General features: G+C 38.0%; 1 protein-coding gene and 1 pseudogene across 4 annotated transcripts; both read left to right on the top strand.

Moving 5' to 3' along the window:
• Positions 1-380: 380 nt before the first annotated feature.
• On the top strand, positions 381-93,373 carry Parp4 (poly(ADP-ribose) polymerase family member 4). 4 transcript variants are annotated; one of them, XR_011707356.1, is made up of 34 exons: positions 381-561; positions 7,187-7,319; positions 10,001-10,202; positions 12,602-12,665; positions 14,226-14,301; positions 15,035-15,148; positions 17,287-17,442; positions 18,835-18,972; positions 20,475-20,648; positions 21,727-21,887; positions 25,951-26,088; positions 28,337-28,432; positions 31,213-31,396; positions 31,724-31,880; positions 33,319-33,443; positions 34,598-34,729; positions 36,496-36,582; positions 42,121-42,285; positions 43,180-43,226; positions 43,811-43,889; positions 49,462-49,599; positions 51,054-51,249; positions 52,739-52,806; positions 54,137-54,324; positions 55,820-55,919; positions 59,053-59,223; positions 59,456-59,536; positions 66,178-66,258; positions 67,313-67,408; positions 67,969-68,091; positions 71,095-72,111; positions 75,074-75,173; positions 77,628-77,766; positions 83,600-83,751. XR_011707356.1 is itself a non-coding variant. In XM_027941540.2 (34 exons), exons 2-34 carry the CDS (start codon positions 7,188-7,190, stop codon positions 93,175-93,177), a joined length of 5,112 nt encoding a protein of 1,703 aa, XP_027797341.2. In that variant the 5' UTR covers positions 382-561; position 7,187; the 3' UTR covers positions 93,178-93,373. The 4 variants fall into 4 exon arrangements, 3 of the variants coding, with proteins under 3 accessions (XP_071467469.1, XP_027797341.2, XP_071467468.1); XM_027941540.2 differs by lacking the exons at positions 77,628-77,766; positions 83,600-83,751 and adding exons at positions 90,281-90,413; positions 92,985-93,373 and having other exon boundaries at positions 382-561; XM_071611367.1 differs by lacking the exons at positions 77,628-77,766; positions 83,600-83,751 and adding exons at positions 90,281-90,413; positions 92,985-93,373 and having other exon boundaries at positions 382-1,087.
• Positions 86,481-88,144, top strand: LOC114097582 (elongation factor 1-delta-like; annotated as a pseudogene).
• Positions 93,374-113,004: the final 19,631 nt, after the last annotated feature.

Genomic DNA, 113,004 nt, shown 5'->3' with positions numbered 1-113,004 from the left:
CAGTTACCTTCAAGCACTACTTAACAAGCATTCCTTCTCCTGTTTCCCTGATTCCAAACTTTCTTGAAACTAGCGTCCCTCCGCCCCGCCCCCGCCCCGCCCCCATCCCCCACCCCCACCCCACCTTATTTCTCAGTTAAATGACAGCACCATTCGTTCACCCCCTCCCAAACTTTAACTTTGGATATATCCTAATTGGCAAAGTCCCGCTTGAAAGATGAAACTGAAACAAAGTGCTGAACACCTCTAAATGGAAACAGGGACCCTCTTTCCACGCAGCGGGACCTGATTCTCGGGGTTGTCGGTAATCGCTAGGGGCGCTCTGTCGGCCGGGTGCAGGGCGGAAGTACTGGTGGTGCTCTCACTCGCCCTGCCCAGCCTGGCCGCGCCCAAAGTCAGCGCCTGGAACCCCAGGGTGCCGCGAATCCGGAAGCACCCTAAGTGGAGCTCCGGGGAAGCCAGAATTAGGCACCACAACGAACGGGAAGCCCCTGAGAGGAGGACCCGAGACCCAAGCGCCCAGAATCCCGGGCACCCGGAGCTGGGCGGATCTTCTGACAGGTGTGTGGGCGCCGCCGGTCCCCACGGGGATCCCCGAAGTCCTAGTCCAGAGGTATCCCGTGCGCTTTCGCCGACCGGGTTGCACAACTGCCTTTTGCAGTTGCGAAGGGTTTGACTGTGTCAGGTCGGGGACCTGCGCTGTGCTGTCCAAGGCTTCTGGGACGTCGCAGAGTTGTCCAGCGGCCCTGCCCCGCGAGGCAGGTGACAGGACACAGAGGACGGAAGCGCTCACCGGGAGCCAGCGCCCGGACCTGGGTCTTCGGACTCCTCCAGTGCTGGGGTGGGGGAAAATCACAGTAGGTCACAGTGTTTCTTGATTCCACTATGCCAAACAGCCCTTCTGGATTTCAAAGGAAACCTGTGCAAAAGCATGGTAATTTGATGAATAATCAAGAAATATAATCTGATCTTGTAATAGGGGTGCTGGGATAAAAACAGTGTGCGTGTTAAGGTCCAACGTTGAAAACCTGCAATCAATAAAATTATTCCCTTGGGGAACGACAAATGATTCATCCAAAGGGATAAAGTGAGTAAATCTCAGCTTCCTTTTCGATTTTGGACTGCTACATTACATTGCATATGTAGCATGGTATTAGGTATGATCAGGGAGAAAGTCACTCTGAATATGTGCGTGTTGCAGATTCTTTTGTGAGTATTGCAGATTCTTTTGTTACATTTGACTCCATCTTTTATTCAATAAACGTTTATCAGGTCCTGTGTGCTTAGAGCTGCTTACTCCATAAAGATTATGTGTGGAACTAAATAATGTCTTTGCTTTTTAAAGGTTTAAGGGTTTAATAGTCTCCTTAGGGAAGTGCATTATTGGTGTCATTTGAGTCCTACTATGCAAATAGTGGCAGGCTTTTCTATAATTCTGGGCTTTAATTGTTGTGTGAGTTTTTTGATAAGTAAGCATTTATGCCTGCTGCAAATCAAAAGTGATATGCATTCTAGGCACATTAAAGATTAATATAGTATTGGCCCTCCTGGAGAAATTGACATTAAAAGTGGAGAACAGGGAATGATAGTGGTGTGTTGTGTGATTAAAGCTGGGAGGGGTCGCTACTAGGAGGCTCCAAATAGGCAGCCACTCAGAGGAGAAAGGTTACCAGAAGACTTTCTAGATTGAGAGAACCCTGATGCCTTCTCAGAGAAGGCAATGCTAGGGGTAAAGACTAAATCTGTGTGGCTGTAAGTCCTTTGCTCCCTGCTGGGCCAAAGGTTTATGGATAGCCAGGAATTGTGAAAGAGAGTGCTGAGACTGAGCTGAGTGGAGCACAGACTTGGAAGGACCTGTGCACATTTGCCTGTGAGGATAATCCGCAACTTGTCCCTATCTGTCAAATCTCATATGCACATAAGCAGCACTGGTGAGAACATGAATGATTGTGTTTAGAGAAAGTTTTGAAGTAAGGAAGAGGCTGGTGGCACATGTCTTAGGAAATTGTTAAACCAGAAGAGGCCAGATAGAAGTCAAACCCTTTCTTGAGATTTCACTAAACTAGAAGGTTGGTTTCTCTGTTCCTGCTCAGCCTCAGGTGCTAAGCACAGGGCAGACACTTGCCAGAAATGTTAGAATTTGGATTCGCAAAAATGTGAATGTACTTAATGCCACTAAACTATACACCTAAAAATGTCTAAGACAGGGCTGGGATGGTGGCTTATTGGTAGAGAATTTGCCAAGTATGTGTGAGACATTTAAGTTCGATTCTCAGCACCGCATATAAATAAATAAAATAAAGATCCATTGACAACTAAAAACAATTTTAAAAATGAATAAGACATAAATTTATGTTAGGTATATTATACCACAGTTTTTTAAAAGATTGAAAAGTGTTTATATTTTTGAATTCAGTAATTCCATTTCTGGCCATCTATTCTAAGGAAACATGACAAAGGTAGCCCAAAATGTATGTATGAACATTTCCCTTAAAGTATATTTATAATAGTGAACAACTTTATTTTATTTATTTTATAGTACTAGGGATTTAAAGCATGGGTGCTCTACCACTGAGCTATATCTCCAGCCCTTTTTATTTTTAAATTTTGAGGCAGGATCTCACTAAATTGCCCAGGCAGGCCTCAAACTCACAATCCTCCTACCTTAGCCTCCTAGATCTCGGAGATTACAGGAATGCACCACCATACCTGGCCAATATCAAACAATTTTAAATAACCAAGTATCAGATGACTTGGAAAAGAATGAAATAAACACAGATCTTATGTAGTCACTACAAATACATTCAAATAATATTTAGTGACATGAAAATTTCTCATTAGAAGTTAAATAAGTGGGCTGGGGATGTAACTCAGTGGGTAGAGTGCTTGCTTAGCAAGTGTGAGGCCCTGGGTTTGATTCCCAGTACCACACACACACAAAAAAATTAAATAAGAGAAACTGGATATAAAATTTAAGTTGTGTATCATCACTACAATGATGTTTGGAACATTTCCTTCACTTTGGGGGCTTTTAAAATTTTCTTTATATTAACTTTTAATATAAATAAAATAATTTGAAACTCTTTTATTCAATAGTTCTACTTATTCTAAGAAGATCATCAAAGATACAAAGTTTTAGATATAAAAATGTTCATCATAACTGTGTGTAGTTTTTGTTTTTGTTTTTTACCCCAGGTACTGGGGATTGAACCCAGGGGTAATGCCACTAAACTATACACCTCTGAGCTGCATTACCAGAACTTTTTATTTTTATTTTTTTAATATTTATTTTTCAGTTGAGGTTGGACATAATACCTTTATATATTTTTATGTGGTGCTGAGGATCGAACGCAGGGCCTTGCATGTGCTAGGCGAGTACTCTACCGCTGAGCCACAGCGCCAGCCCCAGAACTTTTTATTTTTTATTTTGGGACAGTCTCGCAAAATTGCCAAGACTGAACTGGAATTGTAATCCTTTTGCCTCAGGCTCCAGAGTAACGGGGGAATACAGGATCATGCCACTGGGCCCAGCTCGTCATAGCTTTTTATGATAACAAAAAGTGGAAAAGAAATAGTTTACTTATGGTACATATCTAAGATGTGTGAGAACTGGGTTCAATTCTCAGCACTGCATATATATAAATAAAATAAAGGTTCATTGACAACTAAATAAGTTTTTTTTTAAAAATTGTTTTCTAAGAATGTTTAATGACAAAATACTCAAGATGTTGACTGATAGTAGGATTAGCATTTTGTATTTGCTATAGTTTTAATTTTCATAATATTATAGTCCTTAGACATGGGGATGCAGCTGATAGAAGAAGTTTGTGGGGAAGGGAATAAAGGCTAGTATCAAGCAACTTCAGAGGACAGCACAGTCACTTGCCAAGAGGGGACAAGGAGACCCAAGTTGGGGACCTGATGCATCTGGGATGTGAGTGAGCCATAGAGGTGTGTCCAGGAAGCAGTAACATTGCATCCTCAATCTGGAGCCTCTGGGATTGAATATCACTGCCCATCACCTATAGGGCAAATGGACTAGGTAGGGTAGAGACTGGTCTGAGGATGCTGGATATGCAGATATGCAGGTACAGGCAGAGATAAGAAAAAATCAACATCTCTGAAGTAACTAGACTTCACTCTGTGCTTAGCTCTAAGAGTCTTCAGAGCTATGTCCTCAGGTACCCCAGGATGACTGGTGACAGACAGCTGTGGGGAGCAGAGCATCCAGACCATCCATATCGAGCCTGCCCAGTCTCTGTAGCAGCATTCAGTAAGGAATTGCCTTTACAAAGGGTGGCTTATTTTTTTTGTTCATCAGTACAGGGAATTGAACCTAGGGCCTCACATAGCAAGTGTTCTACACTGAGTTACATCCTCAGCTCTAGGGGCAGCTCAGCATCTCACCATTTATTTGTTTATTATTAAATACACATTTCAATTGAAAATGTGGTGTGTGTGTGTGTGTGTGTGTGTGTGTGTGTGTTTTGCTGGGAATGTAGCCCGGAGTCTGATTTACTCCATCACTGAGCTACACCCTCAGCCCTACTTATTTTTCTTAGAAGTAATTCTTTTTAATATTGTGAGTGAAAGGACACTTGCAGAGTCCACGCAAAGTCCAAAGACCAACCACACACCAGAATCCTACACAAGAGATTTATTGTCGGTAACAGGAGGCACACCAACAAGGCTGTCCCTCTGAGGAGAGCAGCAGCCTGTCGGCACTCACAAAGCAGCTTTATAGCCCATAAGAGGAATCTCATAAGCTGCTTAGGAGTTAAGCTGGGGTGGGGTTGATAGCAGGCATGTGTTCTTATGGGAAGTTAAGCAGCTTTACTTCAGAATTGAAACTTTGGAACCTCTAGATAAAATGGCTCCTGACCTAAAATGGTGAATCTGATGCCAACAGTGAGAAAGTATGGCATAGTGAAAGAATTAAAATAACCTCAAATGCATACTAATATTTATTTATGTATATATACACATATATTCCATTTATTTAAATAGAATAAACAACTGTATTTTTTTATTAGCAATTGTTCAATTTTTCTGCAGAATGGCTTAATAGAAACCCACATAACTGGGCTGGGGATATAGCTCAGTTGGTAGAGTGCTTGCCTTGCATGCAGAAGGCCCTGGGTTCTCTACCCTACCTAGTCCCTTTGCCCTATAGATGATGGGCAGTGTCATTCAATCCCAGAGGCTCCAGATTGAGGATGTAATGTTACTGCTTCCTGGACACACCTTAGTACCACCAAAAAAAAAAAAAAAAGAAACCCATATAACTAATAAAAGTTTCTTTGAATTCATAGAGTAATTATCTGTAAAAACCCATGGGTTTATTATTACATAATGTTAATTTTTTTAAACATTTATTTTTTTAGTTGTAGGTAGACACAATACCTTTATTTTACTTTTATGTGGTGCTGAGGATCTAACCCAGTGCCTCACGCATGTTAGGTGAGTCCTTTTCCTCTAAGCCATAACTCCAACCCCCAAATGTTAATTTTTTAATTGAGAAATAAAGGCTTCTGGACTGGGGATGTAGCTCAGTATTCGAGTGTGTTTTAGTCAGTTTGTTTCATTGCAGTGACCAAAAAATCTGACAAGAACAATTTAGAGGGCTAGGATTCTGTGCTCAAAGGTAGAGCTATTGCTTGCCTCGCATATGTAAGGCACTGAGTTTGATCCTCAGCACCATATAAAAAAAAATAAAAAGAACAGTTCTAGAAGAGGAAAAAGTTCCAGAGGTCTCAGTCAATAGATGGCCAACTCCATTTCTCTATGACCAAGGTGAGGCAGAACGTCATGAAAGAAAGGTGTGGAAGAGGAAAGCAGTTCAGGACCTGACAATCGGGAAGAAAAGAGAACAAATTTGGCTCATCGAGGACAAAGGCATGCCCCCAGTGACCTACCTCCTCCAGCCACAACCTACCTGCCTAGAGTTACCACGCAGTTAATCCATTCAAGTGGATTATTGCACTGGTTAGGTTAAGGCTTTCATAAACCAATCATGTTACCTATAAACTTTCTGGCATTGTCTCACACATGAGCCTTTGGAGGATACCTCATATCTAAACCATAACAAAATGTTTTATGCACAATGCCCTAGGTGCAATCCTCAGTACTGCAAAAAGAAAAAAGGTAAGGGGAGGAGGGAAAGAGTGGGAGAGAGGGGGATTACTGTGTTCTGAGCCACATTCCTGATGTGCAACTGAAATCTCATTTTTTAAATTGAGATGCATATTATGAACCTGTACAAATATTATTTGTACATAATGTAAGCCATAAAAGCTAGGAATAATTCTTTTTCTTTTCTTTTTTTTTTTTTTTTTTTTTGGTACTGGGATTGAATCTAAGGATACTATTACCACTGAGCTATGTTCCCATATGTTATTTTTTTTTTTTTTTTTGAAATGCTGAGGTTTGAACCTGGGGCCTTGCTCATGCTAGGCAAGCACTCTACCACATCTCCAGCCCAATTTTTATACTTTTGGGACAGGGTCTCTCTAAGTTGCTAAGGGTCTTATTAAGTTACTGAGACTGGCCCCAAACTTCTGAATCCCCCAGTCTCAAACTTCCCAGGTTGCTGGAATTATAGGCATGCACCATCATGCCTGGCACAAAGCTAAAAATGATTCTAAAACCAACACATATACTGCAAACTAAGATAGTATGTTAGCCAGTTTTCTGTCATTGTGACAAATATCTGAGATAAATCAACTTGAAGGAAAGGTTTGTGGTTTCAGAGGCTTCAATTCATAGTTGCTTGGCCTGGGGTGGCACAATACATTATGACTAGAACATGTGACAAAGAAGGCCTATTCATTTTATGGCAAAGGGAGGGAGTGTCCCAATATCTCCTTCAAAAGCAAAGGCACTTCTCTAATAACCTTTCTTCCATTGGTCCAATCTTCTAAAGATTCCACCATTTCCCAAGAGCAACACCAGGCTGGTGACCAAGTCTTTAAAGGATCATGTCCCCCATGATCCTTTGGGGGACCATTAAGATCCAAACCATAATAAGAATGTTCAGTTTTTGTATTTATAACTTGATTGCAGTGTCTTTTAAAAAATGTCTAGTTTTCTCTCAGTTTACATGTAGAGTGATTCCAAATGCATTTTCAGTTATATTCACTAAAAAGAGATTCCTTAAAATATATGTCTTGAAACTTTTTTCTTTCAGGATGACTGTGGGAATCTTTGTAAATTGTACCTTCTGTTTGAAAGTCAAATACTTACCTCATCAGCAGAAGAAAAAGCTACAAACTGACATTAAAGAAAATGGTGGAAAATTTTCCTTGTTGTTAAATCCTCAGGTATTTCCAAATTTCTGTATGATTAACATGATACCTTCAGGGAACATAGGTCATGGTTAGGAAGAGTAAGCAAAGAAGATTGGTAGCAGGAGAACATACAGAGAAGGCAGAAGAAATTGTAATATCACCCACTGGGAGTTGGGCCAGGAAGATCAAATGAGGCCAAATGGTCCAGCCTTTTCTTCTCCATGCTCTGGGAGCTACAAAACAATCCCACATGCCCTGTAAATCTGATATTATTGGAGCACAACCCAAGATATAAATAGAAAGAATTTCATACTAGCCAGATCTATTCTTGAAGGAAAAAGTCATAGTGCACAGCATTTGCAAAACACACACCACAGTCACTTATCAGTAAGAAGTAGGGCAACACAAGGGTGACACCTATAAGAGTGGTTTCTGATGGCAGAAAGAAAACTTACATTATAAACTGATCCTTTTGGTGTTGTTTGTTTTAGGGCTGAAGGAAACTATTTCTGTCTCTGCCTCTCTTTCTCTCTCTCTCTCTCTCTCTCTCTCTCTCTCTCTCTCTCTCTCTCTCTCTCTGTGTCTCTCTCAGAGGATATTGGGAATTGAACCAGGAATGCTTTATCATTGAGCTACATCCCCAGACCTTTTTATTTTGAGACAGGGTATCATTAAGTTGCTTACGCTGGCCTAGAATTTGTCATCCCCTTGCCTCAACCTTCCGATTTGCTGGGGTTATAGGCAGGCACCACCATGCCCAACTAACTTCTGTTTTTGAAATGAAATTTAGGCCGAAAATTTAGTTGCAGAATTTTATATCTGGAAAATTTTTTAAATAACTAAGGTTAACCTCTTTTTTAACCACCTCAAAAGTAAGAAGTAAAATCAAAGTCTAGGGCTGGGGTTATAGCTCAATGGTATAGCACTTGCCTAGCATATGGGAGGCACTGGGGTCGATCCCCGGCACCTCACAAAAATAAATAAATAAAATAAAGCTATTGTGTCCATCCACAACTAATATATATACATATATATATGTATATATATTTTTATCCATATATGTATATTTATACACACATATGTATATTTACATATATGTGTATATTATATATATAATTTTTTATGTATAAAACACACACCACAGTCACTTATCAGTAAGAAGTAGGAGGGCAACGCTATATATATAAAATTTGTAAAATCAGTCTGAAGGGGTTAGGTCTCAGACCTGACTGCCCCTGTCATTTGCTCCCCTATTAATGAGTGGATAGAGCTGACCCAACCTGTCTTTCCCTGGATACATCCCTGATATTGGCCACATTGAACCTCTATCTGTTCTGGGAAGCAAGCTCAACTCCAACAGAATACCACAGATGGAATGTCCCCATTTACCTCCAGTTTACACAGAATTGTGTCTGTTTCCCTCATTTACCTGCCTCACCATTTCTGTGGGTAACTGAATAATACATACCTAATTTGTCTTCTGGGTATGGAACTGCCAAAATGGTTTATACTTTTTAGAAACTCAAATACTATGCATGAAGCATTTTATAATTTTTTTTGCCAACCTATATAAATTTGAAATGTGCATGCCAATTTATAATAAAGGAAGAGACAACCCTTTGTATAATGATGAGGAATTAACTCTAAAATAAATTTGTCACATGGAAAAGCAAGCACAACAGACCGGATAGCATACTGTTATCTGTGTACTTACATGTGTGTTGTCTATACATAGAATTGCTCTAGAAAGATAGATGAGAGACAAGTTATAATAGGTATCTCTGAGGAAAGAAAGTTATATATTATTAGTATTTTTTTAGATATGCTGCAATGTGCACATACTATTGAAAATTAAATAAAATTATCAATTAACAAAATAAATAAATGACAAATATCTTTTGAATCTCCCTTTCCATTCCTAAGGAAATAATTAAACAAATGCACAAAGAGGTATACATGAGGTTGTTCATCTCAGCATTATATACAATAATGAAAATTTGAAAGCAACCTCTAGTGCTGGTTAATCAATTATGACACATCTATATCCATACTCTTTAATAACTTTTGGTTTTTGGAGTGGGGAATGTAGCTTTGTTGTAGAGTGCTTGCCTAGGTCCTGTGTTTGATCCTCAAAATCACACACACACACACACACACACACACACGCCTGCTGACTGTTTTTAAAAAAAATTTTTAGTTGTAGATAGACACAGTATCTTTTTTTTAAATATATATTTATTTTTTAGTTATAGGTGGACATGGTGTCTTTATTTTACTCTATGTGGTGCTGAGGATTGAACCCAGTGCCTCACGCATGCTAGCTCTGAGCCACAATCCCAGCCCCACAATAAACTTTTTTTTTTTTAAAGAGAGAGAGAGAGAGAATTTTTTAATATTTATTTTTTAGTTTTCGGCGGACACCACATCTTTATTTTATTTTTATGTGGTGCTGAGGATCGAACCCAGGGCCTCACGTGTGTGAGGCAAGCACTTCTACCACTGAGCTACAACCCAGCCCTAAAAACCTGCTGATTTTTCAAACATTTTTATGTAACTATAAATTATATTATTTGCAAAATTTTTCAAGTTCTGAGAAAAAATATTACAGATGTCATTAAAACAAGATTTTTGTAAGGGTGAAAATTGCAGAGACAAAAATGTACATAAATTTTGTTTTTACTAATACATAATGGATTGACTCTTTTTTTCTTTAGTGCACACATATAATCTTAGATAATGCTGATGTTCTTAGTCAGTATCAACTGAATGCCATCCGAAAGAACCATGTCCACATTACAAGCCCAGATTTTATATGGGACTCAATCAAAGAAAGGAGACTCTTGGATGTGAAAAATTATGATCCTAGTAAGTCATGTGACATCAAACCACCTCCTGAGGAAAAGGCAAGCAGTTCTGGTAAGCATTTCATAGTATATTTAATTAATTATTAATATATTAATAAATTATATTTAATATTTTTAGATGCTATTGTAGATATTTGGTTTCTCAAAGAGATAGACAAAGGGGCTGGGGATTTAGCTCAATTAGTAGAGTGCTTTTTTTGAACACACAAGGCCATGGGTTCAATCCCCAGGACCACACACACACACACACAAAAAAAAAAAAAAAAAAAAAAAACAGCAAAAGAGAGAGAGAATTATCCAGAGAAACTATAAAAACAATTAGGCTTCTTATTACCTCAGAAAACAAGTAGTGGAGGATGAAAGACTAATTTAGCAAGATAAATAGATTTCTCAGTATCCAGTCTAGTTTGTTCAGATTCAAAATGACTGCATAATTACTGATAATCTCAGAAAACTTGCAGTGTAATTTTAACTGAGAAGGGGAAAAGCCTTTTTGTTAAAAAGTTATCACCACACCTTAATGACTGGAAATTTTATGACGAGCATAATGCTAAAGAACTTTCTTACAAAAGATGATCTCCCCAAAGGAAACATATCTCATTTGTAAAACTAGATTTTATTTTGTAGTCTGGCCAAGAAAAAAGCTTTTGAATATAGAGAAATGCACATCTCATGAGTTACATCAAAAAATCAAGCAGTTCTGCTAAGAATGGTAGCCAGTGCCTGTAATTGCAGCTCCTCAGTGTGCTAAAGCAGGAGGATCACTTAAACCCAGAGACAAGCCTGGAAAGCATAGCAAGATTCTGTCTCAAAAACAAACCAGCCAGGTGAGGTGGCACAAGCCTGTAATCCTAGCATCTTGAGGCTGAGGCAAGGAGAATTGAAAGTTCAAGGTCAGCCAGGGCAATTTAGCAAACCCTGTCTCAAAATCAAGAATAAAAAAGGGTGGTATAGCTCAGTGGTAGTGCATTCCTGGGTTCAATTCCCAGTATTGCAAACAAAATAAATAAAACAAAACAAATAAACAAAACTTCAAATCAATCAGTTCTGATAAATGTTAATTTACAATAAACACACGAGCCAGGCATACTCCTGTCATCCCAGTGGCTCACAAATTCAAAGCCAACCTCAGCAATTTAGCAGGCCCTAAACAACTTAGCAAGAACCTGTCTCAAAACAAAAAATAACAAAGGGCTGGGGATGTAGCTCAGTGGTTAAGCATCCCTGGATTCAATCCCCGCTACCTAAAAAACAAAAAACAAAAAAAGAAAACAGATATATATTAGATATCACAATAAATGTTTTGGGCATTGAGGTAGTGTAGCTCAGTGGTAGAGTATGTGCCTAACTTACATAAGACTGTGGGTTTAATCGCAGCAAAAAAACAAAACAAAATAATTTTGGCAGGGGAAAAACCTCTTTAGACAAGCATTTTGTCCAGAAATGCTGCTACACTCACCAGTCTTTCTACTGTCTCAGAAAATGATAGCTAAAACAGAAATAGGGTAGGAAACTCCTTTTACAGTAAAAACATGTCATTCAATATACATAATTATCTGTTCGGATTTAGAGTTACTATAAATACACTAATGGATGATCTTTTTCATTCTTTTTCTTTTTTGAGACAGGGTCTTGCTGTGTGATCCTGGCTAACCTTGAACTCAGGGCTCAAGTGATCCTCACCCTCAGCCTCCTGAGTGGTTGAGACTACAGGAATGCATCACCATTCCTGACTGGGATTGGGAGTAGAGCTCAGTGGTAGAGCACTTACTTAGCATTCCTGAGGCCCTGGGTTCAATTCCTGGCAATGGGAAAAAAATGTTATTCCTATTTATCATAGTTCTAAAGATAATGTTATGATTCCTCTATAAGAAAAATAAGAAGCAAAAATTCACATGAAGACCTTGAATTTCCCTATTCTAAACTAATACATTCCCAACCCCTTCATTTGTGCCATTATGACACTGGAAATCATTTTGATCTTGAAGTATATTAGAAATATATTTTTGGGGGCTCTCAGCAGTAGAGTGCTCATCTAGCACATGAGAGGTGCTGGGTTAATCCTCAGCACCACATAAAAATAAATAAATAAAATAAAAGTATTGTGTCTAACTACAACTAAAAAAATATTTTAAAAAACAGAAATATATTTCTTAACTATGCTTTCCGGGATCCTCAGAAAAGTGCTATTTGAAAATTGCATGACTATCAGTGAGTTTCAATAATATAAATCATATTAGACCTCATATACCCACTATGTTTTCAGTATTTTACATGTTTCCCTTTTCCCACTTGTATAGTTATAACTATATATATTTAAGGACAACTAAAAATAGAATTTCATAGCAAATATGCCCCATATTTAAGAATCTTAACAGTTTCAGCAGTTAGGTTAATAGTTGATTACAATAAACCTTTGAGTAGTAAACAAGTGTTTTGTTTTAATTCTAGAAGTGAAAACAGATGATCTATCCCTGGATAATTCCTCGGAGAAGAAAAATGTGGAAGACACTGAGTAAACCAAATATTTTGTAAACTTCAAGCATAGTATTGAAATACTACTTGTAGCCTTCTGTATTATTTTATATTCCTTATCTAACTCCTTAATAAGTTCATATTTGACTTTTTACTTCAACTTATATAGTGATAATTATTTTTATCTTCTCAGTATTATATAATATTGGATATAAGTATTAAGTTTACTGATTTAAAAAAAAAAGTCCTCAACTGGTAGTTAGATTAGCACAGCCTATTCAATATGTTACCTTTCTGAATAGCCTTTAGAATAAAAAATGGAAATAACAATGACCTTATTTAAGTGGAATATGTGGCTTCTTAAAGCATACTCAAAATAGCAGTGTTAATTAGCCATCACCTTTGGTCAGATTGTATGTATTAATAATAGTGTTAAAAGAGAACAAAATTTAAAATTAAAAGTATAGATGATAAGAATTTATTTTCTCATTCTTTATTTTAAAGAGGAGTTGACAGTGGTCCTGAGAAGAAAGATTCCATTGCTGAGGGTTAGAATGCCAACCAAATACAGTGGCCTATCTCCAGACTAGTCTTTTCTTCTCTACTTCTGGAGCATACCCCTGCCTTCCAGTGCAGGTGCATGCATTCCTCAACATCAGAGCTCAAGAATCACGCAGATGAAACCTGTAATCCCAACAATTCAGGAGACTGGGGCAAGATCATAAGTTCTAGACCAGCCTAGGCAATTTAGTAAGATCTTGTCCAAAATAGACCTTAAAAAGGTCTAGGGGTGTAGCTCAGTGGTAGAGCACCCTCAGGTTCAATTCTGAGCATCAGGGGGAAAATTGTGCAGAGAAAGATGGAAATGCTAATTACACCAATTTGATTATTACACATTGTATACAAGTCTTGAATTATCACATAGTATCCCTAAAAATGCACCATTCTCTTTTTTCTTCTTCCCCTCCTCCTCATCGTCATCCTCTTCCTCCTCCTCTTTTTTTTTTTAACTGAAGATTGCACTCAGGTCACTTTACCACAACTTCAGTCCCTTTTTTTTTTTTTTTTTTTGAGACAGTTTCACTAAGTTGCTTTAGGGCCTTTCTAAGTTGCTGAGGCTGGCTTTGAACTTATGACCCTCCTGCCTAAGTCTCTTGAGTACAATTCCCTTTCATTGATCCACTGGTCTTCTATTTATTTATTGCTTTTTAAATTGGTGCATTACAAGTACACATAAAAGTAGAATTCATTGTGATGTATTCATATATTCATGTGATATAAATTGGTCAATTTCATTCTGCAGTCATTCCTCTTACCCATTCCTCCTCACTTCTTCTCTGTCCCCTTCCTCTACCCCACTGTTCTCCTTTTCATTTTCATGATATTATCCTCCCACCTTTTTCTTCCCTTTTTTTCTTTTTAGCTTCCTATGATATTTTAACAATTTCTAGAATACCAAATTCTAGAATAACAATTTATAGAATACCAAAGAGCGCATTAGAGATTTGAATTTCATATAGAATTAGGACATTTATTTTAAATTTTTGTTTAACCTAAAAATCCATTTTAATGTTAAAATTCTAATTTTTACAAATTTCAGGTTTTATGAAGAAAATGATGAAATTCCTTATTTTCCTCAAGATTTTGAAGTTGCAAAATATAACACATTAGAAAAAGTAAGAGTCTGATTTCTATTTAGAAAAAAGAAATTGCTTATCTTCTGAGTGACTTTGCTATTCAGTTATTTTCTCATTGCTTTGAAAATTTTTTCACACCTCTGTGTACCATATATTCCCAAACATGTGAGTTGATTTTTTTACCCATCCAAAAAAAAAAAGAATGTTTAAAAATTTTAGTGTTTTATTATAAAAGTAATGCATGCTCATACTACAGATTTTAAGAATATAAAATATTAATAATGGCCTTAAAAATAAAAGTCCTCCTTTATGTCATTAATACTTTCCAAGGCTAGATTGATACCAGGTATTTATGCCATATTGAATTGCTGTTCCTTTTATATTTAAAAGAAAAAAAAATTGACAAAATCACACAAATGAAAATCAATACTTGCCTTCAAATTAATACATCTGTTTTTTTTTTTTTTAGATATCTTAGTAAAATATAAATTGAAAGTAACATTCCCCCCTTTGGTAAGGAAAATATGAAGAGTGGTGTAGTATAAACATATGTAGAAAAAAATAGAAGAGGAAATAATATTAATAATGATTTTATCTCTATAGTTAGATTTCAGATGATTTTTATTTTTTTCTTGATTCTTTTCTGTACTTTTCTAAATTACATCTCTAAATGAGCATGTATTATATCATAATTTTAATCAACATTTTCATATGTGGTATGTGGCTGCTTGTTTCTCTAGGGCAGTTTCTGAAAGTGTGCCCTGTTTTCCAGGTAGGAATGGATGGAGGCCAAGAAACAGCTGTGGTGGAGCTGCAGTGCACCCTGGAGCCTGGAGATTGTCCTTTTCTGGTATCTGCACATTTCCTCCTGGCTGATGGTGGGCAGGTAAAATTCTTTATGTTGATTCCTGTTGCTAACTAGTTTCCTTGAAACTCATTAAGAAACCAGCCAACTGCTAAACTTTTTCTGCTTAAAAAGAGCTTCTCTTCAGAAGAGGATTTTTCCAGCTTGCCTGTCTTGATAAAAGCATTTAGATAAACATTTCCCAAAATTCTGTTAAATTCCATCACTATAAAAAAATACCTGAGATAATTAACTTATGAAAAGATTGGGATATAGCTCAGTGATAGAGTGCTTGCCTAGTATCATAAAGCCCTGAGTTCAATCCCAAACACTGTGCGCTCTCTCTCTCTCTCTCTCTCTCTCTCTCTCTCTCTCTCTCTCACACACACACACACACACACACACACACACACACATACGCACACGCAGTTATTTTGGCTTATAGTTCTGGAGGTTCCAGTCCATAATATATGAACCCTGTTGCTTTGGGCCTGTGGTGAGGCAGCACATCTTGGCAGGAGAGTGTGGCAGAGCACAAATGTTCGCCTTATGACAAGAAGCAATAAAGGAAAGAAAGAGACCAGGGTTCTACAATCTCTTTTCAAGAACTCCTCCCTCAGTTACCTAAGGACCTCCTATTAGGCTCCATCCTATTAACCTCTCACTAGCACTACTCTGAGGACCAAACCTTTACACATGGGCTTTTGAAGGACATTCAAGATCCAAACTGTAGCATCTACCTTTTTAAATGGAATGATTTGAACATACACTTCTTTTTTGCAAGTTTCAGAGGTGTCCTGCAGCCACCTATCTGGGAAGATAGCTTACCAGTGTCATGAGTAGTGTGACTTCCCTCTGGGGTTGCACACCCCCAGTCAGACTTGCCCAACACCTGTGATGATACCAGGACTCCCATTTGAGGCAAACTCTTCTGTGTTCTCTGGGGTTAATGTTAGGATAACTTGTCACAATGGGGCAGGGATTTCTCTTCTTTTTTGGGGGGTGGTATCGGGGATTGAACTCAGGGACATTTGGCCACTGAGCTACATCCCCAGCCATATTATATATTTTATTTAGAGACAGGGTTTCACTGAGTTGCTTAGCCCCTTGCTTTTGCTGAGGCTATCTTTGAACTCTCGATTCTCCTACCTCAGCCTCCTGAGCCACTGGGATTAGTGTGTGTCACTGTGCCCGGCAAGGAGCAGGGGTTTCTAAGAAAAGCAGAAAAATGCCATGTCTGTAGGCAGTTAAGAATGAGGGCAGAATCTGTGCCATTCCAAAGAATCCCTTGTTCTGAGCCTTTAACATTTGTTTATACAACCTAATAGCTTCTCTGATTTTTTCCTTGCTGCAAACTATCATTTCATTTTCACTATGTTTCTGTCACTAACAAGATTCCTTCATGAGGTATTTTTTTCTTTCCTTCTCCCAATTTATATTTCTCATTTCTAAAAAGTTGGAAAGTCACACTTGAAGGTTCATTGGAATAGTAAGTATGTAAAACAAGAGTCTATAGACTTTGAATGAGTGCTTAATTGAAAGAATCCAATGGGTCCCTTCTTTCTGTTGTGTCTGCTCAGGCTTTTTTCTCCCTTACCTCCAGGTTTTAGGCTGTTTGGTGAAAAACAAAAGATAAGATTTAAGTAATTCTTTCAGAAAAAGAGTTTTTAAATTCCTTAATGGCAGGGACATAAATTAAAAAAAAAAAAAAGATGGTGTGTTAATGGAATATTATTCAGCATTGAAAGAGAATAAAATCATGGCATTTTCAGGTAAATAGATGGAGTTGGAGACTATAATGCTAAGTGAAGTAAGCCAAAAACAAAAAAACAAATGCCAAATGTTTTCTCTGATATAAGGATGTTGATTCATGAGGGGGTTGGGGGTTGGGATTAGACAGACACTAGATAGGACAAAGGAGTGGGAGGAGAAGGGAGGGGGTATGGGGGTAGGAAAGATGGTAGAATGAGATGGACATCATTACCCTAAGTACATGTATGAAGACATGAATGGTGTGACTCTACTTTGTGTACAACCAGAGACATGAAACATTGTGCTCTATATGTGTAATATGAATTGTAATGTGTTCTGTCATATACAACAAGTTAGAATTTAAAAACTAATAAAAATATGGGTGTGTTAATAAGTTACTGTACCTTTGCTATCTACTTAATTCACAGACTAGAAGACACTACAAAGACACTATAAAGAAAACCTCTGCAGATGCAAGTGAATATTATGAAAATTACATCGAAGAGCTAAAGAATCAAGGATTTCTGCTCAGAGAACATTTTACACCTGAAGCAACTCAATTAGCATCTGAAAAACTGCAAGCAGTAAGACTGAATGATACTTTTTTTAATGTTATTGATTAGATCATGTATGCAGAAAATGAGGGGATTACACCCAGGATTTTGTGCATGCTAGCCAAGCACTTTATCACTGAGCTATATCCCCAGCCTGATTTAATATTTTTAATATGAAATGTTTTCTTTATTGTGAATAAACTGGCAGGAGCAAAGATGAAGGATGAAGGTTTAAGAAAAGGAATGGTCAGTTCACAGAAAGGCACAACATCTGATGGGCGGGGCTAGGGATGTGGCTCAGGTGGAAATGCACTCGCCTGGCATGGGCACCCGGGGCACTGGGTTCAATCCTCAGCACCACATAAAAATAAAATAAAGATGTTGTGTCCACCGAAAACTGAAAAATAAATATTAAAAAATCTCTCTCTCTCTCTCTCTCTCTCTTTCTCTCTCTCTCTCTTAAAAATAAGCTGATGGGGAAATGAGTTCCAGGACAAGCCATGAGATTGATTGCTTGCTTCATACTTATTTCAACAATGAACCCTCATGGCTTTTAAAAGATTTATTTCTAGTCTAAACTATGAGTCAAGGACCCTTAAACCTGACTACATATGGGATATTTGTTTGTTTGCTTGTTTTGTGATACTGGGAATTGAACCTAGAGGTGCTCTACTGCTGAGCTACATCCTCAGTCCCCCAATTTCTCTTTTCTTTTTTGAGACAAGGTCTTGCTAAGTTGCTGGCCTCAAACTTGTGGTCCTCTTGATTCAGCCTCCCAAGTTACTTAGTATTGCATGCCACTGACAGACCCAAAGCTTATAGTATAAAGGGAAAGATACAAGGAAAAATAAAATGGGAAGAAAGAGATGGGGATGAGGACAGACTCACAGAAGAACATATGGAGGAGATGGAGAGAGGGGACTTGGAGTATAAGCATTACCCGGTGTCTTTGTCTGTTATCACAAAAAACCTGAGATTGGGTATTTTATAGATAAAGAGGTGTATGTGGCTTACAATTCTGGTGGCCAGAAGGTTCAAACAGCGTAACATCAGCATCCTGGCAAGGGACCCCTTGGTTACATCACAGCTTGGTAGAAAAGTAGAAAGGGAAACAAGACTCCTTCCCCTGAGAAAATTAAAAATCTCTACTTGCCCTTGAATACAATCACCTCCCACCAGGCCCCACCTCCTAAAATTTCTACCACCTCAACACTGTAACTGGGGACTAGGTTTTTAGCACATCAGCTTTCAGGGAAACATGCTCAAACCATAACATCTGGCTGAGTATGCTGAATTATTTCTTCTAACACCTTTGTCAGCTTTGTTAGTTTTTTGCCTTTTGTCTTGTTTTGGGGTCCAGGAATTGAACTCTGGTGTTCTCAATCCCTGAGCCCCATTCCCTTTGTTATTTTGTTGTTGCAGTTGCTTTTGGAGGAGGTTATTAGTTCAAGCACCCTGAGCCAGGAGGTGAGTGATTTGGTGGAGATGATTTGGGCAGAAGCTCTGGGCCATCTGGAACACACACTTCTCAAGCCAGTGAACAGGATTAGCCTCAATGATGTAAGTAAAATATGTTTTTGAAACAGAACATGATGAACTGGCTTTCTGGTTTCTTAGTTTAAATGATCACCCTCAAATTTTGTGCTGATGGCATGCGCGGGGCACTGGGTTCGATCCTCAGCACCACATAAAAATAAAATAAAGATATTGTGTCCGTCGAGAACTAAAAAATAAATATTGAAAAATTCTCTCTCTTTCTCTCTCTCTCTCTCTCTCTTTGAATAAAGTCTGTCTTTAAAAACAAATTTGTGTGCTGATTAGATTGTTCTGGAATTCATTCCTGACTGTTCTTTCTTCATATTCTGAGGAAAGGGAACACTAAAAGAAGCACTAAGCTTCCCAGGAAACTAGACACCCCTGTCTGTACAGTTTCAGGCTATTGGTGCTGGCTAATTAGGGAGCCTGATCCTTTGGGCCAAGAGATTTATAACAGGCTGAGGCACATGGAAAGTCTTGGCCTCCAGTTAGATGCCTCAGCCCCCACCTTTTGACTGTCTTAGGAAAAGCAGGCATGCGCCCAAAACAAACAGAAAATGTGAATATCTTCTTGATTATATGTAATTGAAATTCAAAGAGCAATGAAATAAGATATCCCCAATGGTGCAACTTGTGTAACTGTGTTCTTATATGAAAATAATACAGATATTCCCATGTGGAATTAAACTAATTTATTTTAGAAAGAAAAGAGTTTCCTGGGATAAAGTTGATAATGCCCTTGTATAATAAGGAATGTGATCTGTTGGGTTTTGTTCCTGGTTTGATGCTGACATCTTTCAACATTTCTCATATGAAAAGCAAGTCTCCCACAGTTGTATTAGTATTCCTATCTATATGTACATATGTGTATACATGTGCATATAGATATAGAAATACAAGACTCTGATAGATATAGAAATACAAGACTCTGGTTCTTTCTTCTAGTTAGGCTGAGTCAAGTTTTGGAAAAGTCCCCATAACATCATTGTCACAACTGAGTTACAGATTGAGATTAGCGTTTGTTTTATGGTGACAGAGTTAGCTTTCCATCACCTCAGTGAAATATCTGAGATAATTGACTTATAAAGAGAAAATGTTTCTTTTGGCTATTTCAGTCCATGATTGATTGTCCCTTCATTTTGGATTTATGGTGAGGTAGCACATCATGTCAGGAATTCCTATCAAAACAAAACCACTTACCTCATATCCAGGATGCAAAAAAGAACGAGGAAGATGCTGGGGTCATACAATCCCTTTCAAAGGCATTTCCCTAATAACGGAAACACTTCCCACTAAGCCCCCATCTCTTTAAGGTTCCACCATGTCTCAATAACACCTCCTAGGAACAAAGCTTTAACACCTGGGCCTTTGAGGGACATTTAAGATCCAAATTAACAGCAGCTGTCCAGTAGAAAACTGATAGTTGTAATGTGTTCAAGTATTATTTTAGATATTTTTTATGTTCCCTCACTTCTATGATTATCAAGATTTAATTTTAATAAGTATATATTACTTTCTATTTATAGGTGAGCAAGGCAGAGGGTATCCTCCTTCTAGTAAAGACAGCACTGAAAAATGGAGAAACAGCAGAACAATTGCAAAAGATGATGACTGAGTTCTACAGATTAATACCTCACAGACATCCAGTCACTGAAGAAGTTAACCTGAGACTACTAACTAAGAAGGAGGATCTCTGTCAGGTAAACCTCTGAAATAAACTATTTAAAATATGTTGGGGAAAAAAATAAAATAAAATGTGCTAGGGGAACTTCTTTAAAAATATGATGATTAAGCCGGGCGTGGTGGCTCACGCCTGTAATCCCAATGGCTGGGAAGCCGGAGGCAGGAGGATCCTGAATTCAAAGCCATCCTCAGCAATTTAGGGAAGCACTAAGCAACTCAGTGGTAGAAATTTGTCAGCTCCATTATGATCTTCTGGGACTACTATTAAGTGGTCCATCATTGAATGAAACATCATTATGTACATGACTACACAGCACCTGCATTTGGAACACAAAGTGAATTTTTAAAGCAGCATTGGACTTGAAGTCTAATGATCTGAGATTCCCTTTAATGACTGTCACCTTCTTGCTCTGGGATCTTTTGCTTTTCTGGTGGTACTGGGGATTGAACCTTGCGGCACTCTACCTCTGAGCTACACCCCCATCCCTTTTATTTTTATTTTAAGAAAAGGCCTTGCTAAATTTCCCAGGATGGTCTTAAACTCATGATCCTCCTACCTAAGCATCCTAAACTGGGATTGCAGGTATGCACCACCACACCCAGCTTCCCTTTGAGATCTCTAATAACTGATTTAACTTCTCAGAGCCTCACTTTCCTTATCTATACAATGAGGACAACTACCTCAGTGATGTAATGAGGATTAAATTAATAATGTATCTACAAACAACTTATTAACAATGATGTTATATTAATGTATATTTACATTTTATTATCAGTAAGGCAATTTTATTAATTTTCATTTTATTTTATTTATTTTTGAGATGGGGTCTTTCTGTGTTGCTCAGGCTTACCTTGAACTCCTTCTGGGCTCAAGTGATCTTTCTTCTTCAGCATTCCTAGTAGCTGGGACTATAGATGTGCACCACCATAACTGACTTTTATTAACTGTAATACTCTACTAACAGCGAATATTAATGAAAAGCTTTGGGGAGAAAATTGATTTTCCCCAATCTTTTTGACAAAGTGTTGATGTAATATAAATATTAGCTATGATATCTGGTGATTCTTATATCTGTGTGTCATTTCTGCCTATAGCTAATAAGAGACATGGTTAATGTCTGTGAAACTCATTTGTCCAAACCCAACCCATCTTGTCTTGCCAAATACCGAGCTCTGAGATGCAAGATTGAATATATTGAACCAAATACTGAAGAATTTTCCTGGGTTAGAAAAGAGATATTACAGAATAATCACAGGTAAGCATGAAGGACTATCTTTGGATTTTTATGTATGTATGTGTGGTCCTGGGAATCCAATCCAGAGCCTGCTCATGGCAGGCATGTGCTGCATCATTGAGCTACACATCCAGTCTGTATTTTGCTATTTGGGGATCTTTTTATGATGTAATACTCTTTGAGAGTCTGTTAATGAGCTGATCAGGATAACTACCTAGAGGATTTAATCCTCAGTAACAAGATAGCTTTGGTGTGATTATAGATTACTTTCTTCTGTATTTATTTATGTTTTTTACATAAATATTTATTTAATTCACCAAAAAACTTCTGGTTTCTTTCTTTGTTTTTCTTTCTTTCTTTCTTCTCTTTTTAAATATGAGTACAGATTCACAGGAAGTTGTGAAAATAATATAGAGACTTCTGAGTCCCTCACCCAGTTCTCCCTATTGGTTGCATCTTATATAATTATAGTACAATGTCAAAACCAGGAAATTAATATTGGTACAATATGTATAAATAAATACTTATAATTTTTAAAAAATTATTTATTCTAATTTGTTATACATAATGGCAGAATGCAATTCATTTCATATTACACATATAGAGCACAACTTTTCAAGTCACTGATTGTACACAAAGTATTTTCACACCATTCATGTCTTCATACATGTACTTAGGGTAATGATGTCTAACTCATTCCACCATCATTCCTACCCACTTGGTCCCTCCTTTTCCCTCCCTCCCCTTTGCCCTATCTAAAGTTCCTCCCATTCCTCCCATGCTTTCCCCCATTGTCATTATGATTCAGCATCCTCATATCAAAGAAAACATTCAGCCTTTGGTTTTTTGGGATTGGCTTACTTCACTTAGCATTGTATTCTCCAGCTCCATCCATTTACCTGCAAATGCCATGATTTTATTCTCTTTTAATGCTGAGTAATGTTCCATTGTGTGTGTGTGTGTGTGTGTGTGTGTGTGTGTGTATCAAAGTTTCCCTATCCATTCATCTACTGAAGGGCGTCTAGGTTGGTTCCACAGTTTAGCTATTGTGAATTGTGTTGATTTTTCTGTATTTATAATAGGGCCTAGGAGAGTATCCCATGCTTGTAAATGCTTCCTACTATTCCACTCTGATTTCAATGTTACTTCATCTTCTTGGGGATTAAATTAAAAATTTTAGGGGCTAGGGATATAGCTCAGTGATAAGCACCTGTCTAGCATGTGTGAAGCCCTGAGTTCAGTCCCCAGCACCACAAAAAATAAAATAAAATAAACACACATATAAAGGTGTTTAAGTCTGTTCTTTGAAAAGGATTAACAGAAAAAATCCACTTAAATTGAGATTTAAACATATAGGAATATGGCTATGCCAGCTTCTAACATGGCCATTACAGTTGAAAACATAGTAAACATCAAGAATCATAGAATTCCTAAATATTACTTCCATTTACATCCTCCTGACTGTGCATGCCCATAGTCTCAAGCTGATGTGCATTCTATAATAACAATAAACATGATGGGTCAGCTGCTCAGATAAGCCTTCAGTGAATGTTGCAACCTCTGAGAATTCTATTGGTTGAGAATATGGGCCCAGCGTCATGGTCCAGAAACTCATTTAGTTGATTGTTCTAGAGGAAGGGACTGACTCTTCTTGACCTGGTCCTTCTTTCCCCTTGCAGCATTTATGATATCTCAGATCTCATAATCATAAGCCAGTTTTACCCTCTATCAGCCATGCACACCCCTTGGATCCAATGGTGGTGTGATGTAGCTATATGTATCAGCTTACAAGAACCACTGTCAAATTAAAAATTTGAAATTTTTGAATTGTTTGTTATTGTTGTTAATCCATTAGTAGTTTAAAATTGACCATGGTGAGAGGATTTGCACCATGGAAATCAGCAAATGCTACAAATTGGGATTCCACAGGGATTTTGTTGTAATTGTTTTGAGAGCTAATTTTCTACCACCCCATAGAACTGGTCCTGGCCACTCCTCCATTGTGGACTTCTTCATATTGATTTTCTCTAGTAATTTTCTTTGCTAAAAGATTAGAAACCACGTAAAACTATGAAGAAAGTTAAAAATCACCAAAAACCTCATCATCCAGAGATAATTCAGGGATAATATAACTATCAACATTTTGGTATAGAACATTTTGTAGATTGAATTATTTTTTCTTCTTTTCACCTAGTGGTGCTGGTAAGTCAACTCTCTGATATTAATGTCCTGATTGATAACATTTGCTGAGTTCTGTGGTATACATAGCCAATGTCCAGGTAACAATGTCAATGAACATGAGGTTGGGACAAAGTGTACAATAAAGTCTTGTACCCTTCCATAGCCCACACCACAATTCCCCATCAGTACCCCCCAGTCTCTTTCTGTGCCTCCCCATCTTAGTTGCCTACTGTGTTAGTCAGCTTTTCATCACAGTTTATTTTGAGCTCACAGTTTCAGAGGTTTCAGTCCATGGTTGCCAACTCCATTGCTTTGGGTCCAAGATAAGGCAGAGCATTATGACGGAAAAGCATAGCAGAAGAAAGCAGCTCAGAAAATGACAAGGAAGCAGAAACAGAGAGAACATGCAAGGCACAAAGGAAATATATACTTCAAAGGCATGCCCCCAGTGACATTCTTCCTCTGTCATGCCCTGTCTGCCTACTTTATCACCCAGTTAGTCCAGCAAATTATTAATCCATTAAATGAATTAATTCACTGATTAGTTTACAACTCTTATTATCTAATCATTATACCTCTCAACATTCCTATATTGACTCAGGATGTTTGGTGGACACCTCATATCCAAACCATAACACACACCAGGATCCATTGCAGACTCACCTTGTCCCTCATTTCCATATCATCACATTCTCTCCATTCTGTCTCCAAAGTATCTTTTATCCATTAGCTTGTTTTCATTTACTCTGTACCATCTTTGGTCTAGATCACATTATACTATCCACTCTGTTGCCACACCCTTCCAGATGTTATTTTTCACTTTTTTTTTTTTTTTGTACCAGGGATTGAACCCAGGGGCACTTAATCACTGAGTCAACATCCCCAGCCCTTTATTTTATTTTATTTTTTATTTTGAGACAGAGTCTTGCTAAATTGCTTAGGGCCTCACTAAATTGCTGAGGCTTACTTTGAACTTGCAATCCTCCTGCCTCAGCCTCCCACATCTCTAATATTACAGGTGTGCAGCACCACACCTGTCTTCTATTCTTTTCCACTCTTAACCCATCCACCCATTTTCCTATAACAACCCAGTTAGATCTTAAAATACACATTGTATTATGCCATATTCCAATAAATGTCATCTCCAATGGGTAACTTTTCTAATTATTCTTTCTCTAAATCTGGTTGCTTTCTTTAGTCTCTTGTTAAATAAGGTATTTGGTAACACTTAATCTTTGTCTCTCTAATTAAAATGTAAACTCTATGAAGCCAGAGACTATATTATCTTATTTTCAATACCTGGAAGAATATTATACTTTCTTTTAGGCATTGGAAATAATATTCATCACAGATTATGCTTATTAAATGAGTGAATGTTTTCATAGAAAACAGATTACATGGGTTCATTCATTCATGTATTCATGTACATATACACCTATGTATATGTATATGAATGAAACTATGTATACTGTATATTGTATAATTGACAAAATTTGGGATCATACTGTCATAAAGTTTTGTGATCTACTTTATTATAGGGACATTTTTCTAGCTGCTACACGTCCTTGTTGCTGATAGTTTTGGGAACTTTCCCAGGACCCAGTCATTTCTTTTTCTGGCTAGAATCTGACATGGCTCAATAAACCCTTTTATTTTGGAAGAAAAATATGTATTTTACTGTAAACTTTGTAAGATATTGTTGTCTATTTTCTAAGAATGTGATTTTATAATGGCTGCATAGTATTTCCAAAATATGTTGTGTTGTGATTCATTAAATCAGTTCCCTGACAATGGATATTTGAGTTGTTTCAGGATTTCTTCAGTTAATAATGATTTTTTTTGTGTTTTGCTTTTTTTTTTTTACAATTGTGTAATCTCAAGGTTTTTCTTTTAATTCTTACAGTAAAAGTTCAGTAGATATCTTGCAGATATTTAGAGTTGGCAGAGTGAATGAAGCTACAGAATTTTTGAGCAAACTTGGCAACGTGAGGTCCTTGTTGCATGGATCTCCTGTACAAAACATTGTAGGAATCTTGTCCAGGTAAGGGTACACCATCTTCATTTTACGAAAATTTCAGACTGACAAATGTGAAGTGTTTTACTTCCTTTCCTACTGTTTTTCTAGCTATATGGGTCTTTGATTCCCAGCACCAACAAAATAAATAAACTATGTGGATCTTTAAAGTTAAAAGCATGGCCAGGTGCAGTGGTACACTCCTGTAATCCTAGTGGCTTGGAGGCAGAGGCAGGAAGATCACAAGTTCAAAGCCAGTCTCAGCAAGTTAGTGAGATGCTAAGCAATTCTGAGACCCTGTCTCTAATAAAATACAAAATAGGACCAGGGATGTGGCTCAGTGGTCAAGTGCCCCTGAGTTCAATCCCTGGTACCCAAATAAGTAAATAAATAAATAATAAAATTCATTGAATCAGTTTCTTGACAATGGACATTTGAGTTATTTCAGGATTTCTTCAGTTAATAATGATTTTTTTTGTTTTGTTTTGCTTTGTTTTAAAATACAATTTTGTAATCTCAAGGTTTTTCTTTTAATTCTTACAGTAAAAGTTCAGTAGATATCTTGCAGATATTTAGAGTTGGCAGAGTAAATAAATAAATAAAGTTAAAAACAGCAAACTTACTATATTCTAGAGAAAATTAAACACTTAATAATTAAGTATGTAATTTAAATTATGTATTTAAAAAATGTGTTAGAAAGGTATGTGTTGCTCCCTCAAGATCATCTCATATGAATAAAAATAATTCTATATCCCCTAACTTTTCCATGTGTATCAAGTCTCAGTATAGCCCAATATTTAAAAAAAGAAGAAGGTCTAGAAATTAGAGTGCCGAGATAGTGTGAGTTACTGATCCAAAGCATAACTCTAATTTTCTATTTTCTTTGAATAACCACTTAGTATTAGGGCTGAAACTGAAGTTATAGGGGCAAGGAGAATTATGAGTACATTTAGATCTTTTAATTAAGTACTTAAGAAGAAACTTAAGGACTACGGATGTAACTCAGAGATAGAGTACTTGCCTAGCATATATAAGGCCCCCCCCAAAAAAAACTAAATAAAAAAATGGAAGAATTTTTTTAAAAAAAATAATCTTTGTACATCTAGTAATATATGACAGCAAATTCCACCATTATGTACAGTTATAATGTGCCAGTTAAAAATATGGGAAAAAATCATCTCTGAAATGGCCTTTCTATACAGGACCCAAAACCAAAAGCCATTTTATAAAATTAATTCAATTTCCTAGTATAAAGTTCAATAGATGTATATATAATGAAAGACAGAAGTCTTCCTTTACCTTCCTTTGTAGAGATTACTATGGTTTAACTTTCATTACAGAGGAAAGAGGCAGTTGGCACTTTACACTGGAGCCTCACCTGGAGGAAGCAGGAGCTGTAGCTAGCAGCCCAGCACTGATCAAGATGGTGATGAGAAACCAGCCATAGCTTGTGACAGTTTAATGGCATGGGGAACTCCTCTGGGGAATTACAGTCACCCCTTTTTATCCTCAGGAAATTACTTCTAGGACCCTTTTAGATACCAAAATCTTAGGATGCTAAAGGTCCTGTATAAAATGACATATTTGTGTAGCACCTATGTAACTCCTCCTATATACTTTAAATCATTTCCAGATGACATGTCAAACATAATATAAGTGTTATGTTTTAAAAATATTTTTTAGTTGTAGATGGACTTATGTGGTGCTGAGGATTGAACCCAGTGCTTCACACCTGCAAGGCAAGCACTCTACTACTGAGCTTCAGCCAGAGCCCTATAAATGTTATATTAATTGTTGTACTGGCCAGGCACAGTGGTACATGTCTATAATCCCAGCAACTCGGGAGGCTAAGGCAGGAGAATCATGAGTTCAAAGCTAGCCTCAGCAAAAGTGAGGCACTAAGCAACTTAGTGAGACCCTGTCTCTAAATAAAATACAAAATAGGTCTGGGAATATGGCTTAATGGTCGAGTTCCCCCAAGTTCAATCCCCAGTACCAATAAATAAATAAATAAATGGTCATTGTACTATATTGTTTAAGGAATAATGACAAGAAGAAAAGCCTGCTCATGTTCAGTCAAATTAAATTATATATTTTTCAGAATATTTTCAATCTGTGGCTGGTTGATCTGTCGATATGAAAAGCAAACTATACTTTTCCATTTTTAAAAAATGCATGTCATGTTTTTTAATTAGCACCTATCTCTGCTGAATTGATGAAGCTATAATAAAATATTTTTTTCTAGTAAGTCATTATAATGAGCTTTCCTTTTCAGAGGGTTACTTTTACCCAAAGTAGTTGAAGATCATGGCGTGCAAAGAACAGACATTGGAAATCTTGGCAGTGGGATTTATTTCAGTGATTCTCTCAGGTTAGTATGTTCTATCCTGAATCGTGTAACTCACTCTCATCCCCCAGGAATCTTTTCACCCACAAAACCAAGCATTGAAAACAATCAGTTTTTTCAGTGTAATGTAGAAGCAGGGTTTTTATGATAAATGTTTGAGGAAATTATATCTGAAATAATCTTAGATATTTTTACTCTCCAAAGAGCTTTTACATATATTTTCTCACTGAATCCTCACAATAGTGCCTTGGAATAACTCTTCTTATTATCCTGAAACAGATGAGGACACATAGGAGATCTTGCCACAGGACATGCAGCTAAAATAGGATGCAGGCAGGACACTGTTAGGTCGATGGTGACTTGGTGGTGACTTAGTGGCGACTTAGAACAAAGCAGCCCGCGCAGGAAAGGAACATCAATCAGGTGCCAGCGGAAATGCCTGTCAATCAGCTAGATCTCCTGACTAACGCCTGTCAATCAGCATGACCCCCTGGCCAATCCTGGAGTTCAGCCAACTCCCCTGACCAACTCCAACGGGACAAGGGACCCTAAAAACACCTTTTCCTGTCCCAAGCCCTTCCCTTCCTGCCATGAGCCCCATGAAAGTCCAGTCTGGTCGAGCTTCCACTTGGTTTCTCCTCAGACCCTTCTCCTGTCCATTCTGTGGGTCTGATCGAGTTCTGCCCAGGAGTGATATCTCAATGAAGCCTCGTTCAGAGGCCCTTTTAAATCTGCCTCCTTTGGTCGCTGCCCGCCTCGCCTGATCTGACAGACACTTCCTTTCTAGTCTCTTTCCCTAGAGCAGGCAATCTTTACATCTGCAGCTCCTGACCTCCTCTCATTCTTAAGCTGAGCAATCACTATATGGAGCTTCTCAATATTATTCTTTAAACATTTATATTATAAATTTGCATATATACAGTATTACAAAGTAATATTTTTTAGATGTTACCATGTTTTTCTGGGCATTTCATTGATTTAACAAAATTGAAGTCCTCAGTGACTTTCAGTAGAATGGCTTCAGTGAGGAAGTCTAAATAAAGAAGTCTGTCTAATACTCTTATCCTCCTGCCTTAGACATGTAATGATTTGTGGGTATATGTGTTCTTTCTCCGTTTAAAAAGAATTATTTTGAATAGAACAAATTGCAGTGGGTAGAGGAATGGTCAGTTGATAGGTGAAAACAGATGGCCATTGGACTCATCTGTCAAGAAGGTGGTGAGAAGGAAGGAGATAGAGAGTGAGAAATCAAAGCAAAGGTCAGGTTTGATGGGCATGTTTGTAAATTACAAGGAAAAGTGCCCACAGAAGTGGAGAAGTTCATAGGAAGAGTGGGGAAAATCGTTTTTTGTTTTTTAGTACAAGTCTTAGGAAGTAGAACAAAGAAGAGTCCTCCAACAATACTGACAGTTTGGTCTTGCTCTTTTTTTAAAAAAAAAGTTGTGTCCTGTTCTGTTGGAATGGTTCAACATTGCTGAATCTAAAATCTGAAATGCTCCAAAAAGCAAAGTTTTTTGAGAATCAACATGATGCCACAAATAAAAAATTCTATACCTTATGTCATGTGATGAGTCAAAATGTTAGAGCACTAAAAATACATAAAATCACCTGTAATCCCAGCAGCTTGGGAAGTTGAGGAAGAAGAATCAAAGGTTCGAGGCTAGCCTCAGCAATTTAATAAGACCTTGCCTCAAAGTAAAAAATAACAAGGCTGGGAGTGTAGCTCAGTGGCACAGCACCTGGATTCAATCCCTAGTATCCCCCCAAAATGGTGTGTCCTGAAGTTTTATTGCCCCCAAATACATCGTAGTCTGTATTTCTAATAGTAAGCCTTATTTTATTAATTCCCAAAGAAAGGGAAACAGAATCAATCTCTCTTTTGGGTGTCTTTTGAAATTTTTATGTCTCATTTATTCAGAGGCATTCTGAGAATACAAGAAGGCATTGGAAGGATACAATGCCTGTCTTTCCCTTTGACCAGTTCTTATTCACTTGGTATTTAATGTTCTTTCTGAGTTTTAGTGTGGATAATTCAATCTAATCTTTCCTAATTAATAAGGTGAAGTTTTTTCTTCTTATTCACCAGTCTGGCATTTACTATAGTAGAATGTGTATATTTTGTGGCTAACAAAGATTTGGAGGAACAATAAAATTCATTCTCTCACTTGGAACAAAGTACTTTGAGCACTACATGGCACAACTAAGGAATCTTTGAAGAGATAGCAGTAAAATTTGGAGTAGTCTATCAGGAAAGTTTTTTCAACAACACAGGTTGAATATTACTTATTGGAGATGCTTGGGACCAGAAGTGTTTTTTTCTTAATATATATATTTTTTTTAGTTTTTGATGGACCTTTATTTTATTTATTTATTTTTATGTGGGGCTGAGGCTCGAATCCAAGTGGGCAAGTGCTCCACCATTGAGCTACAACTCCAGCCCCAGAAGTGTTTTGAATTTTTTTTTCTGATTTGGGGATATGTGCACATTTATAATGAGATGTCTTAGAAATGGTACCCAAGTCTAAACATGGAATACATATGTGTATCTTGTACACATAACCCAAAGGTAATTCTATGTATTTTTAGTGCTCTAACATTTTGACTCATCACATGACATAAGGTATAGAATTTTCTATTTGTGGCATCATGTTAATTCTCAGAAAGCTTTGATTTTTAGAGCATTTCAGATTTTAGATTCATGTTTTTGGATTAGGAATGCCCAACCTCTATTTTCTGTTTATGCAAAGTGTTGTTGATATTTAGCTCTAAATTATAAATATGTGCTTATTTCCTTTTACATGCAGCACAAGCATAAAATACTCACACCCAGGAGAGATAGATGGCTCCAGACTCCTGGTCATCTGTGATGTAGCCCTTGGAAAATGTATGGACTTATTGAAGAAGGACTTTTCCTTAACAGAAGCACCACCTGGCTATGACAGTGTGCATGGAGTTTCAGACACAGCCTCTATCCCCACAGATTTTAAGGTATTTTTATTCAATAAACAGGCAGGGTTGGAGGTATAGCTCACTTGTATAGTACTGGTCTAATGTGTGAGGCCCTGGGTTCAATCCCCAGCCCAGCAAAAAATAAACACAAAGCCCCAAAACAATCAAAGAAAAGCTTGAGTGCCAATCTATAGCCTTATTACCTTTGCTCCTATTTTTATTAAATATGCTTTCATTTAAATAATTATTGTTTACTACCTGGATTCCATATTTTCTAATTAGCAAATGTGAAATTCTACTTTTATGAGAACATCTGCCTATCAATTGCTTTTGTTTTTATCACCCATTAATTTCTTTTTACTCTAGGATGATGAATTTGTTATATATAAAACCAATCAGGTTAGAATGAAATATATTGTTAAATTTTGCATGCCTGGAGATCAAATAAAGGACTTTCATCCTTGTCAAAATACTGAATTAGAGGATTACAGACCCAAATTTTTAAATTTTTCAAAGGTTGAAGGTAAGACAATTTTCTTGAATGCTGTTTTATGTGATAATATTTATAGAACTAAAACATTATGATTATGATTATGATTATGATTATTATTGGGATTGAACCCAACGGTGCTTAACCACTGAACCACATCCCCAGACCTTTTTATTTTTTATTTTGAGACAGGGTCTCACTAAGTTGCTTAGAACCTCACTAAGTTGCCAAGGCTACCTACATACTTGACTTTATATCCTCTTGTCCCAACCCCCCGAGTTGTTGGGATACAGGCTTGCACCACCACACCCAGATTGATTGATTGATTGATTGATTGATTTTTGAGGCACTAGTGATTGAACCCAGTGATGTTCTATCTCTGAACTACATATCTAGTCCTTTTTATTTTTTATTTTGAGACAGGGTCTCACTAAGTTGCCAAGGTTGGCCCCGAACTTGGGGATCTTCCTGACTCAGCCTTCCTAGTCTCTGGAGTTATAGGCATACACCACTGAGCCTGGCAGGATGTGAGATTTTTTCAATATGCTGTAGTAGGAGTTTGATTTAGCCTTCCTTGGGTTGAAAATAGTTTCATATTGCTCCAAAAATGCTTTTATGGAACAGTTAATAATATTGCCTGACCAATTCACCATGACAACCAGGGAATGCAGATATCAAGATTCGTGTTTCAGCTGTGTTTATTGAGATGTTTAAAGACTTCTGGGTACATGTATGCTGATATATAAATCTTTCAAATAATAGCATAATTCTAGATTTTCAGTATGATGCCTCAAACACTCTAGTTTAGAAAGGGAAAGTGGGGGCAGGGTGGGTATTAACAACACTTGCCTTTCACATGTGAGGCCCTGGGTTTGATTCTGCAACAGTACAAAATAAATAAATAAAGTTTAAAAAATAAAATAAAAAGTCAGAAGTATCTTTGAGAATGTTCCCCCCATTTTTCTTTTCTTGGGCTTACTTACTTTTAGAATTGGCTGTTGAAAATCATAAAATGCTATTTGTCCATTTTTCCTAAACTATAATGTCTGAATGGATGGAGTAAAGAATAAAGATCAGGGTAACAAAAATAAACAGTGTGGGCTGGTGTTGTGGCTCAGTGGTAGAGCATTTGCCTAGCATGTGTGAGGCACTGGGTTAGATTCTCAGCATCGCATATAAATAAATTAAATAATAAAATAAAGGTCCATCAACAACTAAAAAAAATTTGTTTTAAATAAACTGTGCAAGGATGGTCTTAAGAGCTAGCATTGGCCAGCTGTGGTGGCACACACCTGTAATCCCAGCAACTTGGGAGGCTGAGGAAGAAAGATTGCAAGTTCAAAGCTAGCCTCAGCAATTTAGCAAGACCCTGTATCAAAATAAAATAGAAAAAGGACTGACGATGAGGTTCAAATGTAGATCCCCAGTACTGAAAAAAAAAAAGGCCAACATTTACATTTTTAATATATAGATTACCAGTTACCAGACACCAAACCGTCCAGCAATGTCAAGGCCGGCCTTCAGGATATCTCTGGGAATTTGATTCCTCTTGAGGATGTTCACATCAAGGGGAGAATAATGGACTTTGTAGCCCAGGTATGTTATCTGTGGTTTTGTGATAGCTAAATGGATACAAATCATAAATGAGTATTTGACTGCAATTGTATGAACTAAACAAAATATGTCTGTTACATTGCTTGTTTAGGGAATAATGACAGGGAAAAAATAGTCCATAAGTGTATAGATAATTTTTTTCCAAATATTTTTGATCCACATTTGGTTAAATCATGGATATAGAAACCATGATACAGAGGGCCAATTACATATCATTTCTAACACTGAATATATTTTCTATTTAAGATATTTTCAGGGGCTGGGGTTATGGATCAGTGGTAGAGTGCTTGCCTGGCATGTGTGAGGTTTGATCCTCAGTACCACATATAAATAAATCAAATAAAGTATTGTCACCATCTAAAAAAATTTTTTAAAAAAGATATTTTTAGGGCTGAGGTTGTAGCTCAGTGGTAGAGCGCTTGCCTTGCACACTTGAGGCCCTGGATTCAATCTTCAGCACCACATTAAAAAATAAATAAATAAAAATAAAGATATTGTGTTCATCTACAACTATATATATATATATATATATATATATATATATATATAAAAGATATTTTCAGTTATAAAAGATATTTTCAGTTTACCTTGGGTCTTTTGGTCCCATTTTTTTAAATATTTTTTTTAGTTATATATGGACACAATATCTTTGTTTATTTTTATGTGATGCAGAGGATCAAATCCAGTGCCTCACAAGTATAAGGCAAGTGCCCTGCCACTGAGCCACAACCCTAGCCCTCATGGTCCCATCTTAAGACCAGGAACATGTGTATTCTATAAGTTTCTAGCCCATGTGACACTTAGAAGGCATCATAATCTACAACATGAAAGGGACTTTTTCCCCAGCCATCTTAATAAGAAATATATTGCCTCTGCTAAGTAAGTATTTCTATGACTTCAGATGATTTCTACTACAGTCAGGTATATAAGAACTAATTAAATATATGCATTTTTATCATGAGGCATGGTAATGGTAGAACTCACTAACTCTGGAAACCAGGGTTGTGATTTGAAGGACAAGATCAAAATTCAAGAAATCTAAAATGAATATGCATAATTATTTTCATTATTTGTTGTTCCTGCAAATATTGTTCCATGTAGTTTAATCAAATATACTGATTTTTCTTTTTCTTCAGGTCATTGTTTTTCAGACATACACAAATCAAAGTCATGTGCCCATTGAAGCAAAATATGTCTTTCCTCTGGATGATAAGGCAGCTGTATGTGGCTTTGAAGCATTTATCAATGGGAAGCACATAGTGGGCGAGGTAAGAGAAGAAAATGCATTGGGACTACTCTTTGCTTTCAAAGTCAGTTACCCAGATCTGCACTGGATCCCTGTGGCTGTAAGGTTGAGCCTTTTCAAAAACCAGAAATATTCTTTGAAAAACTAACTCACTCATACGATTAGCCTCCATTTGAATATCCCTCCCTGATGAACTGACTTCTACCTGTCCAGACTTAATAACCATAGTCTTGCAAATTCTTTGCTCATGCAATTTTTCAAGTCATATCTGAAAATGACAAAGCCCTCATATGTTTTCACAAAAACTAGTCCTCTGTGCCCTGCTAGGAAAGTCAAGCTAAAGTGAAGGCTGTTGTAACTTTCAAGAAAAATTATACTCACAGAAACAGTTGGGGTTGTAGCCAGGTGTGGTAGCATATGCATGTAATCCCAGTAACTTTAGAAACTAAGGAAGGAGGATTCCAAGTTTGAGGCCAACCTTGTCAACTTAGTGCAAACCTGTCTCAAAATAAAAAATATAAAAGACAGAGGATGTGACTCAGTGTTACAGATTGTTTTGGTTCAGTCCCCAGTACCAAAAAAGAAAGAAAAGAAATTATAGTTAATAGTTGCTGGAGATGTAGTTCAGTGAAAGAGTGCTTACCTATCATATGTGAAGCCCTAGATTCAATCCCTAGCACTTAAAAAAAAATTAAAAAGAGGGGGAAATAAGAGCTGATTCATTCTATGTCTATTCTAAGGACAAGCCCAAAGTTGTAATTATAACCCACAATTGTTAAGTTTAATGTAAACTTTCCCAGGCACAGTGGCACATACCACATTGAAAGTTCAAAGCTAGCCTCAGCAACTTAGCCAGGCCGTATGCAACTTAGTGAGACCCTGTCTCAAAAAAAAAAAAAAAAAAGTGTTATATTTTGTCACATGCTTTTTCTGCATCAATTGAGATGATCATGTGAGGTTTTCTTCATTTTCTTCATTCTATTAACATGGAATACTGCATTGATTTTGAGTTTTCATATGTTGAACCATTCTTATATTCCAGGAACCAATCCTTTTTTTAATATTTATTTTTCAGTTATAGGTGGACACATATCTTTATTTTATTTTTATGTGGTGCTGAGGATCGAACCCAGTGCCTCATGTGTGCTCTACCTCGCTCTACCAGGCAAGCGCTCTACCTCGCTCTACCAGGCAAGCGCTCTACCTCTGAGCCACAATCCCAACCCCTCTGACTTAAAATTTTTTAAAAATATTTATTTTTTAGTTGTAGTTGGACACAATACCTTTATTTTATTTATTTATTTTTATGTGGTGCTGAGGATCAAACCCAGGGCCTCGCATGTAATAGGCGAGCGCTGTACCACTGAGCCACAACCACAGCCCTCTGTCTCAAAATTTAAAAGAATTAATAAAAAGGGCTGGAGATGTGGCTCAGAGGTTAAGCACCCACTGGTTAAGCACTGGATTCAGTCTCTGGTACCAGAAACAATAAACAAACAAACTTTTTCTTTTGTTCAATATAAAGTTCTAAACAAACTTTTATTTTCAACCATTGTCTCTGAAACATTTTGGTCCCAACTTAAAAAAGAATTCTCTTTGGTGGCCTTTTCCAGTTTAAATTTTTATCTGACAAGTACATTTCAATGATTGCTTTATGTAAGTTTTCATTCATCTTAGACTCTTATTTTTTGTCTTTGTTCAGATTTTAATACATTAATAATAATTTTCCTTATTAAAGTCTAAAGTCACTCTTCCTATAATGGGTGATTTAAAAATTATCTTTTCCAGATTAAAGAGAAGGAAGAAGCCCAGCAAGAATACCGGGAAGCTGTCAGCCAAGGCCATGGTGCTTACCTGATGGATCAGGATGCTCCGGTATGGCTTGATAGTCAGAATATTTATGGGAAAGGATTTGAAATATGAAATTCATAGTAGAAGCCAAGACAATTGTTGGGAGTAGTGATGTATGCCTGTAATCCCAGCTACTCTGGAGGCTGAGGCAGGAGGGTCACAGGTTGAAGGACGGGCCTAGGAAATTTAGTGAGACCCTGTCTCAAAATAAAATTTTGAAAAGATCTGGAAGGTGTAGCTCAGTAGTAGAGTACTTGCATAACATGCCCAAGGCCTTGGGTGGAATCCCCAGTACCACATGCGCGTGTGCACACACACACAGATAATTTGCATTATTCTAGGTTTGTAAGATCCTTTTGTAAGTAAAAGTGGCCAAGTCTGTCAGACCCATTTGACTTATTTAAATAAAGAAGGAAATGATGATATTATTTGACAAACAAGAAAAGGTATTGGGAACTGAGTTTCCCAGAATCCATAGCAAAAAGAAAACATTTGGGTAACTTTATATTCACCTTCTGATATAGGAGTGTAATATATTTACATTTTCCCTAGAACTAAGCTCACCTCATAATTTGTCCAGTTTTCACCAAATCATAACCCAGGGAGGCATTTCTGCCTGAGAAGGTCCTGAGAAGGTTCAGCTTCTTTGCTTTCTGATCATTAGCTTTAAACAGGTATGTAATATGGAAAGTCTGGAAGAAGGAACAACTATCATACCTTAAATATAAGATGTTTTAAATGTGCCTTTAGCAGGTGCTAGATGCCGATAGTCAATGTTTAACCTGCATCTTCAGGGTTCGTGTTTTAGCAATTTGTGCAGATAAGGCCATAAGCTTCAGATACCACTGCTGAGCATGATACGTTGCCTTAAGATTGTAAAAATTTGGGGCTGGGTCTTTAGCTCAGTGGTAAAGCACATATGTGAGGCACTGGGTTCGATCCTCAGCACCACATAAAAATAAATATACTGTGTGTTCATCTACAACTAAAAATATATATATATTTTTTCAAATTATAAAACTTCAATGTTTGGTAAGGGGAATGGCATATTAAAGATTCGTATGGGTTTTAAGAGTAAATTACTTTTGATATGTAAGATATCCATTTGCAGGACATGAATAAGCAATAAAGAAATAATTACTAAACAACTAATAATGCTGGCCTATAATTTAAGAGACTCCCAGTAATAGTGTGGGTTCTCAATCATAAATGTATGGTCAACATATTTCCTCCTTGATGCTAAGAAATTTGCTGGGGAATGTGAGGTTCAATCCTCAGCACCACATAAAAATAAGTAAATAAAATAAAGATAAAAATATATTTTTAAAAAAAAGGAAGAAGAAGATAAAACATATTACCTATAGGTAGAGTTTGGTCAGAAATGTTGTTAACCTGAACCTTCTGGATTTCATCCTTCTGATCTCCCAAATTATATTTTGATATCTATAATGGTCTCGTACTATATGATATTAATAATAAAGTTTATTTATTTAAGTATTATATATTTATTATATATTAATAATGTTTATATTATATAAATTCATTTTGTATATGTTAATCTGATAGTTGAGAATTTATATATAAAACATATAGCATATATGCACATGCACATTATATATAATATGTTTAATATAGTAATATATATTATAGTTATATATAATTACTATATTATGTATTACTATATAATGGTCCCAAAGATTTTACACACACACACACACACACACAAATACACAAAATGGTGCAAAAGAAATATGTATTCAGTTGAAACTGTACTTTGGAACTTGAATTTTGTTCTTTCCCAGGTTAGTGCTATGCAGTGCCATACTCTGCCCATTCTTCCACCTTGGAAGCCACAAATTCTGCTTTGTATCTATTGAGAGCTGTTTGAGGAATAGTTTCCTGCCTTTCCTCTAGTTGTAGCAAACCCCTGCTTTGTTTTGGTGTGGGGTTCTGGGCCTAGGAAGGTTTCATCCCCTCCTCCATGGGAGATAGCTTTTGCTTCTGTTTCTTTAAAGCAACAGAGATTCACCTGGTTGCTGGAAGTAAAAAGGAAGATTTCTTTTTCTTATATTGCTTCTGCTCCTTCCCCAGCAGCTTCAGGCTTTTGCTTCAAACAGGGGAAGGATCTAGGAAAGTAGACAGTGTTTCATGCCTGTCCCCAGCAGCAACCAGTCCCTTCTCATACTTGTTTTGCTAAGAGGGTCTTTCCTTGGTCTCTTGGTCTTTCCCAGTCTTTTTAGTAGACCCAGTAGAAGACTGTGGAGAAAAGCTTGTGAAAAAAATACAAGCTCCCCTTGGGGTAGGGGGTCCCAGTCATTCTAAACCCACAAGTAAACTAACCCCCTTTCAGCCTGTAAGAATTCAAATAGTGGGGCTGGGGTTGTGGCTCAGCGGTAGAGCGCTCGCCTCGCACGTGCAGGACCCTGGGTTTGATACTCAGCACCGCATAAAAATAAATAAATAAAAATAAAGGTATTGTATTCAACTACAACTAAAAAATAAATATTAAAAAAAGGAATTCAAATAGTGCCCATGTCCCCTCCATTCATAGAGGGGCTTTTCACTCTTCAGAATTCAGTTTACTCAGTTGATGGTGGGTTCAAGACAATTTATAATTTTGCAGATTATCCGGTGTGTTATAACAGAAATTATGTCATCTTTTATCTACCTTTTATCCTACCTGGAAATGGAACTGCAATCTCACACTATTAAGTGAAAGTCTGCCGCAGCCCGGCTGGCTGGGCAAAATAACCGGGGGGTGACGAATAACTTGTGTACGTTGATACAGCAGGAGTAGGAGCCGTTTATTGCAGGACAGGAGCGGTATTTATACATTCCGCACAGCTTATCTTAATTAGCATAAACTAGATACATCAGTCAACCAATAAGGAATCTCCACACTTAATGGCTTGTTTTTGTTACTTCTCAAACCACACCCTCTGGCATTTTGCCAGGCACCATCTAGACTTGTTTATGAACTTTAACATTCCCCTGGCAAAATGCCAGGTGTTATTTTTGACTTGTTTACAGACTCTAACATTTCCCCCTTTTGTTTAATTTAAATAAGGGCCATAGTGGTTTTTACAGAAACACCATAAATAACCTGATACAAACAGAAAGGGAGGATACAAAATGCCACAATACCAAGCCACTTGATGGCTCCATGCAAGAAGCCCTTGGAAAAATTATATCAGCAATGACACTGTTAGCAAAGATACTGAGTTACAATTTGTTATAGATTACAGTTTGTTGTCTCAGTCCAGGTAAAGTAGTGTCTCAATAGATTAACTCACAGTCCAGGTAAATCACAGTCCAGGTAAGTTCTGCAGGCAGCTAGCTTAAATCACAGTCCAGGTAAGTTCTGCAGGCAGCTAGCTTGATTCGAAGTCTCGTCCATTTCTCAGCCGAAGTCTTGTCCGGTTTTCAGCAACACTGGAAATTCTTCCACCTTAGTCTTTACCGACACTGGGACGAAGGCAGGAACTCCGGATGGCTAAAGAAAATCCTGTAGCATTCAACTAAGAAAACAACCTTCTGAACAATTTAGTACATTATCTCAAGGTTTTTTTTACATTTGAAATAGCATTAATAGTGCTCATTACTCATCAGCTTCCAGGTGTGGGAGAACCATTGTAGTTTAGTTATTGGCATTGAAAATGACCAAACATCAGGGACACCAGTAGCATCTTCTGCTGGCTGTAGAGCCTGGGCAGCCCCAGATGGCCCTGGGGAGTGTCCCGGACTCAAACTGCTACTGGGCACAGGGAGCAAGAGCCTGGGAGACTGTGCCTCCAGGTCAGGTCTAGATTTGGGCTCGCGGCAGTGGAAGAGCCAGCTCCCCGGCCAGGAGGCGGGGAAGGGCCAGTCGATGCCGCCTCTTGGAAAATCCTTGCTGCGCTGTGACCGGCTTGCACACTCAGCAGCCGCCTCTCCGCTTCACGCACCCTCTGGTAACGAAAAGTATTTAGTAATAGCCTTTTGCTGCAACTTTTTTCCTGATAATCCTTCTTCTTCTGAACTTTCTTTTTCTTTCTGACTAGAGTTCCTGGGCTCTTATCAACACATGCCCTAACTATTCTTGGTTCCACTGGGGTGCCTCCTTCCCTTAGTAATTTACTTCTCACCACTTCCATATTTTCATCATAAAGACAATACAACATTTCAAGACAAAACAAGACACAAACATACTGTATCAATCTTCTCCATTTTCTTGAAATGACCATTTTTCCTCTCGCCCTATCTGCCTAGGGACGAGCAGATTTGCTCCCGTCCTATCTATGGACAGGCAGCTTTTTTTTGTCACTTACCCCCGAGTGTCCCGGGGCTCCCCGTACGGGCCACCATCTGCCGCAGCCCGGCTGGCTGGGCAAAATAACCGGGGGGGGGGGTGACGAATAACTTGTGTACGTTGATACAGCAGGAGTAGGAGCCGTTTATTGCAGGACAGGAGCGGTATTTATACATTCCGCACAGCTTATCTTAATTAGCATAAACTAGATACATCAGTCAACCAATAAGGAATCTCCACACTTAATGGCTTGTTTTTGTTACTTCTCAAACCACACCCTCTGGCATTTTGCCAGGCACCATCTAGACTTGTTTATGAACTTTAACATTCCCCTGGCAAAATGCCAGGTGTTATTTTTGACTTGTTTACAGACTCTAACAAAAGTCTCTCAAATGAACCCTAGGCGCATGTGGAAGCATACATGTGCATACACACTTACACATGCATGCGCACACACACACACACACACACACACACACACTTCTGTTAAAGAATGGCAATATTTACACTTTAATAATTGTCCTTCATTGTTTATTTCTGTTCTACAAATGGATATCCTTGATGCATCCTTGATGTCATAATTTAACTTTTAAGGCTATGTTAATCATTAATACTCTATTTCCTAAATATACTAAATTTTCATACTAGTATAATAGCCTGATTGATCAGAATGGCAATTGGAGATGTTGAGATGATCTCTGTGTAGGTGTCAGAAAAAAATATATCTAACCCCTCTTTTCTGCCGTACGTAGTCATGAATTTATAGTCTTCTACTGCAATGATCATATCCCATTCAAAGAAATCTAAATACTTTTTCTTAAAAATAAAAGAAAATATACTCTAGGGTAAAAGAATTAAGTGAAGTCCAAATTTAGAAAAGCTACTTTAGTTTTGCAGCCACTGGGGAATGGAGCAACATGCCATAGAAGTTGGAGCAACTACAGGTTCTTCAAGGAAGGGGCTTTGTGGAAGCCTCCACAGAGCAGAGCCCACAAGTTCATGATGACTGATGTAGGGTCCATTGTGTGACTCTCCACAGTTCAGCACCAATGGCCTCCTTTCCTCCACCTCCCATGGATGTCAATTTATCTTCACCACGGTGAATGGTTTTGGATTCTCCTTTAGCACCACTAATAAGTCTTTTAGCTCCTATTACCATTTTCTGGGGAAGAATTTGGCAGATTGTAATTAAAGTCATTTAAGTAATAGGAGGAATTAACTGGCATAGAGTGGATATGCTTTTGAGTAGGCTAAGTCATATGTTTGTATTTTAGGATGTTTTCACCGTAAGTGTTGGAAACTTACCCGCTCAGGCCAAGGTTCTCATCAAAATTACCTACATTACGGAACTTAGTATCCAAGGCTCTGTTGCTGTCTTCTTCATGCCTGCCACTGTGGCACCCTGGCAACAGGACAAGGCTTTAAATGAAAACCTTCAGGTTTGTACATTTAATATTTAAAGGAGCATTTGGCGGGTGGTACTTACACATAGAGAAATAGGGCTGTGGACATAGCTCAGTGGTAGATTGTTTGCCTTACATGTCCAGCTCCAGCACCAGAATAAAAAAGAAAAACTGCAAAGGGAAAGAAAATAATCTAAATATCTAAAATAATCTTTTTGGCATAAACTCAATATCATTGACATTTATGCATTTAGTGCTTATAATGTTTATACAATGAGAAGAATAATGATACAGATATGCTCAATAGACATAATATTTTTATTCTATTTAGTCAATGAAATGTTTGTATTTGTACTGTATTTTCATTTTGAAGAATTTTGATAACCATTACAGAATGCAAATAAGCCAAAAGTAGAAAATTAAAACCATCTTTAATTTCTTTGCCCAGAGATAACTACTAATTAACACTTTGGTAGATATCATTCCAGACGTCTTACTTTATATTTACATATGTAAATAAATATAATGTATATATTTATTTACGTATATATATATATGTATATACACACATACATGTATATATATAATTCAAATTTTCTAGGGCTGGGAATATAGCTCAGTGGTAGAGCACTTGTCTAGCATGTGCAGGCCTTGGGGTTCATTCCCAGTACTGGAAAAAAAAAGAAAGAAAATCTCTGTCATCAGAATGGTCAGAAGTAACCCCTGTATCTGTTGTATTTTAGAAGTTACTGTCATTTCATGAGCAAAAAACTCTGTGTGCTTCATTACTTAGGAGTAAAACCATCTGTCCTGTTGTGCTATCAGCTGTGGCCTTGCTGAGATCACCTTCAGTTTAGAGTCTCATAGTGAAGCTTAATGAATTCTGGGTTATCACATATGTTTTTTTTTTTTTGTTGTTGTTGTTAACAGGATACAGTAGAGAAGATTTGTGTAAAGGAAATAGGAAAAAAGCAAAGGTTAGTACCTAAAATATAAAACATGTCAATTACTCATTTAGTAGACATTAATTTTATGGTTTAAATTTTTATTTAAAATTGGCAAATTGCAGTGACCCATGCCTATAATCCCAGCAACTCCTGAGGCTGAAGCAAGAGAATCATAAGTTCAAGGACAACCTGGGTATCTTAATGAGACCCTGTCACAAAATAAAAATTAAGAAGAACTAGGGATGTAGCTCAGTGGTTGAGCATCCCTGGGTTCAATGCCCATACAGCATTGTGCTTATAGTGTTTATAAAATGAGAAGGATAACGATACAGATGTGCTCAATTTTATAAACATTATAAGCACATATTTCTACAGGAAAAGAAAATTTAGGGCTGGGGAATAGCTCAATGGTAAAATGCATGCTTATCATGTGCCAAGCCCTGAGTTCCATCCCCAGCTCTATAAATTACTTGTGTGTGCGTTGTATGTGTGTGTGTGTGTGTGCATTTAAAACAATGTGTGCGTGTGTGTGTGTGCGCACGCGTGTATTTGAAACAACTGCAGGTAGAAACTTAAGATACTAGATAAAGACAACCTTCTCTTTATTTTGATAGCTTCTCCTTGACCATGTCTATTGAAATGCCATACATGATTGAATTCATTTCCAGTGATACACATGAACTGAGAAAAAAGGTCAGTGAATCTTTGGTTTCTTAAGAGCTCTTATTTTAACATTAATTTATTGTCTCAATAAAATACATGCAGACAGGCACAGTTATGCACACCTGTGATCCCAGCAACTTCAGAGGCTAAGCAAGTTTGAAGCCAGCCTAGGCACCTTAGTGAGACCCTGTCTCCAAATAAAAAATAAAAAGGACTGGGGATGTAGCTTAGAGGTAGAATTCTACTGGGTTCACTCCCCAGTATCAAAAAAAGAAAGAAAGAAAAAAGATAAAACATGCATGTGGTTTAAAAATGAAGTGATGCTAATAGCAGTTTATGACAAGTAGCAGCAGCCAGTCCTAACCTGTTGCTCCCCTAGACCAACTTCTAAAGCCAGTGAATTGCTCTGAGTATTTGAGCTATTTCTCTGTCATCAGAATGGTCAGAAGTAACCCCTGTATCTGTTGTATTTTTGCCCAGAGTTTTAAATAGTAATTCTTTGCTATTGTTTCTTGATTCATCTGTTTCACAAATTACCTTTTAGGCCAGGAGTGTAGCTCAGTGGCAGAGCACTTGCCTAGCATGCACAAGGCCTGGGTTCAACCCCAAGCACTACAAAAAGAGAATAAATTATTACCTTTTGACATCCTGTTATGGTGGGTGAACTTTTCCCTCTTCCACCTAACTCATCCCCTACTTTTCCTGTCCAAAAGAGTTTTATCACAGTGGTAAGTCCATAGTCAGTGTTTAAATGATTATGACTATGTAAATAGTGTTGACCATTTAGTTTAATGACCATTTAGTTAAAAACTGGGTTATGATGCCATTATCTTTTTACAATATTTTTTAGTTTTACATGGATACAATACCTTTATTTTATTTATTGACTTTCATGTGATGCTGAGGATCGAACCCAATGCCTCACACATGCTGGCACTGCAGGTAGAAACTTAAGATACTAGACTAAGCCACAACCCCAGCCCTGCCAGTATCTTTTTTAACCTCTACATGGCATTTTCTTTTTTAAAAAAGTTATCCTTTTCACTTATTTTATTTCTAGTCTCTCTCAATATTATTTTTCACACGGCAAATACTAAAGAAAATCCATTTGCTTTCTTTTTTCTTCACCTTCCCTCCCTCTAGTCTCCCACTCCTACTATGTAGCCCAGCTTGACTAATGCTAGGAATGTGCATCCTTTTATTGTTCTCCCTTGGTGTGTGTGTGGGGGGGAGTATTTATTTATTTAGTTATTTTTTTAATTTTTGTTAAATTTTCTTTTCTTTTCTTACCAGAGATGGAATCCAGGGCCTTATATGCTAGGCAAGCATTTGATCACTGAACTATATCCCCAACCCTAGCAGGAGGCTTTTAATTTTTATCTTTCTTTTTTTTTTTTTTTTTTTTTTTTGCAGTGCTGAAAATTGAATCCAAGGCCTTGGGTTCATCCACTGAGCTTCATCCTCAGATCCTACCTTTATCTTTTTTCTTCCCTCAGTTTGGCAGAGCTCACCATCCACTTACTTTCCTGAGTAAGAGTGTACAGATAGTATACATGCTTTCAGGAAATAGATATTCTATGCTGCAATTGATCCTTTAGTGAGATGTAAAATCCTGAGTTAGAAATCGTTTTCTCCCAGAATACAGCTGGACATGATAGTGCATGCGTATAATCCCAGCAATTTGGGAGGCTGAGGCAGGAGGGTGACAAGTTCAAAGCCAGCCTCAACAATTTAGCAAGTCCCTGAGCAACTTAGTTTGACTCTGCTCAAAATAAAACATAAAAAGGGCTAGGCTCTCTATTCACCTCATAAATTGTTTCTTTTGCTGAGAAGAAATTTTTTAGTTTGATTCCATCCCATTTATTGATTCTTGTTTTTTTTTTCAATGTTATTGATGGACCTTTTATTTATTTATTTTGTTTTTTTTAATATGTGGTGCTGAGAATCGAACCCAGTGCCTCACACATGCTAGGCAAGCACTCTACCACAGAACCACATCCGCAGCCCCATGATTCTTGGTTTTAATTCTTGAGCTATAGGAATCTTATTAAGGAGGTTGGGGCCTAATCACACATGATGAAGGTTAGGGCCTACTTTTTCTTCCTGGGAGCAAATTTTTACCACTCACATATCAGATAGAGCACTAATCTCTAGGGTATATAAAGAACTCAAAAAGCTAACAAATAACCCTATTAATAAATGGGCCAAGGACCTAAAAAGACACTTCTCAGAAGAAGATATACAATTAATCAACAAATATATGAAAAAATGTTCATCTCCTCTAGCAATTAGAGAAATACAAATCAAAACTAATCTAAGATATCATCTCACTCCAGTCAGAATGGCAGCTATTATGAAGACAAACAACAATAAGTGTTGGCCAGGATGTGGGGAAAAAGGTACACTCATATATTGCTGTCCCAATATTGACTGCAAATTGCAAATTAGTGCAGCCAATATGAAAAGCAGTATGGAGATTCCTTGGAAATCTGGGAATGGAACCACCATTTGACCCAGCTATCCCTCTCCTCGGTCTATACCCAAAAGACTTAAAAACAGCATACTACAGGGACACAGCCACATCAATGTTTATAGCAGCACAATTCACAATAGCTAAACTGTGGAGCCAACCTAGATGCCCTTCAGTGGATGAATGGATTTAAAAAAATGTGGCATATATACACAATGGAATTTTACTCAGCATTAAAAGAGAATAAAATCATGGCATTTGTAGGTGAATGGATGACCTTGGAGAAGATAATGCTAAGTAAAGTTAGCCAATCCAAAAAAAAACAACAAATGCTGGGTGTTTTCTCTGATATAAGGAGGCCGAATCATAGTGGAGTAGGGAGGGGGAGCATGGGAGGAATAGATGAATTCTTGATAGGGCAGAGGGGTGGGAGGGAAAGGGAGGTGGCAGGGAATTAGCAAGGATGGTGGAATGTGATAGACATCATTATCCAAAGTACACGTATGAAGACATGAATTGGTGTCAACATACTTTATATACAACCAGAGATATGAAAAATTGTGCTGTATATATGTAATAAGAATTGTAATGTATTCCACTATCATTTTTTTAAATCAATTTAAAAATTAAAAAAAAAAAAGGGCTAGGGATGGGCTGGGGTTGTGGCTCAGTGGTAGAGCACTTGCCTCACATGTGCAAGGCCCTGGGTTCAATCCTCAGCACCACATAAAAAGGAATAAATAAAATAAAAGTATTGTTTCCAACTAAAAAAGGGGGGGTGGCTAGGGATGTAGCCCAGTGATTAAGTGCCCCAGGGTTCAATCCCTGGTACCAAAACTTAACAAAAAAATAAACAAACAAAAAAGATATATAGCTAGATAGATATATATAGCTACATACACACAGATGCATGTATTTTTTTCTATAAGAATTTCAGATCTTCTCTCTATCCCTGGAATTCTGAAATTTCATATTAATATGATTCTTATTAACTGTACTTGTGGCCTCTAGATTTGGGATATATATATATATATATATCTATATATATATATATAGATATAGATAGATATAGATTAGATATATATCTATATCTATATATATATATATATATATATATATATATATATATATATCTCCCACTTTTTTTTTTTTTAGTACCAAGGATTGAACTGGGGGGCTTTAACCACTGAACCACATCCTCAGCCCTATTTTATATTTTATTTAGAGATAGGGTCTTGCTGGGTGCCTTGTGCTTAGTGTCTTGCTTTTGCTGAGTCTGGTTTTGAACTCACGATCCTCCTGCCTCAGACTCCTCACCACTAGGATTACAGGCTTACACCACCATGCCTAAGTCTACTAAAATTTTTAATCTTAGTTCTCTTATCTTTTATTTGTCAGAGCTTTTTTGTGATCTATAAGCATTTCTTTTTTATAGCAACTTTGTATATTTCATGGATGTACTATTCTCTTTTGTTTCCCTAAAAACATTTCTAATTTTTTTTTTCTGTTTTTTGTGTCTCTTTTCTTTGAATTCCTTTTTCCTTTCTTCTTTTTGGCTTGTTTGCTTACCTCCATGTTTCATGTTAGAGGCTTTTTCCCAAATGTGTGGGTGACCCTCTGTATTCATCCTTAGGACTGAGAAATGAGAAATTCTAGGATGTTCATGGAATATGGTGGTTAAGAGTGACTCTAAGGGGCCCGTGTTTTAGGATACTGGTTTGCACTTCATTTCCCTAAATGAAGCAGTCTGTACTCCTATGCCCCATTAGGCCTACCATTTCCTTGTTTGGGTTCTATTTAGTTGGATTTCTCTGGGTAATAAATCTCCAATTTCCTTTAGTGAGAGATCAAGTAATAACTGGAACCCAATGCTTATGATAATCCCCTCTATAGGCTCTCTGGTAGAAGCATCCCTCATTCTGGATAAGTCATTTATCACATCAATTTTCTATCTTCCTAAAATTTGCTGACATCTTTAAACTGCTATCATCTTTTTTTTCCTGATCTAAATATCTTCATGGATTTATGCCTTTTTTATTGCTTCCTTTCAATTTCAGGGAAGCTTAGCATTTTGATAGGGAGTAGAATTAAACTCATACATTCCATCCTGAACAAGAAGCCCCTCTTCACAGCAGTTAGCTTTGCTGTATGTAACAAATTGTTCCTGAACTTTGTGGCTTTAAACAGCATACATTTCCAGACATAGTGGTACACACCTATAGTCTCAGCTAATTAGAATGATGAGGCAAGAGAATCATTTGAGCCTAAAAGTTTGGGATCAGCTTGAGTAACACAACAAAACCTTATCTCAAGCATTTATTATTCTCACAGTTCTGTGACTTGAACGGTATGGTATACAACAGCCTCACACACACAACTGCTGGTCCAGTGTCAGCTAGGATGGTGACCATTGTAGCCCATTATCCTATCCAGCAAGGTGACTTACGGTTATTTACCTAGTGGTAGAAGAGTCCCAGTAGAAACAAAAAGGGCCAGCCAGCCCCATTGCACAAACACTTTTCAAGTGCCTGCTTACATCACATTTGCCAGTGTCTCATTGACCAAAGCAAGTCATATGGCCAACTCCATTAGCCAATTCAAAGGTGGAGAAATAGATGTCACCTCCAGGTAGGAGGAGCTTCCAAGTTACATTGCAGAGGGGTAAGTATACAAGAATGAAGAGACTTTATGGCATTTTTCAATTTACCCATGTTGTCTTCATTATTTTAAAGCTTATCATGTATATTTTCATATTCATGAAAGTATAATTTACAAATAAGATACAATCCTAAGACTTCTATTGAATGTTCTATTTTACTGTTCTAGGCTCTGATTATCTGCTATATCCAGATAGATCCAACTGAATTACAGATCTATAATCTTTGGATCCAGAGTTAAGATGATCTCACACTTAACTAAATTAACTCTAGGATTTCAGGAGGGTAACTGATATGATAATGGTCCTAGGTCTAAAACCTACATTTTATAATTTTGGAATTTATCACCACATTGTTGATTTTTTAATGGAGTTATATAAATTATGGAAGGGCTTGCTACTTGACAGGTAAATGCAAATTGGTAATATGGTATTATTCCATTATTTACTTTATCATATGGCTCTTTGCTTTGTAGAGCACAGACTGTAAAGCTGTGATTAGCACCCTGGAAGGCAGCTCCTTAGATAGCAGTGGATTTTCTCTTCACATCAGTTTGTCTGCTGCATATCTCCCAAGAATGTGGGTTGAAAAACATCCAGAGAAAGAAAGTGAGGTAAGATACTTCTTACTTTCAAGAGACATTGTTGGAAAAATATTTCAGAATAAATAGGATATTTTAATTTGGAAATTATTGATAATCCTAAAAAACTAGCACTGCAAAATGAATTCTCACACTCCAAGATTCTGCAACTAAAAATAAATTATATCAAGAATGATCAACTTCTGGGCTGGGGATGTGGCTCAAGTGGTAGCGCGCTCACCTGGCATGTGTGCGGCCAGGGTTCGATCCTCAGCACCACATACAAAGAAAGAGTTGTGTCCGCCGAAAACTAAAAATAAATAAATAAATATTAAAAAAAAAAAAAAAAGAATGATCAACTTCTGAGGCTTCTACCAAAACCATCATGTGGCTTATTTCCCTACAAAGATTATAGTTTTTGTTATTATTGTCATTTTGTTTTTGTTTATTTTTTTTTTGGTACTGGGGATTAAACTCAGAGGCACTTTACACTGAGTTACATCCCCAATACTTTCTGTTTTTTGAGACAGAATCTCACTAAGTTGCTTAAGGCCTTACTAAGTTGCTGAGGCTGGCCTTGAACTTGTGATCCTCTTATCTCAGCCTCTTGTACCACTGGAATTTCAGGCATGTGTCACTGTACCACCATACCCAGCAAGATTGTTTTGTTGTTGTTGTTGTTGTTTTGGGGGGTTAGGGGGTGGTGGTACCAGGGACTAAACCCAGGGTGCTCAGACACTAAGCCACATTCCCAGCACTTTTTATTTTTTATTTTGAGGCAGGGTCTCACCAGGTTTACAGCTTTACTGAATTGCTGAGGCTGGCTTCAAACCTGTGATCCACCTCCTTAGCCTCCTGAGCGGCTGGGATTACAAGCATGCACCACCACACCTGGCCAAGATTGTAGTTTTTACCTAAATCCCCACCAAAAACTAAATCCATCATCAGATATTACATTGGTTAGTCTATGTACTTTTTATGTGTTTTAAATTTTGATATTAGAAGAACAAATAAAAAATTATTTATGACCATAAGACCATTTTGTGTAGCTTTAACAAAGAATTGCTCTTCACTTAAAAAGTTGTAATAGTAGTTGTACTTTAAATATTGGTTAATTAATAAAAGTTATCTGTACATATTTTAGTAATCATAATATCATCTAAATTCCTTTTAAAATAGTGTGTGTATGAGAAGAGCATATTATTTTATTTATTTTACAAATAACATTAATACTATATGATGTTTTTTCAGGTATTCTTTATTGATTCTTGACTTCTCAAGAGTCCTGTATGTTGGGATCTTCAGCTTTAACATTTTAGTCTTACTTTGAGCTCCTAGTAGGTCATCTTGTTGTTAAATACATCTTATTATTTTTGTTTTCATACCATTTGTTTACCTTACTACAAAGTTTTAGAATTTGGCAAGTAAATCTTTTCCTATTTAAGATACAAGAAGCTCCCATCCAAGATCTTTTCTTCTTCTTTCAGGCTTGTATGCTTGTCTTTCAACCCAATCTTGATGCTACCCTCCCTGACCTGGCTGACAAGAACGAAGTAATTATTTGTCTTGATTGTTCCAATTCCATGGAGGGTGTGACATTTATGCAAGCCAAGCAAATTGCTTTGTATGCACTATCCTTGGTGGGTGAGAAGCAAAAAGTGAACATTATACAATTTGGCACAGGTAAGTGTACTTTGTCCCCAGCCCAATGTGTTCTTCTTCCTTAATGTGAACATCCTCTGTGGAGCAAGAGATAACCTAACACAAAGCTTAAGCCCAAGAATTCTGAAGCCAAGGGACAGAGTTGTAACTCAGTGGTAAAGCACTTGTCTGGCACATGTGAGGCCTTGGATTTGATTTACACCACCATAAAAACAAACAAACACTGGGTATAGAGGTGCATGCCTATAATCCCCGATTTAGGAAGCTGAGTCAGGAGGATCGCAAGTTCACAGCCAACTCGGCAACTTAGCAAAGCGCTAAGTAACTTAGCAAGAACTTGTTTCAAAATAAAAGATAAAAAAGGTCTGGGGATGTAGCTCAGTGGTTAAGTGCTCCAGGATTCAATCCATGGTACCAACCAACAAATAAACAAACAAAAAGAACTTTGGAACCAGGTCTCCTGGGTCCAGAACTAAAGTGTACCATGACACTTACAAATTCTATGTGTCATGCTGAACAAGATGTTGGAACTCTGGTGCCGAAGTTTCCTCATCTGCAATCTGAGGGTAATAATTACTATCTCATAGTGTTGTTGTAAGGCCTGAGCTAATGTATGTAAAATATTTAAAATAGGACTTGATCTATGCTAGATGAAGTATAAATATTACTTTTGTTTTTAATACCAACTCAACTGAGTGCAAGATCTTTACTCTGCTGAGTAAGATGGTCCCAAAGTTAAGGACAGACATTTAGAATCAGTAGGTCATAGAAAACCTGTGAGGAATGATCTCAGGGAGTCAGGTCAACACACTTTGGCACCGCAGGGATGAAAGAAAGAGCATAGAATGGAGTGAGGGGATAATCTTATCCCATTAATTCTTATCTTCTGTGTCACTCAGCAGAAGGTCCTTTACAATGGAGCTAGGGTCTGTTCTGCTGGGGGTAGCGGTCAAATAGGCATGCAAAAGGCATGGATGGAGGTTGTATCCTTCCAGGACTAAGCTGCTAGTACCATTGCAACACACCCATACCTTGCTTTGCAAAGGCAAGGCAGAAATCTACACATGGAATTTGACTTAGAACATTTTGCAAACTATAGTGCATAGTTTGCTTTGGAATATATTATGTAGAGGAACACTGTGGTGGGTTTTTAAAATTTATATATTTTAGTTGTAGATTGACACAATACCTTTATTTTACTTATTTATTTTTATGTGGTGCTAAGGATCGAACCAAGTACCTCACACAAATTAGGCAAACACTCTACCACAGAGCCACAACCCCCAGCCCTGGGTTTGTTTTTGGGTTTTTTTGTTTTGTTTTGTTTTTTTGTACATTGAAACTGTCATACACAAAAAGAAACTATTACACATAGTACTCTCCAAAGTATGCACATAAAGACATAACATTTTTTGTGATAGCAGCAGTGGTATGAAGTGGTATAAAGTAGGATTACTGTTTGTTAATAGTCAATCCAGTAAATATTTAATTTACTAATCTTATTACACAGGTTACAAGGAGTTATTTTCATATCCTAAGTACATCATGAGCACTGATGTGTCAACAGAGTTCATTATGGTGAGTAAGAGAAATTTCCTCAGTTTTCTGAGCTTTTGTCTATGAAACTTTTAGTTGTATTATCCAAAACTTATTCCCCCTGAAGTTTTTCTATGTTGGCAGATGTGTTAGCCAGCTTTTGATTTCTGTAATGAATACCTGAGATAAATCAATTCTCAGTATTTATTTTGTCTTGTTGTTTCACAGCTTTTAGTCCATGGACTCCTGGCCCTCTTGTTTTACGTCTGCGGTGGGATAGTTTATACTGGCAGGAGCTCATGGCATAGGGGGCCTATTTACCTCATGACTGCCAGAAACAAATATATCCTTCCAAGGGCACACCCCCAATGACCTTCCACTAGGCCACACCTCCTAAAGCTTCTGTCACCTCCCAGTAATGCCACAGGCCGGCAACCAAGCCTTTAACCCATGGCAGTGGAGGGGGTGAGGGCAGAGGTATGCTCATTCAAACCATAACAATGTATTCCTATAATAATGATAAAATAAATAAAAGTGTATAAACTCACTAAAGAAAATTGGAAATTAAAAAGAACATAAAGAGAAAAATTGCCCACAGTCCCACCATGCAATGCAGCTAGCATTAACATTTCAGAAAGTTATCTTCTGTCCCTTGTTTTTGTTCATTTAAAATGAAACAAGCTAAGAATGACATTTCACCACCTCAGTCAAGGCTGGTAAACCCAGGGGTGCTTTGATGAGATATTTCTTTGCATATATGTAATAGTTCTTTGAAAACTTTTTAAAAATTTTTTAGTTGTAGATGGACACAATACCTCTATTTCATTTATTTGTTTGTTTTTTTATTTTTTTAAGTGGTGCCGAGGATAAAACCCAGTGCCTCACATGTGCTAGGCAGGCACTCTACCAATGAGCCACAACTCCAGCCCCTAAAAACTATTTTTAAAAAGCAAATAAATGCCAAGTGATAATATTTTCATTTATGCATGCCACAATTATAAACCAAAAAGACATAATTATAGTTATTTCACAAATATAGAATTAGGAAGAAGATCTTTTTGATAATGATATATCTCTAAACCCTCCCAGGAGATGTTTTTCAGCCAGGCATGGTAGTGGCATGTCTATAATCCCAGTGACTCCAGAGGCTGAAGCAGGAGGATCGCAAATTCAAGAATAGCCTCAGCAATTTAGCGAGGCCTTAAGCACCTTAGTGAGACCCTGTGTCAAGGGCTGGAGATTTGGCTCAGTGGTTAAGCAACTCTTACCAAAAAAAAAAAAAAAAAGGGAGATGTGCTTCAGTGAATGATTGCAGTTAATGGTGAGTATAATCCAAAAAGGAGTAAATGATCTTTTGTTTCAATTCCTGCAGTCTGCTACACCTACTATGGGGAACACAGACTTCTGGAAAATGCTCCGGTATTTAAGTTTACTGTACCCTTCTCAAGGGTTACGAAACATTCTCCTCATATCTGATGGCCACCTCCAGAATGAGAGTCTAACATTGCAGCTTGTGAAAAGAAATGTCCACCATACCAGATTGTTCACCTGTGGGGTGGGGTAAGTCTTAGAGATCTGGTTGCTATGGTAAAAGACAGCTAGCAGGCAGGTCTTTTAGTTGGCCTGAACAGGATTTTTGAAAGTCTAGAAATTGATAGTAGTATATAGAAGCTGTATAGGGCACAGGGCAGAGCTCTGGGCTCTGGGCCAGATTGCGTGGATCTCAAAACTCCAGTAGGCCACTCATTCATTAGCTGTGATCTCAGGCAAGTTATTTAACCTTGCCTTGGTAAAATGAAGGTGAAAGTGAAAATACCTGCCTCATTGGATTATTTCACACAACAACCCAGATGTCCAGCTTGTCCTGAGTAACCTGGGCACAGTTCCCTCTGGTGAATTGGACTAGATGGAGGTTGTCTGCCCTTTGGACCATGCCCCCATTTCCTGTTGCCTTGCTCCCTCTTTTATGGCTACTATATTTGCATTTTCAAACCTCTACTATACATTTCCTAGGAAATTACCCACCCCCTACAAATATAGTTAGTTCCATGGGATTGTACTAAGGTATGTAGCATCCATGTAAGGAAATGACAGAGCAAAGTGGGCTTCCTGGTATTCATACAAAGCTCCCATCCCATGCCAGGTGGGGAGTTGTGGAGGGTGGGTGGGAAACCTGAGCTCTTCCTGAAACAACCCCTCAAATGGTTGTTAGGTACCTTTATTCTGAGATAATGCATAGAGCAGGCCCTCCCCTCAACACATTGTTCAGGTAAGGGGAAGGGCTGTTTCTTTGGAAAACAGATGTGAAGAATTTCTACTTTTTTCTTTTCAAAATTTTTTGGTGGTGTGGGAAATGAAACCCAGGGCCTAGGCATGCCAGACAAGTACTCTACCACTGAGTCACATCCCCAACACAGGAATTTCTTTCTTTCTTTCTTCCTTTCTTCCTTCCTTCCTTCCTTTCTTTCTTTCTTTCATAGTTGTAGATGGACAGCACGCCTTTACTTTATTTGTTTATTTTTTTATGTGGTGCTAAGGATTGAACCCAGTACCTCACATGTGCTGGGCAAGCTCTCAGCACTCAGCTGTTATAGCCCCAGCCCAGGAATTTCATTTTTTTTTTTTTTTTACTACTGTAAAAAATAAATAAGTCCTCTATACATGAAAGCTTAAATTAAGCAAACCTTCAGATATTTCCTTCTGTCTGTTATCATTTATTTTCCCCCTCCCCTCCCCTCCCCTCCCCTCTCCTCCTCTTCCTCCTCCTTCTCCTCCTCCTCCTCCTCCTCCTTCTTTCTCTCTCTCTCTCTCTCTTTCTCTCTCTCTCTCTCTTTTCTTTCAAGCACTGGGGATGGAACCCAGGCTTTGTGCATGCTAGGCAAGCACTTTACAGCTGAGCTATGCCCTGACCCCATTTTATCTCTTTAACTTTCGCTATAGAAAAGTAACTTCTTTTTCATATAATGTCTCTTCTATTAAGCTTTGTCAACATTGTTAACATGTACTTTAAAATGTGTGCAAGATTTTTTGAAACTAAAACGTGAAATGTGATCAGTTCTACAGCAAATCGCCATGTCCTAAGGACTTTGTCTCAGTGTGGTGCTGGAGTTTTTGAATATTTTAACTCAAAATCCAAACATAGTTGGAAAAAACAGGTATGTTTTTTAAACATCTTATCTCTAGTCTTATGTTTACATGCAGAAATATTATATTCTTACATGTCTGACAGTATCTTCCATGTTTTCATGAATAGATAGGGCAACTGTAAAGAAGCAAAAGCTACCAAAGTGAGCCCCAATCTTCAGATAGTACTCATTTTGTAACTAGCAAGAACAGAGTGATCACTTAATCATACCATCCTCCTAATTGTTGGATTTCTCCTTTTTATTTTTGTAGCTGTAGATGGACAGAATGCCTTTATTTTATTTCTTAATTTTTAGGTGGTGTTGAGGATTGAACCCATTGCCTCATGCATGCTAGGCAAGTGCTTTGCCACTGAGCTACAGAGCCAGCCCTCCTTTTTTTTTTTTTTTTTTTTTGTACTGGGAATTGAACCCAGGGACACTTTATAGCTAGGCTATATCCCCAGCCCTTTTTATTTTTTGAGATAGCGTCTGGCTAAATTGCTAAGGCTGGCCTGGAATGTACCATATAATCCTGTAATCCTATAATTATACAAAACCCTGTAATCCTAGCAACTCAAGAGGCTGAGGCAAGAGAATCAGAAGTTCCAGACCAGCCTTATTGAAACTGGAGTTTTGAGATGAGACAAGAGTCCCTGCTTCACCAGTTTCCTTCTGGGTTCTTGTCTCACAAATTTGAGGAATAAAATCCATGGACAATAGCAGAAAGGAAGAGTAAACAGAGTAGGATTTTAAGTGAGAAGAAAGAAAACTCACAAGATGTGGGAGGGGACCAAATATCAGAAAAACCTACTTTGGTGTGCTAGCTTAGGGGCATATATGGTTTTGGGTACACTATGGAGCAAAATCTGTTAACCAGGCATTGAAAAGTGTCAAGGCTATTGGTTGTTTCCTTTAGCCTGAATTTTAATCCTTCAAGTAACTCCCATCTGGTTTCACTCTCACCTTCCATTTTACCACTTCTCCAGGACAGAGGAGTTGGCTAAAGTATTCTCACAGGTGAGCCTCATGGATTTTTACTTTAGAAATAGGCCTTGATGGTGCCCATTAATATTTCTACCAGTTAGACTCCTTGTGTGGTCTCTGCATTTGAACAAGACCTCAGTTGGAGCCCAACACTTCTGATTACTAACCATTGACTATTCTTACTCATTAGCAACTTAGTGAGACCCTGTTGAAAAATAAAAAATGTCATCTAGAGATTATTTAAAATATATTGAGAATATGTGAATGTACTATACAAATACTGCAACATTTTATAAAAGGGACTGGAACATCTGCAGATTTTGGTGTCCTAGGAGATCCTTGAACCAATTCCCAATAGATACATTTTCTGGGATTTCTTTTTTTTTTTTTTCCAGCACTGGGGATCAAACCCAGGACCTCGCACATGGTATGCAAGTGTTCTACCACTAAGCTATATCCCCAGCCCTTGGTTTACTTTTTAATGTGGCAAAATATTACATAAAGTTTGTCACTTTAATCCCCCCCCTTCTCCCCTCCTTTTCTTCCTCTGGCTGGGGATGGAACCCAGGGTCTCACACATGCTAAGTAAGCACTCTACCACTGACCTACATCTCAGTCCTTTAGCCATTTTTAAGTGTATAGTTCACTGGCATTAGGTACATTCACAGTGCTGTGCAGTCATCATCATTTATCCACCTCCAGAACTTTTTCATCATCTCAAACAGAAATAATTCCACATTGTCTCCTCTGCTGTTTCCACTAACCTCTCTTCTACTTTCTGTATCTTATGTAACTGTAAGACATTTGTCCATTTGTATATGGTATATTTCATTTAGCATTATGTTTTAAAGATTCATCTATATTATAGCATGTGAAGAATTTCTTTCCTTTTTAAGGCTGAATAATATTCCATATACACCACATTTTGTTTTTCCATCAATGGACATGTTATTTCTCCTCTTTGGTGTTGTGAATTTTTCCACTGTGAGCATTGGCATTTGAGTCCCTGTATTCAATTTGGAGTATATACTCAGAAATGAAATTACTTCATCATATGGTAACTCTGTTTAATTTTTTTAAGATCTTCCATTCTGTCCTCTACAGCAGATATATCATTTCACATTCCCAGAAACAATTTACCAGGATTTCAATTCTCCAGTACTTATCTGGGGAGGGCAGGCATTGAAATACTGAGAACCAAACCCAGGGCTTTGTCTATGCCAGGCATAGACACTGAGCTATATACCCCTGACCCTCAAATACTCATTATTTTGTTTTTTGGGGATTTTAATAGCCCTGCTGATGGGTGTGAAGTTATATCACATTGTGGTTTTGATTAGCATTTTCTTTCTTTCTTTTTTTTTTTTTTTATTTGTGTGTGTGTGTGTGCTAGGGATTAAAGCCAGGGGCGCTTAATCACTGAACCATATCCCCTGCCCTTTCTTTTTTTATTTCTTTTTTTTTTTTAAGAGAAAAAGAGAGAGAGAGAGGGAGAGAGAGAGAGAGAGAGAGAGAGAAATTTTTTAATATTTATTTTTTAGTTTTCGGTGGACACAGCATCTTTATTTTATTTTATGTGGTGCTGAGGATCGAACCCAGTGCCCTGAGCATGCCAGGCGAGCATGCTACCGCTTGAGCCACATCCCCAGCACCCCTGCCCTTTCTTATATTTTTATTTAAAGACAGGGTTTTGCTGAGTTGCTTAGGGCCTCACTAAGTTGCTGAGGCTGGCTTTAAACAAACAATCCTCCTGCTTTAGCCTCCAGATCACTGGAATTACAGGCATGCACCATCATGCCTAGCCAGTATTTTCTTGATGTTTAGTTATGTTGAGCATCTTTTCATGTGCTTACTGGCAAATTACATATCTTTTTTGGAGAAATGCCTTTCAAGTCTTTTGTAGAACTAGTTTTTATAACTGGAATCTACTCTTACCAAAGTTGTGTATTCGTAGTTAGCTAATGGAATAATTTTAATGATGTAAATTTAAATGATGCAATTATGCTATTATTAAAAATTCTATATAAAATCTCTTTGGAAGAGTACTTTATATCAGGAAAAAGGAAGAAAAAACCAAAAAACTACAAATTCTCCAAGGAAGAAAAAGTAAACTTTAAGTGTTACATTATAATTTTGGGGATGTAACATTAAAAGAGAAATAATTCTTCTTTTATTAAAGGTAAAAGACCAAATGACCAGGATATGTTCCCCAGGTTGCCACTCTGTCTCTGTTAAATGGCAGCAACTTAGTACAAATGCACCCAAGGCCCTGCAGGCTCCAGCCCAAGTGCCATCCTTGTTCCATAATGATAGACTTCTTGTCTATGGATTTATTCCTCATTGTACACAGGTAAGAATAAACACATTTTGTTATACCAGGGATAAAACAAAATATTTTGCTTATATATATATTTTTTTTTTCTTATGTCTCTCTCTCACTGGCAGATTTTTCCCTTTTGGGAACATAGTTGGGAGGATTTTCATTTCCATTGAGAGGGGAGAGGATGTCACTAATCACATTATAGTAACCAAGATACTGTGACAGAAAAGCTAATGAAGAACTAATGTTTTTCCCCTTTCAGGCAACTCTGTATGCACTGATTCAAGAGAAGGAATTTTGTACAATGGTATCAACTACAGAGCTTCAGAAAACAACTGGGACGGTAAGGTTTACAACCTGAACTATGGGGCTGGGGTGTAGCTCAGGACTTAAGTGCATGTCTAGCATGTGTGAGGCCCTGGGTTCAATCCCCAGCACCACAAACAAAACAAAATAAACTTTTTAAAAAAACCTCTATAGTTAAAAAAAGAAAGAAAGAAGAAAAAACCCTCTATAGTTATTATATTTTCATATACAAGCTCCACATACTTTCTTTGTTATAGTTTTGGGTTGATATATCAGCACACGATTTGGAGGGTGGATATCTGTATAAATGAGATCACTTCCCTTCAGTGGCTCTTCATCTGGGATTCTGGAGTCTGGATATATCCCTATGGGTATATATCCCTATGGCTATGAATAACTGCAATAGAATATGGCATTTTATGTGAAAATTTTTATAGGGAGATTCTCAAACATGTTCATGACTCAATAAAAGTTCAGTGCTACTGGTCCCTTGAGTTATTTAAAATGTTAATTATAACAGTGCTAGACTGAGAGTAAACCACATCATATATTTAAAATGTTTTTTTTTTACATTTTTATATTAAAAGCAAAGGAGTTATGAAAGAAATAGCTCCTGTTTCCTTTCTACTCAATACTTCTAGTCTCCAGATGTAGGGTTTTTTCCCCCTCACACACTGACTAGTTTCTTAATACCAGCTGTATGTCTTTAAAATTCAATTCAATTCAGACACCATCTGCTCAGGCCAAAAGAGTAAGGGCTTAGTCCCACAGGACCGCCCCAGTTCAAATGTCAGTCACAAGTGGTGGGTTCTCATGTTATCCAATGTCTGAGTTGGATTCAAGTTAGAGGTTCCCACAGTCCTTCTTAGGCTCAGTAATTTGCCATAACAGTTCACAGAAGTGTTCATGAAATAGAATAAGTATTTCAATGCGCTGAGCAGGAAAGATTAATTTTATAGACAGATAAGGGCTAAAGAAAGCAGAAATGAACAAAGATAGAGGGGAAAAGAAATAAAGGGGAAGGTTAGTAAAGGAGTAGAATATTCACATCTTTTCCTGGAACAGGCAGAGATTTTCTGGAACTCGGGTCTGGTGTTTCCTGTTATGGCATTGGTCGAATGTCACTATGGGAATTAGATTATAATGAAGTTAAAGGTTGTCTGGTGGTCACTCAGACAGCCATCTTTGATTCCTCAGTTTTGACTAGTCCACTGACAAGGAAATTCCTCTCCTCTAATATAAACAAGATTAGGTAGGGACAGATAAACAATATCAGGCAGGTAATCAGTCTTTGTCCTTGTCCCCAGTGCCAATCCAATAACAAGGACATGGTTTTGAGCAAAAGGAAAAAGGTTTATTGCTTTGCTAGCAAAGGAGAAGCACAGAGGTCTTCTGTCCCAGAGGCTGTATGATTCTGCCTATCTAGGAAACCAGAGGGCTTTTAAAGAGGTGATTCAAAGGCTATATTCCATGTTTTCTCTGTTGAAGTTGTAATTCATTTTGGGAGATAGTCATTTCTGAGATCTTCTGGTGCCTTCCCCAAAGTCTAGATTACTTCCTTCTTATGGTGGATGTTTGCTCAAGGACAGATAACTGCCTAGGATGAGGAAGAAAGGCAATCCTGTTTTCCCTGAGATCAGGGAAGAGGAGAGATTAGGGAGGAGCCAGGAGAAAGAAACAGGTCTCTTTTTAAAAAAATAAGTGCAGTGGCTAGGTGCAATGGTGCTTGCGTGTAATCTCAGTAGCTTGGGAGGCTGAGGCAGGAGGATGTCAAGTTCAAAGCTAACCTCAGCAAAAACGAGGTGCTAAGCAACTCGGTGAGACCCTGTCTCTAAATAAAATACAAAATAGGGCTAGGGATGTGGCTCAGTGGTCGAGTGCTCCTGAGTTCAGTCCCCAGTACCCCCCCTCAAAAATAATAATGATAATAAGTGCAGTGGTAGAGCAGCAAGGGCTATATTCAAAGCTTAAAGTGGACCACTATTATATTACTAGAGGTAGTACACTGGGTAACAATTTCAAATTTTCTTTCCTGGGGCTAGGTATGCAGCTCAGGGTTTAGAGTATACATGCTTAACATGTGCAAAACCCTGAGTTCAATCCTAACACCCAAATGAAAAGTTAAATTTCTTATATGTCTGGAACAGGGAGAAAAAACAATAGAAAATAACTAATTAGTTCACTTGTGTTTATTTGTGTATAGATTAAGACAGAGAACTTCATTATTATGCTGATTGAAACTGGCCTGTTTGGGAAATTTGATTATTATCTCTCATTTCTCCTAGTTTCCTGGAAAGTTATTTAACAGTTTAGCTTCCATTAGAAATGGAACTTTAGCATGAGTGATCCCATTTTTATTTTTAATCTGGCCTATAGGGGCCCAGTGCAAGAGCACAGTCCAAAACAATATATTCCTATAAATTATATTTAACATTAAAGAAGGATGTTATAAATGATAAAAATGAGGGCTGAAAGATCCATTGACAACTAAAAAAATTTTTTTAAATGATAAAAATGAAGCAAGAGAAAGAGGAACATAGGGCAGTATCTGTAAGAATCCCAAGCACAGAGCCAGATACCGTGGCCCACATCTGTAATCCCAGTGACTCTGGAGGCTGAGGCAGGAGAATCACAAGTTCAAAGTCAGCCTCAGCAATTTAGCAAGGCCCTAAGCAACTTGGTGAGACCCTGTCTCAAAATAAAAAATAAAAATAGCTGGGATGTGGTTCAGAGGTTAAGCACCCCTGGATTCAATTCCTGCTATATTAAAAAAAAAAAAAAATCCCAAGCATAGGAGCTTCTGATTCCATGAAGTTGAGGGTGTACCCTTCCTACATGTGAATGTGAACCTGGTTGGAAGTTTTCTGAACCCCTTCAGTTGGAGTTTTTAATGCAGGCTTTATTGCAATGGCATGATTGATTAAATCATTCTTCAGATAATTAACTCTCCTACCTAGAGGTTATAAAGTGGGATTTAAAGTTCCAACCCTCTAATTAATTACAGTTTGGGTAACCAGGCCCCATTCTTAGGAATTTCCCCAAAATCATCTAGTTAACTAAAAATCAGTTGTTATAAATAACAAAAAAGCCAGAGATCCTGCACCTACTAGAAGAAAATGTAGGCCCAACTCTCCATCATGTAGGTTTAGGAATTTATTTCCTAAAAAAGACTCCTAAAGGGCGGGGGTTGTAGCTCAGTGGTACAGCACTCGCCTCGCACGTGGAAGGCACTGAGTTCGATCCTCAACACCATATAAAAATAAAATAAAGGTAATGTGTCCATTTACAACTAAAAGAAATATTTTTTAAAAAAAGACTCCTGGGCTGGAGACGTGGCTCAAGCGGTAGCGCGCTCACCTGGCATGCGTGCGGCCTGGGTTCGATCCTCAGCACCACATACAAAGATGTTGTGTGTGCCAAAAACTAAAAATAAAAAAAATTTTAAAAAATTCTCTCTCTCTCTCTCTCACCTCTCTCTCTCTCTCTAAAAAAAAATAAATAAAATAAAGGTCTGTCAAAAACTAAAAGAAAATATTTTAAAAAATAAAATTAGAAAAGGACTGGGGAGGTAGTTCAGAGGTAGACTGCTCCTGTGTTCAATCCCCAGTACTAAAAACAAATGAGCAACAACATCAACAAATGAAGCTCCTTTTACCTTTATCGCTCTGGAGCTATTTAAGGAGCCAACAAGAAACCCAAATGTAACAATGAATGCTCCTATGCTCTTATAAGGATTTTATTACAAGGGTTTGAAGAAATATATCCCATCCATGGGGTCCAATGAGATCCTCAGAAGAGGGGAACCACAATGTGGCCCTGGCAAGTTCTTGACTTACACTTCAGAAGGGAATTTCAGGACACCTCAAAGGAGGAACAAGCAGATATTTATTTAGGAAAATTAAGAGATTTATTCAAGCAAGGAAGCGATACAGTAGGATATGCATTCAAAGGGGGACAGAGTATGGGTGCCTCAGAGTGAAACACGATTTTGAGGTCTCAGCTTTCTTTTTTTTAAAAGGACACTTTAATAAATGGTGGACATGAGATGCATACAAGGGTGGAACACAGAGCAGATCACAGTGATCTGGTTCTTCTCAAAATCTTTAGGTTAATTTATCTACTTAATAGCCCTTGGACTGTATAACTATCACAAGTTTCTAACAATGTCAAGAATTAAAAAGTTTCAAATGAGAATAAACCAAAAAAGAATTAAAATGCTTCTCTGAATTAGTCTAAAAAATGTATTTTATAAGCACAAGGTATATAGGCACTAACTAACTGACTTAAAATACTCAAAGATTTATTAGACCTTTTAAGTATTTTTTTAGTTGTAGATGGACATAATACCTTTATTTATTTTTTTTTATGTGGTGCTGAGGATTGAACCCAGTGCCTCCCAGGTGCTAGGCAAATGCTCTGCCACTGAGGTACAAGCAAGCCTCCATTTATTGGACCTTTTAAGAATTGAGGCCTGGGGCTGAGGATGTGACTCAGTGGTGAAGAGCCCCTGGGATCAATCCCCAGTACCAAAAAAAGAAAAAGAAAAAAAGAATTGAGGCCTAGGGGTAGAAGGTGAGGGTATCTATGGAGTTTTTAGATTTAAAGCTATGGACCTTCTTTCATGTTTGTCTTCTTTCTGCCTATCCTTATTTCTTCTGTCCTACCTCACCCAGAACCAGGGACATGACCAAGATATGTATTTCTTATTATGCTACAATATTATAAATTATCACTGAAAATTTTGCATTATGTGTATTAGTACTGAGTCCACTATAGTTCCACCTTGAAAATTTTAAAGTATGTATGCTATTTATGTTGTTTGTTATTTATGGGAGTATTTGTATAATGAGATGCATTATACAAATGTTGGGAGCATCAATGTCTACAACTAAATGTTTGAACTGGGCTGTATATGTTCCCACCCTGGGTACAAGTTGACCTTTGAAAAATTGCTAACTTCTGTGGACCTTCTGTACAATGGACCACTTCTCCCAAACTACCCAGAGATTAAGACCACACTTTGTCCCTTTATTACAAAGCAGCTTAATTTTTGCCAGTCACCATTATAATTCCTCACTAACAAGTGATTACCAACCTTCTTGCAGTTTAAGCCATTAAGACAGCCATCATTTTGTAAAATCTCTTTGAATCTGTGTTTAGTCTTTGTTCTAGACTAGACTGACTTTATTTTAGATTGACAGGAGTAAGCGGTCCATTGCACATGTTAGCAAAGTCAATGAGCAATGGTGATACACACTTGTAATTCCAGCTACTTGGGAGGCTGAAGCAGGAGGATCATAAATTAGAAGCCAGCCTCAGCAATTTAGTGAGATCCCATTTCAAAACAATAAAAAGGGCCAGGGGTGTGGCTCAGTGGTGGGGACCTCTGAGTCCAATCCTCAATACATTGTTGGGGAACAACAATGTTTCAGAAAACTGTAGTCCAGATTCAGCTGTGGATGGATCTGAGACCTGATTTAACAGTGGCTTTCAATTTTCTTTTAAGTGCCCTGAACCAATGCTACTCCACTTTTATTTTATTCCATGACAATAGAAAAATAACTGATTGGTTAACATCAGATTATTTCAAGTCACCATGTTTGGAAGGATTAAAACAGGGAACTTCATTATCATGCTAATTGATACTGTCCTATTTGTAGAACTGGCATCTTTGATTTTTCATGGTTAATTTAAAGGTCAGATGATGACTTAGTTTCAGTTTGCTGACAGACCTTTAGCATGAATGATTGTGTTTTGATTTTTTATCTGGTCTTTTGGGGCCTAACATAAGAGCTTAGCCCAAAAGAATAGACTCATAAACTTTATTTGATAGAACTTAGGGAAATCTCTATATTGCTTTAAAAATTGGATCTAAGAATGAAATTAGGTAAAAGAATCTTACTTGGGAAGAAGTCTTCTTCCCTAAAATCACAGTATTTAAAGTTGTTCTTCCTCTGTGAATGGTGGCCTTATCAATAACAAAGTCATAAGAGTTGGAATTATGGATAGCAGACGTTGCCGTTTAAGATCAGTTCCACTTCACTGTGTACATCCCAGAGCCTCCAATCTGGTGGAGACCGTTTGCAGGTAGACATCCTGACACCTGGCTGGCTCTTCCTGTAGAAGAAGAGTAGTTTTAAAGTTTTGAAATAGATTGGCATGATGGTCACACCTATAATCCTGGCAATTTGGGATTCTGAAGCAGGAGGGATTGTAAATTCAAGGCCAGCCTGGGCAATTTAATAAGACTGTGTCTCAAATTAAAAAGAGATTGGGATCTAGCTTAGTGGTAAGGTTCCCTGCATTCCATCCCTAATACAATAAATAAACAAACAAACAAACAAATAAAATTTTGAAATAAGTTACATTAGCAAAATGACCTTGTACAGGAAAAGCAAACACTAGGGACAGAAATCAGATGGGTGGTTGGCAGAGCTGGGGGTGACTGCAAAGGGGCCCAAGGAAACTTCCTAGAGGGAAGGGAATATTCTGTATCTTCATTTTGGTGCTGGTCACCTAGCTGTATTCATTTGATAAAACTCATAAGATTGTATAGTTAAAAGGAGTGAATTTGCTGAATGTAAATTATTATTCTGAAGTTTTTTATATGGTAGTCTATGTAAGTATTTAATTACAAATCATTTGTATCTTTTTTTTCCCATGGATGTGTAAACACAGATGATTCACAAGCTGGCAGCAAGAGCTGTGATCAGAGATTATGAAGATGGCATTCTCCACGAGAATGAAACCAGCCATGAGGTTTGTTCTTTTCCTAGTAAAAACCTTTATGCATTGTTTTAGATCATTCTTAAATTGATTTACCCATGGAAATGTAAAGTGAAGATAGCTGGATAGAGAAGAATATGGTGTCAGGGACATTCATCACAGTACTTGTAACATCTATGCCTAGAACGGATGTAGGTTGCTCCATGAATGTTTGTTGAATGAATTAATGAAAGAACTAATTTAAGTCATTTCCTGAGAATTCTGTGATCTTCTGCCTGTGAGAAAGAGTTTGGAGAAGGGCTTAAAGAACACTAAGTGCCCTTAGTAGATGTCATTTTGGATCTCATTTGTTGCGTTACTATTTCCATTTTAATGAAGAAGCCCAGGGGCAGGATGGTGGGTAAGCTACCTAAAGATGCAAGGCAGAGCAAAAGCCCACCTGGCCCTCTCCTTACTGTACAGATGAGGTCCCTGGCTGAAGGTTCCTCCCAGGGAGCCACCATGACAGACTGCTGGTCCCTCAGAGACTATGATCTTATATGGGCATTAATATTGAACACATCCCAAAAGAAGATGCCAGTGTATCATTCAGGACCTGGATAGTCTTGCTGACAGTCACAGTAAAATTGTCTTCTGTTGCCATTGTTTTTGACTGCTTTGCATCCTACTTGACTTTGATCTCCGAGGGCAACCAACCAGCCCTGCCTTGAACAATTCTGAACAAGTCACTCTGCCTCTGCAATTCCTCAGCTTTACAATAGGAGCTACAGACTGCTTGTGAGAGAATGAGGAAGCTCTCTATGTATGAGAGCTTTTTGTAAATTATGGAGAGCTATATAAATGTGAATTGGTTTTACTGTAACTTTGCTAAGTCACTTGATCCCATTTCACAGGAAATGTTGAGTTACCTACCTAACATATTTAGACAGGATCCTGACTTGATATTTACTTTTAATACTAATTATAAAATGATTTACTTGTCATAGAAAAACACCTTTTCAGATTATTTAATACTCTTTTAATTGATTGTATATAGCTAAACAGAAATAAAACAGGGTGTGGTTTTATTTGTTTTATTCTATTCTAGATGAAGAAACAAATCTTGAAATCTCTGATTATTAAACTCAGTAAAGAAAACTCTCTTATAACACAATATACAAGCTTTGTGGCAGTTGAGAAAAGGGTATGTATTATTGTTAACTGAAGGCTAAACTGTTTTATTTGTACACATTAATAAAGACTTTCTTGTTCTGATTCTTGGTGACGATGCCCGTGGGCCTCAGAGCCAATGCCTCCAGTAGGAGATGCTTCAGTCTAGGACTTATGATGATCTCTCATAAACAACATATCTCTAAATAAACAGAATATCTCAGCATTTTTAATGTTATAGTTATTAATTAGCTACTTGTATACTTTAAAAATATACTACAGTTTTATTACATTTTGGCACTTGTCATCTTTTATTAATCTAAGTAAGACTCTAAAAAAATAGAAAAAACCTAGATTTCCCTTACCCATGGTAGGCCCTTTCTCCTTCATAAGAGGAAAAATATGTAAAGCACAGCACCCAGTGAATGCTCTATAAAGAGGAAATCTTCTCGCATGAGCCTGTCAGCTGTCTCTTTTTCTTGCTTCATACACCCGTATGTTCCAAACCCAATGTCTGCAGGTCTTTACAATGTGTGATAATCATTTAATTTGATAATATCCTTTTAAATTTAACCCAATTGTGATTCAATATAGGATGGTAACGACTCACCTTTTCCTAATATTCCAAATATTCCTGAACTTATTGCCAAAGAAGATGTAGACTTTTTGCCGTATGTGAGTTGGCAGGAGGAACAACCAGAGGCTAACATGCCACAGGTAAATGATAATTACCAAATACAATCATTTATTGCATAAGAATGGAGATATCTAAGGCAGCATGTTATTAGGTGATTTCATGGTTTTATGAACTCTTTAAGTCTAGGTCCCAGTCACTGAATGCAGCCTTTAGATGCAGCCCAGAGATGTAAACAGATGTATAAGGCTGCTGCTGGTCAAACACGGTATACTATTTCACAACAGTCTTTTTTTTTTACTTTTTGGTCCTGGGGATTGAACCCAAGGATGATCTACCACTGAGCTTCGTCCCTAGTGCTTTTTGTTTATTTTTTGAGACAGGGCCTTGCTAAGTTTCCAGGCTGACCTCAAACTTGTGATCCTCTTGCCTCAGCCTCCAGAGTTACTGGGATTATAGGTGTGCACCAGTGCACACAGCTACAGTAGTCTGTTTTTTACTTTTGTATTATTTTTAATTTGGGGTATTAGATATTGAACCCAGAGGTGCTTTACCACTGAACTGCATCCCCAGTTTTAATTTTTTATTTTGAGTCAGGGTCTCACTAAATTGCTAGTCTGGCCTAGAATTTGTGATCCTCTTGCCTGACTGCCCAGTCACTGAGATTATAGACATATGCCCCCATGGCCTGTGGTAGTCTTTTAAAAAATTTTTTTTTAATTAATTCTTTTTTTTTTTTTTGTATGTATACTAGGGATTGAATCCAGGGAGCTTTACCACTGAGCTAAGTCCCCAGCCCTTTTTTGGGACAGGGTCCCACTAAGTTGCTTAGGGCCTTGCTAAATTACACAGGCTTGCCTCAAACTTGCAATCCTCCTGCCTCAGCCTCCTGGAATTACAGGCATGAGCCACCATGCCCAACTCAGCAGTTTGTTTGTTTGTTTTAAATAAGTAGCAGTACAGTCTAAAGTAATTGTGAAGTACAAACATAATCAATAACATAGTCATTTATTATTATTATCATCATCAAACATGTTATAATAGGATTGTTAAACATGAAAAGGTACTTAACTTCATTTGTTGCAAAGAGAAATGTAAATTAAAACTGCCATGTGATTTCATTTCAAGTTGGAAAAGATCAAAAAAGTAGATAATTAAAGCAGGGCATAGTGGTATATACCTTTAATATATATAAATAACTGGGGAGCTGTAATATATCTAAATAACTGGGGATGCTGAGGCAGGAGAGTCAAAAGTTCCAGGCCAGCCATGGCAATTTGACACCCTGTCTCAAAATTAAAAAATAAAAAGGTTTAGGAATGTAGCTCAAGTGGAAGAGTGCCATTGGGTGTAATCCCCAGTACCACCCCTCCTCCCCCACAAAAACCCTAGGTAATTGAAAGTAAAATCTAGTGGTTAATACCATAGACACTATTGGCCAGAATGCTTGAATCCCAGCACCTGTGTGACCTAAACTTCTCTTAAATGCCCTAATTTTAGGAAATGGGCATTATACAGGTTAAACATTCCCAATCTGGAAAAATGAAATGCTTCAAAAATCCAAAAAAATTTTAGTACCAACATGGCTCCATAAGTTGATAATGTCACACCTAACCTCATGTGCCAAGTCACAGTGAAAACACAGGTGCACTAAAAATATTGTATAAAATTACCTTCAGGCCATGTATAAGGTGAACATAAACAGAAATGAATTTTGTGTTCAGATTTGGTTCCCAAATATATATATATTATATATGCAAATATATATATATTATATATATGCAAATATTCTAAAATGAGAGAAAAATATCTGAAATATGACACATTTCGCATAAGAGCTTTTCAAACTAATAAAACTTATCTCAGGACTGATGTGGAATGCAGAAAAATGACATCATAATGCATTTCCTTTTTCTTTCTTTTTTTCTTCTTCTTCTTTTTTTTTTTTTTTTTTTAAGTTATGGCAATTGAAAACCCAGGAACACTTTACCACTGAGCTATATTCCCCGACTCCCCCACCACCACCACCCCTTTTCTTGCTTAGGACATCACTAAATTGCTGAGGCTAGTCTTGCATTTGTGATCCTCATGTCTCGGCCTCCTGAGTTAGTGGGATTATAGGCAGCTCCATAACATTTCTGGCTCATAACAGGTATTTAATACATGTTAGCTATAATTATTAAAAGGGGTCTTTGAGAAGCCAGGCATGGTAGCACATGTCTGTAATCCCAGATACTTGGGAGGCTGAGGCAGGAAGGTCATGAGTTTGAGACTAGCCTCAGCAATGTGGAGAGACCCTCAAGAACTTAATGAAACCCTCTCTCAAAATTAAAAAATAAAAAGGATACAACAAACTAGAACTGGTTAAACCAGAAAAAATAAAAATAAAAAATAAATAAAAAGGACTTGTGATGTAGCTTTTGAGGTAAAACACCCAAGTCCAATCCCTAGCACCAAAAAAGAAGACTAGAGTAACTTATTTCAAATTCTAGCTTATTTTAAGGCTAATTTACAGACCGCAATTACTACTTATTGTAAAATCTTGGGCAAGTCACTTCTGTGGTTCTTAGTTTCTCATCTGTAAAATGAGGAGTATTTAAAATTTGTGATTCTAAGAACAAAGAGAGAAAGATCTTTCTGTATATTGACTGCTGATATTCTCTCCAGGTCTCAGATTCCAAATTTATAAATTGCAGTGTTTAAAGCCAGGTGTCGTGGTGCACGCCTGTAATCCCAGTGGCTCTAAAGGCTGAGGCAGGAGGATTGTGAGTTCAAAGCTAGCCTCAGCAACAGTGAGGTGCTAAGCAACTCAGTGAGACCTTGTCTCTAAATAAAACACAAAATAGGGCCAGGGTGTGTGGCTCAGTGGTTGAGTGCCCACGAGTTCAATCCCTGGTACCCACCCCCCCCAAAAAAAATTACAGTGTTTTGCATAAATGATTTTGAATATATCGAATATGTTGGTGATCCTGATTCTGGAATCATGCTTTGAGACAACAATTGATTGACTACTGGAAAGAATGTTTTCTTGTTTGTTCATTTTATTCTGTTTTTCTTTTACATGAATAATTCTCCCATCTGGTCAGCCTTTTTCAGCATCCTCTGAATGGAATGAAGAACCATCACATAAACGTTTGGCTAAAAAAAAAAAAATTAAGATGCCTAAATTGGAAGTTTCTGAAGATTTTGAAGTGGAAAGTCTGGGAAAGCCATTGATGAATTCACTTTTACGAGCAGGATTTGAAATATCATCAATGAAAGCTATACCACAAAGCCTGTCTGTTTCCACATTTGCTTCTGGTTCACTCCCTTTCCAGGCTGCTGACAGAACCTGTTCTGCTTCCCTCTCTACTCCCAGCATACCTCCTCAGAGCAGTTGTCTTTTTGGTTCTCTTGCATCTCCCAAACAGTTTGGCCTACAGCTTGGCCAAGGAACCAAAATTTCCTTTGAGTCGGGGTCTCTTCCCAGATTTCCTCTTCAGGACCCACCTTTGAGTGGGTCTAGGAGATTCCTTAGCTCACAGAAGTTTTGTCTAGATAAACCTCATGAAGATAATATGAGCTTTTTATCTGACATCTCCCCTAGACTGGATTCTTCTCTGCAGCAGATTTCCTCTCCTCCTACACTTCTTTCTTCTTTTCATCTCACTGAAGGTTTTGGTATTCATCCTCCCTGTCCTCCCTCTTTTCATCAGTTTCAAAATTCCCTAGTACCTCAGGACATCAACTACAGGCTGACAACGGATACACCTGTGCTGGCTTCTTCACCATCAAATGCATCTGAATTAGAAGTTTTTGAAGATTTTCAAATTTTGGCAAGTTCAGGTTTGCAAGAAGTGGCACAGTCTTTGGGTCTTGCATCATCAGATTATTTGGAAGCACATTTTTTGACTCCCTCGAGTTGTGAAAATTTTTTTGAAACATTAGATGATGAAATACCAGTACCTCTACAGTGTAGATTTTTGAAAAAGGAGGAGAAATCTGATGTAACAAGTGATTTTTGCTCAAGCTTTCATTCACAGGAAGATGAGGATGATGTAGACGGCAAACAAAGCTGGCAGAATTTTGTGCCGTGGGCTGAACTATTCAGTCTACAGACTGAGGTATTGTCTTATTTATTCGTTTGTGTATACTAGTACTGGGGATAGAACCCAAGGGCACTTTACCACTGAGCTACATCCCCAGCATTTTTTGAGATAGGGTCTCACTAAGTTACTTAGGGCCTTGCCAAATTGCTGAGGTTGGCCATGAACTTGAGATCCTTCTGCTTCAGCCTCCAGAGTCACTGGGTTACGGACATGTCCTACGACATCCTGCTAGCTCTGTAGTTTAGCACAATGCTACTCAAGTCTATTGGTGTTAGAACTATTTATTACCAGTCTATTGTGAAGTGAAGGGCTTGTGCCAGCATGAAAGAAAATCTTGCTTAAAAAACCCAGTCAGCTTAATGAAAGTGTCCTTGGTGATGAATAGTATTTATTATTAACTATTAGACCATATCTCATGCTAGTCAATGTTGATATTTCTCAACTAAAAATTAGCATCCCTGAAAAGATCATGGGGTAAGACCTTAATTTCCTTGATTCTAGCATTGATGAATTGCAATTCATAGAAATTTCTTGTCATGAAGTAAAGCAAAGGTGCCATGAATAGACTAAACATTTTCACATAAGGTATTGGGAATATAGATATTATTCAAAATGTAATATTGTAGTAAAGCTCATCATTATATTTGCTAACCTAAGGAACATGCTGTTTTAGCTACTACACTAAGACCCAGTCTTACATTCACATTTATTTGTTTCAGTGTAAATTAATTTAGTAAAGTGGAAACGACTCAGTTTAGTATACAACTATAGTGCTAGTCTCAGCCCTACCACTTTGTGATTTGGGGCAAGGCAGATAACCTGAGTCTTGCTTTCCTCATTCACATTATGGGGATAATAATGGCATCTACCTCATAGTGTGTTTTTGAAGTTTAAACAGGACAATAATAGCCTCCCAACTTCCCTTGTTGAGATAAAACACACAGAGGCCTGTAGGGAGCAGTATAGCCAATAATTGTCCAGAGCATGGGGTTCTTTTTTTTTAATCTTTTTTGGAACTGGGGATCAAGCCCAGGTCTTAGTGAATGTGAGGTAGACGCTTTGCCACATCCCTACCTGATACTGTTATTTCTATACTTGTTGGATGTGGTGGCACATGTTTGTAAATCCTAGAAACACAGGACACTGAGGCAGAAGGATCACAAGTTCAAGGCCAGCCTTAGCAATTTAGGGAGACCCTATCTTTAAAAAAAGGGGGGGATTTAAGATGTTGCTCAATGATAGAACACCCCTCAGTTAAATCCCTAGTACCATTAAAAAAGAAAAAGAGGGGTTGGGGTTGTGGCTCAGTGGTAGAGCACTTGCCTAGCACGTGTGAGGCCCTGGGTTCAATCCTCAGCATCACATAAAAATAAATAAAATTAAAAATAAAAGTAAAAAAAAAAAAAAAAAGGCATTGTGTCCAACTACAACTAAAAATATATTTTTAAAAAAAAAAAAAAGAAAGAAAGAAAATACAAGAAAACTCCAGGTCTATATTTTTATAATTAAAATTTTGCTAAGAAAGGACTGGGAGTGGAGCTCAGTGAAGAGCCTTGCCTAGCACTTATGAGGCCCCGAGTCCCATCCCTAAGCATTGAAAAAAAAATTGCTAGGTATGTTTTTATATTAAGTGTTCTTTCCACAAATAGAGATATAACAAAAGAAAAGGGTATGGAAGGAAACTTTTGAAAGTTGATAAATAAGTATATAGCATTGATAGTCATTATGATTTGATGGTTTCACTGGTATATGCTTATCTCCAAACACATCAAGTTGTATACATAAATATTTGTAGTTTTTCTGTATTTTGATCACACCTCAACAAAGTGTTTGTTGTTGTTGTTGTTTGTTTTGTTTGGGTTATTGAGAAATAAACCCAAAGATGTTTTATCAGTGAGCTATATTCCCAACCCTTTTTATTTTTTATTTTATATTTTCATATGGTGCTGAGGCTCAAACTCAGTGCCTCACATGTGCCAGGCAAGTACTCTACCACTGAACCACAACCCAAGCCCCAGTTTGTTTTGTTTTTGTTTTTGTTTTTTGAGACAGGGTCTTGCTAAGTTGCTTAGGGTATCACTAAGTTACTGAGGCTGGCCTCAAACTTAGCAATCCTCTTGACTCAGCCTCCCAAGTCTCTAGGATTACAAGTGTGCATCACCATGCACAGCGAAGTGGGTTTTTTTGTTGTGGTGGTGGTTTTTATTTTATTTTACTTTATTTGTACCAGGAATTGAGCCCAGGGGCCTTTAACCACTGAGCCACATCCCCAGCCCTTTTTCATATTTTGTTAGAGACAGGGTCTCACTGAGTTGCTTAGGGCTTTGCTAAATTCCTGAGGCTGAGTTTGAACTCTTGTTCCTCCTGCCTTAGCCTCCTGAACCCCTGGGATTACAGGCATGCACCACTGTGCCCAGCTAGGAATCATGCTGTTTAAAAGTTGAAAAACATTGATTCAAAGCATTACTAGAGCCTGGCATAGTGGAGCACCCCTGTAATCCCAGCTATTTGGGAAGCCAAGACAGGAGGATCACAAGTTCAAGGCCAGCCTGGGCAACTTAACCAGACCCTGTATCAACATAAAAAAATAAAAAGAGCCATAGCTCCATGGTAAAGTATCCTGAGTTCCATTCCCAGTATCACAAAAAAAAAAAAAAAAAGTGTTTCTAGAAGAAAAAAATGTATAACACCATTTTTAAAAGTCTATATACATGAGCCTCATTCTAGCCTTTTTATAAATGTCACCAGATACTTAATCTCCATAGTACTTATAAGATTCCAGACAATATTGTCACTAGTCTATGAAAAACTTTTATAGTAAACTTTTACAGTAAACTTTTGATTTTACAGTAATAAAAATTTCAAAAATGTCTTAATTAACTGAATAAAAATAAATGGAAACCCCAGCCCTCAAATAACTTCTTATGTGTTGAAATTCCAATAATATGACTTAAATTTGTTTTCTTAAATTTCATAGGATGGATTCTGGAAACTTACATCAGAACTAGGACTTATATTAAACCTTAATACAAATGTTTTACATGAGTTTCTTGAACAAAAAGGCATTCGGTCTCTAGGTAAGTTGTTTTTCAATTTATTAAGTCACCATTTTCATTCATTTTTCCATTCGTTCAGAGAATGCTCCTAATTATAATAACTTATTTTGTAAACTAGTACATTCATATAATAATTATGAAAGTTATATATGAATTGTCAGCCATCAAAGGAAATAGAAGATGGCTTTTAGTCATATCTTTAGTTCTAATTAGGGAATTACTTATGCCAATTTATTAGTATATGTAGCACTAACTACTGAGGAAAAATAACCCTAAAATCTCAGTTGAACACAATCCAAGATCACTTTCTTACCCAACCTCAGACAAATATTGGTCAGCAGGGAAGGAAGTTCCACTCCACATAGTCATTTAGAGATCCTGGCACCTTCTTTATTGTAAGTATTCCATATTCAGCATGTGGCTTTAAATTAAGCTAGTGAGAAATCACCAGGCTCTTGAGGGTTTTGCATTTCTAGATAAAGAATTGCAATGTCCTTAGGATGCCTAATGAAAGCTGGAAGCACATCTCCCATGTGCTCTCCACCCTGTGCCCAGAAAGGACCCTCAAATCAAAGCTGTGCCCAATGCCCTCAGCCACCAGCGATAGTCCTACCATCTGCAATTGGCTCACTTGCTGCTACACCCTTATAGCCAGATCTTATAGCCCAGATGGCAACCACGCAGCTAGTGTGGCTGGGCTCTGCAGTCTGGCACACACTCATCACTGGGGGATTGAGTGGAGGAAGTAATTCTGAGCCCTCAAAGCCTGATATCACTTACCAGGAGCCTCAGGGAACCCAGCCAGCATAGCAGCAGCAGCTTGGTGGCCCTTGCTTTTATGAGATAAAACAATTTTTGGAGTGTGCCCACAACCAGAGTAATGAAACTGGTTCTGAAATAGTGTAGAATGGCAAATGGATTAGTCTAATCAAGAAGTTCAAATTTAATAAATAGAAAATTGGCTCTAATGAACAAGTTACTTTAGCATAAAAATGTAATTGATAGTGAAAATATGAAATGTAAAACCACACATAGCTTCATTATTTCTGAATGGCAATGGAAGATACTATTATTTTTTATTATTTTAGTTGTCAAAGGACATTTATTTATTTATTTATTTACTTACTTATATGTGGTGCTGAGAATTGAACCCAGTACCTCACACATGCAAGGGCTCAACCACTGAACACAACAACAGCCTGGAAGATAGTATTCTAACTGTTTAGAAGTTCACTGAGGGGCTGGGGATGTGGCTCAAGTGGTAGCGCGCTCGCCTGGCATGTGTGCGGCCCGGGTTCGATCCTCAGCACCACATACAAACAAAGATGTTGTGTCCGCCGAAAACTAAAAAATAAATATTAAAATTCTCAAAAAAAAAAAAAAAAAAGAAGTTCACTGAGTTGGTACATAATTTGGTTCTGGACAAATGTTTGTGTGGCCTCCTTAAATCAGCAATCTTGATGATATTCTTTGTGAATTACTTAGAATAAAGTGATCTTCCAAAACAAAAAAATAAAATAAACTTAAGCTAGTAGGGCTGGGAGTATAGCTCAGTGGTCGAGTGTGTGCTTACCATGCTCAAGGCCTTGGGTTCAATCCCTAGCACTGAATGAATGAATAAATGAATAAAAATTTAAATAAGATATTACTTTTTATAGAGAGTGCTAGGGATTGAACTCAGTGCCTTTTACATGCTAGGCACACGCTCTATCACTTAGCTATAGATACCCCCAGCTTAAAAAACAAAAGTAACCTAGTAAAAGGGAAAAAGAAAAAAGATTACCCTGGTATCATCCACTAGTCAACAGGAGGAAGAGAAAGAAAATGTGGCAAGATGTACTCATATAGCCCCACCCATGTACAAAGTTTCTGGGAAATAAACTTTTTAGCTTTGTGTACAGCGAAAAGCTTTATTTTTTTCCCCCCCAATACCGGGGTTCTACCACTGAGCTACATCCCCAGCGGTTTTTTTTGTTTTGTTTTGTTTTTTAGAGAGGGTCTCACTGAATTGCCAGTCTGTCCTCAAACTTGTGGTCCTCCTGTCTCAGCCTCCCAAATCACTGGGATTTCAGGCATGTTCAACCATACCAAGCTGCAAAATAGCTTTAAAGAGGATCTAGCCAGTCTCTGCCATCTGCCATATCTGGTTGTTCAACCTCTGAATCTGTTTCTTATTATAATAATGAAGGTGATGGATGAAGAGGTTCTGGACATTACTAAACCAGCAGGTGGTTTGAAGATCAAATACTAGCCTTGGGGCAAGAGGTGTATTTTATTTCATTTTATTAATTTTATTTTTCTTTTACTTTATTTTATGTGTCATTTGTATTGGGGATTAAACCCAAGGGCACTTAACCACTGAGCTACCTCCTCAGCCCTTTTTATTTTTTATTTTGAGACATGATCTCATTAAGTTGCTTAGGGCCTCTCTAAGTTGTTGAGATTGGCCTAAAACTTGTGATCCTCTTGCCTCAGCCTCCCAAATTGCAGGGACTGCAGGTGTGTGCCACTGTACTGGGCTGTTTTATGTTCTGAGATGTTGTCCAGGCTGGCATTGAACTCCTGGACTCAAGAAATCCTCTCACTTCAGTCTCCTTAGCAGCTGGAACTACAGGTGAGCAGCTAGAACTACCGGTGTGCACCTAGCTATAAATTTTCTTTAAAATAAAATAAGCATTATTAAATTACTAGCCAGTATTCATATACATAGAATAGCAGTGTCTAACCATCACCTCTAAAATGTTAAGGTTTCGTATTCCAGGCCAGATGGTCTGGCAGATGTATAGCCTGTTTGACTTGCACTAATAACATTTTTATCAGACCAACTCTCTTGCCAATAACAGTTATTAAATCTAAAATATTGAAAACCCCCTCCTCAAAGGCCTGGAGAGCAACAAAAAAAAAGGCAGAAACTAAAGGGGACACAATCCTTCAAAGAAGGAAAACACACTGGGTGAACTCCACATCTATCTAGCTTTTCATCTAGAGAGAGGAACTTTTCAGCTCATGAGGCTCAGGACGGGTTAGAATTAAAACAGAAAGTTTTTGTGGGTCAGAGTTTGAGACTGACAGAATGGCTGGAATTAAGGGAGAAAGGAGCGGCCACAGAGTGGGGAGCTCTGAAATCTGCATACAAGTTCCCCTCAGATCCTGGGCTCTCCCCTAATCTACCCATATACAAGGTATGAATTCAAAGAATCCAGGAAAAAAGAAACAACTGGTTGGCTACAGAGCTGAGCAGAGATTTCAGCTGTTGCCCAGTGCTGGGGAGACCAAGTTTGGAGTTCAAGTTAGATGTGATAAATGTCTCAAACTTTCCATTTGAAACACCAAAAGGTCATAAAGACCGTATCTCACCAGGTGCGGTGGCGCAGGCTGTAATCCCAGTTTGGGAGGCTAAAACAGGAGGATCACAAGTTCAAAGCCAGCCTTAGCAATTTAGCGAGGCCCTAAGCAACTCAGCAAGGCCCTAAGCAACTCAGCGAGACCTCATCTCTAATAAAATACAAAAAAAGGTTGGGGATGTTCCCTGGTACAAAGAGAGAGAGAGAGAAAAAAAAACAAGGAAGGGGAAGGGAAAGAAAAAGGAAGGAAGAAGGGAAAGAAGGAAGGGAGAGAGGGGAAAGGAAGACTACCTCTCATGATGAAAACTATATCACAGAACAAAGTGGAAAGCAAAAGCAAAATAGGCCCACCGAAACAAAGCTGGAAACTAAGTCTTCACAAGATTCACTGGGACAAAACTGAACGCTAGAGTAAGATATAATTCAGAGTCTCTATCAAGTATCATCTTTAATGTTCAGGATAGGATTAAAGTTTAATAACATAGGAAGAAGCAGGAGAATATGACTTATCATCAAGGGTTTTTAAAAATGGTCTTTAAATGCTGATTCACACATAACACAAATGTTGAATTAACAGACATAGAATTTAAAACTGATATATAAATATAATGAAGGATTTACCAAAAAACAAGAAGGATAATAAAATGTGTGAATAAATGTAACAATCTCAGCAAATAGCTGAAACTATAAATAGACACAAAATGAAAATTCTGAAACTAGAAAATACAGTATCTGTAATAAAAAGGTCATTGGGTTGGTTTATCAATAGACTACATCAAACTCAAAGTATAATGATGTGCTCAATAAAAATTATTCAAACTGAAGGATAGGAAGGATAAAAATTAAGAGTTAATGATCTAACTCAGTGATAGAACACTTGAATACTATGTGTGAGGCCCTAGGTTTGATACCTAGCACCATAAAAAATAATAAAAATTATAATTAAAAAAGAACAGAGCATCTAAGACTGGGGAGAAGATATCCCAAGGTTTAATATTTGTGTAATTGGTTGTCCATATCATATGGTGAAAGGGTAGAAAAAAGTATTTGAATAATGACAAAAATTTTCCTAAAATTGATGAAAAACATCAACTTACACATTCTAAAAACTCACCAGAATTCCAAGCAGGATAAATACAAAATGATCACATTTAGATAGACCATAGTCAAACTACTGAAAACCAAAGATAAATCTTTTTTTTTAAGATAAAATCTTAAAATCTGCAAAAGAAAAAGGAATCATTATATTCAAGAGAACATCTGTGGAACACTCACTGAATATTATGAAGTGTTACCTGATTTTTTTTTAACATTTTTTTTTTTACCATGTTATCCATTTTTTTTCACATCTTCATACATGTATTTTGGTGTTACCTGATTTTTAGAAGCAAAAATTAAGTCAATTAAAATCTTTAAATTAAAGAGAAAAGAGATCATCTTTAATAATATTATATAATTCACATCAGCATTAATGGAAGCTGAAAAATAATAAAATTGTTCTTTTGAATTTTTTTTTTTTTTTTGAGATGGGGTTTCATTTTAATCAGGCTGGCCTCTAACACTTGGGCTCAAGTGATTCTGCTGCCTCAGCCTTCCCAGTATCTGGGTGTATGCCACCACTCCTTAATGCAATATCTCTAAGGTACTAAAAGGAAAATAACCTGCAAACTCAGAATTCCATATCCAGCAAAAAAATGTTCTTTTAAAAATAAAGGAAGGCAGGACTGGGCTCAGTGGTATAGCACTTGCCTAGCACATGTGAGGTACTGGTTCCATCTTAGCCCTGCATAAAGATAAATAAATAAAGGTATTATGTCCATCTACAACTAAAATAAATAAATATATATATATATATATATATATATATATATTTTTTTTTTTTTTTTTTTAAATGTAGGAAGGAGCTAGGAGTATAACTTAAGTTTGCAATCATTCTGTCTCAGCCTTCTAAATAGCTGGGATTATATGTGTGCAGCACTGTGCCCAGCTCCTAAGAAAATATTTATATTAGTTTGAGGTGGGCAAGATCTTTTTAGACAGCACATGAAAGGCCTGAAACTTTAAGGGAAAAATAGATCAATCAAATTTCATCAAAATTAAAATCTGTTCATCAAAAGGCATTATTTAGAAAATTAATGGATAAACCTCTGACTGGGAGAAGATATTCAGAGAGCATATATCTGGCCAAGCTCTGATAATCAGGTCATTACACAGTCTCAAAAAAGACAAAATATGAGCAAAAAACATGAATAGACAATTCACAAAAAGAATTACCTCTAACCACAAGCCGGGTGCAATGGCACACACCTGTAATTCCAGGGGCTTGGGAGGCTGAGGCAGGAGGGTCAAGAGTTGAAAGCCAGTCTCAGCAAAAGCAAGGTGCCAAGCAACTCAGTGAACCCTGTCTCTAAATAAAATACAAAATAGGGCTGAGGATATGGCTCAGTGGTTGAATGCCCCTAAGTTCAATCCCCAGTACCAAAAAAAAAAAAAAAAAAAAAAAAAAAAATTAGCTGTAACCAATAAGTACATAAAAACATGTTCATCTACACTAGTAATCAGAAGGCTACAAACAAAAACCACAGTGTGATTCTATTACAAATCAATTAGAATGCTGAAAATTTAAAAGATTGACAATACCAAGTGATGACTATTGGTAGAAAAGTAAATTACATTGTATTTATAAAATTAAATATAAGCATACCCTTTAACTCAGCAATCCTAGATATTATGGACTGAATGTTTATGTCCCTCCAAAATTCATATTTTGAAGCCCTTACCCCCAAAGTGGTGGTATTGGGAGATGGGACATTTGGGAAGTGATCAGGGTTACATGAGGTCACAGGGTATAATAAGACAGTAATATAAAAACAAATAGTATATGATTCTACTTACCTGAAGTACTTAAAAGTAGTCAAATTCATAGAGACAATAGATTGGTGGTTGCCAAGGATAGGAAAGAATAGGAAATAAGAAATTATTATTTAGTACCGCAAAGATCCAGTTCTATAAGCTGAAAAGAGTTCTGGAGATGAATGGTGGTGATGGTAGCACAAGTGATGGTATTCACAGTATGAATGTGAATAATAACACTGAACACTTAAAAATGAGGGCTGAGGTTGTAGCTCAGTGGTAGAGCATGCTTGCCTTGCATGCATGGGGCCCTGGGTTCGATCCTCAGCACCACATAAAAAAATAAATAAAAATAAATATATTGTGTCCATCTACAACTAAATATATATATAAAATGATAAAATGAACTGGGCACAGTGGTACATTCAGTAATCCCAGTGACTCAGGAGGCTAAAGCAGGAGGATTACAAATTCAAGGCCAACCTCAGCGATTTTGCAATCTAGGTCCTCAGCAATTTACCAAGACCCTGTCTCAAAATAAAAAGTAAAAAGGGTTGGGGATGAGCTGGGGTTGTGGCTCACTAGTAGAGTGCTCACCTTGCATGTGAGCTCTTCACATGTGAAGCAGTGGGTTCGATCCTCAGCACCACATAAAAATAAATAAATAAAATAAAGGTACTGTGTCCATCTACAACTAAAAGAAATATTCTTTAAAAAGTGTTGAGGATGTAGCTCAGTGATAAGTACCCCTGCATTCAATTCTCAGTATCAAAGAAAAAAATGGGGGGCTGAGGAATGCAACTAACTTAGTAGTAGAGTTTTTGTCTAGTATGGAACAAGACGCTCAGTTCAATCCCCAGCATTGAAAAAAACAAGATGAAGAAAAAGAAAACACCAACAGAATTGTTTGATTTGGGGGGGGGAACCAGGATTGAACTCATGGGCACTCAACCACTAAGCCACATCCCCAGCCCTATTTTGTATTTTATTTAGAGACAGTGTCTCACTGAATTACTTAGCACCTCACTGTTGCTGAGACTTGCTTTGAACTCACAATCCTCCTGCCTCAGCCTCCCAAGCCACTGATAATGACAGGCATGAGCCACCATGCCCAGCAACAGAGTTGTTCTTGACTTTTAAAATCAGAGCTGCCTTTTAGACATTCAAGACAAATGTATAATTTGTTATATGAGGCAAGAGCTCAGGGGAGAGTTAGAACTGAAAAAGACTTTGGGGAATGTCAATGTTATTTAAAGATCTGCTTCTGGTGGGCACAGTGATGCATAATTATAATCCCAGCTACTCAGGAGGCTGAGACAGGAAGATCTCAAGTTTGAGGTCAGCCTCATCAACTTAGTGAGACCTTGTTTCAAAAAATAAAAAAGGCTGGAGATGTGGCTCAGTGGAATAGTGCCCCTAGATTCAATCCCCAGTACTGGAATGAATGAATGAATGAATGAATGAATGAATGAATGAACGAACGAACGAACGAACAAGCAAGCAATCAAGCAAGCAAACCAGCCCTGGTTGTAAATGAGATTATCCAAAGAAAGAGGGTAGCCAAAGCACAGAAGATAGCTTAGGACCATCCTTGGGTACACCAAAATTTAGTGGTCAGACAGAATAGCAGAGAAACTGAGAAGAAACAGCCAGAGAACTAAGAGGAAACCTAGGGAGAACAGAGTCACAGACACCAAGAGATTAGATTTCTTTTGAGAACTGTGTACTCAGATCATTTGCCCACTCTGATTTGTTTTCATCTGTTTTGCAACCAACTTTCTGCATCCCCTGCCTCATCACTTCTCTCTCCATCAAAACCAGGGCCTCACACATGCTAGGCAAGTGCTTTACCACTGATTTACATTCCCAGCCCGGTAAACAGTTTTTCTTTTATCCTTTATTTAGGTTCTGGGAATTTAATCCAGAGGTAATTTACCCCTGAGATACATCTCCAGCTCTTTTTGTTTAATTTTGTTTATTTGCTATGGCTAGCTTTCAAATTTGCAACTCTCCTACCTCAGCCTCCTCTATTACTGGGATTACAGGTGTGCACCATTTCACATAGCATGATTTTGTTCTTTAAATTGATGATTATGCAGTATTTAAGTATTTTATCATCTTATTATTTCAATTCATATTCTTGAATAGAATAATATATTGTTTATTATTAATATCACTTAAAATTAAGATTTTTTATATAATTTTTTTTAAAGAGAGAGAATTTTTAATATATATTTTTTTTTTTTTTAGTTTTCGGCGGACACAATATCTTTGTTTTGTATGTGGTGCTGAGGATCGAACCCGGGCCGCACGCATGCCAGGCGAGCGCGCTACCACTTGAGCCACATCCCCAGCCCTTTTTATATAATATTTTTAAAAATTAAAAACCCCATTAAATTGAACTGCTTTTGACTCCTTTGATTTTCTTTTGTGGGACAACATATTTTTTAATTAAATTTTCTTCTCCTGTATTAAGAAAATTATGCCATTAATAAAAGCCCTCTAATTTTCTGAGGAGTCTTGGCTATCTCATTGACTTTAAATTAATGGTATTTATGCAAAATGTGCGAATTATGCACAGGACCTTTTAGCTTAACCAAAAATATATTTTTTTAAAAACCATTTTTTCCGCAAAAAACATCACCCAGAAAAGGAAATATATTTGAGTCTTTACAACATTTGATATTGTAAGTGTGCTCTCAATTACTTTGGTTTGAATAACAAAGTACCAATCTAGGAAGGTACTCAACCTAAACTGTCCTTAATTAGCTTGGGTTTAGAACTTATCTGACAGAAATCCTACAAAAGAAATTAAATTTGTTGTTGTGGTGGTGGTGGTGGTTAGCAGGGATAGAACCCAGAGCACTTAACCACTGAGTTAACATCTCTAGTCCTTTTTATTTTTAATTTTGAGACAGGTCTTTCACTAAATTGCTTAGGGCCTTGTTAAATTACTGAGGCTAGCCTTAAACTTCAGATCCTCCTGCCTTGGCCTCTCTAGACATTAGGATTACAGGTATGATTCATTGAACTCTGCAGAAATTAATCTAATACAAGTTTATTAAGTATCCCTGGGAGAATTAATTGAAAATTTCAAAGAATTTTCAATTAATGCATATATGGATTCATTTTTTTTTTAAAGACAGAGAGAGAGAATTTTTAATATTTAGCTTTCGGCGGACATAACATCTTTGTTTGTATGTGGTGCTGAGGATCGAACCCGGGCCGCACGCATGCCAGGCGAGCGCGCTACCGCTTGAGCCACATCCCCAACCCATTTTGACATGTTTAAATCATAACTACCATGATTGTCCCAGAATAAAACTAGCCACTTTTTCCTGTATAGTTTCCCAGCAAACTATAATTAGATAAAACCATTAGAGTGGCATGTAGAATTTTACAACATGACCCTGAATCCAGAGATATGCCCTGCTCTTTTATATCAGCTTAAGATAAACCAAGTACATTCCAGCAGATTGAAGTCACTTTTGTCCTAACCCATAAATATTCCCCTTTCTGACCTAAATTGCAAGGATTCAATTATACTGTCCAGGACCATACTTCCATCAGTAAATCTTTCTATAAATTGCATAATCCTAGATCTGTCTGCCTCTCTTTCTTTGATTGCAAGGCATCTTCAGGCTGGTCCTCACACACTGGACTGGGTTGTTCTGGAACAATTGAATATTCTTTAATGGACCTTTTGAAGATGACTTTCAAAAACAACATATATCAGGGAAATGTAACTTGCAAAATTATAAAGTATTTTCCTTTGAAAAGATGTGGGTTTGGGATGAATTGGAGTACATACAAGGAGTAGGGGCCTATGGATATAGGTCAGTGGTAGAGCACTTGCCTAGCATGCACAAGGCCCCTGTTCCATCTCCAACAGTGCAAATTGAAAAGGGGTGGGGCTTTAACTTTATAATATCTTGTTTCTTTTTTTAAATATTATTTTTAGTTGTTGATAGACCTTTATTTTATTTATTTACATACGGTGCTGAGAATCAAATCCAGTGCCTCACTCACACCAGGCAAGTGCGCTACTGCTGAGCCCCAGCCCCAGCCCCATATTTTGTTTCTTTTAAAGAACAGAAATTTAGATGGTGATTCTTAAAATCGATCTTTCAGAGTTGTTGGATTATGTGATGTTAAATAAGAAAGTACCTGACCCTTTTAAAATATTCATTAAACAATGTGTCGAGATGCATTCTACTGCCATGTGTAACTGATTGGAAAAAATTTTTTAAAAAATAGAAGGGAGACTTAGAAGAGAAGAAAGGGAACAGGGGGAGGAAGGGGAGGGAAAGGGGAAGGACTAGGAATGAAACTGATCAAATTATACTGTTCTATTGTGTGAGTGTATGAATATATTATAACATAAAAATAGAAACAAAAAATATTAAATGTTTGCTGTTATTACTAGTGTTGAGTTAAGGGTAAAAACAAAGTTACTATTTTTAAATATCTCTAAAAAGGATAACTTAATTTTTTTTAAATAGTCTTATAGGTGGGTGTGGTGGCTCATACCTTTATTCCCAGATACTTGGAAGGTTAAGGCAGGACAATCACATGATCACAAGTTTGAGGTTATCGAGGACAACACAGTGAGACCCTGTCTCAAAAAGGGTTAGAGATGTGCCACAGTCCGTCTGCAGCAAAATAACCCGGGGGTGACGAGCAACTTGTGTAGATTGATACGGCAGGAGTGGGAGCCGTTTATTGTAGGACAGGAGCAGTATTTATACATTCCACACAGCTTATCTAATTAGCATAAACTAGATGCATCAGTCAACCAATAAGAAATCTCCACACTTAATGGCTCACTGGTGTTACTTCACAAACCACTCTCTCTGGCATTTTGCCAGGCACCATCCAGACTTGTTTACAGACTCTAACAGAGATGTAACTCAGAGGTAGCGTGCTCCTGGTTTCAATCCCCAGGAGCTCAGTGATAGGGTGCCCTTGGGTTCAATCTCCAGAAAAGGAAGGAAGGAAAGGAGGGAGAGAGGGGAGAGGGAGGGAGAGAGGGGAGAGGGAGGGAGAGAGGGGAGAGGGAGGGAGGGAGGGGAAAGAAAGAGGGAAAAGAAAGAAAATTTTGAAGCAGATGGGGGAAAATGTTAAAAGTGACAAGCTCTGGGAAGTGGATAGGGGTATCTGTCATATTTTCTTATCTTCTACATGCTTGAAATATTTCATAATCAAAAAAGAAAGAAAGCTGCTGGTCCCTCTTCTTGGTTATGTAGGTGGCTGGCATAAAAATGGCTACAAACTTTCTAGTGTATGAGATGGTCTGGTTTGACAAGTTCAAACATGATGATGCAGAAAGAAAGTTCTATTAAGAAATAAAATAAATATATTTTTAAAAATGGGACTGGGATTGTGGCTCAGTGGTAGAGTGCTCGACAAGCATGCATGAGGTACTGGGTTCTATCCTCAGAACCACATACATGTAAAATAAAGATATTGTGTCCACCTAAAACTAAGAAATAAAATAAATATTTTTTAAAAAAAAGAAAGAAAGTTCTATGAGCAGATGAAGAGGCCTGTGGCTGTCTCCTCCCACCAGTGTTCGGGAGCCCCTGGGCTTCTGATGGGCCTGGTGGATACCACAAAAGCTGGCTGTCTGGATTGCCAGCCTGGAAGTAGAGAACCAGAACCTGCAAATCATGGTGCAAGATCTGCAGCAGGCCATTTCCAGGCTGAAGGCCCGGCTGAGCACCCTGGAGAAGAGCTCGCCTACCCACAGAGCCACAACCCCACAGACCTAGCATATGTCTCCCATGCGCCAAGTGGAGCCCCTAGCCAACAAGGTTGCCACACTTGCAGAGGATGATGAGGACAATGACATTGATCAGTTTGGCAGCAGCGACAAGAAAGAGGACAAGGAAGCAGCTTGCTGTGGGAAGAAAGGCTGTGGCAGTATGCAGAGAAGATGGCCAAGAAGCTCTTGCTGGTGGCCAAGTCCTCCATCTTTCTGAATGTCAAACCCATGGATGACAAGACAGACATGGCCCAACTGGAGGCCTGTATATACTCCATCCAGTGTGAACTAGTCTGGGGTACCTCTCAACTGGTGCCTGTGGGCTATGGCATCCTTAAGCTGGTAGAGGATGACAAGGTGGACACTGACCTGCTGGAGGAGCAGATCACCAAGTTTAAGGAACACATGCAGAGTGTCAAAAAAAAAAAAAAGAAAGAAAAGAAAAACATCAAGTGGCCATGTTGCAATGATACAAACATCTTAGATGGAAATAAAAATGATTTACCTGGGAAACTATTAGATCACTTGCTGTAGCTTTGATGATGATAGATATGGAAAGATTACATAAAATTAGGTTTGTGAAATGTATGATTGAAAAAATAGGAATATTTTGCCAGGTGGCAAACACCTATAATCCCAGCAATTTAGCAAGACTATGTCTCAAAAAATTAAAAAGAATTAGGAATGTGGCTCAGAGGTAAAGCACCCCAGGGTTCAATCCCCAGTACCCCCCAGATACCCACCCAGAAAAAGGATATTTCAAAATTCCTTTGTTTGCTTTTGCAGTGCTAGGGATTAAACTGGGGCCTCACATACTAGGGAAGCATGCTACCCTTCTGAGCTATGCCCTCCAACACCAAAGTCATCTGCAGATGTGTACCAGGGATTGAACTCAGGGGCATTCAACCACTGAGCCACATCCCCAGCCCTATTTTGTATTTTATTTAGAGACAGGGTCTCACTGAGTTGCTTAGTGCTTCACTTTTGCTGAGACTGGCTTTGAACTCTATATCCTCCTGTCTCAGCCTCCTGAGCTGCTGGGGTTACAGGTGTGGGCCGCCATGCCTGGCCCAAAGTCATTTTTTATATAAAGTCATTGCAAAGATATGACTTGTGTTAAAAGACAAAATTATGCCAGTCACAGTGGCACACACCTGTAATCAAAGCAGCCTGGGAGGCTGAGGCAGAAGAATCCCAAGTTTAAAGCCAGCCTCAGCAATTCAGTGAGGCCCTATGCAACTTAGGGAGACCCTGTCTAAAAATAAAAATAAAAAGGGCAGGGATGTTGCTCAGTGGTTAAGCACCCGCTGAGTTCAATCCCTGGTTCCAAAAGAAAAATAAATGACAAAATAAAAATAAATCTATTTTTGTAGATAGAGATAGCCCAGTTGAATTAGCTCCCATCTGCCTAATTTGAACATAGTTTGAACAGTTGATAACTTGTGATTGGCTTAGACCTAGGTACTAGTTGCAAGAGTAGATTATATCATTAGGTTATAATTCATTATGTATAGAGAAACCAGGCCAAACTTAAAATATGACAGAGAGACACCCAGGGGTGCTTAACCACTGAGTAACATCCCCAGCCTTTTTTATATTTTATTTAGAGACAGGGTCTCACTGAGCTTCCCAAGGCCTCTCTAAATTGCTGAGGCTGACTTTGAACTCGAGATCCTCCTGTCTCAGCCTCTCCAGCATCTAAGATTATAGGCGTGTGCCACCACACCCAATAGAGACAGCTTTTTTTTTTAATATTTTTTTTAGTTGTAGATGGGCACAATACCTTTATTTTTTTATTTATTTTTATGTGGTGCTGAGGATCGATCAAACCCAGTGCCCCACACGTGCCAGATGAGTGTGCTACCCCTGGGCCACAAACCCAGGCTCCAGAGACAGCTTTTGATCATAGTTTTTTTGTTCTTTCCCTCCTTCCTTCCCTCCCTTTTTTACTTTCCTTCATTTCTTTCTTTCCTACTAGGGATTGAAAATCCAAGGGCACTCTACCATCTATATCCCCAGCCCTTTGTATGTATTTTTTTTTTTTAATTTTTAAATATTTATTTATTTATTAGTTTTCGGCAGACACAACATCTTTGTTTATATGTGGTGCTGAGGATCGAACCCGGGCCGCACGCATGCCAGGAGAGCGCGCTACCGCTTGAGCCACATCCCCAGCCCCATATGTATTTATTTTTGAAACAAGTCTTGCTAAATTTCCCAGGCTGACCTTGAATTTATAGTCCTCCTACCTCAGCCTTCTAAGTTGCTGAGGATGTAGGCATGCAGTATTGCACCTAGCTAACACACACTACTTTTTTTTCTTTTGTACTGGGATTGAACCCAAGGGGTATTTTACCACTGAGCTTCATCCCCAGGACTTTTTATTTTTCATTTTGAGACAGGGCCTCACTAAGTTACTGCGGGCCTCACTAAATTGCCGAGGCCAGCCTCAAACTTGTGATCCTCCTGCCTCAGCCTCCTGAGTCACTGGGATTACAGGTGTGCACCACTGCCCCCAGTGAACACTTGCATTTTTAAAAAACACATATGAAAGGGATGAGGATATGGCTTGCCTAGTATGTATAAGGCTATGGGCTCAATCCTTAGTACTGCAGAATAAATAAATACGTAAATAAAAAATAAATGAACCAAAGCTGGAGTTTTGGCTCAGTGGAGGACCGCTTGCCTAGCGTGTGAGGCACTGGGTTCGATCCTTAGCACCACATAAAAATAAACTAATAAAATAAAGGCATGATTTCCATCTGTAACTACAAAAAAAAATTTAATGAATGAATGTTAATTCTTGAGTTTAACATATGTAAACATTTATTTTAAATTTTGATGATTCATTATATAGTAAAATATCTTGATTTGAATATATTATACTAATTAGCTGTAGTTACTGATCCCTATAAATAATTTGATACATGGGTATAATTGGTTAATAACCATTAGGACAATATGATAGGACAGATTCTAATTGTCCTCATTTTTTATTTAAATATTAGGCTAATTAAGGACCTTGAAGAGCATTAAAGAGTTTTATAATCTGCTAATATACTATGGTTGAATAGTAGTATAATCCTTTAATGGAACTTTTTAAATTAAATAGGCAAAATTTAAGTTACAGAGTATCCAATAGGAATAAAAAAGTGTTTTGCTTTCAGGTGTAAAAGGAAGAGAATATCTCCTGGACCTGATTGCCACATTGCTGGTACTACAGTTTCTTCGCACCAGGTTGGAACAAGAGGGAATAGTTTTCAAATCTCTGATGAAGCTGGATGATCCTTCCATTTCCAGGTGTGTGTTAGTCAGCTTTCTGTCACTGTGACATATAACTGAAAAATTCAACTTAAAGGAGGAAAGATGTACTTTGGCTTATGAGTTCAGAGGTTTCAGTCCATGATCACTTGACTCTTTTGTTTCTGGGCCTGTGTTGAAGCACCATGGCAGGGAACATGTAGCAGAACAAAGATACTCACCTCATGGTGGCCAGGACACAGAGGAAGTAGCCAGGTACAACATATTCCCTTTAAGGGCATATCCCTGGTTAGGTACTTTCTCCAACTAGGCCCCACCTCCTTGTTTCTATGACTTCCTAATGTCCCATTAAGTAACAAATCCATAAATGGGTCAATCCATTCATAAAGTCAGAGCTCTCATGATCTAGTCACCTGCCAAGGGCTGTACTTTTGAACATTGCTGCATAGGGGATCATTCCTTCACATGAGTTTTGGGGGATATTTAAGATCCAAACCATAAACACTGATGGTTTTTACTATAGTAATAAGCAACTCACTTGTATTTTCAACCATTTTTTAGATACTTACAAAAAACTACATGGAATTATCTTATATGTATGTACTACTTTGTAAGTATAAAGAGAATTTGTTCACAGGTGACAGCTTGCCCACAAGTTCCTGTGGTAGGCAGGGCTGACATGGTATTTTGCCTTAGGCTGCACAGGAAAAAGTCTCAGAGAGTATAGCTTAAACTGGAACTCAGATCTTCTGGATTCTGATTTGGTACTCTTAACTTAGTATGTTGATCCTGTATGCCTTTGGAATATCCATAAATGATTGTTGGAACCAGGTCCAGATGGTTCTTCTATTTAGGTCTTTTCCAACTATGACAGATATTAGAACAAGTGTTAATAACTTGAACTTTTTTTTTTTTAGTTGAGGATTTTGCTATATGCCCAGGCCAATCTTTATGTATGTATGTATGTGTATCTTTATGTATGTATGTATGTGTGTGTGTGTTTGTGTGTGTGTGTGTGTGTGTGTATATATATATATATATATATATTTTTTTTTTTTTTTTTTTTTTTTTTTTTAGTTGTTGATGAACGTTTACTTTATTCATTTATTTATATGTAGTGCTAAGAATCAACCCAGTGCCTTGCACATATGAGGCAAGCACTTTACCAGTGAGCCACAACCCCAGCTCTGCCCAGGCTAATCTTGTACTCTCAGGCTCAAGAGATCCTACTACCTCAGTCTCCTGAGTAGCTTGGGACCACAGGCACACACACCATCATAGCCAACTCTGAACCAACTTTTGAATTGTAATATCACAAAGTATAAACCAAGATTTTCAAAATTTATGAAATATATTCCATCACATTATTCTTTACTATATCACTATATTGTGAAAGCAAGATGTTTTATTGGCACTTTAATAAATAAAACTATTGTAAATAGTTAAAATATTTGTTTATTGCATATTGTAAACTTTTTTCCTGCTTTTCTAGTTCAGACATACCTAACATTAATGTACTAGTACATTAAATGGGGAGGATATCAACAAGATTTTCTTACTAATGGAATGGCTGATAAAAAAAAGTTTAGAGGCCATGGGCTGGGGATGTAGCTTAACATAGAATGTGTGCTTAACACATGGGAGACCCTGAGTCCAGTTGCCAGCACACACACAAAATTTGCCAGTTTGGTTTCCTAAAGAACTCAGTATGTCATACTACCTTTCCCAGCTCTGGCAGGAAACATCTTGTTTGCTTCTTGCCTGATTGAAGTGGTGCAGGGGTGGACTGTCTTAAAATTTCTGATTGAAATCATCTAGCTCTCACCCTGCCTGGCTATGTAAATAGACCATACTAAATTGAAAAGGGGGGAATAAGAGTTATTACTGCTGTTTGGAAATACCTGCCTCTTGTAGATCCAGATTTAAGTTTTTCTGGCATCCTAGTAAAAGCAGACCTTGAAAAAAATGAATATCATAGTTAATTCTGTGAGAAGACAAAACAATGAAAATGGTTTTAACAAAAAAAAATTTCATATAATGTCTGCATTTTACCATTGATTTGATAAAACTGAATATAACAGGTCATTTTTGGAACTTATGTGCTCTTTGGCAACTTTGGATGATTTTTTTGAAGTGATTGGGATTCCCAGGTCCTTGAATATGCTAATGTGCTGTACTACTAAACTAATCCCCAGCTCATTTGTTTGTTTGTTTGTTGCACTGGGGATTGAACCTAGGGGTGCTTTACCACTGAGCTACATCCCCAGTACCAAAAAAAAAAAAAAAAAAAAGGAGTAGAACAGAACAAATATAGACAGACTAGAAGAAGCAGCTTGAGTGGGCAGCAAAAACTCCTGAGGAACACAGTGGGAGTTGGGGAGTGATGGAAGCAGTAGACTTGAAAATGTACTGAATAACCTCAAATCCCCATGTGATTACTGGGAGAAGAACTCTCCTAAGATCTCAAGGAGAAATGCTTTTATTAAATATCTTAAATTTTGACAGAATCATTTTGTTTGATATAAGGTGAAGGATTTATTACCACATTATATTTCACTTGTAATTATGTTCTGAAATTGATGGAAACATTTACTATTTTTTTTAATCTAGGAATATTTCCTGGGATTTTGAGAAAATAAGAAAAGCAAGTGAATGGGTCAGAAGAATGGAAGGACAGTATTCATCTATCTGCCAACGGCTTGAACTGGGAAAAGACTGGGACTCAGCCACTAAGCAACTCCTGGGAATTCAACTACCAACCACCACTTCTTTTAACACAGTTCTTTATTACAGTCAAGGCTGAATCCAGTGAAATTGTATTTTTTTCAACTTTACTCACATTTGTATGTCAAAAATAATCAAATATTAACAGGTACCTATTAGGACATTTAATTATGACTTTATTCAGTATAGCAATCACTCCCTTTTAAGTAAATGGAAGCAAATTTGATTATTTTAAACAACTAACAAGCAATAATAAAATGAAAATTACAATGTTATACATGTATTTGTTTCAATGTTTTAAGGTGATGAGAGATGTTTTTTGTTTGATTTGGTTTGGATTTTTTTTTGCGCGGGGGGCGGGGGTATGTTCAGGAGTAACCAGGGATTGAACCAAGGGGAACTTAACCACCAAGCCACATCCTCAGCCCTTTTTATTTTTTATTTTGAGACAGGGTCTCGTCAAGTTGCTTAGGACTTCACTATTTTGCTCAGGCTGATCTTGAACTTGTGTCTCAAGCAATTTTTCCATGGATGATTTTCTTTTTGGTGTTGCATCCTAAAAACCCATTGCCAACTCCAAGATCATCTAGATTTCTGCTATTTTCTAGAAGTTTTCTGGTTTGCATTTTTTAAATTTTATTTTACCTTATCTTATGGTACTTGAGATTAAACACAGGGGTGCTTTACCACTGAACTATATCTCTGACCTTTTAATGTTTTATTTTGAAACAGGGTCTCAATAAATTGTCCAGGCTGGCCTTGAACTTTTGATTCTTTTGCCTCAAAATCCTCCTCTGCCTCAGCCTCCAGAGTAGCTAGAATTTTAGGCAGTGCCATCATACCAAGCTATGATTCATTTTGAGTTATATTTTATGAAAGGAAGAAGGTTACTTTCCACCTTCTTCCATTCTAGGCCATACTTGTCTCCCTCTATGTAAAACGCCAGTTCATCTGAAATTTTTTTGGCTAGCCTCATTGCTGCCATTCACCAAATACCCAGGACTTGCCCCTCATATGTGGTTCAAGATTTTCTTTTCACTTTTAAGTCCTGCCTTCACCTTCATGACCTCTAATATCCTGATTATAACCAAGTCTAATTTCCTGGGCCATCACTAATAACCTTTTTTAAAGTTTTGTTTATAGTAATCTAATATAAGTATTAATTTTAAAAAGAAAAGGCAAACAGTTTTTGCCTATATTTGGAAACTTTCCTTTCTTGTTTATTTTATTTTATTTTTTGGTACTGGTGATTGAACCAAGGGGTGCTCAATCACTGGGGCACATCCCCAGCCCTTTTTTGTATTTTATTTAGAGACAGGGTCTCACTGAGTTGCTTAGAGCCTCACTAAGTTGCTGAGGCTGGCTTTGAACTCAGGATCCTCCTGTCTGTCTCAGCCTCCCAAGTCACTGGGATTATAGGCGTGCGCCACCAAGCCCGGTGGAAACTTTCCTTTCAATACATAAAATCCAGAGAGTTAAAGAGACTGCCTAACTCAGGAAGATATAAAACCAATGAAGGAGAAGATATCCCTATTTTATGTATGGTTATTATAGTCATAAAGAAAAACAAACTAAGAAAAAACTGCTTCAGGGGCTGGAAGTATAGCTCAGGGTTAATATATTTGCCTAGTCCTGAGTTTGATCCCCATCACTGCAAAAGAAAAAGAAAAAACTGCTCCTGCCTTGCCAGATATGGGTGGAAGCAAGATGATGTTATGTTTTCTCACAATAGCTACAGCAAGGGCCTGACCATTAAATAGATGTTGACCCAATAGCTGTGAACAACTGATTTGCTCATACCAATGTGTATCTGCCAAGTATTTGCTCAACATGCCAGAACAGTGAAAAGTCTCAGTTCTGAAACATTCCTGAAGTTGGTGTTGGAGTTTGAAATAGCTAATTGTCCTGTGTCAATTGACAGGATTTCATTCTGGCTGGCCATCCAGCTAGAGTACTTTAAAGATAAGGAATTTAAACCAAACTCTCAGTTTCTTGCTGTGATACCAAACATGGGAGGTCTTTCCCTCCCTACCAAGCAAGCAATGCTGGTGCCTGCCAAATGTCCCCTAATTCAATTAGGTTCTGACATTATCTACCTGGAGACAGTATCAGATCCACCCACAGTTTGAAGACTCAGTAAGGCATGGCCACCCATGTTACTGGAATAGTAGGCCAGCAATCTAACCCAGGGGATCCCAACAAATCAAGTCTGATTTCTTACCAAGGAAACAAAAAGGAGTACTAGTGAAAACCAGGAAATGAATATAGTCATATTGGGGAAGATAAATGAAAGCAAGCTTTTCAGCCCTGTCTTTGGGGGTAATGACATGAGCTTTAGGGTTAAATAGAGAAATAATTGGGATGGGGATAAAGGTGAGAAATATGCTCCTGTTTGGTGTGTGTTTGTGTTGAGGGGGTTAGGGGAGGAGGTATCATCTTTGGATAATCTGCCTTCAAGACTTAGCTGTTTTCTTAGAAGATATAGGGCAATGATTGGAGATTTCTAGGGGGTCTGAAACAAGACATTGTCAAAGCTGACAGTTGAATAGCCCTCCAAATCTTGAAAATACCTTAGTTAATCTTGGTGTCTTCAGCATTGAAGGGACAGAGTACCAATTTTGGATGAACACTCCTTAAGTGATTAACATGTCTATGTGCTAAGCTGAGCAGGAATCTAACACAAAGTTTAAGGCAATAAGGGAGACATACAAAATGAAGACAGGGATGTCAAGTCTTATCCTGCTTTAAGGTACCCATTGAGCATCTGCAGGCTAAAGCGAAGAGTCAGTGCTTTTTAGCAAAAGTAGTCATGTTAAGTCCCTGTTATAATTTTCTGGTAGGATGCTGGGGATCAAGCCCAGTTCTAAAAAAAAAGAAAAGAAAAAAGAAACCCAGGTTCTCATTCTCATGCATCCTAGGCAAGTGCTCTGTGCCGCAGTCTGGCTGGGCACAAATAACCGAGCCGCCACAAAGCCGTGTAGGTTCAAACAGCAACTACTTTATTTCAAGTCTCACCGGCACTGCACGCACGCTTTTCTGCCAACGCCACCCACGCGGCCCTTCCAGAACCCCCCCCCCCCCACCGGACATCCCTCCTCCGGCACTTCCCCATCCAATGGGAACTCTCCGGGAATCCCCTCGAGAACTCCAAAGTAGCACGAGAACTCCAAAGTAGCCAGCGCCAGAGGCAGCAAGAGCCGCCCCATTGCCCCACAGTAAAGATCAAATATACAATACAATCAATCCAGCATCACAGCAATTATATACAGCTTAACTCAAATCATCATCTCAATGGTTCGCTGGCGTCACCTTTCAAACATTCCCTCTGGCAAATGCCAGGCGTCATTCTGACCGGCTGTGGCTCTCAACAGCTCTGCCACTGATACACACTCCCAGCCCTATTTATGCCTTTTTAAAAAAATTTCAGTTGAAGCATAACACACACAGAAGAGCATATACATAATATAAGTAAACAGACTGATGATTTTTCACAAATTGAACACATGTAACTGGCATGTATTTCAGGAAACAGAACCCTGTACTCCAGAAGCCCCCTTGCTGATTCCTTCCAACCAAATCCTCCCACCTCCTGCCCCAAGTTTACTTTGGCCTGTTTTGGCATTTGATATTGGTGGACACATGCGGGTATGACATGATACTTGAAAGCCAATACTTGAAGAGAAGTTGTTAGGGCAAGGAAAAAAAATTGGAAAGTTAGAAAATCAAATAAAATGGCAGGTTATTATCAGCACAGACCATTTTAGGGAACTCATAGATACAAAGGACTCTTTATTTTCTATTTATTATTATTAATTATTATAAGGATTTGACCTCAAGGCCTCACATATGGTAGGCAAGTGCTCTACCACTGAGCTGCAGCCCTAAGTGAAAGAATTCCCCACGCAAAGACACTTCGCCGGGAGAATTCCAATTTTATTGCAAAAAGCTGTGTGCTTATATAGAACTAAGGGGGAGATGGTAGGGCTTAGATAAATGGCAGGCAACCCGTTTATTGGAAAGTTCTTTCAGATATCAGCTCCGGAGCCCAGGAATTAGTTCTCATTGGGGCTAAGGTTCCCCGCCAGCGAGATTTGAAATTGGTGCCGGCGGGAGAGTTCACATGGGCGGGAACTTTTCGCGCCACTGCAGAAAAGAAGAAGGTAGGAAGAAGAGGTCCTTAGGTGCCATGTTGGGGTTTTTTCTCTGGGGTATGGCTGCCGTTTATACTTTTCCCAACACTAAGCATTTTTTAAATGTCTTATTTTGAGACAAGGAAGGTCTCACTAAATTACTCGGCTCACTTAGAACATGTAATCCTCCTGTTTCAGCCTCTTGAGTAGCTGAAATCATAAGTGGACACCACTATTCACAGCCACAAAGGGCTTTTAAAAGGAAGGAAAGGAAGAGCAGGGGTTTAATGGGCAGGAAGGCTACATGCTGAGCAGGATCTTCATCATTCAGAGCCTGTTTTCTTTTCTGCCAGAATATTCTTGAGATATCAACTTTCATCTCCTAGGCCTGTCCTTAAAATTTCTTAGTAAGTACATTATTTCCCTGCAATTTAAACATTTTTTCTCTTTATTTTTCCCATTTATTTACTGGTGCATTATAATTTACATACTGGGATCTGTTGTTACATATTTGTACTTGCACACAATATGATTAATGTTGTCAGTTTCATTCCCCAGAACCTTCCTTTTCCCTCCTCCTCCTTCCCCCTGGACGCTTACCCTGTTCTACTGGTCTCCCTTCTATTTTTATGATATGCTTTCATACCCAGAATCATTTTTTTAATGAGTTATTCACCAATATCTCTATTTACACACAATCCCTCAGAGATCACTTAACACCTGTAGTGGTGACAAGTTTTTAAAAATAAATAAATAAATAAAATCCTTGTCCCAAGCCAACTTTTGTGCTGAATTCTTCCAGAACTTTCTCCCGCACCCCTAGTGTCATCTTCAGAACACAGGCTGTTATGCTCGAATTTGGGACCCCCAAAAGACTACCAGAGACCCAAGATCGATGTAAGCAGCAAAGAGGTGTTTATTGCGAGCTAGCTCGGTCCTCCGTGCATGCACACAGCAACTGGTGACATTGAGAGGCCCCGAGCCCAGGGTTTGCAGCAGTTTATACACTCTTTGGGGAAGGCAGGGACCTCACTTACATCATAGCTTCTCTTAGCAAATCATCACACACCACGGGAAAATCAAATAACAACTTTAAAACATGATTAGCACATTCACTGGCAGGAACAAGTTGGGTAGGGGTGATTGGTCAGTACAAAGGGGGTATTCATTTGAACTGATTTGTTTAAGCCAAGAGGGGTGTACATGCTGAACTACATGGTTTCCCAACATGTTATCAACCACCATAAACTACTGGGAGGGTCATCTGGCATCCCAGGTATTTCCCTGTCTCATGCTGATTGGTGGCTGCTAGGGGGTTGCTATGGATCCCCACCTAGCCTGACTGAGTCAGGGACACCTGGAGCAGCAGATCTCTCCTGTTATTTGTAGATAAACATCTTAGCAGGGTGGGAATGTGCCTAGGAGTGCTCTGTGGGTTTTTCCAAGGACAAAGGTCATGTCCCTTCCTTGGACAGGCTTTGCTCTGAGATAGAGGCTGGTTTTTCAAGGCGGGGTGAGAAATGACAAGTTTTTAGCACTTTTCCCAGCACAGAAGTACTTAGCATGCATCTCTATTCACATTTCCCTTGGAAAGAAGGTCTTGGGATTGTCTTCACTGATACTGAAGGCTCTGAAGACTGTCTTTGAAAGCTTCAAAGACTTCTCCCTGCTTCCTTCCTGTTGACCATGCTGGAGCTTCTGGCCATCATCATGGACCCCTTTTTCCAAATTCAATGGTCCTGATCTCAGCAGCAGCTATACAGTGCCACAGCAGAGTTTAGAGACAATGATCAACCTTGTTCCAGTGAGCAGGGAGAGACGCATTTTGGGAAATCCTTAAAGGATCTAGCAAAAGGGAGGAGGTGTTGAACTCCTTCCCCTCACCTTTTATTCATGCTTAATTGGGTCCAGGAGGGCTACATGACTGTGAGGAGTCTAGCAGATGGAAGAGTTGCTAGTCAGCTAGGGAATCTGCATGAGTTTTCACGTATTCTTTGATGAGTTCATTAGATGATTCAGACACTGTTCTCCCAAAGTTCCTTAGTTCCTTGGTGACTTGGAGTAAAACAGGGGCAATGGGATGGAAAACAGACTTGAGAGTTGATGAAATTTGGAGGCTGTTCAGGATAAAGGACAGCATGGAGTCAGGGGTTTTCCAGATTTCTGGCTTGATGGTTGTCACCAGGGGGCAAAATTGCGATGTATGCAGTCAAGGGGAGAAATAAAGAATGTGATAGACCCAACCTGATCTTTTATTAAAATTGGGAGCCATCTTGCCACAAAGCCATGAAAAGATAATTTCGGCTTTACTATAAATTACTGCAAATTCTGAACCTGCTTGGAATGCCTGCCCGTGCCTTGAACTCGCCCATGCCTGACTCTCTGACCAGATAGCAGCCCTCTCTGAAACTTTAGTGACACCTCATAAATATTGGCCTTCCCTGGCCAGACAATGACCCTCTCTGAGGCTCTAATGGTCCTCATAAATTCTGATGTTGGGGCCAGCAAAAAAAAAAAAAAATGTAAACTACCATTAGTGTGATGCTTGTCAGAGTTCTGTTATCTGTAACCCCCCCTTTGTGTAACTTTCTGGGCTATAAAGCTGGGCTGTAAGAAAGGTGGGGTGTTGTCTTGTTCCCGCCGTTTTGGGAGGGAGAAGCAGCCCAGCCGGTCGAAATAATAAGCTTGCTTTAATTTGATTTTAATTGGAGTCAGTGGTCTTTTCTTGCATCCTGGTCTAACATTTTGGAGGCCCCAGCGAGATGACCCTGCCCGACCAGATCACAAGACCAGATTGCTGGAAATTCTGAAGCCGGCCTTCCCTCCAGGGCTCCGGACTGGAGAGCCACTCTAGGAGGTGCGCAACTTGAGACGTTCCAAGGCGTCGGAGTGAGCCTTCGTCCCCGGAGCACTGCAGTGAACTGCTGCACTAAAACTATTAGCAAGCACCTGGTGGAGGAGGCCTCCACAGGTAAGTGGTGCCTTTATAACATCTGGTATCCGGTTAAGGGAGATCTCTTCTGATGACAGAGAGGTGGCCTGGCAAGGCTCACATATACTCCTGTCTGGACAGTAACGAGAAATCGTTCTGTCTTCTGTTCTGTAGGGAATTCCTCTGGAAGGGTAGAGAGGTGCCGACGGGCACGCACGCACTCCTACCCTGGAGCTTTAGCAAGACGTTGCATTGCTCCTCTGTTTTTCTGTTTCGGCGCCGGGTTTCTGTTATGTTTTGTTCTGTGTTCTATATGTTTTTTGTTTGTTTGTTTTTGTGTGTTTTGTTGTGTGATTTCTGTGGTAAAAACTTAAGGATATCGGATGTGAAAATCGGTAATAAAGCAAGTAAGCTTGACACCCCTTTGGACTGTGTTTTAAGGAACTGCGATGAACTTTACCCCCCTTTGTTAAGCAGGATGAGAGAAGCCCCTAGCTGGCTGCCTGGAGCACACCCACTGCAGAGGGCAATGCCTGCTGGGGATCAAAGAACTGAGTATCTCCCAGGTTAACAAGTGAGACTCCTTTAAAACTCCTTGTCCCTCCAGATCAAGAGAGTCACAACCTTTGGGCAGAGTCCCCTGTGTTTCTCCTTTGTTAGCAAAGCAATAAACCTCCCTTTTTCTTTTTCTCAAAACCCTGTCCTCATTATTAAATTGGCATTAATTGGCTTCAAGGTCAGGAACTAAACTTTCAGTTACAAATTTTGATACCACCACCACCACCACCCCCCCCTCGAACTTTTTAGTGGTGATTACTGAAATGTTAGGAGATGGAGCGTGCCTGTGGTGGAACCGAACCAGAGGAGCTAATCCTGTAAGTAAAAGGAGGGACTGAGGGACTCCCAGCAGCTGCCGAAGCCCTGTTGCTTTGGGGAATTCCCGCCTTCCTTCCTTGCACTGTAAGGATTATGCCACCTCTGTCTTCTTAGAAAAGAGAAAAAGAAAAAGGGGACACTTAATGCAGCAAAGTCGCCATGGAGACCCTTGATTTTACATTTCAGGTTGCCCCTTTATGAAAACATCTGGTCCCCTTGTGGGGACATCTATGGTGCCACTGGTGTAGGAGATTTTTCTCTTATTTGCTCTGTTTTAAAGGTTTCTGTCTGTCAGCCATAGTCTGGACCTCCTTTCTGTCTGTCCTGTGTCTTTGTTTCTGGCCCTTTAAGACATGTGCAATAGTGTGTTGATATTATAAATTGTTTCTTGGGAATGATCTTGGCTGAATGTGTGTCTAAAAAATGATGTTTTATTGTAACAATCTGGTATCTGAATGGGTTTTTGAAGCATTGCACAATCTTGCAGTTAAAAGTTGGGTTTAGGTAATTGTTGAGTTTATGATTTCAGATAATTCATGCCAGAGAACTTAAATACTTAGGATGGAAAACTAAAGAACTCTACTTCCAAGTTGGCAAGTAACTTCCCAATCATTCAGTCTTTTTTTTTTTTCACCAATTTTGAATTGGGTAGCCTGGGAAAATGTCACTGTGTGTACCAGTGCATTAATTTGGACAAGGATAGTAAATCATAGTATGGTATCTGTTGACAAAACAAGATGTAAAAATATAAAATTTTGTGAATTGTATCTTAAACTTGTATCATAATTTTCAACATCTGAACCTGAAATTTATGACTTATGGTTAAAATGCCTTAGGCCTGAGCTATCTGCTCAGAATAACAGTTTTTCCCTGCTCCCTCAGACCTCAGCCAGGACTTATGTTGAAATGCAAATGAAAGAAGCCTGCAAGCTCAGTAGGAGACTGATCTGAGGCCTAAAAAAAAAAAAAAAAAGTAAATTGTATGGTATTGACTAATTACTGGCCAGTATTTTTTTCTAGGACTCTTGTTTTTTCCTTAGATTCTGTATTTTTTTGAGCTCATGATTTTGATCCTACAGACCTAGGTTAATGTTTTTCTGATCAGTTCTATCTTTGACCAACTGTGGAGTTTTTGAAACATTGCAATGGAGATTTCACCTGCTAAAAGCTACAAGGCCTTTACTATTGTTATGTGTACACACTTTTGTTATGTTTTGTATGTCTATATATACATATGTCCGTATATCATATATATGATATACAAATTAACATATATAAGGAGCACTCATAAAAACAAATTTTAAAAAGTGGATCCAAAGATCTTTAATTCACGTGACTTAAATGGTTCAATTTAAATTGGATAAACAGATAAAAATATATGTCTTTAAATTTAAGCTTACAAGTTTTTCTAGGTGTTCAAAAAAACTAATAAAATATTAATGTCTATAAAATGTCTAATATGCCTTGGTTCTAGGACTTTTCGTTCAACAAAAAAATGGCTAGCACTGTTCAATACACTTGTCTAATATTTTGATAAAATAAGTAAAGTAAATTTGATATGGGATTACTCATTCATGAGTACTTTTGTTAGATATCTGATTGATTTACTAAGGTCTGTATAAGTTTGTACTAAGGTCTGTATAAGATTGTAAAAATCAGTCATGTGTTAAAGAGACAAAAATTTCTTAAAACATAAGTTTACCCATAACATTGTGTTTATTAAGTTTTATTTTTTTCTAGAGCAAGCAACCATAAAAATTAAACAACTGGTTAAATAAGAACTGTTATTTTAGAGCATTATACTGTCATTTTTTAAAAAGCTAAACTTGGTTAATATAAAAACATCAATGTAATTGTGATGCTATTAATGTGCTCATATCTTCCAGGTATACAAGTCTGTAAGGTAGAAACTTTAAAAGACCATTATATCAAGCTGGTGTTCTGAAGTTGTATGGTAAAAAAATATATTGGGGATTTATTTACCTGTTATCAATAAGATATGTAAAGTTTTATGTTACTTTTTACATTGGGGAACAATTTAAATGTATTTTTAAGTTAATGAGAGCCTAGTCTATGAAAAGGTTAAAAAACTTTCAGCCTTTCTTTAATTCATGTTTTAAATGTGATATCATATGGTGTTAGCTAATGTTCATGTGACCTCAAACAATTTATGTAAACTTTGTAAAATGATATTTAAAAAAAAAAACAAAGATCAGCTTTAGAACTAAAACACTTAAGATTTATAAAGAGCTCTGCCTTACCTGAGAAAAGGCTCTGTGTCCCATCTTACTACATGTGAGAATGACAACGAAAGCAGTAGGCCAGATTTTAGTTCATTTAAAGTTATGTTCAAAAGTTGTTTTTTTTCTGTCAAGATTACTAGGAGCTCAAACAGGGGATATAATGTATAACTCAGCCAAAAATTCAGGGTAGCTATTACACGAACTAAGTGTTTTTACTCTTGTTAATTTTATTTTGTAATTTCCTTATAAGTGATCTAAAGATTCCCTGTTAGTGTTTTACAGAAGTGTTACTTTAAGAACACAACATAGGTTAATTTAAGATAATAAGCCATCACCTACAAGACAGATAGGATAATACAGATCCCAATTGATAAAAAGATTATAAAGTTGTAGACATTAAAGCCCAGTACTCTTAATATAAGGCTGTTAAAATTTATTTGCTGGATGTTTAAGATTAAGTTTTAAAATTAAAGTTAAATTAAAAGGGCCAGAAAAACCAATATTTGGCTCTTGCCCTCTGAGTCAGTCTGAATCCAGGGAACAGGGGACTTCTCTAAAGAGCTTTGCAACTCTGGGCCACATAACCTCCCAATCAGGGAGACTAATGAGACCACTGGAGAACAGAAAGCCAATCAGTGCATTTGCTATGAAGAGGACAGTCATCAGAGAAGGGAGACCTCCCTGATGCTTCCGAGGGAAGCCACATGGTCAAGCAAGACCTGGACCCATCCTAGCACAAATGGCACTAGCAGAACTGAGAAGCTGCTCTCAAGTTTCCCCAGGAATGATTCCCATAAAAGCTCAGCTGACTGTTAACAATAGATAGAAACAAAAGTCAGTTTGACTGCTTCATCTTAAACACTTAGCAAAGACATTAAAACCAAAATACAGCCATTCCTGGGCATTTTAAATAATAATGATGATGATGATAATAATAATAATAATAATAATAATAATAATAATAATAATAATATATTTTAAGGTATACACTTTATGTTAGCCTCCCAAAATAAGTAAGACTGGAGGCTACAAAGAAGGATTCTCAGACAGAAACGCCTGATAACTATAAAAAGAGACTATTAAGAGGAGCTGCCAGAGACAGAAGTTTTTAGTTTAAGGCCTACCGATATTCCTAACCTACACAGGAAGGCTTCGTGTTTGCTAGTATGATTATCCAGCCCTGAGTAACAGAATTAAAGATAGACACAGAGGTTATACTAGTAAAAGGATTTTACATGATCAGATGATGTTATTAAACTGTATCTTATGGAAAAGGACATCTGTAACACTAAAAGTTTAATGTTGTGTTTACATTCCTGATAACTTTAGGCCTTGTCCACTCTGGTTTTATTATGGAGACAGCTTCTCCTAGTAAATATATACACTAACTTCTCAGCCCTCACACCTCATGGCGAGAGGACTTCTATACAGTGAAATGTTCCAGCTGCTGCAACATTTATTCAGTACTCATGGTTTTTGTTTCTCTCATAGAAGCACCCATCCCCAGATGACTTTACAACCTGTTCTTCCTCAACCAGACTCCAAACTGAACTGACTTCTAAAAGAAAACTCACACCTCATGCCATGCCCCCTCACATTACCCTCTTTCAGCTCAGAAGAAGCCAAAATGAGTGACGCCTCTCTTCTTACAACAATGGAGCCAAAAATAAATAGACTATCAATATAAGTAATTAATTAAGTCAGGTAAAATCAGGGAGACCGGTTTTGGGTGAGTTCTAAAAATTTGGAGACTGTTACCTGAGGGATTAAAATTCCCTCAGTGCTCTTCCCCTACCCTATCAAAGATTTGAAAGGGACACATAAGAAAAGGGGGGCATGATAGACCCAACCTGATCTTTTATTAAAATTGGGAGCCATCTTGCCACAAAGCCATGAAAAGATAATTTTGGCTTTACTATAAATTACTGCAAATTCTGAACCTGCTTGGAATGCCTGCCCGTGCCTTGAACTCGCCCATGCCTGACTCTCTGACCAGATAGCAGCCCTCTCTGAAACTTTAGTGACACCTCATAAATATTGGCCTTCCCTGGCCAGACAACGACCCTCTCTGAGGCTCTAATGGTTCTCATAAATTCTGATGTTGGGGCCATCAAAAAAAAAAAATGTAAACTACCATTAGTGTGATGCTTGTCAGAGTTCTGTTATCTGTAACCCCCCCTTTGTGTAACTTTCTGGGCTATAAAGCTGGGCTGTAGGAAAGGTGGGGTGCTGTCTTGTTCCCGCCATTTTGGGAGGGAGAAGCAGCCCAGCCGGTCGAAATAATAAGCTTGCTTTAATTTGATTTTAATTGGAGTCAGTGGTCTTTTCTTGTGTCCTGGTCTAACAAATGTCCACACGCTTCTGCCCCTTTCAATGCTTTATTCTCTCAAATTCTTTATTCTCTCAAATTACTCAATACAGTTTCACTCTATAGGTTCTTCGTGCTAGGCACTGCAATAGACATAATCAATTCACAGCAAACAATTCTAGATTAATTAATTCACAGCAAACAATTCTAGATTAAATCTAAGCACTGCAAAACACACTTAATCATGATAGGCTAATGACACACATTCCCTCTGCATGCTAAGTTCAAATGTCTTAAGCCTTAGGCTTTATGTCCAGCAGATGCACACTCACTGAGACTGCGGTGATCAGGTCCAGAACTAAGGCAGGCTTTTCCTGGTATGGCGTGGATGACCGGTTGAGGAGAGGGTCATAGGGAGAAGTTGCAGCTCTCACCAAGGTCCAGAGTAGAGTTTGAGAGCGGTGAGGATCACACAGAGGAACGATGACAAGTGATGGGATGTCAGGTCCTCATCAGGCTCTCCAGCTTGAGGGCATCCTTGTTTCAGCTGGCTGAATCTCTGTTCATTTGCACTATTATTTATACTAAATTTTGGGGTTTTTTTTTTACCCCCCCCTTTCAATCCTTATCAGCTACCATTGGATTTCTCAGTGACATCATTTACCCTGGAGTCAGAAACATCTGATCTGGTGGTCTCCACCCTGATCTTCTCAACTTTCCCTCTTATCATGTGAGGACAGCCTGCCAGGGGCTCTGTTTACCAAGGTGAGGGGAAGTAACTTGTTTGAGGCCATATTGGAGGGCTCTGTTGGCTGTGCCTGGTGAGACTGCAGGTTTCAAACTGGAGTTTTTTAAAAATGGAATTGCTTAGGCTCAGGCCTAAGGCCATTCTAACAATGGTTTTGCAGACTTCATTCCAGAGGCCCTTCAGAAACCTCTTCTGAAGTCACAGCATCACAAGAATAACTTCCCAGTTTCTTAAAATGGTAGAGAGGAGGTTATAATATGTTAATCTGTTCCCTCTGGTCTGAAAAAATGATGTGAGGAAAATGGCTGTGCTTTCTTCTCTTCACCCTAACTGCAGCAATCCATCTCACCAGTCCTCTCATTATCAGCAAAGCCTCAGACCAAAGAGGATCCGGTGTCAGCAATCCATTCTCCTCACTTCAGGGAAATATACATCCCTCCAAGTATCCTTGTGTGTCTCTTGCAGCTCACCTGGTGCCTGATGCCCCAGGTCAGGCTTGATTAATACAGTTTCAGAGGGTTTAGTCCATAGATAGCTTGCTCCATTCCTCGGGACTCAAGGTGATGCAGAACATCATGGAGGAAGAATGTGGCAGAGGGAAGCAGCTTAGATAATGATCAGAAGGCAGAGATCAATTTTTTTTTTTTTTTAAGAATCAAGGTTTTTTTAAATAACTTTATTTTATTTATTTATTTATTTACTTTTATGTGGTACTAAGGATTGAACCCAGGGCCTTGCACGTGCAAGGCGAGCACTCTACAGCTGAGCCACGACCCCAGCCCACAGGGATCAATTTAAATGTTATTTTCCTGTGTGTGTGTGTGTGGGGGGGGGTACTGGAGATTTAACCAGGGGTGCTCCATAGTAAGCAAGTAAAGACTTTACTACCAGCCTTTTAAAATTTTTATTTAATTTTTTGTTGTTGTGTTTCCAGTATTAGGAATTGAACCCAGGGATGCCTTACCAATAAGCTACATTCCCATACCTTTTTGTTTTTGATTTTGAGACAGGGTCTCTCTAAATTGCTAAGGCTGGTCTTGAACTTGCAATCTTTCTGCCTCAGCCTCCCCAGTCATTGGGATTACATGCATGCACCAGCACACCAACCTATTTTACTTTTAAAGAACAAGATTAACCTACATTTTGATGTTGTCTGAAGGCCATCTAATGTCCTGGATTTTGTAAATCTAGAGAAAAGTTACAACTTGTATCTTTTCAATTGCTTTTCCCAGGAACAACTAACCTCATACTTACTCATTAAGATAAAAAAGGTATGTTGGCTAGCACAGTGACACACACCTGTAATCCAGCAATTTGGCAGGCTAAAGCAGGAAGATCTCGAGTTCAAAATTAACCTCAACAATTTAGCAAGGCCCCAAGTAACAGTGAGATCCTGTCTCAAAATAAAATTTAAAAAATGGTTGGGGATGTGGCTCAGTGGTTAAGCGACCCTGGGTTCAACGGTCAGTCACTCATACCAAAATAAATAAATAAATAAATAAATAAAAATCTGGGGACGTAGCTCAATGGTATATGGTACTGGGATTATAGTGTTGCCACACCTGGCCATGTACGTCTTTTTTGTTTGTTTGTTTGTTTTTTGGTTGTTGTTTGTTTTTGTTGTTTTGTTTGAGCACCCCTGGATCCAACCCTCAGTACAAAAAAAGATACAAAAGGCAACATTTGCTGGAAAACAGGGGGATAGTAAAAGACAACAGTTTTAACCCATTCAGTGACTTCAACCAGAGGTATCATCTACAGCCAAGCTAGTGGGAAACAAATATCCTCCAAAATTAATGATTTTTTAAGCAAGTAAATCTGGGGTAGGGGGTCCCTTTAGGTTTTCCCTTGATTATTCTGTCACATCATACATATATATACATACAAAATGTCATATGTGTATATACATGTACTTTTGTTATTCTTGTGGTGCCAGGGATTGAACCCAGGATTCACAGATGCTAGGCAAGTGTTCTGTCACTGAGCTACACCGGAGCCTATATTTGCATCTTATGCTTAACATTATATTTGTCATTCAACCATATTGTTGTTATTGATCACTCACAAAAATTTATTTATTCTATGGATTTAATATTTAATTACTGCATTTATTGATTCTATGAATGGGTGCAGTTGTAGCTTCCATTTTGGGGGTTTTGTGAATAGTGCTACTCCGAGCATTCTTGTAAGAAGAATGGCTGCCTTTTGAAAATTATTCATATATATTTTTTTGGAGTACTGGAGATTGAACCTAGAATCTTGCACATGCTAGGCAAGCACTCTCACTGAGCTGTATCTCCAGCCTTTTTATTTTGACAGGGTCTCACTGTGTTAGGAAGGCTGGCTTTGAATTTGTGATCTTCCTGCCTCTGCCTCCCAGGTAGCTGTGATAATAGTGTCGCCACACCTGGCCATGTATGTCTTCGTTTGTTTGTTTTTTGTTTGTTGTTTGTTTTTGTTGTTTTGTTCGAGGGATTGAACCCAGGGGCACTTAATCCCTAAATCACATCCCCAGCCCTTTTTTTATTTTTTATTTGAGACAGGGTCTCACTCATTTGCTGAGGCTGGCCTCAAACTAGGATTCTTCTTCCCCACCCTGCCAAATTGCTGGGATTACAGGTGCATGCCTGGCTTCTATTTTTAAATATTTTTAAAATTTTTAATTAATATTTTGCAGTGCCAGGGATTAAGCTAAGGGCCTTATACTTTCTAGGCTAATGCTCTACCATTGAGACATAACTCTAGCCCTATAGTTATTTTTTATATCTTTTGAATAATATGATAGAATTAATAATGATTTGTTTACATACCAGTATTATACGTCCACATTATTCTCTATTTCTCCATATATGCACCTTTACCAGAGAGCTTTATAGTTTCATTGCTTTCATGTTTTCTCTAGCATCCTTTTATTTCAATTTGAAGGACTCTTTTTAGTATTCATTGTTGGGCAGATCTAGTGATGATGGACTTAGCTGTTGTTTATCTTGGGAAAGTCTTGAAATTGTGATCTTCCTGCCTCGGCCTTCCTGCCTTCTTCTCTTCCTTCTTTTCCTTCTCCTCTTTTTCTCCTTCTCCTTCTCCTTTTTCTCCTCTTCTTCCTCCTTCCTCTCCACCCCTTCCTCCTCCCCTTCTCTTCCTCCTCCTCCTCCTTCTTTTTTGGAACTAGGGATTTATCCAGGGGCACTTTACCACTGAGCTATAACCCCAGCCATTTTTATTTTTTAATTTTGAGACAGGATCTTGCTAAATTGGTTAGTGCTTCACTAAATTGCTGAGACTCTCTTTGAGCTTGCGATCCTCCTGCCTCAGCTTCCCAGCTGGGATTGTTATGTGCCACCACACCCAACTACCTTCTTCATTTTTGAGTGACAGTTTTGACAGATATAATATTCTTGGAAGGCAGATTTATTGAATTTTTTGTTCTCAATAAAATATTGTTGAATATGTTATTCTGTACTCTCTGGCCTGTAAGGTTTTTTTCTAAAAAAATCTGTCGATAATCTTACAGGATTTCCTTTCATATGAGTTCTCATAACATTGAGTCACTTTTTTTCTTGCTGCTTTCAATATTCTCCTTGAACTTTTTGACAGTTTAATTATAATATACCTCTGTATGAATATTTTTGAACTTATCAGAATTGGATTTTACTGAGCTTCTTGAATTTCTATGCCCATTTCTATCCTCATATTTAGAAAGGTTTGGCTTTTATTTATTTTAGTATGCCATGCTTTCTTTTATTCTTCTCCTTCTGATACTTCCATAATGCACATATTGTTCCAATTGATGGTGTCCCATAAACTTTGGCTCTGTTCACTTGCTTCATTTGTTTTATTTTTATTCCTCTCCCTCAGAAATTTATTTTTTCCTTTTTCTTTCCTTCCTTCCCTTCTTTTTGTGGTACTGGGGTGTTATAGTTTAGATATGAGATGTTCCCTAAAATTTGTGTATATGACAATGGAAGAGAGTTCAGAGGTGAAATGATTAGATGATGAGAGTTGTAACCCAATCAGTGAATTAATCACCTGATATAGATTAGCTGGGTGATAACTGAAGACAGGTAGGGTGTGGATGGAGGAGATAACACTCTCTCTTCCTCTCCTTCCTTCCCCTCCCCTCTCCTTCCTAATTGTCATCTCCTGAGCTGCCTTCCTCCTCCACACCCTCTGCCTCACTTCCAGACCAAAACAATGGAGTCAGCCATCTATGGACTGATACCTCTGAAACTATAAGCCCCAAATAAACTTTCCCTCCTCTATGTTGTTCTTATTCGATCTTTTGGTCAGAGTGATGAGAAGCTGATTTATTTTTAATTTTTTATTGTGGGTTGTTCAAAACATTACAAATTTCTTGACATATCATATTCCACACTTTGATTCAAGTGGGTTATGAACTCCCACCTTCACCCCATACACAGATTGCAGAATCACATCAGTTACACATCCATTGATTTACAAATTGCCATACTAGTGTCTGTTGTGCTCCGCTGCCTTTCCCATCCTCCACCCTCCCCCCTCCCCACCTCTCCCCTCCCCTCCCCTCCTCTCTCTCTACCTCCTCCACTGTATAACCCTGAGGGTCTCCTTCCATTACCATGCAATTTCCCTTCTCTCTCCCTTTCCCTCCCACCTCTCATCCCTGTTAAATGTTAATCTTCTTCTCCTGCTCTTCGTCCCTACACTGTTCTTAGTTACTCTCCTTATATCAAAGAAGACATTTGGCATTTGTTTTTTAGGGATTGGCTAGCTTCACTTAGCATAATCTGCTCTAATGCCATCCATTTCCCTGTAAATTCTATGATTTTGTCATTTTTTAATGCAGAGTAATACTCCATTGTGTATAAATGCCACATTTTTTTTATCCATTCGTCTATTGAAGGGCATCTAGGTTGGTTCCACAGTCTTGCTATTGTGAACTGTGCTGCTATGAACATCGATGTAGCAGTGTCCCTGTAGCATGCTCTTTTTAGGTCTTTAGGGAATAGACCAAGAAGGGGAATAACTGGGTCAAATGGTGGCTCCATTCCCAGCTTTCCAAGAAATCTCCATACTGCTTTCCAAATTGGCTGCACCAATCTGCAGTCCCACCAGCAATGTACAAGTGTACCCTTTTCCCCACATCCTCGCCAGCACTTGTTGTTGTTTGACTTCCTAATGGCTGCCAATCTTACTGGAGTGAGATGGTATCTTAGGGTGGTTTTGATTTGCATTTCTCTGACAGCTAGAGATGTTGAGCATTTTTTCATGTACTTGTTGATTGACTGTATGTCCTCCTCTGAGAAGTGTCTGTTCAGGTCCTTGGCCCATTTGTTGATTGGGTTGTTTCTTCTCTTATTGTCTAATTTTTTGAGTTCTTTGTATACTCTGGATATTAGGGCTCTATCTGAAGTGTGAGGAGTAAAGATTTGTTCCCAGGGTGTAGGCTCCCTATTTACCTCTCTTATTGTTTCTTTTGCTGAGAAAAAACTTTTTAGTTTGAGTAAGTCCCGTTTGTTGATTCTAGTTATTAACTTTTGTGCTATGGGTGTTCTATTGAGGAATTTGGAGCCCGACCCCACCGACTGTAGATCGTAGCCAACTTTTTCTTCTATCAGACGGCGCGTCTCTGATTTGATATCAAGCTCCTTGATCCATTTTGAATTCACTTTTGTGCATGGCGAGAGAAAGGGATTCAGTTTCATTTTGTTGCATATGGATTTCCAGTTTTCCCAGCACCATTTGTTGAAGATGCTATCCTTCCTCCATTGCATGCTTTTAGCCCCTTTATCAAATATAAGATAGTTGTAGTTTTGTGGATTGGTTTCTGTGTCCTCTATTCTGTACCATTGGTCCACCCGCCTGTTTTGGTACCAGTACCATGCTGTTTTTGTTACTATTGCTCTGTAGTATAGTTTGAAGTCTGGTATCGCTATACCGCCTGATTCACACTTCCTGCTTAGCATTGTTTTTGCTATTCTGGGTCTTTTATTTTTCCATATGAATTTCATGATTGCTTTCTCTATTTCTACAAGAAATGCCGTTGGGATTTTGATTGGCATTGCATTAAACCTATAGAGAACTTTTGGTAATATCGCCATTTTGATGATGTTAGTTCTGCCTATCCATGAACAGGGTATATTTTTCCATCTTCTAAGATCTTCTTCTATTTCTCTCTTTAGGGTTCTGTAGTTTTCATTGTATAAGTCTTTCACCTCTTTTGTTAGGTTGATTCCCAAGTATTTTATTTTTTTTGAAGATATTTTGAATGGAGTGGTTGTCCTCATTTCCATTTCAGAGGATTTGTCTCTGATATACAGGAATGCCTTTGATTTATGCGTGTTGATTTTATATCCTGCCACTTTGCTGAATTCATTTATTAGCTCTAATAGTTTCTTTGTAGAGCCTTTTGGGTCTGCTAGGTATAGAATCATATCATCTGCAAATAGTGATAATTTAAGTTCTTCTTTTCCTATTTTTATGCCTTTAATTTCTTTCGTCTGTCGAATTGCTCTGGCCAGTGTTTCGAGAACTATGTTGAACAGAAGTGGAGAGAGAGGGCATCCCTGTCTTGTTCCACAATTTAGTGGGAATGCCTTCAGTTTTTCTCCATTCAGAATGATGCTAGCCTGAGGCTTAGCATAGATTGCTTTTACAATATTGAGGTATGTTCCTGTTATCCCTAGTTTTTCT

Source organism: Marmota flaviventris, chromosome 4, assembly GCF_047511675.1.
Source record: "Marmota flaviventris isolate mMarFla1 chromosome 4, mMarFla1.hap1, whole genome shotgun sequence".
Taxonomy (NCBI): Eukaryota; Metazoa; Chordata; class Mammalia; order Rodentia; family Sciuridae; genus Marmota; species Marmota flaviventris.
Note: the sequence above shows the minus strand (reverse complement) of the source record. Positions and strands in the feature narration are given on the sequence as shown.

Coding starts and splice junctions, on each gene's coding strand:
- Parp4 (XM_027941540.2), top strand. CDS start 7,188: ATGACTGTGGGAATCTTTGTAAATTGTACCTTCTGTTTGAAAGTCAAA. Junction 28,433..31,212: donor TATTTCAGTGATTCTCTCAG/GTTAGTATGTTC, acceptor TTTTACATGCAG/CACAAGCATAAAATACTCAC. Junction 72,112..75,073: donor TATTCAGTCTACAGACTGAG/GTATTGTCTTAT, acceptor TAAATTTCATAG/GATGGATTCTGGAAACTTAC.